Source organism: Pseudorca crassidens, chromosome 1 (genome assembly GCF_039906515.1).
Source record: "Pseudorca crassidens isolate mPseCra1 chromosome 1, mPseCra1.hap1, whole genome shotgun sequence".
Taxonomy (NCBI): domain Eukaryota; kingdom Metazoa; phylum Chordata; class Mammalia; order Artiodactyla; family Delphinidae; genus Pseudorca; species Pseudorca crassidens.
Genome location: NC_090296.1, coordinates 196,657,349 through 196,799,938, shown reverse-complemented (window position 1 = coordinate 196,799,938; position 142,590 = coordinate 196,657,349). Strand labels below are relative to the sequence as shown.

The 142,590-nt window shown below is 48.3% G+C and overlaps 1 protein-coding gene and 3 long non-coding RNA genes across 17 annotated transcripts; 2 read left to right on the top strand and 2 right to left on the bottom strand.

Moving 5' to 3' along the window:
- Positions 1-8,584: 8,584 nt before the first annotated feature.
- On the bottom strand, positions 8,585-13,047 carry LOC137206642 (uncharacterized). The gene is made up of 3 exons (XR_010934765.1): positions 10,671-13,047; positions 9,013-9,149; positions 8,585-8,864 (listed from the first exon to the last, which is right to left on the bottom strand). It is a non-coding gene; the product is annotated as an uncharacterized lncRNA (long non-coding RNA).
- Positions 13,048-15,274: 2,227 nt separating this feature from the next.
- Positions 15,275-34,817, top strand: LOC137206635 (uncharacterized). 6 transcript variants are annotated; one of them, XR_010934764.1, is made up of 6 exons: positions 15,275-17,151; positions 21,033-21,198; positions 25,511-25,628; positions 30,982-31,110; positions 32,989-33,823; positions 33,914-34,817. It is a non-coding gene; the product is annotated as an uncharacterized lncRNA (long non-coding RNA). The 6 variants fall into 6 exon arrangements; XR_010934763.1 differs by lacking the exons at positions 32,989-33,823; positions 33,914-34,817 and adding an exon at positions 21,367-21,402 and having other exon boundaries at positions 16,348-17,151; positions 30,982-31,554; XR_010934762.1 differs by lacking the exon at positions 33,914-34,817 and having other exon boundaries at positions 16,360-17,151; positions 32,989-33,907.
- A 32,728-nt stretch (positions 34,818-67,545) lies between these two features.
- On the top strand, positions 67,546-142,364 carry JCAD (junctional cadherin 5 associated). Of its 6 annotated transcripts, none has more exons than XM_067705410.1 (5): positions 102,224-102,304; positions 111,822-111,925; positions 116,189-116,530; positions 129,522-133,039; positions 137,666-142,364. In XM_067705410.1, exons 3-5 carry the CDS (start codon positions 116,247-116,249, stop codon positions 137,698-137,700), a joined length of 3,837 nt encoding a protein of 1,278 aa, XP_067561511.1. In that variant the 5' UTR covers positions 102,224-102,304; positions 111,822-111,925; positions 116,189-116,246; the 3' UTR covers positions 137,701-142,364. The 6 variants fall into 6 exon arrangements, with proteins under 6 accessions (XP_067561537.1, XP_067561504.1, XP_067561511.1 ...); XM_067705420.1 differs by lacking the exon at positions 102,224-102,304 and adding an exon at positions 102,950-103,386; XM_067705436.1 differs by lacking the exons at positions 102,224-102,304; positions 111,822-111,925 and adding an exon at positions 67,546-67,660.
- LOC137206625 (uncharacterized) lies at positions 93,342-102,087 on the bottom strand. Of its 4 annotated transcripts, XR_010934758.1 has the most exons (4): positions 99,907-100,167; positions 97,920-98,240; positions 95,382-95,493; positions 93,342-94,189 (listed from the first exon to the last, which is right to left on the bottom strand). It is a non-coding gene; the product is annotated as an uncharacterized lncRNA (long non-coding RNA). The 4 variants fall into 4 exon arrangements; XR_010934754.1 differs by having other exon boundaries at positions 93,342-95,493; XR_010934755.1 differs by lacking the exons at positions 93,342-94,189; positions 95,382-95,493 and adding an exon at positions 101,995-102,087 and having other exon boundaries at positions 96,851-98,240; positions 99,907-100,015.
- Positions 142,365-142,590: the final 226 nt, after the last annotated feature.

Here is a 142,590-nt window from a genome sequence, read left to right as displayed (position 1 = left end):
CCTCCTGTGGTTTCTGCACCTGAGTGCTGTCCTGGTTTTCATTTCTTTTCTTTCTTTTTTTTTTTTGGAGGGGGGGTCCAATTATTCCCCTCTTGTTAAGATGACATAAATGGAAATGACATTTTTCAAGATTCTCTTTTTGATCTTTTTCTCTTGTTACACTCATTTGTCCCTTGGCGATGTCATCCTCTTTCATGACTTCAAATCTGGGACAAATCAGCTAAGAGTGGTCATCTAGGTCCCTGGTACCCACTGCCCACTTCGATGTTGTGTTTGTTTTTTATCCTTCTTTCCATGAATGTGGTGCATCACATTGACTGATTTTTCATATGTCAAAACATACTTGAATCTCAGGACAAATCTCACTTGATCATGGTGTATGATCCTTTTAATATGTTGTTGAATTTTGTTTGCGGTATTTTGCTGAGGATTTTTGCATCTATGCTCATTAGGGATACTGATATGTAATTTTCTTGTCTTCAGTGTCCATGTCTGGCTTTGGTATCAGGGTAACAGTGGCCTCATAAGATGAGTTAGGAAGTGTTCCTTCTTCTTCAGTTTTTTGAAAGAGTTTGAGAAGAATTGGTATTAAGTTTTATTTAAATGTTCGGTAAAATTCACTGGTGAAACCATCTGGTCCAAGACTTTTCTTTGTTGGGAGGTTTTTGATGACTCATTCAGTCTCCTTACTCATTATTGTTCTGGTTATATTTTCTATTCCTTCATGATTCATTCTTGTTAAGTTGTATGTTTCTATGATTTTACCAATTTCTTCTAGGTTATCCAATTTGTTGGCTTAGAACTGTTCATAGTAGTCTCTTGTGATTCTTTGTATGTTTGTGGTATCAGTTGTATTTATTACTTACTTCTATTCCCGTTTCCAAGTTCTACTGTGTTGGAGTCAACTTTGGCTGCATAACAAACAACCATAAAACCTCAGTGTCCTTAAACAACAAGTATTTGTTTCTCACTCATGTGTATGTTGGTGGACCTGGGCAGAGATCTTTCAGGCTGAGGTTCAACGATGTTTCATTCTTTTGGAGAGGCTGTAAGCAGCCTGGAGCATGTTATTCTCATGGCGAAGGTCAGAAACTCCCAGAGGAGTAAGTGGAAGTGTGATGTGTCTTAAGGTCTAAGTTCAGAACTAGTTCTTCTGCTCTGATTCCATTGACCAAAGAAAGTCACGCGGTCAAGCCCAACATTAGTGGATGAAGGTTTTGAGAAGGAGAAATATAGTCTATTTCCCCTACACCCTTCAAGGTTGTACAAAGAACCCTGCTTTCTGATTTACTTTTTAGGAGTTTATATTGGGATTATAGTATAGGTCATTTACTTTCTATGGTCTATTGAGAGTTAACGTTGTACCAATTCACATAAAATGTAAGAACTTTGCAAGTGTGAAGCCCACTTTCCAGCCCCATCTGTTATGCTACAGTTGTTATATGTAATATGTCTGTATATTTTATGCACTGCAAAATACATTTTTCTTTTAGCTTTGAACAATCATATGCATTTTTATGAAATTAAGAGGGAAAACTAGCCATATTTACCATTTCCAGTCTTCTCCACTGTAGATGCAAATTTCCATTTGTTGTCATTTCCTTTCATCCTAAAGAACTTACTTTAGCATTTACTGTCCTCCAGGTCTGCTGACAAAAAAATTCTCTCTCACTCTCCTTTTCTTTTTTTTTTTTTTTTTTTTTTTTTGCGGTACGCGGGCCTCTCACTGCTGTGGCCCCTCCCGTTGCGGAGCACAGGCTCCGGACGCGCAGGCTCAGCGGCCATGGCTCACGGGCCCAGCCGCTCCACGGCATGTGGGATCCTCCCGGACCGGGGCACGAACCCGCGTCCCCTGCATCGGCAGGCGGGCCCTCAACCACTGCGCCACCAGGGGAGCCCTCCTTTTCTTTTTTTTAATCTGAAGTGTCTTTATTTTGCCTTCACTCTGGAAGGATACTTGAGTTTGATAAAGAATTCAATGTTGACATCTTTTTCCCTTCCAGTTTTTAAAGATGTCATTCCACCTCTCCTGGCCTCCTTGTTTTCTAACTGGTTCCTATTAGCCTTCACTCTATGACCGTATTGTCCATGCTGGAAACTTCCTTCTTTTCCAAGAAAGATGCTTACTCTGTTTACAGATTCATTCTTGAGTTTTATCTCAGGAGAAATTGCCCTAGTCACTTGTGATTGGGAATATACTGGAAGGGGGAGGGGCACGGCTGACACCGTGGTTGTGTAGGCAAAAGAAACAACTGTACTTTTATTTCAGATGATACGTCTGTAGATCCAGAAAATTAAAGAAGTCTTAATATTAGAATTAATAAAAGAATTTTATTATATAACCAGATACAGTATAAGTTTACAAAATCAAAACCGTTTCTTTATGATAACAATAAAAAGTTGGAAGTTATATTTTTTTATAAGTACCATCCATATATAGAAAAAACTATAACATATTTAGAAATAAATTTTTAAAAGGCTCAGCATGCTTATGAATATAACTGTTAGATATTATTGAAGAACATGAAACAAAGCCTGAATAAACAGAGAGGCAGTTCATATTCTTAGATGGGAAGATATAATTACAAAAATATGATCTGTCATTCCAAGTTATTTTAATGTAATTTCAACGGATTCTCCATTTTTTGGAAATAAATAAAATTATTACATAGTTCATATATAAGAATACATGTCTAAAAACAGTGGAAGAAAATAGAGTTTGATATTGGATTCATGAATATATGGAAACAATATACACAAAGGTGGGATTCCAAGCCATATTAGAAAGTAAGCCATATTCTTAGTAAGACAGTAAATACTGAAGCAATGAATGAAAGCAAAAATATATAACATGATAGAAAATACCTCTAATTATATAATTATACATACATGAATGTAAATACATATATACTTGAGTACAAACAATTTTTTGAGATGTATCTTTTTATTTATTTTAAAGTTTTATTGGATTATAGTTGATTTACAATGTTGTGTTAGTTTCTGCTGGACAGCAAAGTGAATCACTCATACATATACATATATCCACTCTTTTTTAGATTCTATTCCCATGTAGGTCATTGCAGAGTATTGAATAGAGTTCCCTGTATATACAGTAGGTTCTTATTAATTATCTGTTTTATAGACGGTAGTGTGTATATGTCAATCCCAATCTTCCAATTTATCCCTCCCCCTTCCCCCTTGATAACCATAATTTTGTTTTCTACATCTATCACTCTATTTCTGATTTGTAAATAGGTTCATTTGTACCATTTTTTTAGATTCCACATATAAGTGATATTATATGATATTTGTCTTTCTGTGTCTGACTTACTTCACTCAGTATGACAATCTTTAGGTCCATCCACGTTGCTGCAAATGGCATTATTTCCTTCTTTTTTATGGCTGAGTAATATTCCATTGTATATATGTACCACATCTTCTTTATCTATTCCTCTGATGATGGACACTTAGGTTGCTTCCATGTTCTGGCTATTGTAAATAGTGCTACAGTGAACTTTGGGGTGCATGTATCTTTTTTTTTTTTTTTTTTTTTGTGGTACGTGGGCCTCTCACTGTTGTGGCCTCTCCCGTTGCGGAGCACAGGTTCTGGACGTGCAGGATCAGCAGCCATGGCTCATGGGCCCAGCCGCTCCGCAGCATGTGAGATCTTCCCAGACCGGGGCACAAACCCGTGTCCCCTGCATCAGCAAGCAGACTCTCAACCACTGCGCCACCAAGGAAGCCTGCATGTATCTTTTTGAATTATGGTTTTCTCCAGATATATGCCCAGGAGTGGGATTGCTGGACCATATTATAGCTCTATTTTTAGTTTTTTTAAGGAACCTCCATACTGTTCTCCATAGTGGCTGTACCAATTTACATTCTCAGCAACAGTGCAAGAGGGTTCCCTTTTCTCCACACCCTCTCCAACATTTATTGTTTGTAGGCTTTTTGATGATGGCCATTCTGACCAGTGTGAGGTGACACCTCATTGTAGTTTTGCTTTGCATTTCTCTTACGATTAGTGATGTTGAGCATCTTTTCATGTGTTAGTTGGCAATCTGTGTATCTTCTTTGAAGAAATTTCTGTTTAGGTCTTCTGCCCATTTTTGGATTGGGTTGTTTGTTTTTTTGATATTGAGCTGCATGAGCTGTTTGTTTATTTTTAAAAATAATTATAAAGCAAAATACACACTAAATAGTTTCCAAAGACACACTGAATAGAATCCAAAGACAATTACTAATGTACCAGGGAAAATATAATATACACATATGGTGATCCTGTGCAATATATAAACATATATACGGTAATCCCTTCTATATAGAGAAATCATACAAATAAAAGACAAACAACCCAACAGAGATGGCCACATATTCTCAGGTCACAGTTTAGAGTTGTTTCTGGAAAGCAGCTGTCCAATCAGGAACCAGATTTCCTAGCCCCTCCCCACTTGCATCTAATGACATCATGTGACTAGTTGTCACTGATGAAAGTGATTGTGTCATTGCTAGGGTCAAGGAAGTGAAGGAAAGGCGTCAGTTTTCCATCTTCTCTTCCTACAGCTCTAAGGAATGTGGCGCCAGAAGATGGAAGAAGTCCACGTCCCTGAATCATCTGGAAGGCTGCCTTCCAAACTCACTGGACAGTTACATGAACGAGAAATAAGTGTATTATCTTATGCTTCTGAAACTCTGAGGTTTCTTTTTTATTAAGGCTAGCATTACCCTAACAAATACAGGATATGAACGTAAAATTCACAGGAGGGAATGGCGCAATACCCACTGAACATATGACTAAAATTTTAACCTCCCTAGCAGTCAAGAAAATGCAAATTAAACCACAGATATACCATTTTAAAACTCCATCAGATTTGCGAACATTAAAAAAGCAATAATATTTAGAGCAGCTAAAATGCAAGGGCAGCCACTGCTGGTGGAAGTGTGCAGGTGCCACAAGCTCTGGGGGATGCAATCTGACAAAATTTATTAAAGTTAAAATATATATTTGTTATACAACATCACATGTGACATACATTTGTTCTTGTTTTTCTTGCCAGAATGTGTAACCTGAATCTAGCCAAGCCTCTAGACCTAACTTCCAGTTTCAGAAATACCAGAAATAGAGGAAAAGTTAAATAATACCATAGAGGGAAATAGTCAGAAATCCAGGATGTGGGACACTCTACAAGATAACTTAGCCAGACACCTTAAACACCAATGTCTCAAGGAAAAAGTGACAAACTCTTCTTCACTAAAAGAGACCAAAGAGGTACAAAAACTAAGTGCAGTACGTTAGCTCAGATTGACTTCTGGCTAAGAAAGAAGGTATGAAAGACATTCTCAGGACAGCTGGGGGGATATTTGAATGTGGACTGAATATTAGCTGACATGATGAAATTATTCCTAATTATCCGAGGTAGGACAGTGGTTTTGTAGCTATCTAGAAGATGCTCTCTACTCCTAGAGAGGCATGCTAAAATATTTAGGGGTGAATGGTCATGATATTCAGGGGGGAATTGTCAAGTAGTAGAGCAAACACGGAAATTATACTTATAAATAGAGATAAGGCGTATGCATACATTTTCGCCTAGCAAGTTCATCCTATAAATAGAGATAAGGCGTATGCATACATTTTCGCCTAGCAAGTTCATCTGTGCAAACTTATACTACACAATAAATATATTAACACATAAGAATGAAAGGATAAGGCTGTTTGTTGTTTCATTGTTTATTGTGACAAAAAATTGGAAACACCAGCAAGAGAATATGATGAAGAAATTATGGCATATCCATGCCACGGACTACCGCACAGCAACTGCAGAGAATGAGTTAGATCTCTCTGCATTGAATCGAAGGGATATGCATGGTATATTGTTAAGTAAGAAAACAGTTGTAGAATAAAAGTATAGTATAAATTCACCTTGTATAAGACAATATTGTATCAAAACAAAACATACCCTCTCTTATCTAAATACCTATCATCTATCTATCTATCTATCCTCTATCTATCTATCCTCTATCATCTATCTACATACGTACGTGTGTATGTGTATATATGGAAAAGAGAGTTAGAGCGGGAAAGGTACACATCAGGTTGTAAACGTTGGTTGTCTTAGAGAGGGAGGTGGGAGATTAACTTTTTTCTTTAAATATCTGTGTATCATTTCACTTATTATAATTAGTGTGAATTACAATGGAATTTTATTTTTAAAAAACCTTATGATAAACTCTGGTCTGCCTATGACATCCCTTCTTGTTTCCCAACATTGTAATGGGTTTATTCTTCTTTAAAAGTGTCATTTCTTATCATTTCAATGGGATTTTGGGAAGAGACAGCAAGTTAATTCACACTCGGTCTATGATCTTAAACTTGAAGTTCCCTCCACCATTCTTTCCAACTTCTCTGCCTGCACTCATGCAGTTTTCTTCTACCTGGAACACTCTCATCTGAGCTTAGGGTTTCTAACTAAAAATAATGGATGTTAGTTTTGGTTAGGAAAAGACGTGACCTGTGACCAGTGCCTGTCTTAAAAATTCCTCCATTCTCTTAAAGAGATAATGTGGTAGAACTAAATTTCCAGCTGGCCTGATAATGTACACGCTGCCTCTAGGGGATCTGGAAGAGATCTTTACTCTCTGTCAGTGGCACAGACTAGGAGCCATCTGAAGCCATGAGCCTATTTTTCAGTTGTTATCTGCTGCCGTGGTGTAAGTTATAAGGACAGCTTTATAGCAAGCAGTTTGGTAGAAGGGCTAAGCCAACCCAAATCACCAGTCCAATCACCAGTCCAATTCATATTAGCTGTGGTGCTTGCAGCAAAGTGGCCACTGAAGAAACCAGATGGCCACATCTACCTACACAAGAGAACTTACAGAGGGAAAATGACAGGCTCAGACCTTTAGACTTTGAGCTCTATTGCCTGGTAGAAGCACACACAGTGTGTAGGGCACAAATTGTCTGCAGAAGCTACTCCTACCTTTAGGAGGTGAAAATGCAGCAACTTGCCTTTCACTTTGCTCTTGAGCGCTGAACACCCTAGAAACTAGAGAAGAGGAATAGGGTGACATCCTAGAATGGTGCCAAGTGCGAGGATACTTCTGTCCTATATGAGTTCGCACAGAGGGGTATTTGCAAGAGGCTCGCACTAATCTGATGAATCCCATGACCCTCTGCGGTGTCGGCCAGCTTTCCCCACAACTATCAATACACTGGTGCTCCGTCAGTGGGTCCACGTACGATGCGGCCGTAGTGGCAGCGATGGAAGCCCTGCATCTCCTCCACGTGGCGACACGGACTTCTCCTCCCTGCGGGTGACCTGGGGCGAGTGCCTGACCTGCCAACAGCAGAAACATGTGGAGCCCTGGACGTGACATCACTCCTGAAGGCCACCTGCAGGTAGAGTGATCCCACTGGGTCCCTTCTATTCTATTAAGGAGGGAGAAGCAATTTATACTATGGGAATAAGCCCTTATTCTAGATGGGGGCTTTCCTTTCACCTGAAATACTTCTGCACCATCACCATCCATGGGCATAGAGACTACGTTATTTACTGTCATGGGGTCCCTCACAACCTCACTTCTGGCCAAAGAACTCATTTCATAGCCAAAGAAATGCAGCCGTGGGCTTAGGCTGGTGGACTGCTTCGTCTTGCCATGTGTCCCATCACCCAGAAGCATGTGGCTTCAGAGAACCGAAGAGTGGCCCTCAGAGGAAGTAGTTATACTGCAAGGTGAGGGACAACACCTGAGATGCTGGACGCCGCTCTGCAGTGTGTGGTAATGGAAACGTGGTGCGGTTGCCCCCATAACCAGAGCTGAAGGGTCTAGAAATCAAGGGGTGAAGATGAACTTGGCTCCTATCACTAGTAAATCCCCTGGAGAAACTGCCTTCCCGTCTCAGCAACTTTGGGTTTAGAGCTCTTAGTGACAACAGATGCTTCCAGCAGGGCACACAATGCTTCCATCAAATTGAAAGCTGGGACTTCTACCTGGACATTTGGGCTTTCACGCCACCGAACCAATAGGCAAAGAAGCGTTTGCCCTCTGGCTGGGATGATTGATCCTGATTACGTAGCAGAAGATGAGGCTGCCGCTACACAAAAGGGGCTGGGAGGACTGTGTCTGGAGGTTGGGGGATCCTCTGGGGGCAGCTCTTGGTCCCATGAAGTTCTGTAACAAACGTTGACGGAAAACTCTAGTAACCTAAGAACAGTAGGACTGTAGAAGATTCAGTCCCTTAGGAATGAAAGTAGGAGAAGCAAAGTAGAGAACTCGGACTGACCTAGTGGCTGTCTGTCTGTGAGGAAGGGGAAGAAGGAAGTTACAGAAATCAGCAATGACCTGTGTCTTGTATAGAAATGGAGACTGTAGCAGCGATGCTTTGTCCTCTTTGCTTGTCATCACATCACTTCACATCAGCCTTGCTGTTGATGGATAGCTTTTTCATTTCATCTCCAGGTTACAGAAGTTCAAGTGGGATTGTGACTGAGCTAGAAGAGGAGTTCATGAAAATCTGAGCTAGGGAGAGGACAGGTAAGACCCAACTTTTTTTTTTTTAATAGATAAATTTATTTATTTATGGCTGTGTTGGGTCTTCGCTGCTGCACGTGGGCTTTCTCTAGTTGCTGCGAGCGGGAGCCACTCTTCATTGCAGTGCGGGGGCTTCTCCTTGCGGTGGCTTCCCTTGTTGCAGAGCACGGGCTCTAGGCACGCGGGCTTCAGTAGTTGTGGTGCACAGGCTTAGTTGCTCCATGACATGTGGTATCTTCCTGAACCAGGGCTCGAACCCGTGTCCCCCACATTGGCAGGCGGATTCTTAACCACTGCGCCACCAGGGAAGTCCCTAGGACCCGATGTTTCACCTTCTGGGGGAGAAGGGGAGAAGGTCATCATTTGTAAGACAGATTGATGCATCTGATAGGACAGAGGCAAGTCGTCATCGTTGCAGGAAATCTCCAGTAAGGTAGAGGGCTGTGTATGGTAGTTGCTGGCCAAACAGGTATTGATTTTTACCTATTGTCCATTAGCTCTGCGACCATGCTTCTCTGTGCTGCTCTGGGATTCGGGGGCTGAGACTGTGCCAGCCACATTTCCCAGGCTCCCTCGCCAGCTTCCTACCAGGTGTGTTAGTCGTCAGCACTAGAGGGGATCTGGAAGGTGGAAGAGGGGGCAGAAGAGACTTGTGGTAGCTGCCTGTCTCCACGTGTCTGGACATCAGTGGGATAACACTTTGCTCTGGAGGCCAACAGCTCCGTGAGGCCCCTCATCCCAGCTCACAGCTGGTGACACCACCTCTTCCATGTTACTTCCCAGGACAGCTTCTGTAGTTCTTAGTCTCTGGGCTCCTCTAACATCTCATGTTGCAGTTTCAGCTTCCTATCACCTGTGTCACCAATTCCCTGTGTTGTTAAAACATCTCTGGAATATCTGGTGTGATTTCTGTTTTCCTAACTAAACTCACTATCATAAGTCTCTACCTTACTGTAACAGTCATGCCTGCTCTACTATCTATCCGCCTATCTATGTATCATCTATCTATCTGCCCATCTATTTATCTATTATTTATCTATCTGCCTATCTATCTACCATCTATCTATCTGCCTATCTACCTACCTATCTATCATCTATCTGCCCATATATCTATCATTTATCTATGTATCTATGTATCTATCTACCATCTATCTGCTTATCTATCTATCATCTATCTATCTCTCTTCAACCTACTTACCTACATACCTAAACACATGCACAGACTTTAAATGCCTGTACTTTTGACTTCCTGTAATTAAGGGGTGTGGTTTTTACCTTTTCTAAAAAAAAAGCAACAAATATCGTATATTAACGCATATATGTGGAATCTAGAAAAACGGTACAGATGAACTGGTTTGCAGGGCAGAAATAGAGACACAGATTGTAGAGAACAAACGTATATGGTCACCAAGCGAGGAAGTGGGGCTGGTGGTGGGATGAACTGGGAGATTGGGATTGACACGTATACACGAATAGGTATAAAATAGATAACTAATAAGAACCTGCTGTATAAGAATAAATAAATTTAATTTAACTTAAAAAAAAAAAGAAAGGAGACACATCAAACAAACAAAACTTCCACGATGTGCATTTTCATCAGAGTGTCCCAGTCCTGGGAGGATTAGAAACAGGGGCCCTGACCAGAGCCAGCTTGGCTGGCACTCCCCTCACCTCCGCGCGGCCGCCGGGTGGCCCTGGGCCAAGTTTGCTCACCTCTCTCTCCTGGGGCCAGCGTGCCCTGGGCGGGAGACAGGAGAGGGGAGGCGAGAGCATCACTGAGATCCCCTGTGTGGGTCCCCCTCCCTCCCCCCCCCGGGCCTCGCCCACCTCGCTGACACTGCCTCTGTGGACACTGGCCAACGTGAGCTGCCTGGTCCCATGTGGTTTTGTTTAACTCTGTAGAACTTTGAACCAACCCCAAGCTGCGCCAGTGGGGAGAACAAAGTCCATAAAATGTATGTATTTTATAAACGGTGAACTTCTGCAAAGAAACCAAACTCATTTAAGCCAAAGCCAAGGGGAGTGTGATGCTCTGACTGATGCATGAAAGACAGAAAGAAGGTTGCTTCCCCTGTGTGTTATTTGGGGTTTTTTTTTTTGTTTTTTTTTTTTTAAAAATGACTGTTTATTAAGGGCCTTACTTTAAAATAAACACAGAGAACTCTTGTGTTCTTTTTGTAATCACGTCGGAGTCCTTTGAAGCCAAGGATCCTGAGTGTGGCCGCGGACAGCTGTTGACCCTCTCCTGGGCTCCGTGTTTAGTTAGCTGGCTCTAGAAAACTCTGAACCTCTTTCACCCTTGAGAGAGGCTTTCGGAGTTGACGCTTAGAGCAGGGGGAGGGGAGGACGACCTCGGGACTTAGCATCTATATCCAAGCTTCTCTGCAGACAAGGCCCTCTCCCCGGGGACCACACAGCCTGCGCCCAGGGCCCTTCTTTCCCTGCGTGACACCCGCTGGGTCCCTTCCTGGCTCCCGCGGCAGGGGCGCGCTTTCCGTGGCGAGCTGCCCCCGTCCCGCGCGGCCCCTGAGCTGGAGAGACCCCAGCATCACAGCCTTCTCCTCTGCGCTCCCCCGTGGACCTTCTCTTCCTGGGCCTAGGAGTCGGCAGACAGCTTCATTTCAGTAAATGCCTCCGCAGGGCAGTTCCCCCGCCCCGGGAAATTTCCTGCTCTTCTTTGAACCTCCCTCTCTTGTGCTGCAGAGATCCCGGCTTCCACCTCCCCCACCCTACCAGCACGCAGCCATCGCCCGGCTATTCTGGTCATGGTCACTTCCTCCGGACAGTTCCTTGAATTGTTTCGATGCCATTGTATGAGTCACCGAGGCCAGCTTCCTTTCCCCTCTTAGGCAGCTGGGAAAATCCGGCTCCCTTCGTATTTTCCTTTGTTAACTGCTGTATCCTGAAGTCATTCGGGCCCGGCCAGGCAGGGGCGATGTGAGCCACGGGCCCGGCGGCCAGCTCTCCTGGACATCCCAGCTGTCCCTCGACGGGTGGAAGGCCATCCTGGGGGGAGGGGGAGGTGTCTGGAGGAGGAGCTTTTCCCACCTGGGGCTCAAGGTCTCAGTGGGTGAGTGTGGGACCCACGTCCTATCATTCAACTGGCGGTACGACATCTATGGAAGAGGACGACTGCTTTGTCCCCACATATGAAGACAGATTTTGACCTCGTGGTTTAGAAGATGGAAGCTTAAGCAGTGCTTTGCAAAAAGGCTGGAGACGCAATGGCTGATGCGTGTAGCTAATGGGGTGTTCACAGCCGGGGAGGCTGTTAAGACTGAGATGCGGCCAGAAGGGCCGGGATGGAAACAACCGTGGACCAGCAGGCTTTGCCTCGTGGAGCGTGGTGCTCCCGGGGCCTTGAAAGCATGCCAGGATCGAGCAGAGAAAGTGCCAGAAGGACTCTTCTGAGAAAATGGCTTAAAACCAGAGGTGGCTTAGCTTTGCTGACCATGTGGGTCACCGCCTTACCCCCAGCCTGGCCCTTCCTCTGCCTTCCACCCCACCACCCTTAGGTCCCGGTAAATGCCCAGGGTTCTGAGGGGCAGGGGAAGGGGGAGATCCTTTGGAAGGGCAGATACCCACTTAGTCAGAAGTTAGGGGAGAAAATGGAGCCCCGATCGATCAGCGCTGAGAGGGACCACTGAACGCATATCAATGACGTGGCCCCTGCGCAAACCCTGTTCGTACCCACTCACCTGGGGAGGTGCGTGTTTTATCATGATCCTTATTTTACAGCGTGGAGACGGAGGCTTAGAGGCCAAGGTCACAGCTGAGCAGAGGTCTGAGCCCAGGGGTCACTGACTCCAAAGCCTTGCCCCTGCCCACTCTCCCGTCTTGCTTCTCTGGATCCAGCGTGGTGGGCATGGGGTGAGCAGGGACTCCTGGCCTTGTCCTTCCAGAACTTACCAGTAACTGGACAGTATCCCAGCTTCAGTACCGAGCGGGTCGAGCCAGGGAGGGCAGGAGGCCCAGAACCTTCCCCCACCCCCTCCCGGGAGCCACCGCGGCCTGCACTTGCCAGTGTGAAGCAGCTGGGAGCGTGCGGTCAGCCCTGGGCTTGGTCCCGTATCTGTCCCCACCTCTCCCGAGTTCCGCCTCCACGCTGGGCCCGTGCTCTGCACCTCGCTGACTCACACCTGCATCTCTCCAATCCGTCTAATCCTTCGGACACATGACCAAGCTGGACGGTCTCCTGGCTTTTCGTGTCGCTTTGGCCCCGGCCTCTGAACCTGGGCCCTGCACCCCAGTTTCATGCCCTGCAGCCCACAGGCAAGGCCGACTCTGCTTCTCCACCTGGCTCGCCAGGGCCCCTGCTGGGAGGAGCGGTCTGGAGCAGAGACCTGGACCCCAGCTCCGCCTACATCGGCCTGGTGCCTGAGTTCCTCCCCGCCCTGGCTGGAGCGTGAGTTCTCCCAATCATGGTGGCAGCACAAATCCAGCCAGGGCGGGTCCACGGCATTAGCTGTCCAGGGTTCATGAGTGATCCTGGTTGGCAATTCCCCGTGTAGGAGGTGAGCCGGGGACCTGGTGTGTACGTGGCCCAGTTCACCGTTGGTGACTTTGGGAAAGTCACCTCCCCGCGCTTCCATTTCCTCATCCGCGTGCTGGGGACAGTAATAGAGCTGACGTCAGGAAGCTGATCTGAGGACTGAGTGAGTGAACACTCGCGAGGCGCTCGGAACAGTGTCCGGCTCAGGGCAGGCCCTGTCTGTGTGTTATCTGTTCGGACTGTGGTACGGAGGTTACCTCACTTCCTCAGAACTCCTGGCTTGTGGTCATTAAGCAGAGGACGGTCAGAGCCTCAGACCGAAGTACAGGCGTCCCTTGTGTTGTCGCATTTCGTTCTATGGCGTTTCGCAGATACCGTGCTTTTAACAAATTGAAGGTTTGTGACAACCCCGCGTCAAGCAAGTCTGTCGGTGCTGTTGTCCCAGCGTTTTGTTACCTTTTGGTAATTCTCACAGTATTTCACACTTTTCCTTATTATCATGTTTGTTACGGTGATCTGTGACCAGTAAGCTTTGACTACTGATTGCAGCTGCTATTGTAGCTGTTCCGAGGTGCTGCCACCTGCGCCCATAGAACACGGCAAACATAAATGCTGTGTGTGTTCCGACTGCCACCCCCCAGTCTCGTCCTCTCCTCGGGCCTCCCTCTTCCCTGAGACACAAAAATATTGAAATGAGGCCCGTTAATCAGCCTACAGTGGCCTCTAAGTGCTCAGTGACACGAAGGGTCAATGGGTGCGGACACTTCACCGCTGTCTTATTTTAAGGAATTGTCACCCCACCCAGCCTTCAGTGACTGTCCCCCCGGCCAGTCAGCAGCCGTCAACAGCAAGACAAGACCCCCCGACCCGCAAAAAGGTCATGACTCGCTGAAGCCCCAGATGATGGTTACAGCATTTTTCAGCAGTAAAGGATTTTTAATTAAGGCACGTACATCGTTTTTTTTAGACACAGTGCTATTACACACTTAGTGCAAACATAACTTTTATATGCACTGGGAGACCAAACCATTTGTGTGACTTGCTCTACTGAGACATTCGCTATATTGTGGTGGTCTGGAACTGAACCCACAGCATCTCCAGGTTCTGCCTGTAAACTAACTCTGCCCTACTAGTTCCAGCCATGCTAACGACCCATCAGATTCACACCATGTGATGCAATTAGCTCCAGATGATTGGTTGGCCCCTTCATTCCAGTTGACCCAGAGTTACTAGACCATGTCCGGGGGTTGGACTAGTTAAATGTACCTCCAGAGGTGGGAAGGAATTTTGAGTATAGAGGTAGCTCTGGCCTTTAAAATTCCTAAAATTCCCCATGTAGCTTTGGACACATCACACAATCCTTTCACCCACCCAGATCCTCATATCCAGATGGCTTCAATGAGTGGCCAGCACTTTCAACGCATGTGAATGTCTATTAAAAATGAGAAAGAATAATCCCTGCTTGAAACCTTCTGGTGTGTAGACCACAAAATAACAGAAAACTCCAAAGCGAGCAGTCAGTAGTGTAGACTGAAGGATGACCGACGTGTGATGAGTAACTACGTCATTAACTTTGTATGACAGACGAGGTGGACCTTTGATGCCCGGTTGCCACCGGTTGGAGCCCATCCTTCAGTTTGGAGCACCTCTTGTCTTTGTTGGGTTGGGTCTGCGTGTGGCAACAGGGGGTCCTGGAACCCTGGCCCTCCTGCCGTGGGATCTACATAGTGGCTCTGAGCTCAGGAAAGACCTGGTGTGATGGGTCCAGCCCATGCCACCACCCTGCTCTGGTTTGCTTAAGCCCACACTGGGATGCCATCCATAAGCTGCCAGAGAGCTGAGTTAATAAACAGCCTGCCCACCAGGACGACGAGAAGCCCCTGTCCCTCTGCAGTGCTGGGGGGAGAAGGGGAGTGGCACCCCTTCTCAGCCTCAGTGCCTTCTCTCAGCTGGAAAAATTAAGGAGAGCGGTACTGTAACGTAACTGCTAAGCTAACGTGTACACGCACACCAAGACACTGCCCGCCGCAAGCCAACCTTGAACCTTCTGAGGTTACTGTCTGTCCTGTAAGCCAGCGGTCCCCAACCTTTTGGGCACCAGGGACTGGTTTCGTGGAAGACAATTTTTCCACGGACGGGGAGAGAGCAGATCGCTTAGGTGGTCACGCGAGCCCTGGGGAGCCATGGGGAGTGGCAGATGAAGGTTCGTTCATCCTCCCACCACTCACCTCCTGCTGTGCGGCCCGGTCCCTAACAGGCCACGGACCGGTACTGGTCCTCGGCCTGGGGGTTGGGGACCCCTGCTGTAAGCCTCGGTCTCGTAGACAATAGTCACTGTTGCTCCAGGGCTCTATCTGGGTACTCATTCCCAGGAAGCTGCACTCTGGGGTTTGTTTATTTTAATTTTTTTTAATTGAAGTATAGTTGATTTACAATGTAGTGTCAGTTTCAGGTGTACAGCAGGGTGATTCAGTTATACATATATATATATACACTCTTTTTCAGGTTCTTTTCCATATAGGTTATTACAGAATATTGAGTAGAGTTCCCCATGCTATACAGTAGGCCCTTGTTTGTTATCTATTTTGTATATAGTAGTGTGTAGATATTACTCCCAAATTCCCAATTTATCCCTCTCTCCTCCCCTTTCCCCTTTGGTAACCATAAGTTTGTTTTCTATGTTTGTGAGTCTGTTTCTGTTTTGTAAATAGGTTCATTTGTATTATATTTTTTAATTCCACATATAAGTGATATCATATGGTATTTGTCTTTCTCTGTCTGACTTACTTCGCTTAGTATGATCATCTCTAGGTCCATCCATGTGGCTTCAAATGGCGTTATTTCGTTCTTTTTTACCGCCGAGTAGCATTCCATTGTATTGTATGTACCGCATCTTCTTTATCCATTCCTCTGCTGGTGGACACTTAGGTGGCTTCCATGTCTTGGCTGTTGTGAATAGCTCATGCTGGGTTTTGAGACGTGGTGGCAGCCAGGTGTGTGTGCACGTGAGCACGTGTGTCAGCCGTGCACCCATCAGCGATGCTCAGGAAACCGAGGCCAGGGCTGGGCTTTGAGGGACCACGTTCTCAGACTGACAGCTGCGCCCCACTTGCTTCCTTTTACCAACCAGTGAAACTCACGGTGGAGATGTGGACAGATGAGAAGTACGATATCCCGAAGAGCGGGTCCCCTCGGTCGGCGATCGGCCCCTCTCAGCAGAGACTCTTCCCTGAGGAGTGCTGCGTGGACGCTGGTCCCTGGGCGTGTCTCTCCCCGAGGGCGGGCAGGTCAGACCTACGCACTCCGCACTCCGCACTCCGCGCCCAGCCCAGCCCAGCCCTCCTCAGCCGGGACCCCTGGGACCATCTAGCTCTGTGTGCTCTGCCCCCGCATCGGTACTTAGCACTCATTTTCTTCCCTTTTCCCTCCATTAAGACTTTCCCTTGAGGAGAGTCTGATGAACTAATTTCCCCTAAGATGCAAATTACTGATAAAGCTCGAAGTGTTATTCTCTCTGAGATAATGGTATCTTAGGACGGAAGAAGGAAAGAGGTCTGTAAGCCTGGAATTTCAGGCATCCCTGAGTGGAGGGATGGCGGGGTTCTGAAACACACACGAACACACGCACACAGGATCTCACGCAGGACGTAAATCTGTGCCACTCTCTGGCAGGGGCCGTGCTGGCTCTCCTCATGTCAGAGAAAAGACAGAGGACATTGTCCAGCCCCATCTGTCGTGACTGCATTCCTTCCAGATGCTTCCCGAGTGCCTGGCACACACAGGCACTGTCCTCACGTGCTCAGCTGGAGACTTGCTGAGGTTGATGCCTGACACACAGCAGTCCCTCAGCACGTGGGCTGAGGGGAGGAGGGTGACTTCCTCCTGGAAGGGCAGCCGGGCCGCTGTCCCGTGCACGGGGCCCTAGGGCAGATGGCATTTGCTCTCTGCTAGAGCTGGCCCTCGATGGGGTGCGAGTGTTCCTCTCACCACTCAGCCGGCCGCGGCGGCCCTGCCAGCCCACATTCCTGAGTCACAGAGGAACCGGGCGGCCGGGCCGGTGTCGGATTGCGCAGCCGTGGCTGCAGGACCGCTCTGTTTGCCGGGCTAAGGCGCTCTCCCCCGACTGCTGGGTGAGTGAGAACATTCCACGTCTCCCTCTCCCGTCTGTGTAGCCCCGCCAGAATCCCTGTCTGAATTCCTCTTCGTTCACAGTGATGTGCTCTCCACCCGGAAGTTGCTAAGAGCTCCTTTCGGTGGATAATGATGGTTTTTGCAGGAGGGACCTCGATGGTTTTTCCGTTTCTGTTTCCATAATACGTACCAAAACCCACACTTCATTGAAAGCAGATGGCGACCGCGCCTCGCGACGGGCAAGGGGAGACGCCGGGCCGGGACGCCTCTGATGTGTCTGCCCGCTGGGCAGCCCTGGCACGGACGGGATGGATGGGGTGAGGGCCTGGAAGCCGGAGCCGCGGAGACAGAGTGGGAAGCGGGGCAGCGACGGGGCGAGTCTCCACGGCTGGAAGGCAGGAAGACAGAATCAGGGACGTAGGGGCCTCGAGGGAGGGTGGAGATGGAGAGAGAAGGAAAGAAACAAGCCAGTGAGATAAACTCTGGCCTCCCCTGGCCTCTCATTCCCATGCCCTGAGTCTTACAGTGTCAGATTCTCGGGAAAGTGCGTGAGTCAGGCAGCTGACCCGCGGGAGGAAATTGGTGCTCAAGCCGCAGCCGCCAGGACCCGGGCCTGACCCTCCTCACGTGTCTCCGTGCAGTGTAATGAGAAGCATATTCTCCGCTGCATCTTTCCCCAAAGCAGAAACCCCATTTCCCTGTCTCCACAAAAGGCACAGGGAGGGCCTGCTGCGGCCCAACAGAAACTGTCACCAGTGGGGCCCTGCGCAGAGCCCCGGCCCTCGGGACAGCGTTGCGTTGTTCAAAGGCCCCTGCGGTGGCCCAGCCCGTGGGGTCCAGAGCTCACTTCTCACCTCTGCTCCCACGGGGGGCCCTGCGGTGACCTGACCATCAGAAACCACAATGGCTGCAGACGCGCTGGGCGCTCGGGACAGAGGTGCCAACGCCTGGCCCGTCCGGCGGCGGGGGCACACGCACGACCTTAGTCCTGACTCCAAACAGCGACACAGCTGTCTACAGTGAGAGAGCCCTGGTCCCCCGACCCGGGCTGGGGTCGTGCACGTCTGCGGGCGCCCGGCTTGAGCTAACGTGTGCGGGGTTTAGACCGTCCAGGGATGAGCAGGTAAGGCAGGTCTTCCCCAGACTTATTTTTTAGTGAGCGGTCAAGGCACTTCCCAGGAGGAGACATCCTGAGGACCAAGGGAGCCTCACGTGAGAACAGGGGGTTGGCAACAAAGGCGAGGGGAAGGTGGGCACGTGAGCGGGGAGGGTGTGAGTTCAGCTTGCTGTCTGCAGCCGGGTTTCCTGAGTCCAGCTCCCTGTGGGCTCACGGCCGAGTCTCCCGGGGGCAGGGGCTGTGGGTACATGGACCACGGTCTGGGCCTTGGAGAGCTGCGGGGGGTGGACCACGGAGGTCTGGGCCTTGGAGAGCTGCGGGGCGGTGGACCACGGAGGTCTGGGCCTTGGAGAGCTGCGGGGCGGTGGACCACGGAGGTCTGGGCCTTGGAGGGCTGCGGGGCGGTGGACAACGGCGGTCTGGGCCTTGGAGAGCTGCGGGGCGGTGGACCACGGAGGTCTGGGCCTTGGAGAGCTGCGGGGCGGTGGACAACGGAGGTCTGGGAGGGTGGTGTGCCCTGGGACGGCGCGGAGCCCGTCCTCTGCGTCTCCTCCATCTGGCCCGTCCTCCTTACACCCTTCTATAATCAAGTGGAGATCTAGTCAACACGCTGCTTCTCTGAGCTCTGTACCCAAGGAGGCCGGTCCTGGGAGCCTCCCGTTTACCGCCATTCGTCAGAAGCCCAGGGCACAGTCTGCACCTGTGCCTGGCGTCTGAGGTTGGGGGGCGGTCTTTGGGGCCGAGCCCCTGCGCTGAGGGACCCGACCCTGCCTCCAGGTGGACAGCCTGAGAACCGAGTTGAAGTGTAGGACACCCAGCGGGCGTCACGGATCTGCCTGGTGGTGTGAGGACCCCTAACACACACACACCGGAACTGGACGCAGAGCCCTTGACCACCCGTGTTCTCAAAGGCTGGGACCTCTCTCCCTCCCTCTGGAGGCTTTGCTGATCCTTTCCTCTTCTGAAGTCCTCTGTCACTTGTCATTCAGACGTGCTTCTTTATACAGCCAGTGACGTGGCTACACAGCCCAGCAAGGAGAGGTGTGGCCTCACTGGCTGGTCTGAGCATCGTCTGAGAGCCGTTGACCCGCCCATGAGGTCCCCAGACGTTCAAGGGGATGTGTCTGTGGTTAAAGGACAACTGTCTTATTTTCTTGCCATCACCCTCCTCCCTGGGGTGTCCGTGGAGGCGCTCCGAGGGGATGGGAGAACACACGTCCAGGTCCACGTGCATTGCTTCGGCAAGTTGGGAAAGACTAGTTCACCTTAAACTTCAAACATGAGACAGATGGACTAGGTCCAGGGCAGTTTTGTGGGGTTTTTTTCTCTTCTCTGAACCAAAGTAGCCTTGTTTTCAGGCCCTGAAAACTTGTGACTTCTCCTAAAAGGATGATACTAATGGTACCAACCACCGCGCACTTACTATATATTAGATGTCACACACACGCACGGGCACACACGCACACAGTCCACCGTCTATAACTCTGTAACACGTGTACAAGGGGCAGGCTAGCAGGCGAGTCACCCAGTCCACCTCCTGGGAAGGTTGCTGCACTCACATCTGACTCACGCACTGGGCTGTTTGCTTTGCTCCCTCTAGGAAATCCCGTTCTCAGGATTTGCCGGGCAGAGGCTCACTGGTGTGGTACCCAAGCGACAGCCTGGCCAATGTTTGGGTCCAGGAACTACACGCCTTCTTGGGAAATCACTGCTCTTTCCCTGATAAGAATGCGGCGTCCAGGACAAAGCCCCGGGCCAGGGGCCAGGAGACGGGGACCTGGACGAGGTCCCATCATGGACTTTCTCTGTCTCATGCCCGTGGGCAGGTCACTTCCCTTTCTGGGCCCCAGTTTCTTCTATAAAAATGAGGGGCTTGGACTATGCAATGGGTAAAATTCCTCACAGCTCCAAATATCTGATGATTTCATAGCAAAACTCCAGGACCTTTTTATTCCTACCTTTTTTTTTCTGTTCAAATGAATCTGGCTGGACGCAACATGGTGAAAGTACCCCTGCAGGGTCAGACTTGTTGGAATTGATCTTTTCTGTTCATCTTGTGTTATTATAATCTAATGTACGCTGAGTGAGGTATTTTGTTGACTTAAATGAAGTATAACATAGAATCGAGAAGTTAGAACAGGTAATACAATAAAGGGCGTGCGCCCACCCACAGCTTCAGGAAGAAGGCACGACCCAGCCAGGTGAAGCCTCTCTATACCTTTCCCTTAGTTTATTTCCCATCTTTTCCTGGAGGTAATATCTATCCGGAAATTCACCTGGGTCCTCCTCATGCACTTTACGTATAAATACATAGAATCTTTTTTTTTTTTTTTTTTTTGCGGTACGCGGGCCTCTCACCGTTGTGGCCTCTCCCGTTGCGGAGCACAGACTCCGGATGCGCAGGCTCAGCGGCCATGGCTCACGGGCCCAGCCGCTCCGCGGCATGTGGGATCTTCCCAGACCGGGGCACGAACCCGTGTCCCCTGCATCGGCAGGCGGACTCTCAACCACTGCGCCACCAGGGGAGCCCTAGAATTTTTTCATGTGTGTGAACACCACCACATAAGCAGTATCACAGAACGTGTATCATCTTCACACTTGCTTCCTTTCCACGTTTAATTGGGGGTTTTGATCCTCGTGGATTCATTTCTGCTCTGGGATGATGGTCTGTTGTACGGATCAGTGGGAATTTCTTTAAATGCATTTTCCTCTTGGGGGAGATTTTAGGTTGCCACCCTTCTTTCTATCTTTCTTCCCTTTTAGCTCACTGTACACAAGGCTGCTCTGAACGTTCCTGTGTATGTTCCTGAACACACGCGAGGGAGGTTTTTCTGGAAGCACCGGCGCTGGCCCCAGCTCTCTGAGGTATTTCCAGATTGCTTTCCAAGGAGGTTTCCCGATGGGCCCACCGCATCTTCAATAACGTTTGGTACTGTCAGACTTCTTTTTATAAACAAAGTTTTTTGAATAAGCAAAACCTTCAAACACCTCAAAATTCAAAACTATGAAGGGGCAGGATGTGAGGATAATTGCGATTTTGGTCCCCCGGCGTCCGGTGTTCACTTCAGTGTTAACTGTCCCGAATGTGTCCTTACAGGGACATTTTGATGGATACGCAGGCAGGGGTGGACAGGTAGGTGTCTCATTTTCTTACTTCTCTACTCAGTGACTGCCTCCTAAGCGGGCTGTTCTGCCCCTGTTCCGTTCACCTGACGCTATACCTTAGCGATCCTCCTGCGTCAGTACAGAGCACCTGCAGTCTTATTTTTGTTGCTTAAGCCATTCACTGCTACCTGACTCTTTTAAATAAAAAAAATAAATTTTTTGGTGAAATGTATCGTACATCATAGAATATAAAACATTTATGGGCCATCAGAAGAAGAGGAATGAAATGAACCCTGCCTACTCCTGTCTCAGGCTCTGAAGGAGAATCACGACAACATTTCCAAAACCCTCCCTGCTCCTTGTTTTCATGGCAGCCCCTTCCCTTGACGCCCAGCTAGTCCCTCTCCAAACTTTGGTGTCCATGATTCCTCTTCTTTTTAAAATTGATTTCCAGCCCATGTGTATATCCCCAAAGGATCCATTGTTCAGTTTTGATTGGGTAGCAAATGCAAAATTAACTGGAATAAAAAAGTTAAATAGATTTTAAAAAGCTGCCCCTAGGTTCCCAGGAGAAGGTAACTTCAACGGAATTTCTGGGTCGAGATTCCCTGAATGCAAAGAAAGAGGCCCTTCTGGAAATGTTGGGACGCAAGTCCGTGGGGAGCCCCGGGCTCACACCATTGAGGTACCTGGCTGTGGAACAGGTTCTGGGCCCAGGGGCGATGTGATCTGGTCAGCTGCTCAGAACTTCTGGGTCTAAAGTCACCAGAGCCTCCCAGGAGTTGCCAGAGAAGGACATTTCTGGGGGGTGAAATGGGGGGTCTCAGCTGATCAGGAGCTGTAGGTCGTAGAGGAGAAGAAGGGGCTTTATCAGTACATGGACGGGAGAAGCCGGATGAGCTCGACGGGGTGGGTGCTCAGCTGGGCGCCTGGTTTCAGGAGACAGCAGGGGGTGTTCTGATGACCCATGGCGTCACTGGGCTCCCATCCGGATGGGGTTGCCTCTGTCGGGTCATCTTGGGGCCTCCCTTCTCATCCTCGGGATGCCCTTTGTTTCTCTCTGGGGGGGTGGGGGCGGTTCCTGCACACCCCACACCTCTTCTTTCTTGCCATGCTCTCTCATTTTGGTGGAGTACTTCTAGTAGCTTCCTGCAAAATTATAAGTGTGTACGAGATACATTTTGGAGGCTTTGCATGTCTTAGAATGTCTTTATTTTACTCTCACACTCAAGCTCAAGTTTTGCCAGATAGAGAGGAATAGTTCAGATAATATTTTTCTTTAGAATATCTTCTTGCTTCTAGTATATATATATATATATTTTTTTTTTTTTTTGGCTGCGTTGGGTCTTCATGGCTGCACGCGGACTTTCTCTAGCTGTGGTGAGCAGGGGCTCTTCATTGCTGTGCGCAGGCTCCTCAACGCGGTGGCTTCTCTTGTTGCGGAGCACGGGCTCGAGGCACGTGAGCTCAGTAGTTGTGGCTCGCGGGCTCTAGAGCGCAGGCTCAGTAGTTGTGGCGCACGGGCTTAGTTGCTCCACGGCATGTGGGATCTTCCCGGACCAGGGCTCGAACTCGTGTCCCCTGCATTGGCAGGCAGATTCTTAACCACTGCGCCACCAGAGAAGTCCCTAGTACCTTTCCTAAGAAATCTAAAGCCATGAATACTGACCCTTTGTGTGATCTGTGTTTCCTCTCTAGAAACTTGTAGGATCTCCTGACGGTTCCTGGAAGTGGACGTTTCACATGTCGAGCTTTGATATGAATCTCAATGACTCTCACACTTTGGTCACTCATGTCCTTCAGTTCTGAGAATATTCTTAAACCATTGAATTGATGATTTCATATCTCTTTTTTCCTAGTATATTTCTGGAACGCCTATTAAATATTAGTGTTGGACCACCTGGTCCTCTAATTTTACTATTTTCACTGTATTTTTCATCTTTTTGTGTTTTTGACTACTCTCTGGGAGATTTCGTCGTTTCTGCAATCGATTTGAATTTCCAAGAGCTCTTTTTTGAACTTTGAATGTCTGAATGATCCCTTTTCAAAAAACTTCATTCTTGTGTCATGGATGATAAATCTTCTCTTATGTCTCTGAATATATTAACTCTGTGTGTGTGTGTGTGTGTGTGTGTGTGTGTGTGTGTGTGTGTGTGTGTGTGTGTGTGTGTGTGTGTGTGTCAGTCCTGGCTGCAGAGTTTAAGATCTGAGAAATAAAAGGCTGATTAGAAGCTCTGAGTTCCTGACTGGGACTTGTTGATTTTCACACTATATTGTGACCATCTGTTGGGGGACCCTAATGTCAATATCTTAGAATGTTTCCTGTCGGGCTGGTGAGATTCTCCATCGGGAGTCTTTTCATCTCCTGGCTGGAGAGGAAGGGTATGGCCACCAGTGATCTGGGAGTTGAATGGGAGAAAAAGGCTGGAATATCTCTGCAGCAAACGTTCAATAGACGTACTTTACCTGTACCCACCACTATGATTGCCATGTCCCAGTCCCCTGACCTGCAGTTCTACCCTCTCCAGGGAGGCAAGGAAGAAGTGGCCCAGGACAAGGGAGGGACAAGGAGACTTAGAGACCCATTACTTCTGAGACAGCTTTCACCCACTTTCCCTTATCCCATCTTTACTCCCCACCCCCCTGTTCTGACTCTCTTAACTTTGGGATATCGGGATTTCCCGTATTTCCCTTTCAGTTCTCCTTTCAAACTGGAAATCTTTTTGGAGCTTATCTCTTTCTTGTAGTTCCTTGTCAAATGCAGGCAATAAAAGCAAACTCATGGTACCCATGTTTTGTTTTCCCCACTTCTTAACTAAAGCCACAAGCTCATTTGCTCCGTTTTTCTTATTGCAGGCAACATGCTATATATGTCAGGGTCTTTGCTAGATCAGCACTACGGTTCTGGTCCTGATATCTATATCCATCAGGCTGAGCTATGTTATGTTGCAATAATAAATGGCTTCCAAAACCCTAGTGCCTTACAACATCGGATATTTATTTCTTGCTCGTGTACGTGTTGGCGGTACATCAACTTTCACCCTGCATTCTTCTGCAATACAGGCTAGGAGGGGCCCCTATCTTAGTCTTGTGGCAGAGGGAACAAAACAATGGCAGAAGCATGCCAGGGCTCTTAAAACATCTGTTCAGACAATTGTATAAATTCCACTTGACAAAGAAAGTCACACAGTGAACCTCAGTGGGCAGCATGTCTGTTCTCTCTCCAGGCAGGAGCCTCTAGGGGTGTGCCTAGTAGCAAGGAAAAGCAAATATTTGGAATAAATAGTACAATAATACCATCTGGCACAGTCTTTTTTTAAAATCTTCTTTAAACCGACTCATCCAAAACAGGGATTTGTCTTTTTCATGCTCTCCTGTTCTAATGAAGTAAGAGGTTGTCACGTGACATCTCTTTCCTTACCATCCCTGTCTCTTCAGTGAGTGCGTGGCCTGGATCCCCAAAAGGCAACTGAACTTCGATGAGCTCCTTTACCACTGCATTCTGTCCCAGATTATGAAGCAGATTCACCGCTACCCGTCCCAGCAAGGCACCAGCACTAACGCTCAGGTCCCCCCTTTCCCCCTTGTACGTGGAACCCCACCCACTTCTGCTGCTGGGCGAGATTCTCAGGATGCTTTGGGTGTCGTTTCATGTCCATCAAAGTCTGGTGTCCACTGGTTTCTAGGCTGAGTTTCCCATGAGAAGCCCGTTTCTATTACAACTCATATATGTTTTCAAAAGAAGCCCCCGTTACTGGAGATTGTATCCTAGCAGGCAGAAAACTCAGACACAGCTCTTGTCTCCAAATAGTCTCTATTTGAACACGAGGCAGGTACTGGGTTCTTCCTCTTCTCTAGCTGCTGACTGAGCATAAATTAATTTTGTTTACATTTTTAGGAGCAGTCATTAGCTCATGATTCGTGCTGAAGAAAAGCTTCCTATCTCCTCTGCTCTGTAAAAGTGTTTATTTTGGTTTCCTCATGGTTTATGTTGAAAGTTCCAAGACCCATGGGCTTCACTAAATCTGCAAGAAATCCACCATCTAAACAAACAGCACCTTTCTCTGGGTCTGTAGGGGACAGACTATTTATTTTTATCTAAGAGTAACCAGCATTCATTTATGCATTGGTTCCAGATGTCGCACCCAGAAAAGCTAACCTAGCCAGGGGGTAACCGTGCCCTCTTGGCTCCTGAAGTGTGAAGGATACAGTCTCTTCGTCCTGGAAGACAGTGGAAGCCGTGGCGCTTTGTGGGTGAGTAGGTGATGCTCTCTGAGGCACCTGTCCTGTACAGATTCTCAAACTGGCCACACAAACCAATCAGCTGGGTCTAGTCGTGTGTCTGCTTTGCACTACTTTGCTTTTGACTGGGTTAGGGAAAGTCCTAGAAATGGGGTTAATAGAAAACTCATTCACCTTGACTTGAGCTAGGTGGTCTAATGACCCTCCTGGGCTGTTCACACGTGGTCCCTTCCCCTGCCGGGCACACCTGGAGTTGCACTGCCCACCACCCTGAGCTCAGGTGGGCTGTAGGTGGAGCTTTAGCCCATGAAATGTGAACGAAAGCCTGCCAGTGCTGATGTGCAGTTCGCTACAGCTCCTCTGACACAGCGGTAGTGGACGCGTCTGGAGCTTGGGTCCCTGAGTGAAAGTAGGCTGAGCTGGTCTGCCCTGGATGGATGGACGGTGTGAGCAAGAAATTAGCTTTGTGATGTTCAACCGTTGAGATTCTGTGGTTATTTCGAACCGTAGTTACACCCAGGCCATCTTGGGCCGCGAAACAACACGGTGACTCAAAATCCAAGCTCTTTTTTAACTCTGGCCCAAAACCCAGGGGCCATAAAAGAGAAAATTTACAGATGACAACATTTTTAAAAGTCAGAATTTCCTAAATGGTGAGAGTCGCCGTACAAAAAGCAAAAGGGAAAAACTACACTGAAGGGGAAATATTTGCAACTCCTGGACTAAAGTCTTGTTTCTCTAGTGTACGTGGAGCCACTGTACTTGCTGTTCCTCTACTTAAAACGCTGTTCCCACAGAGAGGCGCCTGACTAAGGCTCTCATCTGCTTTCAGAGTTGGCTCAAATGCCGTCGTCTCGGATGGTTGAGACTTGAAGTTCTCATCACGCAGTTGCTGTCCTTTCCCGGCTTTATTCTCCTGATAATACGTGTTCAATGTTGTGCCCATTTCTTTCTTTCTTTATTTAGGTGTGCCCGTCTCCATCCCCTGGGATGTTTGCTTTGCCTGTTTGCTTTACATACTGTTCTGTCTGCAGCACCCAGAAAAGCTTTAGGTGCTCAACAAGGATTTGTCAAATGGATTAGCCAGGTCTGTTAAGTGAAAAAAGTACAAAACAGTATGAATTTTATGCTACCATTTGTGTAAAAGGGATTTTTCCCCCTTACATAATCTAGACTGTTAGAAATCCTACAGAACAAACAAACAATTTTGTCAACAAATAAACTGCAAGGAGAGTAAAAGAATAAAAGTAGAGGGAGAATCTATAGATTAAAAGAGACTTAAGGGGAAAGGTGAGGGGAGAGGGATAAATTGGGAGATGGGATTGGCATATACAGACTACTATATATAAAAAATAGATAACCAGCAAGGACCTACTGAATAGCACAGGGAACTCTACTCAGTATTCTGTAACAACCCAAATGGGAAAAGAATTTTAAAAAGAATAGACACGTGTATGTATAACTGAATCACTTTGCTGTACACCTGAAACTAACACAACATTGTAAATCAACTATACTCCAATATAAAATGAAAATTAAAACATAAAAGGTAAAAAATATATATATAAAAGAGACTTAAAAGATGTATCAGCGACTGATAAAAAAGGCTGACATTTGTGAAGCCATTAGAAATTTGAATACTGCCTAGATTTTTTAGGTTATTAAGGAATTATTGTTAATTTTTAGGTTGTGATTATTGTATTTTGATTATGTTTAAAAAGTCTTCATCCTTTAGATAGACACCCAGAAATATTTACAGATGAAATGCTGTGATGTCTGGGAGGGGGCAGGTCGGGTGTGGTTGAAACAGGATTGTTCTTGAGGCGATAGTACTTGAAGCAGGTTGATGGGAACATGGGTTTCCATTATAGGGTTTTGTCTGGTTTTGTATATGTTCATGGTTTTCCACAGCAAAAAGTTACAAAAGAATGTCCGTGTGTGTGTGTGTGTGCGCACACGCGCGCACACACACACACACACACACACACACACACACACACACCCCCTATTGACTTGTATATGCATAATGTATCTCTAGAAAGAGCCTATGATGGTTGTGTCTGTGGGTGGCGCGAGACACTGGGTAGTTATGAGTAGGAGGGTGGGGTTTTTTTTTAGTAAATTTATACGTATTTTTCAAATTTTGGACACTATGAATGTATTCTCTATTCAAAAAATTATTTAATTTTTTTGAGCTGTGCTCAAGCTCCCATATTCTTAGCTGTGTGACCTCAGGCAAATGTCTAACATCTTAAGCCTAAATTCTTCTCCTATGAATTGGGGATAATGGTGTCTCCTCCGGGAGATGAGGAATATAAAACACTTAGTGTCATGCCCAGGATATGGTGAAATCTTCCTAAGCTGTAGCTCTTTTCATTTTTACTAACCTTGAGTGAGGGACGTGGGAGCCAGGAGAGGGAACGGGAACGAGAGATCGCGAGCTTGGGCTAAAAGCTCGGAGACAGAGACACATGTTTGGTTTTGGTGTCCGATGGCCTCGCCTTGATTAATATCAGCTGCGTGAGAGCAGACAGACCGTTATTTATCTTAGAGAAGATGCCTTGGGTTGGTTCTCGGTCTGATTTTCATGTGCCTTTATTTTCAAATTGTGGTTTGAGGGCTGCCTCAGGAATTGGAAACAGCTGGGGCCTCTGAACCTCAGAGTGGTCCCGCCAGGGCAATTCTTACGTTTTTAGGTCACAGCACTGTCTTCATCTGTAAATGAGTGAGTGAGGTCAGAGGACCATCCAGGACCTCCGATTCTAACTCCTTGTTACTTCCCAGAAATATTCAGAAGTCTGTTTCCAATTGTCTCTGGAGGAGACTTTAAATTCATTCATTCATTCATTCATTCAACCGTTTATTCCACAAATGTGTGGCGGGGCACTATTCCAGACACTGGAAACAACAGCGAACAAAACATGTAAGTGGTCTGCGCTCATGGGGCTTAAATTCTAGCAGTGGAAGATAAACAACACACAAGTGAACCAACCACCAGTCCACAAATATCTAAATAATTTCTGAGGATCACCAATATTACCAGGAAAATAAAATACGCAAGTGGCATAAGGAACAGCAGGGTGGCTGGGAAAGTGCTCATTCTAGTGGGGAATAGCTGAGCTGTGGCCTTAAAGATAAGACATGAATCACGCAAAGACCTGGGAGAAATGGTCTACAAAAAATGCAATTTAAGTGCAAAAGACTTGACGGTTCTGCTGTACTTGCCTGGTGTATCCACATTTAAGGGAACTCGCTGTACAGGCTCCCATTCACTCCCACAGCCTATGCAGTGGCTGCGTTAGAGGCTGTTTGGTACTTTAAAAAACAGCTCCTCTAAGGTTCCTCTGTGAAGTTCTCTAGCGATTTGAGTTACAAAAGTGTAAACACTATATTTTGACGATAGATCAATTTGGCAAAGAAATGCCTTACTTCATTCTGAAAACCGTCCTAAGAACAAATCCTAAAAATTGTGAACGACTTGAGGGACAGTATCTAATGCTCAAGACGAAAAGGAGAGTCTTTGGAATTTGCTTTTCCTTTTATCTTATCTTCTTTCTTTTTTTCTGTTTTTTAATGCCTATGCCCTCAGAATCTTTACCCAGAAAAGAATGACAACCTCTCCTCCTGACGCCTTACCTTTTCCAGGTCACTTTCCTCCACTCTGGGTGGGTCCACAGGACAGAAACGAGCTCTCGGTGGAGCAGGACGAAACTCATCTTTCTGAGTAAACTCAGTCCCTCTCTGTCACACGAGTGCTGCTTTTGTCAACTTTACAGTACAGATATGCACGTATTTTCTGCTGATTTTTAAGAATAGACTTAGTGAATGTAGAACAATTGAATTCAACCACTGGCGCTTGGCAATACAAACTCACACCCGGATCGCATATGGCGTTAACTCCGCACCCCAGGTTGGGGTCAGGACCCGGGGACCACGTGGTGACGTACGTGAACTGCACCAACCAATGGACAAAAGGGTATCGTGAGGGCCAACGTACCCAGTGGGGACGGTGTCCAGGGCCCATAGTACTTTTGTGTGCCCAGAACCCACAAAAATGTCCTAATTTCATTTAAAACCAGAAGAAAAAAATACACAATTTTAGGCCAAATGAAAAGTTAATAGATATTATCAATATATTCATCTTTATACCCAAACAGTTATAAAATATAATCTTTTTATTGAAGGAAGGTCCTTTGAAGGCCAAAGAGCCCCGGGCCGTCGGTATTGTTCAGGGTTAGTGATGAACAAAGCACTAATAAAGTTGCATATTTATTATCTCTGATCAGGAGAAGATTTGCCAGAGGCAGAACATTTTGATAACGTTATTTAAAAAAAGTCACTTGGGGGCTTCCCTGGTGGCGCAGTGGTTGGGAGTCCGCCTGCCGATGCAGGGGACGCGGGTTCCTGCCCCGGTCCGGGAAGATCCCACATGCCGCGGAGCGGCTGGGCCCGTGAGCCATGGCCGCTGAGCCTGCGCGTCCGGAGCCTGTGCTCCGCAACGGGAGAGGCCACAGCGGTGAGAGGCCCGCGTACCGCAAAAAAAAAAAAAAAAAAAAGTCACTTGGAGAGAGACGATTGGCCACCTGGGGAGAGGCTTGTTGCGGATTCTTCACTGAAAGGAGAAGTTCTTTCCCGATTCCCTCCATCAGCGTTCCCTCTGCCCATTTCTGGCATCACTGATGGGTCTCCTGCCTCTCCGTGTCTCTCTCCTTCTCTCTCCCCTTCCTTCCTCCTGTCCTTTCACTCTATTCTCTCCCTCCCTCCTGGTTTCCCTCCTTCCCTACTACTGTGGCATGCTTTTCCCTGTGCCTGAGGTGACACCGAAAGGGAAAACGCAGGCCCAGGAATCAGAATACACACACAGAAGGACGTCCTTGTGATGTAGCTGAGGTCCCGAAGAATGCATCTCGTATCCTTTCTATGTGCAAGGCAGCGTGTGTGCGCGCGTCTCCGCGTGTGTGTGCGCGCGTCTCTGTGTGTGTGTGCGTGTGTCTGTGCGTTTGTTTCTCTGCGTGTGTGTCTCTGCGCGCGTCTCTGCGTGTGTGTGCGCGCGTGCCTCTGCGTGTGTCTCTGCGTGTGTGTGCGCGCGCGTCTCTGCGTGTGTGTGCGTGTGTCTGTGCGTGTGTGTGCGCGTGTCTCTGCGTGTGTGCGCACGCGTGCCTCTGCGTGTGTCTCTGCGTGTGTGTGCGCGCGCGTCTCTGCGTGTGTGTGCGTTTGTTTCTCTGCGTGTGTGCGCGCATGTGTGTACTTAGCAGAATCCACCTGCTTCAGTCTCTCAGGAAGCCTTGCTATAAATTTTGTCTGAGAAGTCCTCACACTGCTTCCCTTCGAAATATCCTAAAAATATACTTCTGTGGTTTGACAGCAAGCTGAGAAACATGACAGGCGAGGACACGGAATTAATGGAAGTCATAAAGTTTTACCTCCACGACATGTGCTCTTGAGATCATGAAGCTGTAGTCAACGACAAGCAGCGACTGACTGCAAGCATGGGGTGAGGAAATCCGTCTCTGCATTTTGCTCTAATCTTGGCTGCAAAGTGGGCATAGGAAAGCCTTTGTGGCAAAACTTGGAGTCTGTAAATAGACATGATTTAGACGTTAAGAAAATGGGGTCGGGCAAGGGCTGGGTGCTGGGCGAAAAGAAGGTCCTCGCTAAGTTTTGAAGCCCCCGGATTTATGAAAATTCTGAAAGGTGACGACGTGGTCAGGTGGGAGGTTGAATTCATGTATCAACACTGGCTCTGCACTTGCTACAGTATCGATGGCTTCCTGGGCATGGCCAGACCCTGACCTTTTGAGGGGTAGTGAAATTTCTGGAATTCAGCTTTCTCAACTCTGAAAGTACACAGTGACCTAAAAGAAAAAGTTTGCACCTCTAAATTCTTGTGACTAATAAGTTACACGGGTCTAATACAAAACAAACATATTTGATAATAGTGTGATTCTAAAACAACCTTTTGTTTCTTGTAACTACTTGATGTCAAGCAATTAAAAATTACATGACATGTAACATTATTTGGTATCTAAAATATCTGCTTACTTGCAAATGGGAGGGAAAAACAAAAATACAGGAGGAGAATGGAAGAGGTGAAACACAGGCATCTTTCAGGACAGTGAAACTATTCTTTAATGGCGGATACATCACGCTATGCATTTGTCGAAACTGTCCTGTTCATGGCACAGCGTTAACCTTAGTATATGCAAATTTAAAAGATCATTTAATAAGCAACAAGTTCCCACTGTGTAGCACAGGGAACTATATTCAATATCCTGTGATAAACCCTCATGGAAAAGGATATGAAAAGCAATATGTATATGTATAATTGAATCACATTGCTGTAAGCAGAAATTAACACAACATTGTAAATCAACTATACTTCAATAAAATAAATTTTAAAAAATCATTTAGGAGGTCAGAGGATCCCAGGATGGAAGGCAGGCTGTGACAAAAGAATCTAACTGTGCTACGAATGTATGACACACCTTCCCTGGAGGGGGTTGGAGGAACGGTGATCAAGTAACTTTGGGAATGAGTGGAGACTCTAAGACCAAAGGCAAAAGGAGCTGCTCACAAGCACAGGACTCTAGGTGGAAAGTTGTCTCCCATGAGGATGTGGGTTAAGAATTCTGAAGCCACAAGATGTGTAAACGGGAATTGAATCATGAGGTGAATGTCCAGGAGGTGGCGGGAGCCAGGTTTCACACGGTTGGGTTGTACGGTTACGGCCCAGCAAGAAGCAGAGGCGAGAATAGTCCATGTGTTGCTGGATCAGAGGTGGAGACGTGGGGTAGCTTAATGTAGATACAGATGGCCACATGGTCAGGTGAGTACACACACATAGGTTCTTTGGCTCTGTTTGCTGGGAGGTCCTAGAAGAAATGACTCCCCAGGAATAACAAGCCCCCCACCAAGACCTAGTCTTGGTTTCTAATACCATTCTCTGATAGAAGGGAGCAGGGCTTCTTGGAGAAACGGCTCTTTCCAGAAAGAGCCGGGGCAGGAGATATACAAGATGAGCTTAGAGCGTTTTGGAGTGCTAACAAGCAAGGATGGGCTAAAGAAACAAACCCCCAAATAAGCCCCCACACACACCAATGGGGGCTCATCCAAGGGGCCCAGGGACTGCTGAAAGAGTTCCCAGTGACCAAGGTTGAGTAATTTTAGCAATAAAATAAATAACGTAATATTGTATACACATATTTGTACAGAGTAGAGTGTAAATATTCATGAGTCCATCATGATATAAATTAATAATTGAATGCATTTTTAAATTGAAGTATAGTTGATTTATAATGTCATGTTAGTTTCAAGTGTACAGCACAGTGATTCAGTTATATATATATATATATATATATATATATTTTTTCAGATTCTTTTCCCTTATAGGTAATTACAAAATTTGGAGTAGAGTTCCCTGTGCTACACAGGAAGGCCTTGTTGGTTATCTATTTTATATACAGTCGTGCGTGTATGTTAATCCCAAACCCCTAATTTACCCCCTCCCCCAAAACTTTTTCTTTGGTCACTATTTTCTTTTTTTTTTTAATTGGGTGTAGTTGCTTTCCAATGTTGTGTTAGTTTCTACTGTACAGCAAAGTGAAGTAGAGTTCCCTGTGCTCTGCAGCAGGTTCTCATTAGTTATCTCTTCTTTACATATTAGTGTATATAAGTCAATCCCAATCTCCCAGTTTATATCTCACCCCTCCTTCCCCTCTTGGTGTCCATACATTCGTTCTCTACATCCGTGTCTCTATTTCTGCCCTGCAAACCGGTTCATCTGTAGTATTTTTCTAGATTCCACATATATGCATTAACATACGATATGTTTCTCTCTTTCTGACTTACTTCACTCTGTATGACAGTCTCTAGGTCCATCCACGTCTCTACAAATGACCCAATTTTGTTCCTTTTTATGGCTAATATTCCATTGTATATATGTGCCACATCTTCTTTATCCATTCATCTGTTGATCCCAATACACTGTTTTAAATGGAGGAGAATAGACATGGTTCCCAGGCAGAAGAATTCCAAATGACTCCTGTAGATACTGCCTTGTCAAGGAGATACATCACTCCCACCCCTCAAGTGTGGGCTGTGACTTCATAGTGACTTCCCTCCAAGAGGACAGCATGGAAAGGGGAGCCTGCAAGAGCGACTTCGCAACGGAGAAATCTGATAGCCACTACCTCAGCCAGGCGCTCAAGGTCAACGGCAACATAAATCACATTGATAGTACTGGCCCTCAATGTGATGTGATGAGAAGGGCACCTGACTTCTGTGGTTTTCCTCCCCAGATGCAGAACCCCTGTCTAACCACAAGAAGAACATCCAACAAACCCAACTAGAAGAACATTCCTTAGAACACTGGACCTGTGCTCCTCAAAACTGCCAAGATCATCAAAAACAAGGAGAGTCTGATGAGTCAAGAGGAATCTAAGGAGACAGGATTAAGTGTGATGCGGCGTCCTGGATGAGATCCTGGAGCAGAAGGAGAGTGGGCGTTAGGTAAAAACTGAAGACATCTGAATAAAATCCGGACTTCAGTTAGTGATGTAACGATACTGGTTCATTCACTGTGACAAATGTTAATAATTCTGTAAACCGGCTATGGGCACGTGGGGCTGTGGACTATCTTTGCACCTTTTCTGGAAATTCAAAATTGTTCTAAAATGAAAAGCTTATTTAAAAACTAAAAAGCAAGAATACTGCTTATCAGTTCTCTTTCCCAAACCTGGAAATTCATTTGCGTCCTCCTTTCCTTGGTTCCCAGGCCTCTGAGAGCTCTGGCTGGCTCTGGACACTCCTTTCCTTCCAGAATTTCCCCTGCAGCCTTGGACTCCGCAGTAGCTCCTGTTTGACTGTAAATGACCTTTGTTGGGTGAATTGCTGAGGTTTTCACAGCACGAAGTGTCTTCTGACTATTTGTGATCGTCCATGGGCATCCCCACCCCCATCCTGTCCGTATCCCACGGCCAAGGCCGCCATGACCTCACTGACTAGGCGTTCAGGCCCAGCAGGCAGAGCACACCACTGCCACGTACCATGCACCACGGCATACGGCTCCTTGCTCAGCACAATGGCCTGATTTTGTAAATGCATGACCATAAAGCTATCCTTCAGGGGAAGTTTTTTTGTTTTTTTTTGCGGTACGCGGGCCTCTCACTGTTGTGGCCTCTCCTGCCGTGGAGCACAGGTTCCGGACGCGCAGGCTCAGTGGCCATGGCTCACGGGCCCAGCCTCTCCACGGCATGTGGGATCTTCCTGGACTGGGGCACAAACCCGTGTCCCCTGCATCGGCAGGCAGACTCTCAACCACCGCTTCACCAGGGAAGCCCAGGGGAAGTTTTATTGTTCGGATGCTTCTAGTGTTGGGGCCTTACTGTGGCTGCACACGGCGTCATCTCAGATCTAGGGAGCGGAGTTGACCGTGCCCGCCTCGCTGGGTCGTTGAGAGACTACAGATGCCGAGGCAACGCCTGCCCAAAGTACCGCGGCTCTTGGCACGTACAGACTCACAGTAGATACTCTGCCCTCTCTTCCCATCCTCCTGAGCACAGAGGCCGATGTGGCCCAGGACGGGTTTCCCCAAATTGTGTTCTGCCCATGACTTTTAGGACCCAAGATAATGTGTGTAAACACACGTGTTTGGGAAATTCCTGCACCATACCCTTCTCTTGGAGTTTGCAGTGAACATTTTAGCCTGTTAGAGGCTCGGAGAAGCCCTGTAGTACAGACAGGCTTAATTTTCTTTAACTAAAATCCCCCAGACCCACTGAACTCTTACTGTGTGTGGTGTATCCATCCCTGAACCAGTAGAAATCCTTGATCTAGTCAAGCACAGGAGGCAGGCAGAAGGTCGGAGGAAATAGAAGTTTGAAGACTAAATATCTACTGAGCAGATGCAGACGTTGGCCACTAGCTGCTCGTAAAGCAATCGTAAGGGTGGCGTGGGACAGCATCTGTGCGAGGCGGCCAGCCGCTGCTGGTTGAGGCACTTTTGCCCTGGAAGGGCAAGGGCTGGGGATGGGTGAGGGCTCTGGGAAACCATGAAATCCTGTTCTGCAGCTTCACACCGTGAGCTAAGTGCTGGCCCCGGGGCAGCAGAAACAGCTCCAGAAGAGCCTTCCCTGCCCAAGGCCACGCCCACACCATGGCGTCGGGTGACGGGTGACGCAGGCAACCCCAAACCTCTGTGGGAGGCTCAGGCACTGTGCTGTCGACCTGCTGGAGAGGCCTGGGATGGCTTCTCTCTCTCCCTTGAGGTTTTCTGATTCCCCTGGGAAGTGATTGGCTGTCTCTCTGGGAGCCCTGTGTTTACTGAGATAAATTAATCTTGCATGATCTGCTTAAGAGGAGGGAACTCCAGAGTGTGTGTCTGCCCAGATCCCAAGCCCCTGAGAAGAAAAGCAGAGCGTTTCAAAGCAGCCGCAGGGAGACTGAAGTGTAAATGTGGTGGCCCTTCGCCTGCTGCAAGGTTAAGCCCCGTGGTGTTTTATAGGCAGAGTCAGAAATAGTCATAATCCCTCTCTGGGGTCGACTTTAAAGCCTCAGGGACAGACAAAACTCAGAAGGAAACACAGAAGTGGAGGTTCAAACGTGTCTAGGGAAATCCTCCTCGTGTGACACAATACCTACGGATCACCCTACATTCTCGATCTCAAATTCTCCTTTTCTGTGATGTAAGTGCAACAAATCCAGACGCTGCATCTCAGTTATTCCCACGACCTGATCCGCCGTCACAGAGATCTTCTGACCTGCGTCTAGTCTAGCTGCTTCACTGAATGACTCTAGATGACAAATATGTTCTCTGGCCTTTGCCCTTGTAAAGGGATTTGTTGTTATAAAAGGTATCTTACGTGGATCCTTAGTTTTGAGGGCAGGAACTAGGGCACATCCTTGAAGCTGTGGGCCCTGCTCTAAACGCCAGTTTCTCATCTGTGAAATACTTGATTTTGGATTTCTGGCCCCCGGGAACTGTGAGAGAATATTTTCTTTTGTTTTAAACCACCAAGTTGGCGGGAATTTGTCTCAGCAGCCCCAGGATACGAATCCAGCCCTGACGTGGGGGAGATGTGCGTTTGCTCAAAGAACCGAGGGAGGACCTGGGAGCAAGGTAGCCTAAGATGTGTATGGGAGTCGGGGTCCAGGCCCCAGGAGGTCTCAGAGACCCTAGGGGGAAGTTTGGGTTGTTTAAGTACAATGAGAAGCCACGGAAACATTGGAAGCAGGAATGATAATGACGTACGTTTTAAAAAGAGACCATTCCAGGGAGGAGAGGGAAGAGACGAAGGGAAGCTGATGCCAAAACAGGAGTGAGAGAGATATTAGCAGCCTGGACGAGGCTAGTGGAGGAGATGAGGGGAAGCCCATTAGGTCAAGATGTATGGGGGAGGGAAAGTTGACAGGACTTGCTGACGGATTGGATACAGTGGTAGAAAAAAAGGAAGAAACCAAGGGTGATTCCTGGGTGTCTGGTTCAAGTTGAAGGAGTGAACTGTGATGAAGCCTAGAGGGAAAACAGGTCTGGAGCAGGGGATGGGATCAAGAGTTCTTGACATACATACACTATTGATACTATGTATGGAATGGATAACTAATGAGAACCGACCGTGTAGCTCAGGGAACTCTACTCAGTGCCCTGTGGTGACCTAAATGGGAAGGAAATCCAAAAAGGAGGGGGTACGTGTATACGTATGGCCGACTCACTTTGTTGTACCGTAGAAACTCATACAATATTGTAAAGCAATTATACTCCAATATAAATTTAAAAAAATCTCAGCTTGGAACATACGAAGCCTGAGATGGTTGTGGACTGTCCAGAGAGACACGTCAGACAAGTATCCGAATACACAAGGCCGCAGCTCAGGGAAGACAAAGGCTAGAGACATCGTAATTAAGGACTCACTCTAGAGTATATAAAGCTTGGGTCCCCAAGGGGGACACAGAGAAGACAGCTCAGAACTGAACCTTGAGAAATACCAAGAATTAGAGATTGGGAAGAAGATGATCCAATAAAGGAGACAGAGGAAGGCCAGTGAGGTGGAGGGAAAGCTCGGAAAGGATGCTGTCCCAGAGCCCAAGAGAGGGACGTGTTCACAGTAGGAGGTATGCTCAACTTCCACACATGCTGCTGAGAAGTTACATAACACGGGGCCACAGAACTGTCCTTTTGGTTCAGCACAGAGATCCCTAGAGACTTTGCCCAAAGCAATATCAGGTGAGTGGTGAGGGCGGACACCAGATTGGGGGGTGGAAGGATGTATGACTCACAATAAATTCCAGATGGGATGGAAGGGAAAACGTAATAACAAAACTATGAAAATATTGTAAGCAAATATAGAGAATATTTTCTATAATCTTGGGGTAGGAAGGCTTTGAAAGAAACAAAATCAAAACACATAAAAATGAATAAATAAAAATGAATTGACTACACCATCAATAATTAAAAACTTCTATATGATAAAAAAAGCATACACAAATTTTAGGGGAAAATGAGCTATGGATTTTGATATGCAAATATTGTATATTTACAACATATAACTGAAATGGGATTTGTATTCAGAATTAATAAAGAATTTCTATGAGTCTATAAAAAAGGATAAATAATCCAATAGCAAAATTGGCAAAAGAAACAAAAAGGCGTTTCACAGAAGAGGAAAACCAAGTGAGCAATAAGTATATGAAAAGATGTTCCACTTTGTTAGTGATCAACCAATAAAGTGATCGCAGCTCACTTTATTAGTCCCCATATTCACATTGTACTGGGGACTGGACATTCTCAAACATGGTTGGTCATGGTGGGAGTGTAAATTGGTACAGCCATGGAGGGCGATTTGGCAACATCCACTTACAAAATCCACTTTGTATAATATGCCCTCAGAAACACTTACACGTGTTTAGAAGGTGGTTTACTTCTGCACTTGTAACAGACAGATGCAGCCAGGGAGTCAGCTTTCCGTTCTGGAGCTCTGCGCCCTCTTGCAAACTCACGCAGAATTCGATTCCTTGAGGTTGTAGGACTGAGGTCCCTGTTTTTTGCTGGCTGTCAGCTGGGGGCTGCTGGCAGTCCTGGAAGCTGCCCTCAGTCCCTGGCCACATGGCTCCCTGTCAACATGGCAGCTCACCTCTTCAAGGCCAGCAGGAGACCCCCCGCTCTTCAGGAGCCCTTGGAGTCTTAAATTACATGGTGTATTCAACGGAGTGACCCTCCCATCAGGCAAGAGTGGACCCCTTCAAGGAAGTTATTAATAAAATCATGGAACTTATTCTGGTCTGGTGTGAAGTAAAGAAGCACCTTTGATGATTTTGGTTGTTCATTTTATTTCGTAAGAGATCAGAAGATACTCAGTTGTGCGGTATCAGTACTCGGTGTCTTTCATCTTCAACTTCTAAAAAAGATCAACTTATAGATCCCAACGCTTTACCTTTTGATCAGACCAAGGCGTAATCAAAATGAACTGAGCTACGAGAAAACACAATCCCTGAAACACTAAGCTTTCTGCTAGCTCGCTGCCCTGCGGCCGCTTGTACAAACATTTCCGAAGCTTCCTATCTCCCGCAGAGCCCAGGGAAATGCTGTCAAAAGCCAGTTGTGCGGGGGTTTGCAACCGGGGTTTTGTTTTTCTTCTTTTCCGATGTGGATAAGCTCATGGATGATGTAGGCCTTGATTAGGACTGAATAGGACCAGCAGTAGAAATGTGTATATATAGGCCCGGGACTTCCTGCAGAGTTTGTCCTCTTTGGAACTTTCACAGTGGAAAATAAAGGTATCCCTCTTCCCGCTGTTCCCTGTGGTTACAATAACACAAAGCTGTGTTCTTTGGACACTTTTTGCTTCCCCGGCAGTCCATAAGAGATTTCCGCTTTGTCATTAAGCCACCATCACCAGCACATTGTTATGTCAGTTGGCCAGAACCTCTAGATATGCCAGCATCACGTTAGCAGGAAGCTCCAGCTGTGCGTGTGGAGGTGGGGTGGCCGTGCCTTAAGGAAAGTTTCATTTTTGTTTCAAGTTCTCGTCATCTTTTATTGTGTCCAACAACATCAGATGAAAACATATCCAAGGGTGTTTCTACATCTGGAACTGAGTCATCCTGCGGAGGGTAGTCAAGGTGACTCCAGGGAATAACCATGGAAAAGGATCAGGAAATCTTTCTGAGAGCCAGAGAAGGAGCTCTTCATTGGACCAAGATGCTCAAAGGATCCTGTGTCAACCCCACACATGCCCTGGGAATAATCAGACTCCATGGTGGGCCCCGTGCTCTTCACCTTTCCCAGCTGTAGTTCATGCACTGTTCATTTCTGTAGACCTGGGCCCTGCCCGGCATCTGCTCTGGCAGGAAGTGTATATGGAGTCTAACCAAGACCTGCTGATCTGCTGTACTCAGATCATTGGTGCCTGCCTGTGGCTTGATTTACTTAACTCTCTGGACTCCCCTGTGTTCTTGGCCAATGCTCTCCTCCTAGTCTTTGATTTTGCTTCAACTGTCAAAACTCTGGCTCAACTACACTCAAGATGAGCTATGCTCTGACACTCTGGATCTTGGTTCAATCACCTCTACTCTAGCTTGGTTTTTTGTTTTTGTTTTTTTTTTTTTGTGGTACGCGGGCCTCTCACTATTGTGGCCTCTCCCGTTGTGGAGCACAGGCTCCGGACGCGCAGGCTCAGCGGCCATGGCTCACGGGCCCAGCCGCTCCATGGCATGTGGGATCTTCTCGGACCGGGGCACGAACCCGTGTCCCCTGCATCGGCAGGCGGACTCTCAACCACTGCGCCACCAGGGAAGCCCTCTAGCTTGTTTTTTTTTTTTTTTTTTAATTTAAGCTTAGGGTCTGAGTTGTGCACTACTTATGATTGTCTATGGTACTGAGATTGTGATTTCTTTTTTTAAATTTTTATTTATTTTATTTTTAAAAATTTTTTTATACAGCAGGTTCTTATTAGTCATCAGTTTTACACACATCAGTGTATACATGTCAATCCCAATCGCCCAATTCATCCCACCACCCCACCACCCCTACTTTCCCCCCTTGGTGTCCATGCATTTGCTCTCTACATCTGTGTCTCAATTTCTGCCTTGCAAACCTGTTCATCTGTACCATTTTTCTAGGTTCCACATATATGCATTAATATACAATATTTGTTTTTCTATTTCTGACTTACTTCACTCTGTATGACAGTCTCTAGATCCAGCTATGTCTCAACAAATGACCCATATTCGTTCCTTTTTATGGCTGAGTAATATTCCATTGTATATATGTACCACATCTTCTTTATCCATTTGTCTGTCGATGGGCATTTAGGTTGCTTCCATGACCTGTCTATTGTAAACAGTGCTGCAATGAACATTAAGGTGCATGTGTCTTTTTGAATTATGGTTTTCTCTGGGTATATGCCCAGTAGTGGGATTGCTGGATCATATGGTAATTCTATTTTTAGTGTTTTAAGGAACCTCCATACTGTTCTCCACAGTGGCTGTATCAATTTACATTCCAACCAACAGTGCAATAGGGTTCCCTTTTCTCCACACCCTCTCCAGCATTTGTTGTTTGTAGGTTTTCTGATGATGCCCATTCTAACTGGTGTGAGGTGATACCTCATTGTGGTTTTGATTTGCATTTCTCTAATAATTAGTGATGTTGAGCAGCTTTTCATGTGCTTCTTGGCCATCTGTATATCTTCTTTGGAGAAATGTCTATTTAGGTCTTCTGCCCATTTTTGGATTGGGTTGTTTGTTTTTTTAATATTGAGCTGCATGAGCTATTTATATGTTTTGGAGATTAATCCTTTGTCCACTGATTCATTTGCAAATATTTTCTCCCATTCTGAGGGCTGTCTTTTCATCTTGTTTATAGTTTCCTTTGCTGTGCAAAAGCTTTGAAGTTTCATTAGGTCCCATCTGTTTATTTTTGTTTTTATTTCCATTACTCTAGGAGGTGAATCAGAAAAGATCTTGCTGTGATTTACGTCAAAGAGTGTTCTTCCTATGTTTTCCTCCAAGAGTTTTATAGTGTCCGGTCTTACATTTAGGTCTCGAATCCATTTTGAGTTTATTTTTGTGTATGGTGTTAGGGAGTGTTCTAATTTCATTCTTTTACATGTAGCTGTCCAGTTTTCCCAGCACCACTTATTGAAGAGACTGTCTTTTCTCCATTGTATATCCTTGCCTCCTTTGTCATAGATTAGTTGACCATAGGTGTGTGGGTTTATCACTGGGCTTTCTATCTTGTTCCATTGATCTATATTTCTGTTTTTGTGCCAGTACCATATTGTCTTGATTACTGTAGCTTTGTAGTATAGTCTGAAGTCAGGGAATCTGATTCCTCCAGCTCCGCTTTTTTCCCTCAAGACTACTTTGGCTATTCGGTGTCTTTTGTGTCTCCATACAAATTTTAAGATTTTTTGTACTAGTTCTGTAAAAAATGCCACTGGTAATTTGATAGGGATTGCATTGAATCTGTAGATTGCTTTGGGTAGTAGAGTCATTTTCACAATATTGATTCTTCCAATCCAAGAACATGGTATATCTCTCCATCTGTTGGTATCATCTTTAATTTCTTTCGTCAGTGTCTTATAGCTTTCTGCATACAGGTCTTTTGTCTCCCTAGGTCGGTTTATTCCTAGATATTTTATTCTTTTTGTTGCAATGGTAAATGGGAGTGTTTCCTTAATTTCTCTTTCAGATTTTTCATCATTAGTATATAGGAATGCAAGAGATTCTGTGTGTTAATTTTGTATCCTGCAACTTTACCAAATTTATTGATTAGCTCTAGTAGTTTTCTGGTGGCATCTTTAGGATTCTCTATGTATAGTATCATGTCATCTGCAAACAGTGACAGTTTTACTTCTTCTCTTCCAATTTGTATTCCTTTTATTTCTTTTTCTTCTCTGATTGCCGTGGCTAGGACTTCCAAAACTATGTTGAATAATAGTGGTGAGAGTGGACATCCTTGTCTTGTTCCTGATCTTAGAGGAAATGGTTTCAGTTTTTCACCATTGAGAATGATGTTTGCTGTGGGTTTGTCATATATGGCCTTTATTATGTTGAGGTAGGTTCCTTCTATGCCCACTTTCTGGAGAGTTTTTATCATAAATCGGTGTTGAATTTTGTCAAAAGCTTTTTCTGCATCTATGGAGATGATCATTTGATTTTTATTCTTCAGTTTGTTAATATGGGGTATCACATTGATTGATTGCATATATTGAAAAATCCTTGCATCCCTGGGATAAATCCCACTTGATCATGGTGTATGATCCTTTTAATGTGTTGTTGGATTCTGTTTGCTAGTATTTTGTTGAGGATTTTTGCATCTATATTCCAGTGATATTGGTCTGTAATTTTCTTTTTTTGTAGTATCTTTGTCTGGTTTTGGTATCAGGGTGATGGTGGCCTCATAGAATGAGTTTGGGAGTATTCCTTCCTCCACAATTTTTTGGAAGAGTTTGAAGATAGGTGTTAGATCTTCTCAAAATGTTTGATAGAATTCACCTGTGAAGCCATCTGGTCCTGGACTTTTGTTTGTTGGAAGATTTTTAATCACGGTTTCAATTTCATTACTTGTAATTGCTCTGTTCATATTTTCTATTTCTTCCTGGTTCAGTCTTGGAAGGTTATACCTTTCTAAGAATTTGTCCATTTCTTCCAGGTTGTCCACTTTATTGGCATAGAGTTGCTTGTAGTAGTCTCTTGGGATGCTTTGTATTTCTGCGGTGTCTGTTGTAACTTCTCCTTTTTCATTTCTAATTTTATTGATTTGAGTCCTCTCCCTCTTTTTCTTGATGAGTCTGGTTAATGGTTTATCAATTTTTTTTATCTTCTCAGAGAACCAGCTTTTAGTTTTATTGATCTTTGCTATTGTTTTCTTTGTTTCTATTTCATTTATTTGTGCTCTGATCTTTACGATTTCTTTCTTTCTGCTAACTTTGGACTTTGTTTGTTCTTCTTTCTCTAGTTCCTTTAGGTGTAAGGTTAGATTGTTTATCTGAGATTTTTATTGTTTCTTGAGGTGGGCTTGTATAGCTATAAACTTCCCTCTTAGAACTGCTTTTGCTGCATCCCATAGGTTTTGGATCATCGTGTTTTCATTGTCACTTGTCTCTAGGTATTTTTTGATTTCCTCTTGATTTCTTCAGTGATCTCTTGGTTATTTAGTAATGTATGGTTTAGCCTCCATGTGTTTGTGTTTTTTACATTTTTTTCCCTGTAATTGATTTCTAATCTCATAGCATTGTGGTCAGAAAAGATGCTTGAATCACTTTCAGTTTTCTTAAAGTTACTGAGGCTTGATTTGTGACCCAAGATGTGATCTATCCTGGAGAATATTCTGTGCACACTTGAGAAGAAAGTGTAATCTGCTGTTTTTGGATGGAATGTCCTATAACTATCAATTAAATCTGTCTGGTCTATTGTGTCATTTAAAGCTTCTGTTTCCTTATTGATTTTCACTTTGGATGATCTGTCCATTGGTGTAAGTGAGGTGTTAAAGTCCCCCACTATTACTGTGTTACTGTCGATTTCCTCTTTTAGAGCTGTTAGCAGTTGCCTCATGTGTTGAGGTGCTCCTATGTTGGGAGCATATATATTTATAATTGTTGTATCTTGCATTGATCCCTTGATCATTATGTAGTGTCCTTTTTTGTCTCTTGTAACATTCTTTATTTTAAAGTCTATTTTGTCTGATATGAGAATTGCTACTCCAGCTTTCTTTTGATTTCCATTTGCATGGAATATCTTTTTCCATCCCCTCACTTTCAGTCTGTATGTGTCCCTAGGTCTGAAGTGGATCTCTCGTAGAAAGAATATATATGGGTCTTGTTTTTGTATCCATTCAGCAAGACTGTGTCTTGGTTGGAGCATTTAATCTATTCACGTTTTGTCTTGTTTTGTTTTGTTTTGTTTTTTGGGGGGGATATGCGGGCCTCTCATTGTTGTGACCTCTCCCGTTGCGGAGCACAGGCTCTGGACGCACAGGCTCAACGGCCATGGCTCACAGGCCCAGCTGCTCCGCGGCATGTGGGATCTTCCTGGACCAAGGCACGAACCCGTGTCCCTGCATCGGCAGGCGGACTCTCAACCACTGCACCACCAGGGAAGCCCTCCATTCACGTTTAAGGTAATTATCGATATGTATGTTCCTATGACAATTTTCTTAATTGTTTTGGGTTTGTTTTTGTAGGTCCTTTTCTTCTCTTGTGTTTCCCACTTAGAGAAGTTCCTTTAGCATTTGTTGTAGAGCTGGTTTGGTGGCACTGAATTCTCTTAGCTTTTGTTTGTCTGTAAAGCTTTTGATTTCTCCATTGAATCTGAATGAGATCCTTGCCAGGTAGAGTAATCTTGGTTGTACGTTCTTCCCTTTCATCACTTTAAGTATATCATGCCACTCCCTTCTGGCTTGTAGAGTTTCTGCTGAGAAATCAGCTGTTAACCTTATGGGAGATCCCTTGTATGTTATTTGTTGTTTTTCCCTTGCTGCTTTCAATAATTTTTCTTTGTCTTTAATTTTTGCCAATTTGATTACTATGTGTCTCGGCATGTTTCTCCTTGGGTTTATCCTGTATGGGACTCTCTGTGCTTCCTGGACTTGGGTGGCTATTTCCTTTCCCATGTTAGGGAAGTTTTTGACTATAAACTCTTCAAATATTTTCTCGGGTCCTTTCTCTCTCTCTTCTGATTCACTTTGCTGTACACCTGAAACTAACACAACATTTTAAATCAACTATACTGCAATATAAAATAAAAATTAAACTAAATTTTAAAAAAGCCAGAGTCAAGATAGCACCATAAAAACATGTAGTCCTGCTGGCCACATCTTGTGTGACAACAACTGTTACAATAACTGTTATTTTGCAGCATTTCTGAGTTTAAAGAGCACCTTCAAAAAAAATTTTTTTAAACAGTAATCAGAATTAATTAATTTTTAAATTTATTTTTTGGCTGCACGGCTTGTGGGATCTTAGTTCCCCAACCAGGGATCGAACCTGTGCCCCTGCAGTAGAAGTGGGAGTCCTAACCACTGGACCACCAGGGAATTCCCCTAGAGAGCATCTTCACATCTCCTATTTAATTAATTCCAAAATGGTAAGGTATATTTTTAACATATATTGCAACACTTCTGAAACCTCTGTGCATCTTGCAGTCAGTATTTTGCAATCACTATGGGCCAGGTGTCAGGTGTTACCTGTTGTCATTGCTTCAGCTTTGAAAATGCCACATCAAAGTCGACAGCATGGGTGGCAGCAGCCTGGAACAGTCCCAGGGATAGTTCTCTCGTAGTCCCTGGGGGTCACATTCCTTGGTAAGGGTGGAAGGGAGGGAAAGATGGTGCATCAGATGGGTTTGCCAATTCTTAAAGGAGAATTCAGAAGAAGGCAAACTCTAAATAATTGTGGAGCCACCTTAGGGAGTCAGTACCACTGGCTTTCAGGTCTTTGATGGATTCTTTTAAGCCGCACTGTAGCATTAAACTATTCATGGCACAGAGGAGAGTTTATGTAGTGAAACACAGCTTTCAGCGACTCTGAGTTAAAAAGCCATTTGAAAGAGTATGAATGTAAGATGTTTCTAATTTATTTCTCTTGGGTTTTCCTTTTTATTGTTGCATGTATATTATAAAACCGGTTATCTAAATAAGACTAAAACAGCTCCTTTAAGACATATAAAATAAAAATTCTACATGAAGGGCTTCCCTGGTTGCACAGTGGTTAAGAACCCACTTGCCAATGCAGGGGACAGAGGTTCAATCCCTAGTCCGGGAAGATTCCACGTGCCACGGAGCAACTAAGCCCATGCACTGAAACTGCTGAGCCTGCGCTCTGGAGCCCACAAGCCACAACTACTGAGCCCACATGCCACAACTACTGAGCCCACGTGCCACAACGACTGAAGCCCACATGCCTAGAGTCGGTGCTCCACAACAGGAGAGGCCACTGCAATGAGAAGCCTGCGCACTGCAACGAAAAGTGGCCCCCACTCGCCACAACTAGAGAAAGCCCGCGCGCAGCAATGAAGACCCAACGCAGCCAAAAAAATAAATAAATAAAATAAATAAATGTATTAAAAAAAAATTCTCCATGACAAGGAAACATTGTCTCATTGTTTGGCAGTGTTTTTTCTTTCTTAGAAAAGGTGTACTTTACAGACAGTGGCTTTCAGAGCATGTAATATGTGTTCCATTTGGTCCCTGAGAAGAAGAAGACGCTGTCCTCAAGTATGGCCCACTGGTCCTCCTTTGGGTGTGACGTGGATTCTTAGTTGGTAGGATTTCACGGTGATGTGTCAGTTTCCTTCTGCCCTGGTGGCTTGATTCAGCTGTAGCCCCAGAACATCCTTTATTTTTCCATTTCAAGACACTCACAAGAGCCACCTACATCAAGATCTATGTTTATAAATGCTTTTCAAATCACTGCACCTTGTAAGAAGCAAAGCTCAGAGAAGGAATAGTGAAAAATATGTCAAAGTACAAAACATAGGCCAATGTTCGCAAGGCAGCCTGGGTGATGCCATGGAGGACCATCTAATTGCTCGGCCAGCAGCCTCAAGAAATGTGGGGAAAGTATGTGATGAGGAAGTACTGCAACGAAAGTTCGTGGAATCAAACTTGGTGGGACCACGAATACCTTCCGTGAGTTCACAGCGCTCATGCCAGGATTTATTGAAACCGCAACATTCAATACCTACATCCCTCTGGGGGAAGGACTGGTATATTACTGTTATTGGCTACAATATATCCATTTTCCTTCCCAACAGCCACTCAAATTGTCTTATTGGGAATTACATCTTCTTGTTGAGCTTTTTCTTGGTTCCTGGTTCCTGCCTCTCTCCACCTCTCCTCACCATGGATACCAAGGGGGCCAAATACTTCCTCCATCTTCCTCTTGCTATGGTCAGGTTGGGCCAGTGACCTAAGCTTGGATAATCAGATGCTTTCTCTTGAAGACTTTGGGTTCTGTGCATGTGATATAGGGAAAGAGAGGGGTTTCAGAGGTTGGACGCATCACGGTGGTGCCTGTCACTGTCACAGTGATATCTTGATCATGCTATGTTGCAACAAGACTGTTGCCTTGTTTTATGCATTATGACCCTTCTCTCCAGGTCTTTCGTGGTTCTTGCCACCCCAAAACTATTCTTCCAACTTCACACCAATTCTGAGAGCCTCACATAATTTCCTTTTAATCCCTTAGTGCTTCAAAGACCCAGAACCAGTTTCTATTACTTGTTACCAGGAACGCTGACTGATCCAATAGCATCTCGTATGGGATAAGTGGTACCACAATGGAGAGAAACACGTGCAGAATATTTCCCAGAGCATCCTCTTTTGTGTCATTAGAAGGAGGAGATGAAGGCATGGACTCTTTCTCTGGAGCTCTTGAAGAACGTGAGGATGATGCATCTGACATATGGTGGTCCTGCTGAAAGGATAATAGATGTGGCCTTTTATGCTTTCCTCCCCCCGAGATTAGGCACCTGGGGTGTGCTCCAGCAGCTCAGTAGGAGAGCGTAGGCTAGGAACACTGAGGTCCCTGTGCCCAGCAGCCTCCATCCTATCTTTTCCTCCCCGAGGTGCTGACGTAGCCTCAGGAGAACAGCAGGTGATGATGATGTGGTCCCGGCCAAGAGTCAACAAGGACCTACCGTATAGCATGGAGAACTCTACTCAGTACTCTGTAGTAACCTATATGGGAAAAGAATTTGAAAACGGATAGATACTTGTATATGCATAACTGAATTATTTTGCTGTACGCCTGAAACTAACACAACATTCTAAATCAACTAGACTCTAATATAAAATAAAAATTAAATTTAAAATAAGTAGACTTTCTTTCAAGGTTCTGCACATATGTTAGCCTTGCCAGGCCAAGACCCACCCCCCCCAACAAACTCATACAAGTCTGTAAACATTTTGGGGGGGCAGCAATTTTGGTGACAGGCAGACATGCATCCTGGAAGAAGATGGTAGGGTGTGCCTAAGCACTTATTTGGCATTCAAAAATGGATCCTTTGGGCTTCCCTGGTGGTGCAGTGGTTAAGAATCCACCTGCCAGTGCAGGGGACACGGTTTCGAGCCCTGGTCCAGGAAGATCCCACATGCCGCGGAGCAGCTAAGCCCGTGCGCCACAACTACTGAGCCTGTGCTCTGGAGCCCGCGATCCACAACTACTGAGCCCATGCGCCGCATCTACTGAAGCCCATGCACTCTAGAGCCCACGCACAGCAAAGAGTAGCCCCCGCTTGCTGTAACTAGAGAAAGCCCACTCGCAGCAACGAAGACCCAACACAGCCAAAAAAATCATAAAACAAAAATTAAAGAAATAATAAATTTATTTAAAAAACTGGATCCTTTGTTGACAAAATCATACTGGACGTTTCATGACCTATTTAATGGAAGCAGACAAAATAGAACTGGCAATCAGTGGCACATCTTAGAAGGAAGATTAGTAGATGCCAGTCTCCAAAGTTGAATCTTGCTTGGGGAAATAGACTGACAACAACCATCAATGCAGGAAGATTCAGAATTTCCCACATCTGAAGGTGGTCTGGAGGCTCTGGGCACTTCTTCTCTTGCTCTTCTCCATGGAGCTGTGGGCTGGGATGGTGGACATTGTCATGGTTTCTTGTGTCCCAATCCATTCGGATCTTTAGGTCAGTGTTGCACTTCCCATGGGAATTAGACTTTCGACTCCCCAACAGGAGACTCCGAAATGTGCATTATTCTTCCAGTGGAGGTAATACATTTGACTGGCTGGACGGATTTTCTGTAGCTGGCCAGTCTTGGCAGTTCTAGTTGGGATACTGAACTAGCCTCGAACACACTCAGCAGGTGATGATGATGTGGTCCCGGCCAAGAGTATCCGACATGTTGGTCATTCAGCAACTCCTCCTTTTCCTCCATGTTTACAAGAAATGAGTGTAAAGAAATCTTTAACTCTGGGACTTCCCTGGTGGAGCAGTGATTAAGAATCCACCTGCCAATGCAGGGGACATGGGTTCGAGCCCTGGTCTGGGAAGATCCCACATGCCCAGGAGTAACTGAGCCCGTGCGCCACAGCTGCTGAGCCTGTGCTCTAGAGCCCTCGAGCCACAACTACTGAGCCTGCGTGCCACAGTTACTGAAGTCCACGCTCCACAACAAGAGAAGCCACCGCAATGAGAAGCCCACACACCGCAACGAAGAGTAGCCCCCGCTCGCCGCAACTAGAGAAAGCCCGCATACAGCAAAGAAGACCTAACACAGCCAAAAATAAATAAATTAAACAAATTTTAAAATTTTTTTAAAAAATCTTTAACTCCTGCTCTAAAACTGGCAGGAGAAATTAGGGCAAAGTGCAAGGTTCACTTGCCCAGTTATGAATATTTCTATTAGTTATATATAAGCTAAAGAGAGGTTAAAGATGAATACTTCCAAAAAGAGGGAAAAAAAGCATGGAAGAAGTGGGACTTCATGGAAAGCATCATAGGTAAAGAGCAAGGCTAAGGTAGTCAGTCTCCAGGCAGCACTTGGAAGTTTCACATCAAGGGATTTCTTTTGAAATCCCACCTGCTGAACTGGGTTCGACCACTCCCAACTCAGAAAGGGATCAAAGGGCAGCAGAGTCCAGCTTCTGAGTCCCACTCTTGCGACTCCAAGGTGGCAGCCACTTCAGCACCACATCCTACATCATCCTATAGCCTTGTCTTCCCCTGACGTGGAGGCTTGGACCCCTCAACTTGACTCCTTGCGCTGCGGACCTCTGACTTGCCCTGGAGTAGAAGTTTTTCCGTGAAGCATCCCCAGGTCTGACTCGGCTTTCCTGGCTTCCAGGCTCTCTTCTCACCCCTCTCCCCACGTAGGCCTAGTCCCTGCTCTCAGACTTGAATTGAGACACAGTGCTCCCTTGGTTTTGGCTTGACCAGACTTGTTTTGGTACAGGGTAGAATACATCCAACGACAAGTCTCCAGGGTCAAAGGGATTCCTCTGGAGCCTCAAGATAGCCGGAGAGCAAGTTTGTGGTGCAGGTGTGGCCCTGACGCTTAATGCATTGCAATGAGGGATCACAAGAGATGCTTTTAAAAAAATCTCTTCTCCGAGCGTGTCTCGGCACTGTTGATACGTAGAAAAAAAGGAAAGTTGGGACATCCAGGGGCCCATCAGCTCCACCCCAATCCAACCAGAAATGGCCGTGGGCATTCTTTCTGAGGATTAAATTCAGAGTTTGATCCTTTGGGCAGGGACTGAAGTGAGCGGAAGTCAATGGCCAAGGGAAGCTTTTGTAGAAACATCAGAATTATTCATGCCAGAAGCACGGACGCCCCTGTGACTTGTGAAGGAACCCCGGGGATCCCTGAATGCAGCTCCATGGTGGAGGAGACATTGTTTGTCTGCCCCTCCGTCCTTGGAGCCCATCCAAATGTCTAGCATGTAGTAAGTTCTCCGTAAAGATCTGATGATTGAAAGAATGTATTCATGGATCACCTGGACGAGAGAAAGGGGACCTTGGACAGGAGGGAGAGGGAACTTCTGTCTTTCCAGATCTTTCTCCCATGAGTTTGGATTTTGAGGTCCCTAAACACCATCCGTGATGTTTCCAGGCAATGAAGATGGCCCTTTGGGGACGGGTGGGGAGCAGCTCAAAGGAGCAGGCATCCTGGGGAGGAGATGATGGTGTTTTGATGCCAGATGGTCTGGTTGTATGTTAGTTTCTTTGTTTATTTCTCTTTTCTTGTCCATAAACCTCTAGTTTAACATTCCAGCACTGTCAGCCGTGTTGTACGGAGTAAATGGAGAGAGTTTATGTCCACGTTCGGGTCAGAGCTTTAAAGAACAGCAGGTCCTTGTGTGCTGGCCTAAAACAGCCCTACAAGGAAGTTGATTTCCAGGGAAAGAAGCGTCAGGATTACAGGGGCCCAGCTGTGCTTCCTTGGAGATTCTTACTTCATTGATTTAATTTTTAAGGAAATCAGAGTCTGGCCTCGCCATGATGTCTGTGACCCACGCTGCCCTGTTACTTTCTGCAGCTGAACATGAACTGAGGGCCTGTGTGAAGCAGGGTCTAGAAAACACGCACATGGCATTCACCTGAGACTACCTCTGGCATCTGATTGTCAGAGTTGTCCCCAGCAGGTCACCAGCCTCCGGATGGGGATGGAGGAGACGGAGCCGCGAGGTGACAGAGCAGATGTGACCACGGCCGCCTTGGAAGCGCGTCACAGGAGTGTGTCCGGTGGGCGTCAGATTGTGGGGTGACCACAGCCCAGCACAGAGAATCTATTAAGGGCAAGATATTTTCGTGGGCAGCTTTCTGATACCCATGGGTTTAAGTTGTTAAGACTTAAGGGCCTTCCCTAATGGTCCAGTGGTGGAAACTCTGTGCTTCCACTGCTGGGGGCACGGTTTCGATCCCTGGTTGGGGAACAAAGATCCCACATGCCGTGCGGTGTGGCCAAAATTTAAAATAAAAAAAAGAAAGAAAGACTTAAAAACCATGCAGTTGATCTTCCAACAAAAGGCTAGTTTTTAAACATGTGACCTCCAACAGGAGGAGGGGAGCCCTCCCTGCTTCCCGAGTGAAGGAGCGGTGAGGACCTCAGGGTGGCTCAGTCCTGCACTTGGGCTTTTACGTTTATATACAAAGGCAGCTTGCTGCTCGGAAGCTCTGAGAAATCGGTGACTGTGCCTGGCATCTGGAAACGGCTTTTGTTTTGCAACTCATTATACGGATTACCTATTTTAAAATTTTGTATCAGATTGAATTGGAAACAAATTTTATACCACGGGCATCGCTCAGACCTCACCCCTTAGACCCCACTGGTCCACACTGTCCGGGATCTTTTTCTCAAGGGCAATTACATCTCCCAACACATTAGCAGTGTGGTTCAGGGGTGGAGAGCTTGGGCTCTGGAGTCAGACACACCTGTTCGAGCCCTGCTTTTGCCGTCTGTGGACCTCTGAGGCACCCTTCGCCTCCTTCCTCTGTCACCAAGGTGACGATGGTGGAGCCCACTCACCAAGGGGTCACAGGATGAGGGGTTTCTCTGCACCGCACCTGCCAAGGGCCTGGCCCGTATCGGGGTCCACAAGTAACAAAGATGACTTTTGAAATAAGTATTCGCCATATGTGTCCTCCGTCTCCTAGGGTCCTTCCACTTCACGGTGCTCTGTTCCCTTACTAGCCCAGGTGACAGACGTGTGCGCAGGGCGCCTGGTCACTGCCCGCTGTCCCCGCCCGCCCCCTGTCCCTTCACACGACTCCTGGCGGACCTCCTGTGAAATTGCACCCTCTGCAGGGCCCGTGTGATTGGTCCCCGGGGCAGGCCCTGCAGGGAGCCAGCCAGGACCGGGATCTGGCTGTGTGTGTGTCCATGTGTAGTGTGTGTGTGTCTGTGCACGTTGTGTGTGTGTGATATATGTGTACCTGTGGTAGAGTGTGTGTGCAGTGCGTGTGCACGTGTGTGTGCGCTGTGTTCTCGCCTTTGCCGAGCAGGGGCACTCCCTCAGTCCCTCAGCTCCCCCGGCCCGTCGGCGTCCAGCCGGCCTTGCTGGGGGGCTCTAGCCCCGGCACCTGTGCCGCCCGGGTCTCAGACCCGCGTCTTGGACAGAAGTCAGCCTCTGCCCCGAGAAGGGAAGGCGCCGGCTGCTTTCCTGGCTTCAAAGAGGAGCGGCCTTTCCTGAGCTCCACAAGGAGGCCCCCCTTTTCCTGGCCCGAGGGCGTCCAGGGGCCTCGGCGGAGCCTCTGCAGCAGCCTGGTGCGGCGTGGCATTCAGTTCCATGGCCCCCGGACGATGGGAGGGTCCGCTGGCCGCTGAGGCAGGGCCTGAGAATGAGCTCGGCCCTGTTCCTCTTGTCCCCAGATTCAGCCCCCCAGGTCTGCTTAGGATCAGCTGAGCCTTTGGTAAATGGTTTACGCACAGAGTGGCATTCGCACACCGACCGCTGGACCAGTCAGTCACCTTTCCTCTAGTTCCCTCTTGGGACCCGCTGTGACAATACTGCAGAGTGACTTCGTCAGCATGGGGACAGGGGTCTGTGGTTAGACCCGGGCAGCACTGAGCGGCCTCTTTTCTCCCTCCCTGGCTGGCTTTGTCCCACGGTTATTCTCAAGGCCAGACAACAGATCGCACAGAGCAGCTTTAGAACCAAGGCTCCAGAGCGAAATGTGTGTTTCTGCTGAATGACGGCCCCTCCTCCACGACGTGCAAGCCGTCTGCCACCTGCCTCTCCTTCCGAGGGACCTGCGTGTGCCGCCGGCTGGAAGCACCTGCCCGAGCCCCGATGCTGGCACCAGCCGGGGCTCGGCCTCATCCCACTGCCGCGGGCAGCACGGAGGAACGATTTTGCTCCCTAGAAGACCGATGAGTTTGGTCCAACCTGGAACGGTCTCATAGGGATGGACAGTCCAAGGGCGTCACTGCCGAATGCATACCTAGAAAACAAGAAACACGAAGCCACAACTACCCCTACGCTTAGGACGTGAACAGTCTCTACCCAAAGCTCCAGGGGGGAAGGATGCTCTGTCTTCTTTCCTTCTTGGTCCCTCCACACCCCAACCTACACCTGTCTCCTCCATCTTCTTCCCCCCTCGCCGCCCTGAACACCCTGACATGCGACTGTCTGACAAACAGAGAGAGGATGGGAGACACGTGGCTGTTGTTTTTTTTAATTTATTTATTTTATTTAATTTATTTTTGGCTGCGTTGGGTCTTCGTTGCTGCGCATGGGCTTTCTCTAGTTGCGGCGAGCGGGGGCTACTTTTCGTTGCGGTGCACGGGCTTCTCATTGTGGTGGCTTCTCTTGTTGCGGAGCACGGGCTCTAGGCGCATGGTCTTCAGCAGTTGTGGCTCACGGGCTCAGTAGTTGTGGCTCGTGGGCTCTAGAGCGCAGGCTCAGTAGTTGTGGAGCACGGGCTTAGTTGCTCCGCGGCATGTGGGATCTTCCCGGACCAGGGCTCGAACCCGTGTGCCCTGCATTGGCAGGCGGATTCTTAACCACTGTGCCGCCAGGGAAGTCCCACGTGGCTGGTTTTGACGGATGCTGTCAAGGACATATTTTTTAATGGAATGCAATGGGCTATGCCTGAGGAAAAGGCCTTCGTGGCTTAATCTGGAAGCTCCTGGGTGACTGAGGTTCATGATGGTCCCTCTGGAGCTGCAGCAGTGCATCGTGGGACTCGGGACGCAGCCACCAAGTACTGGGAGGAACCTCTCTTTCTCATCTGCTCGCCGGCAAACTGCAGCAAGGTTCTCGGGTATTTCTACCGTGTTGGTGTATATTATTGGTCTGACAGCTGAGTTTCGTGTTGTTTGCATACCTTTCACTTCCCTAAAGCTGCCCCAGGGTTTGAGGTTCCCTCACACACCCCGTCTCAGGCTCACCTTCTCTGCCACTTCACAGGACAGCAGCGCCGGGAGCCTGGGATGGATGGATGGACGGACGCCTGCCCCAGAGTCAGCTCCGTGGCTCCTGTCACCTCTGGGGGCCGCCATGGACAGTGTCTCTTCCTCCCAAGCCCTGACCATGTGTGGATGGCATGACTTTTGACAGGGACTGCACCTGGCTAATATACTCTGGGCACTTAGTGTGCTAAGCACTGTACCAAGCGGGTGTGTGTGTGTGTGTGTGTGTGTGTGTGTGTGTGCACGTGCGCTTTCTTGTTTAAACTTCAGATGATCCCGCATGGGAGACGCTGCTGTAATCCCCATTTTTCAGATGAGGGGACTGAGGCTCAGAGCGGTTAAGTCCCTTGGGTAAAGTCACACAGCTAATTCACTGTGAGCTGGAACCCAAGGTAGGTCTGCTCACCAGAACCAGAGTCTTCTATTCCCCCCCAGGACGGCAAGACTTAAAAGCAACGAGCGTCTGGGGAAGGAGGCCGACGGGGCAGCCCCAGCCCTTTGCCTGCCTTCATTGGAGCAGTGTGTCTGCCCATACAGGGTGGGGGCAGGGATTCTTCATGGGGCTTTTGTCCACGTCCAAAGCTGGGCTTCAGGGCACCCGTGAAAACCCCTTGAAACTGTATGCAAGGTGTTGTGGGTATGCGTGGTGTGGTGTTTTTTTTGTTTTTTTTTTTTTTGAAGAAAGGATACAAAATTTCACTGATTCTCGAAACGCTGGTGTCCCCCAAACTAAGAGCACTGTGACAGAGGGTCACATCAAGTTACCACACCGTGTGCCCCGCTTCTCGGCTTTCTCTTGCCTCCCACTATTTCCGTGGTCCACCCCCTTTTGTTCAATTATTAGCAGTCGATCCCGGGGCTTATGTGATGGTGACACGAGGTGAAAGGCAGTGACGGTCACCGTCCCCGCAGACCTGCCCAGCTGCCACCTTCCTCTGATGTGCCGCCCAGAGTCAGTGGCTTCTGGACCGTGTCTCCGAGCGGGGAGCTGGGGAGGGCGCTTGCTGGCCCGCTGTGAGGTGATTTACAAGAGGATGTGAGGGGCTGGATTAACCGGTGTGAAGGGTAGGTGGGCCACGTGTCAGCTGAGCCAAGGGGCTCTGGTGCCGGGGCCGGAGGCTTCGTTTGGAATCACAGCTGCTCTTCCTCACCTTTTAGCCACAGGGTCTTGAACTTGAGGGGCCTCCAGTGACAAGACTAATACTTCCCTGCTGACAGAGATGGGGGAGCTGGGCCCTGGTCTCTCTTACTCATTTTGCTGAAGTAAGAGCTGAACGTTGAATCCCACAAGAACCAAAGCTAATCAGGGTGAAGGTAGAGAGATAAAAACCCCGAACACCACGTTTCCAAGTGGCTAACAATTTTCCTCAGAATAGAGGTTGCGTCAGAAATAAAACCCTCTGAACTGTGGACAGTCCAGCACACTGGACCCAGATTATTGTGGCCCAAGGTAAGAGGAAGCTTGACTAAAATCTGGACGTTCTCGTCTCAAGATCTCTCTTTCCAGAACTCTCCAGAAAGCCATGGAACCTACCGTCAAGTTTCCATTTATCTTTGGTTGAAGAAAACTGGCCTTGATAGTTGGGGGACAAAGTTCTTTTTCATCATTTCTTCCTTCTTTCCCATCCTGTCTCCAACCTGAAAATAGCCTCCCTTTGGTGGGTTAAGGGCCAACCCTCACACCTCTGAAATAACACCAAAACGAAGGCATCTTGTTCTTTTGCTTAACTTGTCTGGTTACACCTGAGACTGGATGAGGGCTGGGTTCTCCGCAGCATCTGGCTCACAATGGGTGAATATACTCAGGAATCCTTTGGTGACCTGGGGCGGCAGGGGTACTGGTTTGCTTGAGTCTAGAACTGATTTTAACCTTGAGCTTCCATAAATAATTTTTGGGATGAGGCACGTGGAGGTAAATTAATAAAGGATTTGGACCCTGGTTCATAACCGGAAGTGGATTCTGCGTTGAGCCAGGAGGTGACCCAGCCAAGAGTCCTGGGGCTGCCTGTTTACTACGTGCAGAGAAGAGGGAGGTCCTGGGAGGAGCCAGGTCTTAGAAGAATTCCTTCCCTCAACCACAAGCTTTAAACTTTACAAAGGCTAGACTGTAGTTCAAATAGAGCTCTTCTTCTTCTTGCCTTCTAGGAGGACAGTGAGTCAGGGATGGGAAAGGGATTGATCAGAGCCACAAGGGAGATGCAGGTCCTCAGGGTAGAGAGGAGTGGGACATTCAGAACCCAGGTCCTTACCAGTGTGTCACCTTGAACCAGGAACCGAACCTGTGTCTGCCTCGCTTTCCTTACCTGTAATATGCAGATACAGACGGTCCCCGGCTTACGAGAGACAGCAGTTTTTTGACTTTACAATGGTGTGAAAGTGATAGGCAGGCGGTGGGAACCATACTTGTAATTTTGAATTCTGCTCTTCTCCCAGGCGAGCGATATGCGGTAGGATACGCCCTCAGGATCGGAGCTCCCAGTCAACCACGTGACCAGAAGGCGAACCACCCCTACACTTACAGCCCTTCTGCTTTTCACCCTCAGTACAGCAGTCAGTAAGTTACACGCGACGTTCAACACTTTACTGTAAAGCAGGCTTTGTGTTAGACGATTTTTCCCAACTTGGCAGGCTCGTGTAAGGGCTCTGAGCACATTTAAGGTAGGTTAGGTGTATTAAAGGCATGATCAACTTACAATGTCTTCAACTTAAGATGGGTTTATTCGGATGTAAGCTCTCTTAAGTTGAGGAAGATCTGTAGTCACTTGCCCCGCTTGTTGTGAGGATTAGAGTTAATATATATCATGGCTAGGGTCGAAATTGGCTCATGGCAAGGACTAGGTAGATGAAGGCTATAGCTATGATTACTGCTGCTGTTGTCATAAAAGCCACCTTCTTTGTTCTATAGGATGCCGGAGCCCGAATTGCTGGAAATTTACGAGTGCCATCACCCACCGCTTCTTCCCCTTGCCAGAACCCTGTATTCCAGACACAAGTCTGTTTTTCCTCATCTTAAAGAAAGGAGAGCCCACCAATTCTTCCGTTATCTGATCTGTAACAGTCCTTCACGCCAGAAATTTTCCTTGTAAGTTCATTAACCTCTCTTCTTGAAATTAAAGCCATTTCCTCTCACTGAAGCCACTTTAAGATAGAGAAGTGCTTTTCTCCTTAAAATAACTCTCTAGTGTTTAAATGCTCTATTAAATCCCTTTTCTGGCTTTGCTTTTCTTGAAGAGAATGAGAATCATTTAACTTTTCTCTAGGCCTCCTTTCAATGACTTACTGGAACAGTTTTTGCTCTTGCCTTCTTGTTTTCTGCACATCACTCTTAGAAACCAAAGCCACCATGAAGTGAGCAAGTGACGACAATTCTTGCTGATGCCGCAGGTGAGGGAGACGTTACTTCCTAGCTCCTGCCCATTCTCTGCCTATTCCGTCTTGGTACCATACTCATCCTCATGGCCACAGTCAAAGATACTCATGAATGACCCCTACCTGTCAATGGAGGGGACCCTTCTGAACTTCTTCAGTGTCTCATCCTTTTCTTCTATCTGTCAATCACCCTTCTGGGCTCTTATGGTCTTTTTGAGTCTGTCCAAGGTGCTATACTCACATGCAAATTTGGACTCCTCCTTCAATCTAATGGGCAAGGTGAGCTCCTTGAGGTAAGACGTTGAACTCTACCTCCTGCTGCTCAGCGTGATGCCTGGTTCACAGGAGATCTTCTGTGATACACTGGTAGATACATTTCCTGGCAACATGGGGTGTTAGGTCCTGTTAGGACCAAGGTAGGCCCTGAGGTGACATTTCCTGAAAGGTTTCCTCTCTCATGTTCCCACCCGGACATGGCTGTGAAGTGTGTAGAGAGACGTGACTTCTCTCAGGCACTGCATGCCCAAGTGGAAATGTGCTTCTTAGATTTTGTTTAGCCAAGTGTTATTTTATCTTCGAGTCGGAAATTCTCAAGAATCATTTGCAAAACCTCCCAAAGGGAAAACTTGATGTGCTTAGGGCCCGGATGCCATTCTGATGAACTCTTTGGAGAGATAGGGAGGGGAAAGTGGGACTTTGTGAAATCAGGCAGACAATTACAATGTCCTCTGACTGTGTCGGGAATTATTGGTTCAAGTCACGGTTTCCACTGGGTCACTGTTTCTGAGTGCTGTTCTACAGAGAGAGTTGCATAACCCCTTGTTAAACATCCATACGTCAGATTTATTTCCATCACCTCCAGTGTGTGTCTCGTCCACCGCAGGCAGCTGGTCCCATCCCCTGCCCCCAGTGAATCTGATTTCTGTGGCTTTGCTAACACTGTTTTCTTGCCAGGGATGCCCTGCCTCCTGCAGCCTCGGGCCGTCTTACACAGCGCTTACGTGGGCCCCGAGCCTTCCTTCCTCACTGTCATTATCCTCTGCTTGTTCATATCTGCAAGTGTTGTCTTCCCAATAACTCATCACTGAGCAGGACCCAGGCGCAACCAGGAGCTACACGTCTTTTCCAGCCCTCGTTCCCAGCCAGCAGAGCACAGTGCAGAAGAAAGAGATCTAGACCAGTGGACCTAAACGTGGCCAGTTTCCAGAATTACCTGGAAAGTTTTGCTAAAGACCTCCTGAATCAAAATCTATGGAGATGAGGCCCAAGAATCTGCTTTAAAAAAAAAAAAAAGGCTCAGGACGTGAATCTGATGACCGATCAAGTCTGAGAACTGCCAAGATATGAGAGGAAGTTATATCACGTTCTTGGTGTTTAGAGGGTAGAGCTGCTGAGACTTGGGGTCGGTCCCACGGAACCGAAACAGCCTCCTAGGAGGTGGTCTGTGCGTTTTGCGTTGGGGTCCAGGGAGCAATGGGCCGCTGAGACACTACACACATTGACCTACTGGCTTTCCATTCCCTGGAGAGATTTATGAAATTAATTATTTTTATATCCTGCATCACATTCACCTTCAAACTAAATAGCGTGGCTCTTACAAGTGACCCGATTCTGCACTGAGATAAACAAGGCTTGGCTGGGTAACTGTCATTTTCCATCCACTCTGCTTTGCAAGATGGCTCTTTTTGGCCAACATAGAGGATCGATTCTACTCAGCCTAGGGCCTAGTAAGGATTTTGTTCATGACGTGCTTGTCCATTCTCAGGAGGGACACCCCCAGCCACTCCCATTGCCACGTTCATCATACGTTTTGAGGCCCGGCCTGTTTAACGGTGGTGTCGGGCTGGTGACCGTTCGCCCATCGGGCAGAGCTGAGGTTGCAGGCGCTAACCTTTAGGCTCACACAGCCAGCTTGGCTCAAACGTTTGCCTGCATCCTCGCTAGTCTGTGGCTTGGACTGTCCCATAAGCCTCTAGCCTTGAGCCTTGGATGTGCTTTAATATGTTCACATGAGAAATTGTTCTGAGCTTGGAGGCATTCAATTTCACTTTCCATGTAATATCCACTTATTTTATGTTGAATTACCAGGATGACATACTATCAATATTAATAAAACCATTTATTGAGAACCTAATACATGTAGGGCAATGTACGGGGTAGATACTGAGGCTTCAAAGATTAATAGCATAAGGTCCTTGCTCTAGAGAGGACCGTGCTCTGATGGGACATACAGAATGCCAGTCGTAAGAAAGCAATTTACAAGGCCAGACGGCAGATGCCAAATACCAAATGAACGGCTCAGGCACTAATCACCCTCAGGCTTTGGAGGAAGCCTTGACCATGAAAAAATGGAGGATTGGAGAGCTTAATCTAACACAGGGCCTGACATGTAACAAGTGCTCAGTAAAACCTGTCAAATGGATAAATGAATAACTGGGTGATGGTAAGGTTTGAGCTATGCCTTGGCACGTAGGTACAGCATGCTCGAGAGAGAAAACACAGACACACAGACACACACACACACACACACACACACACACAAGGCTTTTCATCAATGAAATTGTGAACCTATCTTATCAGGAAGTTACATGAATGAGAAATTTAGGAGAGCACGCCTTCTTGCTAAGGTTAATCTGCGTATTATTTGGGGCCATCATTTATTAAGCAGTAACTGAATGGCACTTACTAAAGATCATTTATTTGCAGTAAATAGATGAAACATTTGCTGTGTAAATTCATTGATTCACAACGTAACAAGGAAACGAGAGATGCCTACTCAATCAGCTAAGCTACGTACAGTAAACACCTGGTTTCTTTTGTAATCAACTAATTTATATCCAGCACAGATTTGATACCAAACAATGTATAAGACCCAAGATAGGAACAAGATATAAAGAGGGTGAGGAATGGGGCAGAAAAAAGCGAAAAGAAGTGAGATTTCTTGCAGTTTGGGCTAAAAAAAAAGCACATGAGCTCCCTAGAACTAGGAATTAAGTAAGTTTGCGGGAGAAGAAAGAAGAAACCTTTCCTCTTGCTCCTAATTCCTGAAGGGAGTGTTTTCATGGGGCTATTTCTAACCCCAAGTTAATTGCTGCTACTCCGAGTTTTACTACTAGGGCGACCATGGCCACCAGCTAGCCAGCTTCTTACGTGTCTGGCACTGCACTAAATCCCATACACACGTTAAAAAAAATTAATCCTCCAACTGCCCTGTGAGTAGGTCCTATAATTCGCCCCTTCCTGCAGGCTGCCCTTCCTGAAAGCAGCGGGTCTTCTCCAGCCCGGGAATCGACGCACAGAGCGTTAGATGCAGTCAACGGGAAGCCTGCACAAGGGGAGATAAGAAGACCCCACTTCAGAGACAGCTTTGATCTAGAGGGAGGGGCAGGCACACGGGGCTGTGAGCGGCCAGAGCAGCCCCAGGGGACTCAGGACCAGGTCTCAGGAATGAACAAGGAAGAACCATCTGTGGTCACTGGGGACCCTGGTTTATTTGTTTGCTTGTTTTTATAACACATCAACTTCATTTCGGATGAACAGATTAGGTCATATGATAATTGGTATTAACTTCAAAGTCATCAGGTAGAAGACAAGGTGAGTATATAGATGAAATAAAATTGAATCTGAGTTAAACGTTGTTGAAAGGACCCTGGTTTTGATCAGCCACATGTTAATTGTTTGGAAGCAACCATGGGGCAGAGATCAACGTGCCGGACTCGGAATCAAAGAAGACGTCTCCAGCTGTGTGAATCTCAGCAAGTCCCTTCTCACCTCTCCGCTCCATCTTCCGCATCTTTTAATAGTGGCAGGAAGGGAGCTTCCCCAGCCCCTTTGCCGATGCCATGGGAATGAGGGTGAAAATTCAAGCCCAGTTAAATCCTGTGTGTGCCTGTTTCTACATAGGTCCTAAAGAGCACTAAAATTCAATACTGCTGGTTCCTCAGTATAGAGTATTTTATTCTTTTTAATATTCTTCACGACTTCTATGCCCCTTCAATGTGTCCCAAGTCCTGCCAGTGGCTGCCTCTCAGCCCTGCCTGTCCTCTTCCTGTTGTCACGATAGGAAGGGGAAGAATATTCATTGTTGTACAAACATCCTATTTTTGTTTATTTTTTATTTTATTTATTTATTGGCTGAAATTTTTAAAAATTTATTTATGATTTAATTTATTTGTTTATTGAATTTTTAAATCGAAGTACAGTTGATTTACAATGATTCAGGTGTACAACAAAGTGATTCAGTTATACACACACACACACACACACGTGCACATATATATCTATTCTTTTTCAGATTCTTTTCCATTATAGGTTAACACAAGATATTGAATATAGTTCCCTGTGCTCTACAGTAGGACCTTGTTGTCCAACATCCTTATTTTTTAAGAACGGCAATTTTATAAAGAATAATCCACCTATCATGGTATCATCTTAGCACGTTGACTCCCACACTTCTAGTTTGTCTCTATGCGTTTTTGATTTTCACATGGCTGTGATCACAGAGTAGCTACATTATCTGCTTCTGTTAATTCTACTTGTTTAACAGCACTCTAAACACTTCCCGAGTTGCTACATCACCTTCATAATTGTTTTGGCTACTGGTTGAAAACTATTCCATGGGGTAAAATGTCTCATGATGAAACATAATTTTATTACTGTTGGACACTTAGATTGATTTTAATAAATAATGCCAGAATGAATACCTTGGGTTTATAGCCATTTTCCCCCTTATGAACTAGAAGCAAAAGTCTTTATACTTTTTTTTTCTCAAAGCCAGGCACAATTTTCTAAATCCCCTATGTGTTTATCAGCCTTCGCTGACCCATCTCTGCTTCATCTTGTTTTATCCTCCTGGGATGTTCTGGTCTGTGAGGCAAGGATTTAGCTGCTGTTTCTGATCATGGTTTTTTCCATCAACAAGTCTCTCCGAAGGCTGTTTCTTATTCTCTGAAAGGCCAGAAGAGTTAGGTATGTGACCTGACAACACTTGTCTCATGGTCATCCACTTTGGAGAAGTGACTTTTTCCAACGCAAGATGAAAAGTTCTACCCAACAGGGCGAAGGTGCCTCCCGGAGAGTTCCACTCCAGCCCACGGGGCTGGTGGCTCTTTGACCAGAAGTGGAAGTGGCGTGGGTAGCTGTATCAATCAGGGTCTGACCAGGAACATGAGATCCACTCTCAGCATTAAAACGGAGGACATGTAAATGCAGTGAGGTGGTGACACGGCTGATGGAAAAATCGAGAAGCCCAACAGGGATGTGAGGCGATCAGAGGTAGCAGGAGGTCCCAGCTTCCCGGGGCTAAAACCCAGAACCAGAGTCACCTGATGGGAGATGGACCTGGGGGCCGGTCCCCGCAGAGCTGAAGTCCGAGGGAGAGATGCAGCCCTGCTGGAGAGGATACCCAAGGCAGAGAGATGGGGAGAAACACCCCTCTCTCCTGCCACCCAGTCCCCCGCCGGTACCTCTCCTGGGTTGAACCCAGGTGTCACAAGAGCCTGCAACACACAACTTGCAGGGCTGAACCCGCCCCCACCACACACCGTCTATGGTACAAAGTGAACTGGGAAAAGGATGAGGAATGAGCCCAAAGCAAACAAGACAAGCATCGGTACAGAGTCACATTCCAGAGACTCACTCCAAAGAGCGCTGGGGCGGGAGAGAAACCCTCTGGAGAAGCCAGCCAAGAGAGGAGGCAAAAGGAACTAAGCGGTTTAAAAAGTTAAGCACCCGCATCCGTCACACACAGCTGTGTTCTTTGTTGCAACTCGTACCTCTAGCCAGTTTGAGCCAAAAGATGGTTTACTGAAAATTATCAGTAGGTCACAGCACCTACAGGAGACCTGGGTCAGGCATAGAAGCTGCACCGCCGGGAGCACAAGTTATGCAGGTGGGGAGCTGGCTGTCCCTGCAGGGACGGGGCTGGGACCCTGGACTCACCCAGCAGAAAATCGGTACCAGACACGTGACCAGCCCTCCCCAGGGCTGCCTCTTAGAGCTGATGTCTCCCTGCCAAGAGGCACTGACCTCCTGTAAAGTGGGTTCAACCCCTTTCCTGGTTTTTACTGAGTTGAAGGCATCTAACTGCCCAGCCTGTGATATATGCCTGCACCCCAGCTGCAGAGAAGGCTGGAGGAGAGAGTTAGGCTTCCACTTTGGAGAAGAGCAACTGCTACAAACTGAGTTGTGTTCCCCCCACTAAATTCATATGTTGAAGCCCTAAGGCCCGATATGACTGTATTTGAACAAGGGCGTTTAGGGGGTAATTACGGTTGAGTGAGGTCATAAGGGTGGGATCTGAATCTGATAGGATCGGTGCCCTTGTAGGGGAGGAAGAGAGAGAGCGATCTGTCCTCACACAAGCAGCAAGGAAAGGGCAGGCGAGGACAAAGCAAGAGGTGACCGGGCAGCCTACAAGCCAGGAAGAGCCCTCTCACCAGCGCCTGGCCACACTGGCACCCTGGTCTCAGACTTGTGGCCTCCAGAACCGTGAGAAAATACACTTCTGTTGCTTGAGCCCCCCAGTCTGTGGTGTTCTGTCGCGCAGCCCGAGCGCTGAGAAAAGAGCTCAACGTGGAGTCCATGCTGATCACGGGAGTTCTGTTCACAAGACGTGGGGTGGCCATGCATTTAATAAACGTCCTGTACACCCAGGTTACCACCTTTTGTTCACCACAAAACGTTACCAGGTCTTGCCACACTTGTGACCATTAAAACGGATACACATGAGGACAGTGGTGACCCTGCTTGCACCACTGGTACAGCGCCAGTGCCGCTTGTCACGTGAGAGGGCTGGTTTCCATGAGCTCCAGACCTGACGGGGCATGTCTGCATCCCTTGGTCACGTGACAGATGAGGCCACTCCACAGAAGGTGAGCTATCACCTTAGCGTGAAGAGGGACACTTCCCACCCTGTGCTGGACCCTACCAATCCTTCTGACAGCCCTAGCTGTCACAAAGGCCGTCTTTTTCTAGCTGCTGTTGGTATCTATTCCTGCAATGCAGATCTTCCCGCACAGATTCAAAATGAGATGGTCTACTAACAAAGAATGTGTGAAAGTCAGCCCCACGGAGGCGCCAGGGTTAGAAGGGTGAGGCCAAGGTCATCCCCGAGGAAGACTATGTTAAGAAAGCCTAGTCCTCGGAGAGTATCAGACACCCTTTAAGGTTCTGCTCCGGAGTGGTAAGACAGATTGAGCCCTTTCTGTAATAAGAACCCCTATGACTAGGGTGTTCCCTTGTGTGTTTCTTATTGTGTTGGATTCTGGGGATAAAACGCTGAATAAGATATTTCTCTTGCTCTCGGGAAACCCGTAGTCCGGAGATCATTAAATATACATGTATATATAATGCCGTATGAAGAGTATTAGTCTTTATTCTGTAGGTCATCCAGAGCCATTGAGTACGAATGAGCATGTGACAGTCATTTATAGTTTTTATTGAGTTCAGAAAGGGATCATTGGGATATAATGACAAGAACTACCAGAGAGAAGAATGAACAAACTATGATGAGAGCCTGGAGGAGGGAGCCACCAGAAAGGGTCGCAAAGACAAGGACGTGAGGGCCCCTGAGGACCTGCCCAGAGCTTCTATTTGAGACAGTGACGGGATGCAGCCACCGTCATTTCTTGGGGATGAAGCTGGTGAGCTGGGGCGTGGGGCTGAGCAGGCTGGGAGGGGACACGGGTGAAGAGTTTCTCTGATGAAGGGTTACTAAGACTGGAGGCTCAGGACCCTAATATAGGGTGAGGGATATGAGTCAGTGTTTCTTCTGCTGGAGAGCCTGAGAGATAACTGCGAGAGCCTTCTTGTTCCTTTCTTCTACTTTCAAAAAATTAAACAATGCAAAACGAAACAATAGTCGACATACAGTCTCTGCCACCTTCATGCCACCCCTCCTTCGCGGAACAAAAGGCAGCCCCTGCATGCACGAGCGTAGCTATGACCAATACAACTTAATTAAAGACAACAGGCAGCGGCCTGGGTTTGCCAACCCCTGGTCTACAAGATCCAGTTGGAAGACGCAGTCACTGTTTTCCTCCTAGTTTATGATTTCGAGGTCCCTTAGGAGGTTGTGTGTGTAGAGGTAGGAAGGGAAGAGACACAGGGGGAGTCAAGAAGGAACGTGCACATGGGAGGGGCTCCTTCTAGCTCCAGGGAGGAAAGGGCAACATTAGCATCACAGGTCCCTCTTGTTCTTTCTTACAGGCCCTCCTGGCCCCATCCTGCTGTCCACCTGCGGCTCCAAACTGACTGGCCATGTCCTGGCCCGCGGCTTCTGGGCCATTTTTTTTGTCCCCGAGATGACTGTGCACAGGATAATTTATATTTTGGTGTAAACGCACCTCAAGCTCCTTTGAGATGAAAGACTCTATATAAAAGTGAGTTACGACCCTGCTGAAGGGAAGCACTGCTGAGTTTCTCCAAAAGCGGAGTTAACCCCCTCTGGCCTCTGCGAAGGGCTGGCAGTAAAGGACCGTTGGCCATTTCAGGGGCCCTGGTTTTAGCTGTTGATTCTGTGATGCGATAAATCCTCCTCCAAGTGCGAAGGTGGCGTTTGCCTTTTGCCAAAATGCTGAGGACGAGGGGGGTCTCTAACCGAGGCCCAAGCTGAGGTGGGATCTTTGCTTTCTAAGTTGTTTGGGAAGTGAGGGACACACACACACACTCACACATCCATCTTCCCTAATAACATAATCCACAAGCGCTCCTCCCTTACGCTATAATCTCCTACGGGTTCTCAGGATGCTTCTACACGGAAGGTCGCACTTGGTCCCGCTCCCCGGTCCCTCTGTCCTTTAGCCCCCAGGAGGCTCCCTGCTGCGTAGAGCGCGGCTGTCTGCAGGTGTGACTTTGCTCCTGTGCGGGCCCAGGGCTCCCCGAGCCAGCTCTGAGCGGGGCTTCCCTGCACACGGTATCAGACAGGGCGGACCAATGTGTCTGTTTTTAGAAAAGACCGTAAGTGTCTTATCTTACTCCTCTGGAATGTTCCACAGTTACTTCACCTCTCGTTTAGGAAACATTGGTTTGAGGGTTCTTCGACCGTCCCCGAGCTCTTCCATCAGCTCTGCGAGCTCGTTTCATTTGAGGTGGCCGTGCCTCTGCTTTTGCCAAGCTCATTTCCATCTCTCCTCCTCCCAACTAGAAACCTTGTGGTTAAAATAACACACAGCCTCTATTCAGAGCTCAAACTCAGAGCTGCTCTCAGAGGCAGATTTGGGATTTAAACCACTCTGGGAAGAGGCATCAGGCTGCTTTGTAATTATTCCATTTTAGACTTTCACGAGGAAAGCGGGAACCTCAGGTAAATATTTTCTTTCCTTTGTCATTGATTTACTGAAAAGATGATTGGGAAAACTGTGCCAGTGGGCGCTGGGAGAAGCCAGCTGCTTCCTAGCTTTTGACTGTTGCACAGGGCTTGTGTCTTTCTCTCAAAGAGGATAAGGTGGGGAAACAAGGATCTTACGGAGAGAAAATTGCAGGGGCGATTCTCTCTGTGCAGAAGGGCTGGAGGTTTGAGGAATACTTGTGCCTCAGTGCAGCCACCCAGTGCCTTTGGGTGCGTGCGGGTCAGAAAGGTGGGAAACAAGGGTCCGTTGGTCTTATTCGTCCTCTGGTGCAGCTGCTTGGTCATGTGACCAGCTCACACAGGCACGGGGGCAAGCCCTCTCTTGACATCTTCTCTTCTTATCAAATGAAACTGAACCGGTTCTCTTTCCCTAACTGCTTCCTCCTCAAGCAGGTGGGTACAATTACATCCATCGACCTACTGAATATCTATCTATGTGTCTATCTATGATCTATCTATCTATCTATGATCTATCTATCTTTCTATCTATTTATCTATCTCTCCATCCATCTATATCCTATTTCTAAATTGTTGTGAAATGTTAACCTACTATCTCATGTTTTCATATTTTCTAATTTATACCTTTCTCTGGTGATAGGACATTAAAGATTTGCCTTCCATCTCTTTGTAAAACACGTTAACAATTTATTTGAACACCGATAACTACAGTGTCTGGAGACAAGATGAATTTATGTGCAGAAGCCAGTTTTGGGCAAAACTTACCACCACCCTTCCAGATCTTTCTTTGCACAACTTGTTTTATTTTTGCAAACATTCGTGCCTATGAAGTCTTTCAATATAGCTCCCCTTGGCAGGACCAGGTGTTTATCTGCCAATTCTCCATCTCTCTCTCTCTTTCTCTCTACCCTCCCTCCCTCCACCTCTCTCTGTTTCTCTCTTTCTCTCTCTCTCTCTGTTGCCCCTCCTCCCAGAGGTCATTGTTTCCTTTAAGGTTTTAGTTTGAAGAAAATTCCACTCCTATTTGATGATAGAGCCAAAACAATCAATCAATAGTCAATCAATCATTGGTCAGTCGAACACAAATAGACAAATGGCACACGAAGTTCCTTCCAACTCTAATCCCGTCAATCTGAGTTATTGGCTTTGCTATCCTTATAAAGCACCTTTAAACACTATAGCAAAAGAACAGCCAGGGCTCTGCCACCTCGAGCCATGGGAAGTGGGCTGGGTGGGAGGTGAGTCTCCCAGAGCAGTCTGAGGGTAACGCGTCAGCTCACCCTCTGCCCCCAGTGGCCTTCCTCGGGCAAAGGCCACCGTGAGTCTGCTTGTTATTTCAGTGCTGCTTTCAAAGGCAGAATGTCGCAGATTTTCTCTTCTTCGTGGCAACACTTGGCATGTACGTTAGTACCTCAGCCACAGAAGACACCCCGTAAAAGCCTCTTGAGCGAATAGGTGAATAATCTTCCCTTTCATTAAAAAAAGTAATAATGACAAGATTTTTAATACATTTATGGCAGGACTCTGTGCTTAAAAAACAGTCACGACTTCCATCAAGAATAATGAAGCCACTCCTTACTTGCTGCACGTGACAAATCCTTTCTTCTTTGAAAAAAAAAAAGACTAATGAACCTTCCTCTATACATCATGTATACATTAGCTCACATGTGATTAGCTCACGACAGTCTTGTAGGCTAGGGGTTATAAATTCAGATCCTTTTGTTATAGATAGCATTTATTGTATAGCATTATTTGTAGAGTTCACCACTACCTAAGATTACATATGTCATTATGCTTATTACATCTCTCCCCATAAAATGTAACCTCCACAAGGATGAGGATTCTTCTTTCATCATATATTCATTACTGTTTCCTTAGTACAGTGCCTGGTACATAATAGTGGATCAAAATACTTGCTAAAGAGAATTGAAATTTATATCAAGAAATTGATATAAATTGAATTGAATTGATATAAATTGAATTGAAATTTATATCGAATTTATATCAAGTATTTATAGCACTAAATATGGTCTACTAGAAAGGGAAAATCATTTAAACAAAGAAGAGCGTATTCTACAAAAGAGAATGAGGCCTGAGGCATGACTGAGGTTTAGGGAGGGGGGCATAGGGTTAATGGGAGTTTTTTACTCCGGATTTGTTTAGAAAAAAATGGAATCAGACAGAAAATGAGAAGGTGGGAACCTCTAAAGAGTTTAGAAACTTCGTAATGTTTTCTGTTTCAGAGGTAAGAAGAGTTGGGAATTAGTGTAGGTTTCATTTCCCCCACTTTTGAATATTTTCTTCAAAAGGGAAAGCATAAGGAATAGAAAGATTGCAAATTTAGAGGAAGTCCATGGAAGAGATGATAGAAAAAGATTTCATGGAACATAAATTAAAAATCTCAAAGGACAATGCAGCTATCCTGCCGGAGAGAAGGTAAGCTAGGAGTTCAAAGGCCATCAGGGAAATCAAGTGAAAGAAACAGTGGGGAAAAAAAGATCAAGAAAATTGCATTGCTGAGGAAAGAGCCACAGATGGCAAGAACCGTCCAGCTTGCCAAAGGAGGATGAATGGTTTAAAGGAAACAGGAAGTTTGGGGGTGACTGTAGTCAGTGGAGCAAATAAGGGTGAAGTGGGTGGAATTTTAAGGCTGAGGATTTCATGACAAAAAGTTATGGGATGGTAAGAACTTAGAAATGGCTCTTACAGAGGAGATGAGTCATCCCAGAGACTAAGAGACTTTATAAAAAGATGTGAACGTGTTAGGAATTGGAGGACACTTGGCGTCCTGAAAATTGTCTTAGAAACACACCAGAACTCATTCATTCTCTCACTTAGCATTTCTCGAATATGAAGCAGACACTGAAGACACAAAGGCGAAAGAATCAGGCCAGACACAAGCCCTGCTTTCTTGGAGTTTACAAATGAATAAAGCAGGTAACCTCACTGAGGAATATATATATGTGTGTGTATTCAAGCAGGTGTGGGCCCAAGGAGTTCATGTGGAAGAGTGAATAACAAAGGAACCAGGTCCAGATGGGGTGGGAAGGAGTGGCCGTGTAAGCAGGCTTTCCACGCAGGGGCATTTGAACTGGGATCCGAAGCGGGAGAGGGGTGAGGCTGGGTGGAAGGATCCTTCTAAAGAGAGGGGACAGAGCACACAAAGTCCTCTGGAGGAAGGATCATGGCACCTTCTAGAAACAGAAGGAAGATCAGCATCGCTGGAGAGCAGAGAGTCAGGAGAAATGGGGTCAACTGAGGCAGGGGTGGGGGACAAATTCTCCATCAGGCAGGCCAGAGGGTCATGGTAGTTACTTGGTTTCAGCCCAAGAGCAGTAGGACATCACAGGACATCTCTTGCTTGTAGGAGGGACGGGATGTGAACAAGAGCTGGGCTCTCCAGATACCCAGTACTGTGCTCACCAACTCATGTGCCCAAACCGTCTATATGTTCACCACCTTCGAGGGACAAAGGTCTGGATGAGGGTTGCTCTTACTCTCTCTTGTCCTTTCTTAAGTTCCTGAACTCTTAACATTTCCTCGACGGTCCAAGGCACCAAATACCACCCTCTTGAGGTATAAAGCCTGCTTGTCCTATGTTCAGTCATCTTAGACTATTTTCTCTTTTCTCTTTTGAAAAGGATTTCAACTTTTCCTTTCCATCACGTCTGCCTCTCTCTCTCATTGGATGCTTCCAATCTGTTGCAGGGTAAGAAACCAGAGAAGCCAATCGAGAGGCTTCAGCTGAGCTGAAGTTCATGGGCTTTGTGGCTCCGCGGGTGCCCTCTGGGTTTCCTCCTCTGCCCCAGTGGTGCTCCAAATGGCAGGGCGGCTACCGGGAGCTCCACCTGGTGCCTTTGAGCTGCACTGTCCAATATGGTGGCCACTGGTCACGAGTGCTGTTTAAATCTCAATTCGTTTACATGAAATAAAGTTAAAAAATCAGGCCTTAGTCACACTGGCCCCATTTCAAGGGCCTGATGGCCGCGTGTGCCCAGTGGCCACTATATGAGGCAGCACAGATCTGAACGCTGGTATTATCCCAGGAAGTTCAATTGCGCAGCACCGTCCCAGATGCTGGTGGAGACCACGAGCCAGATGGTGTACACTATTGTCATTCATATTTTTTAAACGTCTCTCTGACAGTAACTCCAGGCATGTAGCAGCCTTTCTCGTTCCTCTAAGCGTACAAAAATACGTTGTGTAAATTATTCCTTTCGGAGTTGTTATAATTACCGGAAGGCTATTGAAAAAGTACTCAGGGATCTGCTATTTCCGGCAGAGAAATGGACTCAAAGCTAATTAAAATTCGACAGTTGCTTCCTGGAAAATCTGAGCTTGGTTCACCTTCCCACGGTGACTCCAAATAGATACCTGTCGCATACGTGTCCTGCAGCCTTAATGATCTAGTTGAGAAATTCCGCGACACCACCTGAGCCTTCCTCAGTCCGTACCTCAACCTCAGAAAACCAGATATTTCAGGAACCTGAGACCTTGGCACAAACAGATGTTCATTTTCTGAGGAAAATAAATCAGCTTATTGGACTGGTGAGCTAGTTATCCTGTGTTCTGGGCTCAGAACCACAAATGAAACAAGAAACAGATCGAAGCTATTCCGGCTGAACGTTATATGAAAATCATGTCAAGGTGTGATGAATGATGCATGAGCGGTTCCCTGATTTCCATGATGCGCCCGCTTGAGAACGTCGTCTGAGCCTAGAGGTTTCCATAATCGTCACAATAATAATAGCACTTAGACATCACTCATCCTTGTAACGACTCTGTAAGGTGGGTGGCATCTCCCACATCTTACAGATGAAGAAACTGAGGCTCAGGTGGGGGGGCGCAGCAGGACTACAGCTCTATGTCCTGTGACGTGGCATCCCCCTGGGCCGGCCCCAGCCCTCTGCTCTCAGATGCACAGACCTCTGTCTCCTGGCACTTCTGGAGGTGAGGAATCCTGGGGAGATGGGTCAGGAAGACAGCAAAGCAGAGTGATGGGGAGAGGAGGCTCTAACGGTCCAAGCTGATTGCGTCTTTCTGGAAGCTTCTGTGCCCTCTCATTCTTCTGGTGATGGTATGATTTGTGTGCTTTGAACCTTGGCTTTTACTGACAATGAAAAAAAAAGTGGAACGCAGCAAATTTTCTTCTGACTGTTGTGGTCAGCTGACTCAACATGACCTGAGTTTCAGAGAGAATCCACTCTGTTTAAAAAGGAACAAATAAGCAAATAGAAACAGACAAACGGAACTGCAGAAAGTCTCTGGGGTGAATGGGAACAGCCTGTCTCTTGCTAATTCAGTCATTTGTTCTTTTTAAAAATTCTTTTCCATTATGGTTTATCATAGGATATTGAATAGAGTTCCCTGTGCTACACAGTAGGACTTTGTTGTTTATCCATCCTATATATAATACTTTGCATCTGCTAATCCCAAACTCCAATCCATCCCTGCACCAACCCTCCTCTCCCTTGGCCACCACAAGTCTGTTCTCTATGTCTGTAACTCTGTTTTTGTTTCATAGATACATTCATCTGTGTATATTAGATTCCACGTATAAGTGATATTATATGGTATTTGTCTTTCTCTTTCTGACTTATTTCACTTAGTATGATAATCTCTAGGTCCATCCATATTGCAGCAAATGGCATTATTTCCTTCTTTTTATGGCTGAGTAATATTCCATTGTATATATACATGACATCTTCTTTATCAGTCAATGGACATTTAGGTTGTTTCCATGTCTTGGCTCTTGTGAATAGTGCTGCTGTGAATATAGGGGTCACGTGTATCTTTTTGAATTAGATTTCTGTCCAGATACATGCCCAGGTGTGGGATTGCTGAATCATAAGGCAACTCTACTTTTAGTTTTTGAGGAACCTCCATACTGTTCTCCATAGTGGCTGCACCAATTTACATTCCCACCCACAGTGTAGGAGGGTCCCCTTTTCTCCACACCCTCTCCAGCATTTGTTATCGGTCATTTTTTCTTACCACTGCTTCCAGGATAAAGCGCTGTCTGTAGCAAGGCTGAGGTTGGAGGATTCTGTAAGATCTCTCCCCTTAAGAACCTCAGCTGCTAACCCCAACGGTTTGTAAGTATTTTCTGAGCACCTGTCTTGTCATCCGAAGATGAGTGAGATGAAGTTCTTGCCCAAGAGGAGCTTGTAGTCTGGCCTAGGAGACCGACGGGTAAGCAAATACAGGCACACTTTGTTGTGTTGTGCTTCACAGATATTGCATGTTTTACAAATGGAAGGTTTGTGGCAACCCTGCGTTGAGCAAGTCTGTCGGCGCCATTTTTCTAACAGCATTTGCTGACTTCGTGTCTCTGTGTCACATTTTGATAATCGTCACGGTATTTCAAACCCTCCACCAACAAAAAGATGCCAAGTCGCTGAAGGCTCAGAGGATGGTTAGCATTTTTTAGCAATATTTTTAAATTAAGTAGGTACGTTGCTTTTTTAAAGACATAATGCTATTGCACACTTAATAGACTGCAGTGTAGTGTAAACATAACTTTTATATGCACTGGGAAACCAAAATTTTCATGTGACTTGCTTTAGTATGATATTCACTTTATTGTGGTGGTCTGGAACCGAACCCACAATATCTCTGAGGTCTGCCTGTACTTAAAACACAGCAGGATAAATGCTATGAAACCAGGACAGGTGACGTGTAAATGGGTGGAGAACTAAATGCACACTTCCCAGCAAAGATTCTAAGTTATGGTGGGTGAGACGAGGACGTAAGCTCAGAAACGGGGTAGAATGGCGGGGGCAGGCTCTCGGCTCTGCTTAGAGGTGAGGCAAGGCAGACGAGGCACCCCAGACACTGGCATCCATTACTGAGGGCACGGGGCCACTGGTAAGGCTGGCCCAGGACTTGATTTGGAGCAGTAGTCATGATTCACCCAGGAATAGGATCAGGTTTAATCATTGACTAGTAAGTATCTATCAGCAATACTAGAAGTAGAGAAATTAGTCAGGCATCAGAAACTAACTTCAAGAGATGAGAGCCAGGGACTATCCCTCAGGGGCAAAATTGGGAACTGCAAGTTCAAGGCAGGAGAGAAAAAACGGGAGTGTGTACCACGGCAAGAGCCAGAGTTCCAGGGCACGGAGGATGGACATAAAGTTTGGCTCTGGGCCACAGGCCATACTAGGGAAAAGGATACAGGGATGAAAAGGACTCAGCCAGACCAGCCTGAACCCAACCCAGACTGAGATCTGCAACCCTGGGTCAAACATCCTACTCAGACCATTTGAATGTAACTAATTTCTGGTGAGAACAGGATGTTCTTTTTTGCTCTCCGGAACGAAGGTACTCAGTATGCTTGTTGCAGAGAGAGTGTGGGAGGAGGAAAAGATGGGAAATCAGGCCACACCTCAGGGAGATGGGGGGGGAGAGAAAGCCAGGCGGGAGGCGGGGTGATCAGGATGATGGAGAACCGGCGGGCTGAGTCTGTGAGGCGCGTGGGCAAGAAGAAAACCGGTGGGAGCGGGCGGTCGCCCTTTACAAAGGCAGGTACGGTGCTTGTTAATTCTGAGTGGTAGGAGAAGAGATTTCTTTCCATTAGAACACCATCCACCTCCCCGAGGGCTACACAGGGGAGCGCAGGCAGTGGTAAAGGTCCTCTGCCTTCGATGCGAAGCTGACCCTTCTACATGGCCCCTCACACAGTGACAGTGACCCCACGGCCGTATTTCTCAGTAGTCCCCAGGACACAGTTCCTGAAACTTCATCTTGACTTCAGGACAAGAAATGACAAAGCAGGGAGGCGAGTTCCCTATGACTTCCTAGAGCATTCCCGAAAGAAATATCACACACTCAGCAAGTCCTCAGGGGCCTAGCAAAGTGCTGGGCAAGAGAGACAGAACCCAACGGAGTTCCCAGCTCTTTCTAACAAGATGCCCAAGCTCTCAGGTGAGGGCTTCATTACTGCAAGCGATATCAAATAAACCAATATCCTACAAAACCAAAGAGTTTAGAGTTTAGTTTGGGGATGCCTGCTAATGAATCTTGACCTCCAGAAACCTGCTGAATCTCTAAGCCTCACTCTGTCCCTGGGCTTCCCTCGACTTGGGTGCTGCCAACTAGAGTTAGGGCGCTGTCCTGATAATACAAGGGTCTGGAGTTCAGGACACATTTGCAGCGGCTCAGGGACACAAGCACCAAGCCGTCCTATAAGCAGGTGCTCATGGTTGGCTCAGAAGACCCTCAGTCTCTCTCTGTTTGTTCCGCTGTCCTCACGGGGGCCAGCTTGGGGCCTCTGCCTCGCCCACCCCTCCAAGGCAGCTTGAATACACCACCGATTGCACGGACATGCCAGTCCCAAATCGTCCAAACCGACGTGCATGCCCAGACGTGGGAAACGATGAGCTTGTAAACGACTCTTAGTACGTGGACACCAGGAACGCGTCACAGAAAGAGCACGCCATCGGGATCCACGTGGGAGAACTAGAGGACAGGGTTTCATCAACATGTAAACCGCGCCCAGCTTGAGTGATACTTAGTTTTGGCTGAAGGTAGATTCCTTTCATTGCTTGGTCTCAGGATCTACACGGAGAGCACAGCTCCTTCACATCTCGATATCGGAAATGACAGTGGACTGAACATCCGTGACCCTGGCCCGTCTGTGGATTTTGAATTCCATCTATAGTGTAGCCTTTCCTCTATTTTCTAATTTGTCCAAAATTTCTATTTTCTGGCTAAAACCCGTGGCTTATTTGGAGCATTTCGCATCCTTTTCTCTTTCAAAATCCACATATGTAGTTCTCTCTCTTTATGAACACTTTCCCACAACAGAACATTTTCTGTTTCTAGCAACTCACAGAGGTGCTGAGCAGAGAAACGGCAAACCCCGCACTGAGATGCAGACGCTAAGCCGTAAGCTGAGCGCATTGCACCAGCCACGTGGCTCACCCTCGCCCCAAACCCGGCTCTCAGGCTAATTCCACTCTGCGCCTTAGCGGGAGAACGAGTGACCACGTGTCTCAGGCTTTGGGGGTTGTTCACAAGTAGTCAAACCAGGAAGGTTCAAGAAGCGAATGCCTGGCAGCCAACATCCTGGCTCAGGTGCTGCTATTAATGCTGCCCAAGGAAGGGAAATTCTTCTTTCTCGAAGCTTCTAAGCCGCTTCGGGGACCGCGTGGCATACAGCGCTGAGCCACGTGCTCGAGGGGCGGCTTCTGCCTGGGATGTTGTCCATGAGCGCAGTCAACCCTGTGAGCTCTCGGGGGCTTCTTGCCCCAGGCGTGGTAAGCTGGGACCTTTCGGCCTGCCGCCTCTTGTTTGGATGGATGGGGGAGGGTCCGGCGGCTGCGATGCCTTTGACAGCTATGGAAGGCCCCAGCGCCCTGCTTGGCCTGCCGCTGTGTGCTAGGAGCTGCAGCTGGGCCCTGCCACGTAAATGCTCGCCCCCCCCACTGCCCCGGGCCTACTTGGATCCCCACAGACAGCAACCCAGGGCACACCTCTTCCCCTCACCACCCCCCATTCCCATGCTCCACTCTCTTTTTCTAGGCCATCCCTATGTGTCGGAGAAAACAGGGTTTAGCCCTCAAGTAGACCGACCTTAAAGAACTTGAAGAGAGTTTAAAATATAGTAACGGCCACCCCGAGGAAATCCAATAGCTGCTGAAGTCGTCTTTTCGCGTCTTTCCCCTCCCTAAATCCTACGCCCCTCCCAGAAGTTCTGACGTCAGTCACCACGTGTGCCTGCTGCCAGCTTTAACCATCCTCGAAGCCCTGCTCTGACAGGAGCTCCCTTTAAAGGTAAACTTAAACGGAAAGCCCATTATGCCATTAGAATCTCATCCAGAATCACACCTATTTTTGAGACTTTTTTCTTAGCTTTGTTTAGTGATCCTTTAATTATGCCAAACAACTGTCGGAAATCACATTGCAGACAGAGCTTCTCACAAATGGACCAGTCAGTTGCCTTTAAGTCACCCTACTGTTCATCCTCCAGGGCTTTAAGGGGTTTGTTTAGCCGTGAGGATGGAGAGATGCCTCTGCCCCTGTGGTCCAGGGAAGTCAGACCCGGAAGGGGATTAGTGAGCGGGGCCCCGGCCTGGCTGTGAGGCCAGTGCTCAGCTTTTCGGAGGCTGGGTCTGCATCAGGCCGTCTCTAATCTTGCCGTGAGCTTGTCTCCCGTTCCCTCCCTCGACCTCGATAAACCAATAGCATGAGAATTAGAGCAGACCATCCTCCGCCCTGGGAGGACCGCCCTGCCTGGAGGCCCGGATGCAACACCTTCCCTGCAACGCCTCGACCTTGACTTTCAGTTTCTGGCTTCCTGCTGCTCGTGGTTTGATGGGACCTTTGGCTGAGTATGGAAAGGGGTTTAGGAGTGGGTAAGGGAAAAATCTAGATGGTTCACATCTTTCTTCTCTTAACCACCTCTTTTATCCACGCCCCACCCCCCACCTCCCGTGGCTGCCTGTCACCTGGGCAAATATTTGTCCTAAAAGTGACTCAAGCAATCAGCAAGGAAGTAGGTGGGGTCCACGATGAGCTTGGGGCCTTGAAGTACTCAGAGTATTTTTAGTTAAATTATTGGCACACAAAGGGACATACAGAACACCTTTATCCCGTGGCTGGGCTCTCCAGCTGTTTGGGTGATACCCCCTCAACGAAGGATGATAAACACTTAGTTAGGTAAGCACCCGTTAGGTTGAGAAGGTTATAGAGCATTGATGTTCGCTAGTGGGACACAGACATTCTTTGGACCATTTTCATAAACATAATTGGGAACAAAACGCATTCTGAATTTATTCTGACACAATCACATTTTTATGAATCGCGAGTAGCTTTTACACAGCAGAGTTGATGAGATGTGTGTGAGTGTGTGTGTACTTTAACCTCAAAATACAGAAGAGCCTTGTTGTTCGCTAGACAGCTGCCACCTGCTGTTCTCTTCCGAGTGATGAACTCACCTACGGAGGCTCTTCACCCCCTTGGATAAACCAAACGGCATCACTGGCTACAAAAATGGCGGTGGCCATTCCGTATCCTAGGACACAACCGTCCAGTGAACACTGGATAGTTTTATGTATTTCTGAAGGGATCGCCAAAAAGATGCCCCAACATTTCTGTCCCTGGACAGCGACTAGCAGCAACTAAACTAATATGGAAGGAGCATCCTCATTTCACAGCCCTCATCCCTGATGTTCCACAAAGGTTCCCCAGCCAGATGAGGCGGGAGCAGAGAGGTGCCTACCATTCAAGGTTCTAGGAGACAGATGCTCGTCGTCTCTGAGCCCCTCTCTCTCTCAGGTAGCCATGCTCTGACCAACACCTCCGCAGTTTGGTTCCACGGCCAGGTAGAGGTCCACTCTTACCATCAACGGCTTCTCAAAATTTTCCCCAAAGAGCAAAAATGAAAGTCTCCATTTTGGTTAATGAGCCGTATTTTTTGTACATCGCCTTCCTTCTCGAGATAGAGATTAATGGTCTGTACCGTGTCTTTTCTTCCCACATGAAGGCCTGGAAACCAGATGGACTTCATCCAGCCCCTGCTTTGGGGTCACTGTGTTTCTGAACCTTATTATTTTTAAAAGAGAAAGAAACTGAAATGGAATCAGGCCCTTTATCTTGCTATCTCCCAAACTCTTTGATTTAAAACCTGAACACTGAGCTGGCAGACCCCTCCTTTTGTTCTAAGTCAACAAATGCACCGGGGATGGGGGTAGGGGCGGAGGCTGCTTTGAGGATTCCTCCAGCATTGGCTGAGACCCACAGACTCAGGCCAGTGGTGTGTTCTGGAACTCCTAAGGATGAACCTTCTCTCCTGAACTTCCCACAGGGAGAGAGACTGCTGTTTTCTATCCGAATGTTAATGATCGATCTTGGGGAGTTGGAAGCCACTGGAAGCCACGTCATCTGCCTCCAGCACCTATTTATAATCTTCACACTCAACCTACTTGGCTTTTCTCTACTAGAGCCACTCTCTCTACTTTCATTACTTTTAAGCAAAAATTGACTAAAGTCCAGTGAGGTTCCAGGGACCATGCTAGGTCTTTTTGAATAAGGATAGAGAAATAACCTCCTCCCCTTTTTCCCATCCCACACTGGGAACCAGTTAAGTCCGGCAGTTGTATTACTGATAAAATGATGTTGGAGAATGCTCCTCCCTAACTTGACAATCGGATACTACTTGGCCTCCCACCTGGGGTAGAGAGTATGCAGGAGTGGAGAGGCAGGTTGTGGCTACATCACCGGTGGGTAACAGCACCGTCTCCATCATGCAGGTGCCCCTAACTCAGAAGAGCCAGGATTCCCACCCAAGGCTCCAGCCCCCAAGTCTGGAGTTCATCCCCCCATACCTATCCTGCTGATCTGACAGGTAACAGCAGGAGTTCTTTAGCAAGAAATAAAAATCTACCAAAACTAAGAAATGTATTCCATACTTTAAAACAGAGAGAAATCTATCAGTATGCCTTTTAGAAAACTATTTCTGACTATCAGGAAGATCTAGCTTCTTTGTTTATAAGAAGTAGGTGAACATTTTCAAATCATATGCCTCAGGTTGCAAAGAGTTCAGATCTACTGGTTGGAAAAAGCTAGGTGGACATCTCCCCATCTCTTGATCTGTGGGAAAGACCAGGGTGACAAAAGTGAGGATGCCTTGTGTCAGTTGGAACAAAGCACTGAATGACTTTTGTTTTTCTAATAGTGGGATCGCATTTCCACCCAACCTAGGTAGTAATGAATGATCTGGATTTGTGACATGGCCCTCAGCACGCAGAATTCACTGTTGAAAGTCCAAAGCTAAGGCAACTGCTGAGGTCCAAACACAGACAGAACGTCCTACCTTAGGCCCCCTGACACCATCTGCAGGCAAACAAAAAGAAGTGAGCTCTCCATTGGGTTGTAGAATGCGGCTCATTTCAAATTCGGTGGTAGACTCTATTTTCTGTCCTGTCAGTAAAACGCACAACTGACTTGTCTGCCAAAGGGACAAACCAGTTCTTTGTGGAGAGAATTTCAATATCCAAGAAGAGGCAGACAATAAGTAATCTTTGCTTCGAATTGTTTTTCTGGGCAGTTCATCTTTAGTGCGCTTTGTACCTGTTCATTTTTCCTTGAGAAAAATCCCTTTTTATAAAATTCAATGTACAGTTTTAATTTTGGTGACAGTTTAATGCTTAAAAAATTCTAAATTGCCCACTTTCAGAAGAGTTAGTAGAGATACAGAGTTTTGCAAATTTTGTTTATAAAATCCCATCCGATTTGTCACGGAATTTCAATTTTGAACGTTTTAAATGAGTTCATTTAAATGACTAGACTTTCCAGAGGGAGCACTGGATTGGTGTTAGAATTTGACTAAACAAAATTCTATTTGATGCCATAGATTCTCGCTGTGCCCATGAGAAGTTAGAATCTCATAGACTGGATATCACCTTAAGTCCATGGGCGCTCTTAGATAGAACAGGTAAACCGAGTCACAGGTGACGCTGAAGATTAAGGCTCTTGGCCTAGCTGCAAAGTGACCGAAGAGCATCTTCAGGGTCAGCGCATCGTTCCTCACTCACACACACGCTTTCCAACACACATCTTTAGTTCTTGAAACTAGTTCTCACAACTTTGGCTTGTAACTCGTATTGTCCATTACTTGGAAGCCCTTCCTTCTTCCCATCCTGTAAGGGCATCTCATCCCCTTCAAGTATCCTTTTGCGATTGCACATCTCTGACTGGCCTCTGTTTTCTCAGATTTTTGCAAAACCTGTGTCCTATATTGCAGTCCAGCACATCTTTGCTCTAACTTGACAGTAAATTTATTGAAAGCAAGAACTATGACTGTGATTTATTAAAGAAATCTTGAGCTGGAGGGAATCTTACGGTAAAGACTAAAGGACAAATGTTGAGATACTATTGAAATGTAAAGACCAATACGAGGTCGCATAAAAAGAATGGCAAACAAGCACTATTTACAATAGCCAAGACATAGAAACAACCTAAATGTCCATCAACAGAGGAATGGATAATGAAGATGTGGTACATATATACAATGGAATATTCCTCAGCCATAAAAAAAGAACAAAATAATGCCATTTGCAGCAACATGGATGGACCTACAGATTGTCATACTGAGTGAAGTAAGTCAGACACAGAAAGACAAATATATGTGGAATCTAAAAAAAAATAGGGTACAAATGAACTTATTTACGAAACAGAAGTAGAGTTGCAAATGAGAAAACAAACTGATGGTTACCCGGGGATAAGGGGGGAGGGACAAATTGGGAGATTGGGATTGCCATGTGCACACTACTATATATAAAATAGATAACTCATAAAAATCTACTGTATAGCACAGGGAACTCTACTCAATACTCTGTAATGGCCTGAATGGGAAGAGAATCTTAAAAAAAAGAGTGGATACATGTATAACTGATTCACTTTGCTGTACACCTGAAACTAACACAACATTGTAAATCAACTATACTCCAATAAAAATTTAAATAAAAAAGACCAATACAAGGTCACATAAAAAGAGTGGCAAATAAGCACAATTTACAATAGCCAAGATGTGGAAACAACCTAAATGTCCATCAACAGATGAATGGATAAAGAAGATGTGGTATCTATGTACAATGGACTATTACTCAGCCATTTAAAAGAAAGAAATAATGCCATTTGCAGCAAGATGGATGGACCCAGAGATTATCATACTAAGCAAAGTTAAGTCAGAAAGAGAAAGACAAATACCATATGGTATCACTTATATGTGGAATCTAATATACACAGATGAATGTATCTATGAAACAAAATTAGACTTACAGACATAGAGAACAGACTTGTGGTTGCCAAGCATAGGGGGTGGGGTAGGGATGGACTGGGAGTTTGGGATTAGCAGATGCAAACTATCATATATAGGATGGATAAACAATAAGGTCCTACTGTATAGCACAGGGAACTATATTCAATATCCTGTGATAAACCATAATGGAAAGGAATATGAAAAAGAATATAACTTTGCTGTTCAGCAGAAATTAAACACAATATTATAAATTTTCTTTAAAATGAGTTGCAAATAAAGCAGATGGTTCGCACAGAACAGGGCCTCAAAATGTGCTCATGGTGGATCATTTCAGTTCAGCCTCGCTTTTCTCCTCAATTTTACAATGTGAGGGACTCCCTCTTTAACACCAAGTATGTAAGCCATACCAGAAAGACATTACTCCTCTGAAAGAGTAAACACGTAAAAACTGAACTTGAGTTCATAAAGAAACCAGAAGATTAAAAAGAAAAAATTATGTAACGGAAGAAAAGACACCAGTGATGGCAGAATACCCACCAGTATTTTAGAATCAGGATTCTAGTATTCCGCTAGGTCTAACATCAGGATTGTTACTTTATTTTGTGGGAAGGATATGAGGACAAACTAATCTGAAAACTGTATAAAAGTAGAGAACAGAACAAACATGGATTGGGTAACTGTGATGATTTCCAGGGTGCAAATAATTGCTTTAAATTATTATTTATTTATAAATTTATAAATTATTATTAAATTATTAATAATTAAATATTATTAAAATATTTATAAAATTATATTTATATATATTTATATATAAATATATATATTTATAATTATAAAAATAATTAAATTAAATTACTATTATTAAATTATTAAATTAATTTAACTTACTCTCCCACCTCATGAATAATAGACGTTTTCAGATTCTTTAAATCTGCTTTGCTCGTTCACATGTTTTCTTTTTCTTATGATTTCGATGCCTGTATTTCTGTTCTGATTCTTGACTGACCTGTATTAGGGCTAATAGACAGACAGTTCAATTCATCCTCATGTAAAATCATGGATTCGGTTATTTAAACACAGATTTGATGGCTTAGTAAATAGGCATTTAAGCTTTAGCTATTAAATTAAACTTCTTCCAGTTATCTGTAGACCCCATATTCTGGGCTGTACAAAGAACCCTGCTATATCTATCGAGTACAGCAGGACACCCATAAATATATTTATCTTGAAAACTGTTTGTGGTCATGTAAAATGTTCTCTAAAAATCTTTTATTGAAGCATTTAGTAGATCCACATGAATATACATATAAGAAAATCTGATATGAGTGACTATTTATAGAAACAGTCCTTTAGGAAGTAACTTCTTAGCAGTGAAGGGAGGTAGTGGAAAGATGCTGGAGAGGGAGCTTGTTTTCTGGTGCCTGCTCTGACTCTGAACTGCTGTCTGACCTCAGACAAGTCATTTTCTTCATCTGTAATGACTTCTAAGGTTTTTCAGTTCTAGAAAACTCTGCTATTTTTTACTGGTATTTTTCTTTTCTTTTTTTAATTGAAGTATAGTTGATGCACAATATTATATAAGTTACAAGTGTACAATACAGTGATTTGCAATTTTTAAAGATTATACTCCATTTATAGTTATTGTAAAAATATTGGCTATATTCGTGTGTTGTACAATATATCCTTGTAGCTTATTTTATACCTAATAGTTTGTACCTCTTAATCCCCTTCCCTGTCTCCACTGGTAACCACTAGTTTGTTCTCTGTATCTGTGAAGAAAACTCTACTTTTGTAAAATAGGAGATTAGCTCTTCCTCCTTCTTATGGTTAACAAGAAGATAAAGAGATTAAACGTTTCTGCAAATGGGGACAGGAAAATAAGGCATATTTGGAAAACCTTAGAAATTTGCACCATTTGGTCTGGAATCAGTGACATCAGTTTGAATTAGGTTTTATATCATTTGATAAGGGAAGTCTTTTTTTTTTTCTTCCAGTTTGTGACCTTCAATAACAGTGAGCTGTCATAGTTCTTCCCATGGCAAAATTTTTACAAAAGAATTCATATCTTAAGGTATTAGAATAAGTGGGAGTTTTTCTTAGCACTACCTGAGAACTGACTCTGTTTTTCATCCTACGGGTAACTGGATTTGACAGCTAATTGGTCTGTTTTGTTCTAAAACTACCATCTGTTCCAAGGCACTTTTAAAGGTTTTCATCATCACCATTATGTGTGAGATGTAAAATATATATTCATAATTATTCATTTCTAAGAAAAAGGTAAAAAACAATTACACTTAGGCTTCAAAGATATAACATTTATACAAATGCAGCTGTTTAAATTGCAGCAAATAAAGAAATTTGATATACCCGTAGACCTTCTAGTTATGTACACATTTGATTGATATCACTAAAAACTAAAGGAACATCTTTTTGCACCAGAATTGCAGTCAGTGCTGGAGGTAATAGTACTACATGCAAATTCTAAATGGGTGTCTCCTAATTCCAGGAGCTGCTCTGCAGCAGCTGTGTGCTGTCCTCATGGGTGTGTCTCAGTGACACTGATTTCTCTTCCCGTCAGAGCCCTGCTAGGACCATGGTTCTACCTACTGCCATTTGAATTCCAGGTTCTGATTCAACTCACGCCTTTACTTACCCAATTTGTTTGTTCAACCCTTTCTTCAATTCCGTGATCCAATTAAAACTCCCTGTGTGACCAAGCTAGTTCTAACTGGGTTTTTGTCATTTTACACCACCCCCGACTAAAAAAAACACCAAGAAAAAAAGAAAATCCTGACTGATATATCAAATATCAAACTCTAGTGGCCCTTTGTTCTAGTCTTTTATTCCTTATTCTCTAGCTAATCTGGTTAACTAGTCCGTGGTATGAGTTCACTACGTGCCAATAATATCTTATCCCTCCCAGGTAACATAGATGCCTCTTAAACTTGACCTCTGGGGGAATTTGCCTTCATCTGGGACGTGACAGATGGTCAGCAGTAAGGAGATTTGGGCCAGAGTAAGGACGTGTCCCGTTCTTCAGTGAGTTTAGAATACAAACATCACCTGGTATAACTCTACAATAGAGCTGCCCTGGTGAAAAGAGAATCGGCCTTCCTCTTTCTGGAGGCCAAGAGCAAGTCCTGGTAGACTCCCACGTGGGAGAGGAGCTTAACGGAACCAACAGGACAGCAGGCATCATGGACAAGAAGACGCAGATTGAGCTGTAAGGAGGACAGTTAAATGAAGGCATGGTGTATCGGGTCTGTGGTACAAGCTGGGGGCTTGCTGTTGGACTTGGGATTGCACGGGGCCCTGGGGGTGATGACGCGGGGGAGCGTTCCAGAGAGGCGATGGCCTGTAGAAAGGATGAGAAGGGGAGGGGTCAGAGGTGGGGCCCTCCTACAGAATGGGGGTGGAGTTGAGATAGTCTGGGACCTGGGACCCTTTGCTGTAAAGCTGGCATCTGGACAAACATCTCCTTGAGCAACAAATACAAAGGAACTATAAGGGACTAAAAATAAGTGCATGCATGCACAGTTGGGGCAAATTATGGACAAGAAGACACAAAAAGACCAAAAAGACCAACTGCCATTTCTGAAGAGCCGGGAGCAGAAGCAGGGTGTCAGAAGCAAAAGCAGGGTACTGTGCACGCCCCCTGCACACAACACCACCAAAGGGGTGGGCAAACCACCTACGTCACCCCTTCGGCCCGACCCCTGGACCCACCCCTACCCTTACCCCATATAAGGAAGCAGCTTGCCCCACCCGGGGAGTGAGCGAGCAAGGGAACCTCTTACTTGATCTTGCACCCCTCAGCTGCAGCAGGGGCCCCAAAAAAGCCTTGCCTGAATTTCTTGTCTGGCCTCTGATCCATTTCTGTTGATTAAGGAGGCCAAGAACTCTGGTCGGTAACAGGTTGACAGTCCATGAAGCCCGTGATTAGGAACTTTAATGTAGAAAGTGTGCAAAGTAGCTTTTGAATTTGACAGAGGCTGTACCATAGGTTTGCAAAGAGGGGAGCGGGCTGATTCAAGTGAGATTTAAGCTTTGTGTAGGAAGGCTGAGGGAGTAGAGGAAGGCCAAAGGCAGAGCCCCAGATGGGACACGTGCCAAATTTGCAGGAATATATTGGGAGGGATAGGTTGAAGGATATGAAGACAGGACTCACCGATGACTTCTGTTGGGGAAAGAGAGGAGAGAAGGGAAGGGCTAAGCTGACTCAAAGCTGTGAGTCCCGGGGACCAAGGGGAAGGTGCTATTAATGTAGCTATTTGAAGGTGGGGAGGAGAGAAGAGGGGCAAAGGAGGAACAACTGAATCCTGAAGAAGGAAGATGCAAGTGAGACTTCAAAACCTGGTGGTTCTTCTAAGATGAGACTCCCAAAAGGAGAGGAGAACTGTTTCTTTCACTCAATCACTGTCAAATCAAACTACTGGACAGTAGGAGAATTAATTCCATCTGGATTTACTCTGGGAAACATCTAAACTACTCAACTCAGACAACTCATTAAGGAAACCCTCTTACAGATTTGTTTTTCTGCCAAGAGGTTTATATGAATATTCATTTTTATTCCTGTTCTCTCTTTGGGAGGGAGGGGTTGTTTGGAAAACTAAATAAGTGATGAATAATGATAAGAATAATTGTGTAAGTAAGACTTGAGCTATATATTTTTTATAATTTATTCTCATAATCTGCAGAAACTGTTCTAAGCAGGGGAGAGAACTGTGAAAACCTAGTGTCTGGTTTCTGTAAGTGCAGACTTAGGTGTGAATGTGTTAGACCCACCAACCATGGATGCAATTCAAGGTCCCCAACTCCTGAAACCCTCTTGCCCACTGCCCTTCAGTATCTGCATGGGAGCAGCCATGTGGTGTGTCAGGTGATCCAGGCCCCCAGACACAGCTGACTGGAGCCTGGTCAAGAAACTGACACAAGGTCAGCCAATCCATGGCCAGAAATCCCAGCAGAGGTTTTGTGGGGAAAAAAAAAAAAAAAAAAAAAGCTTTGCTTAGAGATAATGGTGATTAAACACACTAATCAATTTCTGCCTCTTGGAAATTTTGCTCCTTAGAAACTCAAAAAGCCCATCTAGAGTAGTAATATCTCCATCACTGAGAAGTTCAATTGCACCTTTCTGCACTCTGCCGCCACAGGCCAGAAGCTCCTATAATCACTACTCTCCTTGGCCTACAAACAAACACAGTCACATCCCTGGAACAGCAACAGTAGTGGAGGTGAGTTTCATTGGCGTTGACTGGAATAGCCTCACCAGTGTCTGACAACTGGAGCCCAGAACCAGATTTGTAGAGCCCTTCCTGCCATCCCCACAGCATCAGATAAACTTTCCTGCTTCTAGTGCACACAGAAGAGGATGACTATGACCTCTGACCATCCATTACCAAGGGTTGTTTAAGAATACTGTCTGCACCCCTTCCCTCCTGAATGCTGCCAACATCCCTACTCCAGCGGCACCATCCTCCTAAGTGTCATCAAGGAGAAGTGCCTGGGGCAGCTCCGATACCTCTAATTCTGAAGAGCAATGCATTATTGTCCTGTGGACTTTCCAAGTAGTATAAAAGGGCCTGCTGCCATCAGCCGATCACTAGAGAAGAGATTTCTCTGATTGATTCTTCCAGATCCAGCTCTTTCCGATCACCACAGGATAATTTATGGATCTTGCTGTTGCTTTAGAGTAATCGGCTCTTCCCTCCAAAAGAGCAAGCCTTGCACCGCTCACCATTGTCTAGCCTGTCAGGCATTAGAGCAGCTGTTTCAACCATCTTCACAGGCGTGATGGGTGAAGTGTCTGGTTTGCACTGAATGGCAGATCTCTGACGCTGCTGCATTAAAGGGAAAAGGGAGGGAGGAAGGGAGGGAGGGAGGGAGGAAGGAAGGAAGGGAGGGAGGGAGGGAGGGAGGGAGGGGAAGGAAGGAAGGAAGGAAGGAAGGGAGGGAGGGAGGGAGGGAGGGAGGAAGGAAGGAAGGGAGGGAGGGAGGGAAGGAGGGGGGGGAAGGAAGGAAGGAAGGAAGGAAGGGAGGGAGGGAGGGAGGGAGGGAGGGCGGAAGGAAGGAAGAAAGAGGGAGAGAGAAAGAAGAAAGCAAGAAAGTAAGAAAGAAAAAAAAGAAAGAAAGAAAGAAAGGAAAAGAAAGAAAGAGAAAGAAAGAAAGAAAAAAAAGAAAGAAAGAAGGAAAAGAAAGAAAGAAAGAAAAAGAAAGAAAGAAAGAAAGAAAGAAAGAAAGAAAGAAAGAAAGAAAGAAAGAAAGAAAGAAAGAAAGAAAGGAAAAGAAAGAAAGAAAAGAAGGAAGGAAGAAAGAAAAAGGAAGAAAGAAAAAGAAAGAAAGAGAAAGCCCGCCATCTGGCCCAGGAGCACAGAGTGCCTTTCCTGATCCAGTCTGCCTTCCTACAATTGCCATCAGTCTCAGTGTGCTCTGCGGTTGTGAGGGTTACAAGGTGAAACCCCTCCAGGGCAGCTCTGAGACTTGTCAGGAAATAGGCTTCATACACACCCTGTTTGGCTGACCAGGGTGAGCTGCTAGAATTTCAAAGGATAAGCCATACCTGTCCTTAGTGACTAAATTATTAAGAACATGGAATGCAAATCAAAACTACAATGAGATACCACATCACACCCCCATTAGGATGGTTATTTTTAAAAAAGAAAATAGAAAATTACATGGGCTTCCCTGGTGGCACAGCGGTCAAGAATCCGCCTGCCAATGCAGGGGACACGGGTTCGAGCCCTGGTCCGGGAAAAACCCACATGCCGCAGAGCAACTAAGCCTGTGCACCACAGCCACTGAGCTTGCACTCTAGAGCCCACGAGCCACAACTACTGAGGCTGTGTGCCACAACTACTGAAGCCTGCACACCTAGAGCCCGTGCTCTGCAACAAGAGAGGCCGTGGCAATGAGAAGCCCGCGCACCACAACCATGAGCAGTCCCCGCTTGCCTCAACTAAAGAAAGCCCGCGCGCAGCAACGAAGACCCAACACAGCCGAAAATAAATAAATAAAATTTAGTTAAGAAAAAGACCAATCATAAAAAAAAATAACAAGTGTTTGCAAGGACGTGTAGAAGTTGGAACCCTCATCTATTGCTGCTGGGATGTACAATGGCGCAGCTAGCGTAAAAATAGTTTGGCAGCTCCTCGAAAAGTTAAACATAGAGCTACTGCATGATCTTTAACTCCACTGCTAGGTACATACTCAAAAGAATTGAAAGCAGGGTCTCAAACAGATATTCCTTCACCAATGTTCACAGCAGCATTATTCACGATTGCCCAAAGGGGGAAACAACACGACCATCCATGGAACAACAGACAAATGGAGAAACAAGATGTGATATATACATACAATGGAATATTATCCAGCCACAGAAAGGAAGGACATTCTGACTCATGCCGCAACGTGGATGAACCTTGAGGACGTCACGCTAAGTGAAATAAGTCAGACACAAAATGAGAAATAGTATATGATTCCACTTCTGTGAGGTACGTAGAATAGGGAAATTTATAGACAGAAAATAGAAGAGAGGTTACCAGGGGCTGAAGGGAGGAGGAACGGGGACTTACTGTTTAACAGGTAGAATTTCTATTAGCCTTGATGAAAAAGTTCTGGAAATGGATAGTGGTGGTTGTACAAGATGGTGAATGTATTGATACTTAGTGTCACTGAATTGTATACTTAAAAATGGTAAAAAAAAAAAAAAAAAAAAGTATGGAAAAGTACATTTCTTTGTTCAATTCCTTGCCAAGGGTGTAGACACCTCAGTTCCAGGTACCGCCTTCTGCCCACACCTGTGTGTCACCTCGCCGCAGAGAACCACCGGGAGCTCTCTGAAGGCAGGTGGCACCGGACCAGTCCAGGTGCCTTGCAGCCGCGTGGTTAATATTCTGCAATTCCAAATGTCTTCCTCCATTTTCCCCAATTCAATCACATACATGTCCATTTTTCTGCCTGCCATTCTGGGCAAGTGAATTCTGCTGGGGAATGTCCCTTCTTCTCTCCCCGAGAAACCCTTCTCAAATGAATAAAACATGGGCCCGAGCAATTCAGCCTTCGCAGCTGGTCTCGCCAGCTTATAGTGCATCTTTTGTTTCCTTCCATCCTCGACAAGCATGATGGCTTTGCTCTCAGGCTAACTTTGATTCCTGGGAAGTTGAGGCTGGAAGGCGCCTGTCGGTCCCATCACACCCGAGTTCAATTTAGACTAATGATTAGCAAGGCCACGCTCCCCAGGGTTACACGTGTGTCTTCTGTTGTCTTAACCCCCCAGACATGGCCCTTCACAGTCCCACTGCATAATTAGAGAAGGGATGACCGGGCAGTGCTGGGATGCTGTCCCTTGCCGAAACAGGCAGCCCTGCTTCTCTGTCTGGCAGAGTGAGCTCCCCAGTCTTGGAGGACCTGACTTTGAAACTCAGCCCCAGCTGTGGTTTCTGCCATCAAGGACCGCCTGGGCAGTGTAGCTATTCTGATAAAATGCAAACACAGGCGTGCGAACTCTAGAAAGAAATCACTCTGTCAGATTTCTGGGTGGCTACCAAATGCTCCAAAAGTGCCTGCGTGAACCATATTGCTAAATTCGAAGTGAAAACACATTTGCCCCAGGAAGCATCAGGCTAACTCCAATTGTCATCTCAGTGGAGAAGATTCAGAACAAATGACAGCTCTGGGAAGTGCGTGTTCACATGAAATGAGGATGCAGGAGTGGCAGGCTAGGCAAACGGAGGCGTGACAGCTCTTTGCTTTTTCCTCTAATTCTTCCAAGGGATGTCTTCCCCCTTTAGCAGATACTAGAGAAACAAAGACACGCCGCCCTAATTTCGAGCGCACTTTTCCCTTCCCACTCGCTCTGGCTTTTTCCACTGAGCTGCTCCATAATCTGATGGCATGGTTCTGGCAGGTTGGCTTCTGCCAGGGTTTTTGGCGTTTCTGATGTGACATTGGCTTCATTGGATGCAAGAATTCTTCTCTGGAATAAATGTAAGTTTCTAGAGTGGGTTAAGGGGACAGCTTTGCTTCGAAACCCACCAAAGTCAGAGCAAACCTTGGGCACCTTCTCTCCTTAGTCACTTATTATATAACAATTGCCCAGTGTCACTGCTGCTGACAGGGAGATTAGATCAATGAGGCCATTCCCTGGAGCTGGGATAAAACTGTGTGAAATGTCACCAGGCTAATGGGTTTAATGAGGAGAGGACATTATTCCTGAGGAAGGCTGCTGAAAGCAGATTGAAGGCAGCATGTGACAGTCCGTTTTGTGGGCTTTTTCTTGGTATTGGCGGGGACTCTGTTTGCACTGGCTCCTGCATCCCCAAAGCCCATTTATTTCCTTCAGAGAGGAGGGCCACGCCGACCCAGTCCACTCTGGACTCCAGGGCCTTTTGCCTCAAGGAAGAAGATGGCTCCTAGAAGTCTATAGAGATTTCCTGCTTGTGAAATCCAGATTTAAATAAAATAAGTAAAGCCTTTAAAAGTTAGTTGGATGTGGGAAATGGCAAAAAGGGAGTCAGCCTCCTATGACAGCAGGTATTGAAAGCATGGTGTGTCGGGATGGGATGGATACAGGACAGGGACCGGGGGCTGACAGAGCCACCAGCTGCCCTGTCACCTTCCACCACAACCTTGTTCCGAGGATTGCAAGGACTCTCATGACTTCTGCCCTTTCTGGATTCCTGTCCCCTGTGGGGATCACGGCAGCTGCAGGTCTCCGGAAATCGCTTCCGTTGTGTGTCCGAGTGGACACGGAGCTGTGCCCATCAGCTCTACCCCTGCTATGATGCACTCACAGATGAGGTGAGATGCGATCCACCTGGGAACGTTTAAAAGCCAGGCCACAGAGCCAGGCTGGCTCTTCGGAATGTCCAGGCCAGAGAATCTGGCTCAAGACACACATAGAGGACTTGAACTTGAAATTGCCGAAACTTTCAGTGAGTTTTTTCTTTTCCTTGTTTTTGGCCGCGCTGAGTGGCTTCTGGGACCTTAGTTCCCCGACCACGGATTGAACCCGGGCCCTTGGCAGTGACCGAGTGGAGTCCTAACCACTGGACAACCAGGGAATTCCCTCAGTGAGTTTATAATATGGTCACATTACGTTCATCTTGGCCAGTGGCCTGCTTGGTGCCCTCCCACTGAATTTGGAAGAAAAGGGTGAAAGGTCAGTGCAGTAATGTCCTAGCCACAGGTCCACTATGGGGTAATATCCAAAAGAAGAGTCATGCAAACTGACCCCCATCAGGGATGCTTCAGAGTACACTTGAGTTAGACTCAGATAGCTATTTTGTCCACAGTATTTTTGTCAAGATTTCTAACACGTTTCTCCATTCTGTCGTCATTGGGTTAAAACTACTTTTCTAAATCCTGAAAGCTGGTTCTTTTACTGGCCTCTTCTCTCTCTCTCTCTCTCTCTCTCTCTCTCACACACACACACACACACACACACACACACACACACACGGAGCCAGACGCTCAGATTAAGCTCTGAGCCTTCCTTTACATTTTACAGTAGGTAACAGTCCTCTCACTAAAGTGTTCTCTTGGGATCTTGTGGTATCTGGGATCCCTGGCAGAATCAAGGTAGCTCTAAGTATCCTGCCTTGCACAGTCTTTTAACTAAATTCATTATGATATTTCAGTAGCTTTAGTTAAAACCTTTGTTTTAACTTAAAAATGCAATGCTCTTTGAGATACCATTCTCTTGTCTGCAGAGCAGGAAGGAAGGAAGGAAATCACAGTCTTGCCTTTCAATTAAGAGGCTAAGTGGAACAGTCCCTACAATCTGTTAATCACCTAATATCTCTGTAACGTTTTTCCTACCACAAGCAAATGAATACCGGCAAGCCTCAGAGATCTTGTGGGTTCAGTTCCAGACCACCTCAGTAAACTGGAGATAGAAACAAAGCAAGTCACACAAAGTGTTTTGTTTCTTAACGCATATATAAGTCATGTTTACACGTCTCTTAAGAGTGCAATAGCATTATGTCTAAAAAAAGTACATACATTAATTAAACGTTTTATTATTGAAAATACTAACCATCATCTGAGCCTCCAGTGAGCTGTAATAACAAAGATCACTGAGCACAGATCGCCATAACAAATATAATAATGAAAAATTTAGAAATATTGTGACGATTATCAAAATGTGACACAGAGACACGAAGTCAGCAAATGCTGTTGGGAAAATGGCGCCGACAGACTTGCTCAGTGCAGGGTTGCCACAAACCTTCCATTTGTGAAAAACACAATGTTTAGGAAGCACATTAAAGCAAAATGCACTAAAATGACGTCTTCCTGAAGAGAGAGAAGTTTCTCCCTTGGTTCTCAACAAATGAGGGGCTGCGCTCAGCAGTTACATTTAGTCCCCAGCACGTGAAGACACTGGGAGCTCTTGTTGAGAGTGTGTGATGGCCAGGAGTTTCCACCTCTCTCGTTCATTCTCACGTGAGCCCCAGGAAAGCGCAGCCTTCAACATTTATGACAGCTAACATTTATGGAATGCTGACTCCGTTCTGAATGGTTTCATAAAAGATCTCATTTGATCCTTGTAACCACAATGTGGTTTGTTATCCTGTAGGGAGACTGAGGCTCAGAGAACAAAGTGATTTCCCCAAAGACACACAATCAATACATGGCAGCCTGAAGACCCAACCCAAACCCTCAGTTACGTCACCGCCTGACAAGCAGGGGAACCGGGACGCGTGTCACTGTGAATGCATTCGCTCCTCACACTGGGCAGCCGGTGGCTTTGTAGGTAACGAGATCTACAGGGCAAGTGAAGAAGCATTACTAAGAGGACCTGTCAGTAGCAAGTTAATTCCAGGATATGTTGCAAACCGTGGCTCCTAAACTTTGCTGCTCATTTGAACCAAGGAACTTAGGTAAAATGCAGTTTTCTGAGCCCCAGCTCTGGATTCCTAGCCAAGGACAGCTACCCACTTCTTTTTTTCCAAACGGCCCGTTACTTTAATAAAATCAGATGGTGACATTTTCAGCCTTAATGGTTTCCGTTGTGAATGGTAGTTGTCATCGGGTATCTTGTCATTTAGAAGCTTACAGTCTGGTGTGATGAAGGAGGCCTTTGTGTGTGTAGGTTCTGCAGGAAGCATGTGCTTATTCTGAGATATTAGTAAACATAGTGTCTCTGCTATAGCGTGGAATACAAAGGGTAGCACACAACCTAGAAAGTGGGAATGCTCAATAAATGTACTCTGCTAAGTAGCAGTGGGAGTTAACTGTGCGCTAAAGATGTTTCATGGCCTTTAATTTAAATGTCACGTAAGTTTTTATGATGCTAACCTCTGGTCGGCCAACTTTACTAGAAAGAAGAGAGCATTTTGTTTTCCCAAAGCAATGGTGCACTGGCATCTGGGGGGCTTCTTCTCATTTTCTTTATATTAAACTTTCAAGCCTACACCTAAGAAAACCTATCTGTCTTTTAACTTTTAAATATATTCCCTTAAACATAGGTATTAAGACCTTAAAATCTAGAGATTATCATACTAAGTGAAGTTAGCCAGACAAAGATCATGTGATAACGCCTATATGTGGACGCTTACAGAAAACAAAAGCAATACAAGTGAACTTAGTTACAAAACAGAAATAGACCCACGGACAGAGAAAACAAGCTTACAGTTATCAAAGGGTAAAGCGGGGGGTAAATTAAGAGTTTAGGATTAACATATACACACTACTATATATAAAATAGATAAACAACAAGGACCTAGTATATAGCACAGGGAACTATATTCAATATCTTATAATAACCTATAATGGAAAAGAATCTGAAAAAGAATATATATATATATTACACACACACACATATATATCTATGTATTACATAACTGAATCACTGTGCTGTATACCTGAAACTAACACAACACTGTAAATCAACTATATTTCAATTTAAAAAAAGACCTTAACATTTTACATCAAATGGCTGAAAGTCAGATTTACCCTCCAGCAATTGCTTCAACATTAGAATATTTAGTCCTTATATTCCTCATTCTGTCACCATCTCTGTTTCCATGTGCTGGTGCCCTGTTCATACTACAGTTCATTAGGAAAGCTGCGGAAATAAATAAAAATAAATTAATAATTATAATGGAACAATTTATTGTGAGTTAGCAGCAGAGAATTAGTAACTAGGAAATGTTCTACATTTTAAATTAACCTGTCCACGTGTAAAATCCATCATAACCTCATGTGCAGATTTGCCCACTGATAAGCAGGTGGGCCCTGACCACAAATCAGGCAGTGTTCTCTGGGAAAGATATTAGTTTTGCTTATGAATAGCATCTGTTCCAAGAATGTATAACATTATGGCTCCAGCGTGTGCTGTGTAGAGAGGAAAAAATAGGGGTGGATTTAACACTACATCTGTGACTAGTTAGTTATGGTAACCTTCAGGTATTTGGTGGTTTCAGCAAAAGTTCTAATACACATTCCAGGCATCAAGAACTATAGCGAAGACTGTAAAAATATTGAGACAAAGAATTAATGCATTCGCTAGTTTGAGAAAACTAGAAAGTACGTACGGCTCCCTGCTGACTTGAAAACTGCGCTCAATTCATCCTCTCCAAGGGAGGTTTGCTGTGGGTTCCCACGCGGGGACAGAGGCTCTGGCCCAGGCAGATGCTGAGATGGGGGCGACTTATCAGTGGGGACCCCGAACGATGGACTGAGTTTCCACTTATCCAGGGGACAGTGGGTGACAAAAGGAACACTGCAGGAGTTAAGGTGTTACCCAGGAGCTCACTAACAATCGTCCCAGCCAAATGAGACACTGGGTTTGGACTTTTATTGTTATTTTTTAACCACTGCCGATGAAAAGCTGACTTTCACTAATGATTTATTTTCTTTGCTCAGACTTACGCTTCGTGTCTATTAGATGCTTTCCTACAAACCACTAATTATTCTCCTTGACTCTCTTATTTGCATGTTTTACATTATCTGCTTCTAGAAAATTTAATTTTTGTGGGATTACACCAAATAGCATGCAATGTGATCTATCTATATCTATATCTAGTGATATAGTGGATCAATCAATCACCTGGGTACTTAAGCGACTAATAAACAAAGGAAGAGTAGGCTGGGTTTAAGACGGAACACGGAAATAGCTGAAATAAAACTCAAAACAAACTGAAAACCAATAGACCAAAACCTTGAGAAACCCTAGGCACTTTCTGAAAGTGTTGGTCATTTTTCCTTCAGTGGCACTCAGCCCTCTGCTCACTGATTCCGCCCTGTTCATATGGTGAGGAATTATAACTCAGGATTTGCACAATGTGAGTTCACGTGGCCATTTTCCACTCAGAGATACTCAACAATTCAGTTCAACCCTATGGTGCTGGGTGTGGTAAACAGAGGGATTGATCTGGGTCTTAATTTATAAAGGTGAGTGAGTGACAACTCAGAGAGGTCAATGCCTTTGACAGAAAAGTTTAATGTCCCTCACAGATCCCCTAGAAAGGAGAGGCATGCCACGGCACGCAGGGCCACGGGGGCCCAGAAAGGAGTGATGGGAAAGCAGAGGTCACAGCTTTTACTGGGGTCTCCGTGGGTAAGGCAAGACAGGGCTGGGAAACAGCTTGGGATTGGCTGGTTTGAATGACTCTGGTGGGCTCTGGGACATCAGGGCTGTCCCTTGTTGTCTGGGTTGATTTAGGGCATGGAAAACATCGGCTTGGTGTGCGAGGGTTAGATAAGGAGGCTGTTTACAGCATGGACTCCAGATCACAGAAGAGTTATAAACAACGGAGGCCACTGCTTTGGCCCTGTGATTAATGGTTGACAGACAGATAAATATGGGACCTAAGAAAACACAGTTAGGACAGGGTGGAGCCAATCCCTTCCATCAGGAACTCAGAATCCAGTAGCTGAACTAGATATGTAGGCTGACACAGCCAATCCAGGTGTATCGTGATAAACGCTATCCTAGCAGCTTAGGCCAAATGCTGTGGGAGTTTTATGAAGGCCAACAAGCAGAGATGTGGAAAGCTTTCTTATATGGGGGATTTATAGTCTCTTCAGCATTCGACTTGAATCACTCCTTCAGAATCATCCAACCCTGGTAACAAATCCATGGAAGAGCTTAAGTCGAGGCCTAGCCAAGTGCCTGGCACACAACGAACACGAAACGAAAGCAAGGCCTTGCCTCTCCCCACCCTGGTGTCCTTTTTGTATGCTAGCCATCACCTACTCAATGAAAGCCTGATATCTTATTCTCTCCCCTGATGGAAGCTTTTTTTTTTTTTGCAACTAATGTTGATAACCAACTTGTTTCACAGTTGTTCACGTATCTCCTTTTTTTTTTTTTTTTTTACTTTATTTTATTATTTTGGCTGTGCCACTCAGCTTACGGGATCTTAGTTCCCTGACCAGGGATCAAACCCGTGCCCCCTGCAGCGGAAGCAGAGAGTCTTAACCACTGGACCGCCGGGGAAGTCCCTCCCATTTTTTAAATTAAAAGTCACACAGGGTTAAAGAAAATACTCAGTTTTGGTTGCCTCTCGATCAGCTGGTGTGAGATGTCAGGAGAGGAGGCCAGAGTGCCTGTGCCTGTGTCTGGACACTGCGGTGCTGGCCTATGTCACTGTCCTCCTACAGCCACATCTGTCTCTCCTGTGTCCCAGGTGCTCCCAGCCAGCCACTGTCATTCCCCGGAGGACAGGAAAATTGCGTTTTCCTTATGAATCTGACAAAGACTTGTAGACCGCAGGCAGGGGGATGCTTAGAACGAACTGCACCTCTGCTCCGGGGGCAGGTGGCAGGGCTCGGGAGGGAGGCCGAGAGGCTTTCCCGCAAGTGCGTGGCCTGATGGAGGAGAAAGTGGACAAAGAGAAAACAATGAAAAATCATTTTTCTCATGCAATAACCATGCAGATTCAATCTCCTTAGAGTGAAGGTATAGGACTGAAATACATTTGTCATCCTTTTTCTTAATCCCCAGGGTTGTAAAATTTCTGTTGGGGGTGGTGCCCAGTCTTCTAAGCCTGCAGTTAACAGACACCTAATGCACTTTATTCCCCCAGGGCCTCCGCCAGCATCATGTAATGATGACGACGGCTGCTGTTCTGTGAATGTTTATTACGTGCCAATCATTCCGTTAGGCCCTCGACACACTAGCTCTGTTTCTTGTGCTCTCTCCCTGCTTCTCAAACTTTGCAGTGTATGCGAATTATCTGGGCATTCACTGAAAGTACAGGTTCCAGGCTTTCAACTGTAGCAACTGGAAATTCTGATTGTGTCCAATGAGGCCCAGGAATCTGGCTTTCTGGCAAACCCCCTGGTTGATCTGGAAGTAAGTGGTCCAGGGAGTACATTTGGGAAAACAGATTTCTAGTTCTTAGTTAAAACTAATAATGCAGTTCTTGGTTAAAACTAATAATGCAGCATAGCATTATGAATTAATAGAAAGTATGTCGAGGTCTAAAAACAAGTTTTCTTAGCACCTGTTGCTATAAAACCCTTTCTAGTTTTTGTATAACTATTATTGTCTGACTTTCTAGAACAAGCCAACAAGAGGGACTTCAAGATCTTATCGAGAACATTAATCTTTTTAGAAAACAAGAACTGGTAGTGTTTTTACAGACTGAGAAAAACATCAAACAATAGTAAGTTAAAAGAAACCTTGTGGTAGGGTCATCACCGAGGCCCTAAAGCAAGGACGGCGGTGGGGCGGGGGGCAGGTTTCTAGGTCCTTATAAAAGCAGCAAGTCAAAGGAACAAGGGCTTTGTCCTTTTTATTATTTTTTTCCTTAAGAAGGCCGTTAAGCATTCTCTCTCTGGTCATCGCACATCTGCCCTGATGACTCAATAATCCAGTTCCTTCCTGAGCCTGTGAAATGCCTTCTCCAGGACTCGGAGAGAGGCGGAGACGTGCGGCCATCCGGGGCTGGATCCTGGCACCGGGTCCCGCTCAGGGTTGCTTTAAACCACATTTTTTGTTTTCTCACAATTGCATAAGCAGTAGATAGATTTTTTTTTTCCTGTGTTTAAATCTCCCAAAATCAAGTAGGTGAGAGAGAGGGGGTGAGGTTACACCAAACTGAGAGTGGGAGGTGATGGGGGGAAGGAAAGGGGTTCTCTTTGCAGTCAAAATAAAACCTATGCAGGTGCTTTCTGAGTTACAGAGACCTGCCTTTTTTTTCTAAAAACAATAACAAACATACGTATACACGTATATGTGCGTGTATATATAAAAGGCAGAAGACCACATATACGCATATGGATACACAGCTGGTTCGCACATCTGTCCACCACCCCTGGTCTATGTACTGGTGACCAGTGTGGGAAATGGGCACAATGGATTTCCCTCCCCAGCTTTTACCTTCATCTGGGGAAACACCATGCTCCCGTTCACCTCTGTTTTCTTCTGTTTATAATTCAGACACCCACCCCTCATACTCATGTACCTTTTCTATCTTGCCCTCTCCCCGCTTCACAGCGGTATCCCCAAATCTGCAGAAAAGTCTCCCACCTTCTTCCTTGCTTCCCACTGCCCCATCCTCATTTTTTCATTCTGCTTGTTCTTCTGAAACGGCCTTAGTCATGGCCGTGATTAGAGCAGGGCCAGTGATGTGTCTGTGCTGAAGAAAGAGGGAAGGCAAACACTCTGAACGAGGTTGTCATGATAAAGAGGCAGTGTCAGGAAACCACAGGAATCTTGGAAATCATGAAGTCATCTTCTCCAGCATCTCCAATATCGCAGTCTCGGTACCTCCCTCTAATGAAAGCTGCCTTTGCCCTACCTTTCTGCTCCCACCGTTTCTTTCTGAAGAAGCTTTATGTGGGTTAGTTGAGTTTGTTTCTCCCACTGCTTCAGTGTTGTCTTCTGCTGCAACGACACAGCATTTCAGCTACATTAGGAAGTTTCCGTGGGGCTGACCCAGAAACCCGACAATATAACGTTGTTCTATGGGGAACCGTGTCCTGATCTCAATGCGCTGGTTGAGAAATGATCCTGCGGGAACATTTGGCTTCGTGTGTGCGCATATGTGTACTGCTGGGCACATGTAGATGTTCCACACCCCAAAAAAGTTATTTCATTGTGTTGACAAATTGAGGACAAACGGGAGTGGTGTGTCATTGAAGCCGTCTATCCCTGAGAGATGCTTTTATGACAAGAAGTAATGTCACCGCTGTATATAACTGCAATTTCCCAGAAAAGCCTCTGCATTTTATTTTCTTTGTTTTTTTCTCATCTTATTTTCCCAGCCCGGAGATGATCGCCTTCCTCTTTGCCTAAGTGCAACCTACCAGGCCTTCAGGGCGCTCCCCACAAAGCCTTCCCACAGACCACTATCAGGACAGGTGTTGGCGGTAGGAGCTAACATTTCTGCGTTCTTACCATGTGCCAGCAGTATGCTGAGTGCTAAATAGGCATTATCTCACTTAACTCTCATGGCTTCCCTATGAGGTGAGCACTGTCGTCATCCCCATCTCAACAGACAAGAAATTGAGGCTCACGGAAGTGAAGTGACACATCTGGAAAGTGGCAGAGCGCCCAGGATCAGGACCCAAGCCGTCTGCCCCTTGAGCTCCTGCTCATGCAGTCTGCTCCCATCTCCCGGTCCTGGTTTCCTCGGATGCACTACAGATAAGGAACGACACGGCCCTTGATCATATTCTCTTTCTTTCCCAGCACTGGCGTGTTTGGCTTTTTTTTTTTTTTTCTCTCTCGTAGACTGCACACTCCTTGCGATGAGGGTTCAGAATGAGAGTCTTGGGCCAGATTCTGAGATTTGCTAACTGTGGCACCTCCCCGAGACCCACCATCTCAAAGGACGGTGGTGAGGATTAAAAGAAAATAATGCATTTGAAGGGCTCAGCCTGGGGCTGCCCGCGGTGAGAGTACAAACGACTTTAGATATTATTGGTACGATGGCAACGAGCACAGCCCGAAATCCATAGTGGGGCTGAACGTTTTTCTACCAATTCGTTCTGCAGGGGTCCCAGGCTGCTCCGCCCACCCATCCTTGCCTCAGTGAAACTGACTTAGCCAATACCCTCTCCCTCTCTGTGACTCATCAGCAAAGTTGAACGCTTTGTCTTTTCTCTGCCCTCCGAAGTACAAGGACTTTTGCCACCACAGAACTGGCAGCAGCCTGATCACTGTTTCGAGAGAGGTGGAGGGGGCTGGAAGCAGGTAAATGCTCATCCCGCTGAGCTCCACCTCCTCCTGGCTTCAGTTTCCTCATCTGTCAGAGACGGGAGACAGGACGGAGCCGCTGACCTGCCAGGGCCCTGGCAGCCTCCAGCGAAGGCTCCCAGGGCTCTGCTTTTAAAGAAGGCGATCCCAGGCACTAAACTGTTGTCAACTGTCTTCCGCTCTTCACGCCTTTCCCGCGTGCCTGTTTTTGTGAAAGTGTGTGTGCATGAGTGTGTTTGTGTGAATCTGTGTGTGGCTGTATGTGTGTGTGTGCATCTGTGTGTGTGTGAATATGTGTGTGTGCTTCTCTGTGAGTGGATACGTATTTGTGTGTGTGTGTGTGTGTGTACATTCGCACAGGGTTGAAGCAGCCCAAACCAAAGGGACAGGAAAGAGAGGGAAGGGTGGCCCGCTCACCTGTGCCTTCGGCGGGGTGGGAGGGGGCCTGAGCCCTCGGCTCTACGTCCGCCGCTCGGGTGCCGCCCTCCGGCCGGAGACCAGAGCCCGTAGGCCGCCTGGCGGGCGGGGAGGGGCTGGGGGCGGAGCGAGGGGGTGGGCGGGGTCGATGGGCGGGGCGGCCTGGGTGGGCGGGGCGGCCGGCGGCTCCGGGCATGCTCGGCCGCGGCGGCAGCGAGCGGGGCGGGTCGCACTGGTCCCCGGCGGGCCGGAGCGGCGGCGGCGGCGGCGGCGGCGGCGGCGGCGCGGGGCAGCATGAGGGAGCCGCTCGGTAAGTCCCGGCATCCCTCGCCCCTCCTGACTCCCACCGCCCATCCGGTCTGCTCCCACGGCGCCTCGCCCCCAGCTTCCCGCGCTCGCCCCCCAACTTCTCCAGCCCGGACGCGGCTCGGGTCGGCGCCCTCCCCAGCCCGCCGCGCGGCCTCGGGCGGGGGGCGCCGCTCTGCTGGGAGCGCGAGTCCCCGCCCTCAGGTGCCCAGCCCCGGGCACGCGCTGCCCGGCCGGCGCCGAGGGCCGCGGCTGGCGTCGGCGCGCGTGTCGCCCCTCGGCGCGGGGGGGCCCGGAGGGCGGGGGTCGCTGCCGGGTCCGGCGCCTTCGCGGGCGTGTCCACCCTTTGAGCTGACAGCCGCTGCGCGGGGTCCCTGAGGTCCCGGTTCCCACGGCCCCCCCGCGCCGCGCCATCTCCGCCCGGCCGCGCGCACCCGCCGCCGGGGGGTCAGGGCCGCCGGTGTTAGGGCGCAGATCGCCGCCAGTGCCCGCGGCGGCTCGGCCCCCGGCTGCCGGCGGTGAAGCGGAGGAGGGAAAGGGAAACCGGGGGGGAGAAGGGCAGGGCCCCGCCCGAGAGCGCCGTGCGTCTGGCTGACCAGCTCCCTGTGCGGTCTGCAGCGCGCCCGCCCGCCGGGCCCGGGTCTCCGCGCGCACCCTCCGCGCCCCGCACCCGCGGTCGCCAGCGGCTCGCCCCCGAGGGCCAGGGGTTTCCTGCACGCCCGATCTACGGCTCAGGGCGCCGCTCTCGCCCCCGAAACGGGCCAGAGCAGCCGAGCGCCTGGGATTCTCCTAGGGGTTTGGAAAAGCAGCTGTGATTTCACTACCGAAGGAAAAAATGGAAACGGGAACTTGACGCCCGCGCAACCTGGCCGCGCCCCAGCCCTCGCTCGTACGCGCTCTCCGGGGGCAGAAGGCTTCGGGGAGCTAGCTTAGGCGGGTTCCTACCCCCGCCCGTCCCCTGCCGCCCTGGCCACCCCGTGCTGCGTCTCCCGCCCCGGCTCTAGACGCCTGGCCTGCTGGGGAGAGAGCGGAGCCGTGCGGACCACACAACTCGGAGGTCTTCCTTTCGTCTTTTCAGTTTCGCAAGTGTGTATCCCGGGGATCTGAGATGCGGGTTGGACGATGGGAGGGGATTCTTGGGAGGGGGAGTGGGCCAGGGATTCAGGCGGCCAGAAACGCTTGGGTGAAAATCGCAGACGCAGTCGTCTGAGTGGGGAAAACTAAAGGGAAGCGTTGCCGTCTGTCAGGTAGTTTTAGAATTTAAGATGAATGGATTAAGACCGTCCAGCAGGGCAGGCGAGTGTAAGTTTGTTTGGAAGTTCCACGCAGATTCTATTTCGAGGAACTCGTGTTGGTTTTCGTGTAAAGTGGGGAGTTTGGTGAATTCGTTCGGTTTTCCGTAATGCTCTGTGGGCTTGGACTTTATATTTACCTTGATAGTAGGTGTCTAATTCTTGGCCACCAGCTGAACAAGCTTCCTGAAGGGCTCCAAGCGTTACTCAGGGCAGGCGGCGTGCAGCAAACGGTTTCCCTCCCGCTAGAGGGGTGAGCAAATATTTGTTGAACAGAGGCCTTCATCTGCTGGGCCTTCCTCCAGACTTCACCCGCTGTTGCAGAGATGGGAAGGTCAGGCCTTTGGCAGGCCCAAGAGATTTAGGGGGATTGGGTGGGTGGAGGAATCCCGTGCCAGAAAGGAAAAAAAAAAAAAAGAATTTTTGTCTTTCCACCTCCTTGGAACATAACTTAAAATGCCGAGTGTCCACATGCTCTGGAGGGTTTGACAGGCTAATCAGAGTTATCCAGTAACGCATCTGAGTAAGTCACAGATTCCAGAGACATTGGGCCGTAAAATTTTAGCTATAAAAGGTAACTGACGACTGGAGGTACACAAGGAGAATAAATAAGGACCAATTTTTCAGTTAAAAAAAAACAAAAAAACCTTTGAAAAGATCCTTGGAGTCTAATCTTTAAAATGCAGTTTAAAACTAAATCTTATGAGTAAAGAAAGCCCGGCGGTCTGCAGCCCCAGCAGGTTCTCGAGTTTGGGAGGACCGCAAACACGGGCCGGGCTGTTCAGAGTCCAGCGTTTCTCTGTTAAAGAGCTTGGCGGGTCTTCTCGCTAATTAATCTAAAGAGAGTTTAGAATGCAGAGCGTTGGAGTGAAACAATTGTTCTGTTGTGGTTTTTATTTTGAGAAGCAAGGACTACGTCTCTGACGTCCTCTAGGCCGGTGGCTGAACCCATTACTGCAGTTTATTTGGCTTTTCAGCAGATGTTGTTGTTCACCTTTTGCATGGGAAGTGTTATCTCAGTTGTTGAAACCTTGCTATTGTGCTTTGTCTCGAGGGCGGGCTGACTTAGGGAATGCAGCACGCGCTAAAGGGGCGCTCACTTGCTAAAGCCAGCAGCCCAGAGGGGCTAGAACAGTCTCCAGTACTTTGATATAGTCTTTAAATGTTACATGTTATTGAAACATACAGGAACCGTCCGGGTGCTAAAACCTCAATTATCTTGTTCTGAATTTGTGATGTTTTGTTTAGTTTGGCTTATTACCTTAACTTTCTTTAACTAAATATATTTTCCAGAAACTTTCTAAAGGTAATATATTGACAGTTGGGGACCGCCTGGCCCAACTGACAGAGCCTTTTATTATCAGACCACTAAATATCTTTGTAGTTTGCTGCTTTTTGGTTCTCTCTCTAGAGCTTTCTCATTCAGCTTGTTTCTTCTGTGTGTAAGTCTAAGAATTTAGATACTATTATAAAGACACACCAAGATACATATTTCAAGGAGGGAAAGAAAAGGGAGAGAGAGAAAGCAACTGTGTATAGGAAGACTAATTGGAGAAACAGAAACCAGATGGTTTTATCTCTTGACACAGTGGGGCTTGGGGGACTTTAACTTTTTACTTAAACGCTGAGTTTTTCAGTGTTTATTTCTAGAATAACATTATATGACTTTCCCAATTAGAAAATAAATAATGTAAGAATTATATGAAATAATTTAAACTTTAACATTTTTAAATGTTACATGTTGGCTCTTTTATTCGAAACAAAACGAGTGTGTTATACGTTTAATAGACGACTTCAGGAATCTTCGTATGTGGAGTTTGATGTCTCTGGTGATAGTGGAATTTAATTCTAACCTATTATAAGTTTTACAGTTGTTTTTGCAAATAGCCAACAATTCCAGAAGATTTAAAAAATCGTATCCAATTTCAGTCCTTTTCTTAATGACTGCTAATCTTTTGGAAATGTTAATGAGGTACTTAGGGTCTCTTACAAATGGGTGAGGTCTCCAAAGCAATAATTGTGTGACAGGATTTAGAGGTGAAAGAGAAGATCTGTGTGTGTGTGTGTGTGTGTGTGTGTGTATGTGAGAATGTGTTTGTATGTGTGTTCATACAAGTTGTGGTGAAGAGACAAAGAAGTTAGAAGAGATAATATTTATGAAAAAAATAAAGTCTGTAATATTTGGTACTTTATTTTCTTCTCTTTTTGAATCAATGCCTTAATACCAACCCAACCCAGCAAGATTAGTGTTCCAGGAACCTTTTGATCTCAGACCCAAGTTTTCCATCTCGTTTTTTTTTTTTGTCATCTTAAAGAAACTTAACTCCATGACAGTTGCCCTACTAAAAACTATTACTTCCCAGGTTCGATATGCTTTTTATGTCTAAAGGGGTTTTCACCACTTGAGGGCCCTGGCAGAGCTGGTCATCCCTCTGTGGTGTGGTGACGACAGTGTGTGAGAACTTACTGTCCCAGGACTTAAACTGTTGAGCTCTTTATTTAATTATTAAGACTGGAAAGGGAAATGGCAATCCTCTTGCTCATAATAAAATACATGGCTCTACCATCGAAAAAAACACCAAAAAAAAAAGCTGTAGAAAGCAATAAAAATCCATGCCTCAGTTAGCAACATGCCTCAGTCTGGTTTGTTTTGTGTCTTGGCTATTCACCTCTTGTTTAAAGAAAGTACTTTGTTATATATTAATCATAACATTTGACCAAAAAATTGTCAGTTGAAGAAATATTTACAGTCAACTGCCAACAATTTGAGGGACTAATTGCATCTTAAGGATGGAATGTCAGCAAATGCAACTGAGAACGTTTTCTAGAAGAGTAACAATGTCTCATCGAGACCTTTAGAATGCTGCTTGTAATCTTACATACAATTCTATCAGCAGAACGTGATTTTGAGCCTACTATAATCAGGTTAAGTATATCTGTAGCAGATAAGACGCAAATACCATATACTAGACCCTTTGAGCCTTACGTAATTTACTATTCATTTATTCTTTTCTTCTGTGTCACTTCTATGCTCGTTGAGTCTTCCAAATATGCCGTACGTTTTCAGTGGTACATTTTCCTATTCCTACCTATGTAGCTTCTTGTTTTTACGGGTTTTTTTCCCTGATGATGAAATAATAATAAAGTGTGAGAAAGTGCCAATATTTGACCATTTTTTACCCGTAAAACGTCATACGGTTCGACCTACTCCATTTCATGACAGAACATCATAAAATACAGTAAAGTATAAATAAGGACATTGTTTTAAAAACTCAGAATCCAATAGCACTGTTGCTATTTTAGTATGTTTCCTCTTCCCCACACTGTGTGTGTGTGTGTGTGTGTACGTATATAAATGAAATTGTATTATATGCACTGAATCTAGGCTTTTGTAAACTGTCTGTTTAACACGGGACCAGGAGCATTTTCTCCTGTGCCGTTATATATCTGAAAACATCATTTTATACACCTGCGTGCATATTGTAGTCTACCACGTGGACGCACCAGAATTTTAACCATCCCTTAAATGAACATTTAGTTTAGCTTTTTTTATTGTCATAATTAGAACTTGGATAAGTATCCTTATATAAAACTTTGTGTGTATCTTGGATGATTTCATTAGGGTGGATCCCAAGAAGTGAGATTATTAGTCTATAGGGTTTCAGATTTTTAAAGATTTTATAACATTAATCACTTTTAAGAAAGGAAATAGCATTTACCTACAGATCCCTGCACACAGTCATACACAAATAGGAGAACCCTTAAAGCTCACTCACCGTGTCCTCACCAACAACAGCTATTGCTTTCTAGAAGCTTCAATAATTTGAGAAGTGAATAGTGGCATTTGGGTTTAATTTGCATATCCTTGATCACAGGTGAGGGTGAACATTTGGTTCATATTTTTAATTGGGTATTTGTCTCTTAGTTTTCAGTGCTAGGCAGTTGTTAAAAAGGCAGAAAAGTGCTGGTTGATTTCATGAGTTTATTAATATTTTGTTTCATTTCACTGTCTAGCGGAGCCTGCTGACCGTCAATACGAAAAGATGGAACATTTTTATAAATGCGAAGGGAAGAGGCAGTGGAGCCTGTTTAGGTACCATTCGTTCGCAAGGCTCCGCCTCTAGTGATGAGAATGCCTGAGTCACGCCTCCCAGCCTAGGAGGTCCACAGGTGGGGGTGTGGGCGGGGCTTGTGTGTCTTTGTGTTCTCCGAGCGCAGGGCCTACACACCCAGGGCAAAGCAGGTTGCAATCAGTGGGCATCACTGCGCTCGGGGTCTTCTGGGAGCGAGGGTGCTGGGTGGTAGACTCCCTGGCCTTACCTGCGCCCTCCTCTCAGCGTGTGGCCGCTTAGCTCTGCTCTCTGGGCTGGCCTCTGTATGGGTGCTACGTACGAGGCCAAGGTCAGAGGGTCTCTCTTCCTGTGACCCAGTTAGCTTTGTTCTGTGTCAGAGCCACAAGCTGTATTCTCTTCACCGGGGCGGGCTGACTTAGAAATGCACGCTGCTCATCACAGGGGAGAAGAGGCTAGAGAGAGGGGCGATTTCTAGAGCTAGAAGGACCCCGAAGAACCTCTAGTTCAGTCTTCTTAATTTACTTTTTAGGGAGAAGACTGAAACCCATGGGTTCTCTCCTTTTCTCCTATGCATCGTCTCAGGCCCCGTTCCACACAGCAGATGTGTACTGAGCAACGTGCAGGAATGGAAATTAGTCCCTACAGCGAGGGGGTGGACGGCTCAAGTTCATGCTCCAATGCTGATGGGTTGTTAGCGGTGCTTTCCTAACCTCACCGTGCCTTCAGCCTGGATATAAAGGATACAGCTGCTACTTACAGAACTTAGAAGCCCACCGCGGAGTAAGACGGCTTTAAGTGGTCTCGTTCGGGTTCTTTGGAAAGGACAAAAACTCTGATGAAAAGCCATTCGAGAATGATTTGGGCACAAAGAAATTTTGCAGGAATAAGTTGGTTAAATTAAAATCGAATGACCTGTCATCTTCTCCAACCGGGAGTTACTTCCGACTTCTGTGTTTCTCCTAATGAAAGGACCATTACCTTAGTCACCAAGACCAAAATCCATTGTACTTCTTCCCTTGAAAGTTACTCTCAATAATTTCCTTCATCCCTTATCCTCTCTGCTACCACCCCTGCACATTACAAAAGAGGGGACTTGTGACTACTTGTCCACACGTCTGTCCTTGTTCTGACCGTGTTAGTCCTTCACTTTCCTGCCAGAGTCAGTGTAAAGCACCTTTCCTTTATCTGCCCAAACCCTTCTGTGGTTTCACACTGTGTGCTCATTTAAGTCCAGATCCTGTTATCGTTGCAGATAAGGGTGGCTGTTTCTTTTTTACTTTTTTTATAAATTTATTTATTTGTTTATATTTGGCTGTGTTGGCTGCACTGGGATGCGCGCGGGCTTTCTGTTGTTGCGGTGAGGGGGGGCTACTCCTCGTTGCAGTGTGCGGGCTTCTCACTGCGGTGGCTTCTCCTGTTGCAGAGCACGGGCTCTAGGCACGCAGGCTTCAGCAGTTGTGGCACGAGGCCTCAGTGGTTGTGGTTCACAGGCTCTAGAGCTCAGGCCCAGTAGTTGTGGCATGCGGGCTCAGTAGTTGTGGCTCGTGGGCTCTAGAGCGCAGGCTCAGCAGTTGTGGCACATGGGCTTCGTTGCTCCGCGGCATGTGGGATCTTCCCGGAACAGGGCTCGAACATGTGTCCCCTGCACTGGCAGGTGGATTCTTCACCTCTGCGCCACCAGGGAACTCCCAAGGGTGTCTGTTTCTATGCAGATAATTTTTTTTCTCTTAGAATTTAGTTTTTTTCTGAAAGTTACAAGCTCCCCTCCCATCTCTCATACGTGCAGTTTGTCCGTTTTTCAGCTTCACACGGCAGCTTTTATGAGAACCCCAGGTCCCCAACCAAGAGCCTGGAACCCAGAATAATTGAAGAGGTCTGCTGAAGGTCGGAGAGCATCGTGTGGTGTATTTGTGAATGAATCGTGTTACTGAGTATTTGAGTGTTTAGAAGTCAGTGCTAGTACGGCCATCAAGACGTTGCCATCAGCGAGGCATGAGCCCTCGTGTGTGTGCATGTACGTGCGTGTGTGTGTGGTGTGTGTGCTCAGTGTACAAGGGAAGCATCGCCTCGAAGAGCCGTCTCAGTCCAAGAGAATAAAGAATTTTTTCCTTTTAAATATAGTTTTCATCTTCATGCCACCATGCCTTCTCTCCTTTCTTGTTTATATTTATGCATTATTTGGTAAATTGGGAAACTTCTGTTGCTTATTAAGGAAGGAAATTTAGAGCCTACAATAGTGCACGGGCTGTGAAGCTGGACAGACCTTGGTCTGACCCTTGGATCTGTGCTTGCAGGCTGTGTCACCTTGGACTCTCAGCCTTGGTTTTCTCGTCTATAAAATGGAGACGTTCATATCCACAGCAGGACATTTACTGGGAGTAGAAAACAAAGTGCGCCAGGCAGCTAGCAGAGTAGCTGGCAGACTGCAGATGCTCGGGGACGGATGATGTTATTATCTTTCATGCGCTGCTATTCTGAGCTTATGGAACAGGCTCTTCCTTCTGCTTTGTACAGAGAGAGTTAATTGCAGCGGTGGCAGGGGGATAAATTAACCACAGATTGGAAGATGTTCTTGGTGAATTCGTCATGCATCTCCTGGAGGGTATTTGAGCATCTTACCACCTAGCCCAAGCATCCTCAAGGGGAAGAAAAGTAATAGAATATAAACCTAGTGATGTCATGACTCAATCATAAAACCCAACCCGGGAAACTGAGCTGTTCAGCATTGTTATTCCTCTCCCTCCCCCCCACCCCTCTAAACCACCTAGATCACAGCCTGTGTGCCGTAAGCATTTCTCTTTGGGCCTCATCTCATGAATTTCGTCTAATCTAAACCAGTCCTGTCGAGGTGAACAAGAGAACTGTGGACTGAACCCAGTCTTCTCACCCAGCTCACTGTTCCTTGTTTTTTATTTCCTTCACTGTTTCTTCGATTATTTTTGGAGTCTTGATGCTTATAATTATGCATTTTAATAACAGAACAGAGGGGGAAAAAGCAATAGTTTGCATTTAGTGTAACTATTTTTTGGTGTGTTGTCACACACTCAGCACAAAAGTTTTCCTCTGTAAAAAGAGACTTGTTATGAATCCAGTTTTCCTTCTTTGTATATACTGTCCTACACAATTTGCTTTAATCCAATGGCTTCTGTCGCTCAACTCAAGTTGTATAAACGGGTGAGAGGTTCTCTGAGCCGGGTGGCCAGGTTGGGCCCTGATTTCTCTTTGGTAACATTGAGCAACGCCACAAAGTCCAGTAGAAATTGCTCTCCTGACATCCTAGTAGCTACTAGAAGCCACACGCTTTTCTTTGGAATAAGCGGCTTGGAAGTTGAGTCACTTGGTAAAGGCCATCCGCCAAGCAGAAGCCAGGATGGAAAGCGAGGCCCTTCTGCCGAGAAAGCTCTCTGAGCTGCTCCGTTTTCGCTCTGATCGGGTGGAAGTCTGCAGACAGCTTCCACCTGAGATGAGAAGAAACAGCCGAACGTACGCCCCCCAGAGAAGGAGACCCACCAGGACACGTGGCCCTTTTGCCAGGCCATCAGGTTTTTATTGGGGTGGCAGAGTTTTTCAACCGGTTTCTCAATTTTGTCTTTGAAATGATGGACTTAACTCTAGCAATTTGTGGGGCAGAGAATAGTAGGAAAAGATGAAAAGAGCCATAGTGAACTCAAAAGAGACAAAATGCTGCTTCCTGGCTCTCTCCAACCAAAAAGAATAAAAGCGGCAGCACTGCAGGTCCAGTTCATGCTGAGGGCTCCTTGGTGGCCCTCTTGGCTCCTGCTACACCGGGTTTTATCTGTCAACCAGTGATGCTGTGTTCCAAGGCCTCAGGTCTCGAGCCCCAGGTAGATCACAGGCAGAGGAAGGAAGCAGCAGACTGTCCTTTCCCTTAAGGAGGTTTATTTCTTTTCGTCTTTTGCTCTTAAGAATAGGAAAGTAGCTTCACTTAGTTGCTGTGACTTTTCTTGAAAGGAAATTGTTGATAGGACAGAAGAGGTGTATTTGCTGTTGAGAACAGAGCAAGGAACTTGTTAGACTAAGGAATTTCTCGTAGCTTGATGGGGTCATTGAACTTGACAGAATTTCAGGGGCCGCCTAGTCCAGCCTCCTGACCAGCGCAGGACTGATTTCTGCATCAGTGCTTTCCAAACTGTAGGTTGTGACCGATTCGTGTGGCACTGAATTTCCTGGGTAGTGGCCAGCATGTTTCAGAAGTGAAAATGGAAGAGAAAATATGAGAGCACCCGTCAGGATGTGAGGGTAAGTACTTTCCCTTTCAAGTTTTGACTAAGGTGTGTACACACACCTTCAGTGGATTTGCTGTAAAAACAACAGAGTTGACAAATCCTTGACCGCCACGGAAGACTCTCCCAGCCACGAACTCCCCGCTTTCAGAGGCAGCCGGGCCCTGATGGACTGTCCTGTTAACACATGTGTCCTTATCTTAAATGTCTTCTCTGCATTAATGGTATTCAGATAGTCATAGAATGAAAAAGATACTGAAAGTGGGCTCCTTCGTCTCTGTCCTTGTGTCCCGGGATTCCTCCCCTGAGAGTGTATCTACGTACCTGCGCTGACTGGACTGCTCTTTATTAGATGTTCCACTATGAGTATTTGACACAAGGTGACAAAGTAGCAAAGAAAAAAATTTCTTACATGGACTGGCTGGAAAATCATACTCACAGGGTGATCTCACAGTGCAGCTCTACCTTGAGGGATTTGTTTGGCTTAGAAGCGATCTTCCAGAGGCCTTCCTGACCCCTTGAGAGCCTGGGTGAGGGTCCCGTCTCTCCTCCTGTCCTTGTCTCCGCCGCAGCGCTGTGACACTGTGGGGAGGGGCAAGCTCCCGTCGGTGTGCATGCGTGTGCCATGCTTCAACGACCTGTTTTCCTGCTGTCGCCACAGCGAGCCAGTGAGCTGCTTCTCGAGAGCAAAGAACGTGTCTCGTTCATTGTTATAGTTTCAGTGTCCAGTGCATCCTAGGCCCTCAGGAATTGTGTTTCCACGTTTGGGACTCTGTAAAATAACATTTGCTGTTGTCAGTGACTCGGAGGGCGATGGAAGTGTCCCTTCCTGGAAGACAGCTGTCTGGGTGTTGGAAAGCGGGAGTGACTTTCGAAATCAAGAGTCACATCCCAAGTGACACGAAGGGAATCAGGAAGGGTCTAGTGGTCACAATGAATAACGAAGGTGAAAGCTTTTCATCGGGCAGGTAACCCTTCAGAGACAAAGGAGACATCGCTGCATGATGAACGCACTCTCACATTTGTGCACGAGTTACACTTTTCCCTGTACTTATGTGGCCCTCAGAACGGTCTGGTGAGCCAAGAAGAGAGTGGCCATTTTGCAGGTCAGAAAACTGAGGTTTGGTGTGGTTCATGACTTGCCCCCGGGATCATGGCTGGGGCTGGGTGTCAGCACCACCATGGGGATGAAAAGTCTCCTGCCCGGGCCCTAGAACAACGCAGGTTTGACCTTCGCGGGGCCGCAGATACACAGATTCTTTTCAGTAAGCGCCTCCTTACAGGGTGTGAGCCTGCACGCCCAGGCTCGGTTGAATCCGCGGATGGGGAACCGAGGATACAGAGGGACCCTGTGTACAGAGGCCTGACTGTAAAGTCACCCCCAGATTTCTGATGACCCGGGCGTCAGCGACCCAAGGGTCCACTGTACACACACATCTCTCCAAGTTGTAAACCCTCATGTTATAATAGCTTGCGTTTATGTCCAGCTTTGCTGTGTGCTTGTCTGAATAGCAGCCCTTTGGGCTGGTGGGCAAGGGTGGCCTCGGGTGCCATCCGTTCAGAAGGCCGCTGTCTCAGGGCTGGGCAGAAAGTTTGAAAGGGCGCATCTCCTCCTCAGCACCTTGGCGTCCCCTCCTGGTGGCCAGGGGGATTGCTGCGTTAGGGACAGGCCAGCCCTTCTGCAGTAGGTAAGGATGCTACGGGAAGGACACTGAATCCAAGAGGGGTTGGGACCACCGCGTGGCTATTGAAACTCTGTCTGAGGGGAGGGGTGATGTTTGGCCTGGGGTGGAAAGGAGGGAGAAGACCAGGCTCTGAGTTGGGGTCGAGAAGTGGTGAGTGCCAGCCAGAGGGAGAGGGGTCCTCTGGGGATTGGGTGGGCACTGGGCATCCCACCCGGGCGGCAGGGCCTGTGGGTCACTCCCTCCCATGGGGCCCCACGGCCTGCGTGCCGAAGCTGCTGTGTTTCATTCTCCTGCTCCCCCAGGCTGCTGGCCTCTGAGGCCGAGCAGGTTACGAGTCCCCCCAGATCAATACACTTTTGACCTCAAACCTCTAAGGTCAAGTACGGCTTGTTTGCGTTTGGGTCTTTTTTGAAAGGTATTCACGGCCTGGCCTGAGCTGGCGTGCCACTTAAGGGTTTGCTAACTATACTTACACACAGACAGAGCCAGGATGGAGCGGTTCACCTAATCCCGGAAGGACAGTGACCCACGGACCTTCTCCTTGAGGGTCATTGCTTCTTACCGCTCTCACAGTGGATTCTGTGGTGGACGCCGGCCTGCTCCTCTGCGTACTGGGTGGCCAGTTGGGGTGCAGCGCACTTGGCTTTGCTTTTCAAGAGCCTGACGTAGTAACGGAGAGAGAAACTGAGTGTCCTCGGACCTAAACTCTAACTTTAGCCGTGGTGCCAACTGGCTGTGTGACCTTGAGCCAGTGAGTCTGGGGACCCTAGTCTAGGCTACCAGGATTCTGTTGCCGTGTCATTTCTTTACTCCTGGTATGACGGTACCCCAAGTCTATTTTAAATGCCAGTTCCCCATCTCATACACATGCATGTGCAGTTTATGGAGTGAACTCCTAATCATTCTTCAAAACCTAGCTCAAATGTCCCTTCCTCCCACTGTGCATTCATTCAACAGTGATTTATTGAGAGCATACTCTGTGCCAGATGCCAGGGGCCTAGCACTGAACAAGACAGACCTTGCCTCCACGTCCCCACGGCCCTGGGTTTGTGATGGAATCCCTTTCCTCTGCAGTCCCAGCCCAGGGCCCGGCTTAGTGGAATCGGAAGGAACGCTCGCCTCTCTGGTCCTTCCATCTCTCTGGCCATGTTGTACAAGCGCCCTAGAAGACGCACAGCAGCAGGGTCAGGAGTGGCAGAGTTGCTGTGGAGACGGTTCCACTAGTAGTACAGCCACGGCAGGAGCTTGTGGCTGTTCCGTGACGTGTAGGTACCTGACGGAGAACCACAGACTTCCACAGTCTGGTCCCCTCACCCTCTCCGTGCTGACAGTGGAGACTTTGCTGCTGCCGGGCCGAGAGTGTGATGAGCCGAGGACGGGCACAGTCAGCGGGATCCTGTGATGGGCCCCCGTGAGAGGTCCCGTCAGCAGGAAGCACGTGCGCCCCCTGCACCCCCCTGCGCCCCCCTTTCACCTGCAGGCGGGCGGCAGGCATTTCCTGGCCATTGTCTGCAGGGGCTGCCACGGTGCTCGAGCTATTTCCGTCCACCAGCCAAGCGGGGCTGGAGCTGGCCGGGCTCTTCCAGGCCCGCTGCTGTGTGCTGCTCTCCCAGGCCAGCATCACAGCCCAAGGAGAGGCAGCGGCAGGTCTCACCAAACCGCCTTCCACCCTATTAGCGATGGGAAGACGCAGGAAAGAAGATTCTCTGGTGTCAAAGTAAACATGGCAGTGCCACACCTGTGCACGCGTGTGCCTTCTCGTAGGGCTCTGTCCATTTCCATTCTACTTGGCCGGTACCGTTGTCTTAGGACAGTGTGTTTGGGGAAGTTGCCACTGTTAAACTAAGGTGCCCTGGCAGGATTCGGACGTGGGCGCCCTGGGCTCAGAGGTGCAAACCATCTCCCCAAGATAACGTTGCGGAGGGATTTGATGCTTACAGGATTCGTGTGGGAAGCAACTTGGGATCGTGTAGCGCTGGGTGTGTAGGCTTGGTCAGCGTTCCTCATTAAGGGCTGAAGATCTGTTTTCAGCGGCTAGTTACCCACTCAGATTGCGTCTGCCAGTGTATCCTGGCCCCGGGTTGATTAAAGATCTCGCTCTGCCCTCTTGGAGCAAAAGGTGTGTCTCCAAGATGAAAGCAGGGAAGTACAGTAAGATTAAGCTGGGAATGGCTCTTTTTAGCAGCACGGAGTAGTAATTGCAGCTTCCGAGTCTCTCTCTTTGTTTTGTCTTCTCTCCGGTGTGTGTTGTCCTCCGATGTCTGGGCTGTGGGCGCTGGGACACTGTCAATCATTTCATGGCTTAAATCGCTAGTCCGACTCTCCTGCCAGGAGCGGCCATCCGAGGGCGCGGTCCCCAGCGTCGGCGCCCCGCCCTGGCTCAGCGGAATCAAAGAACAGACGCCACCTCTCTGGTCCACGAGGGGCCAACTCACCCAAGCCCGGGCGTAAACGAACTGCAGGAGCCCCCCTTCCCTTCCTCTGCTGGCACCGCGCCCAGGGTCCGGACTGGTCGGGGTCGAGGGCGGGCGAGGTGCGGGGCCCCAGCGGGAGTCGGTGATGGCTCACAGATACTCTCCTTCCTTGTCCCGCAGTGTGGGTCCTGCCACCACGACGGCCCCGGCGGCGGGGCTTGGACGCGGCCCGAGCGCTATGTACAGCGTAGAAGACCTCCTGATCTCCCACGGCTACAAGCTGTCCAGAGACCTGCCGGCGCCGCGCAAGGATGATGGCGAGGGGCGCCAGCCCGTGAAGTCCCGGGCGCCGGCGGGCCCCGGCCTGCTGAACGGGTGTGACGATGGCCCTGCCGCCTCCCCACGCGGCCAGGCCTCGCTGGGGACCGGCCGCCTGAGCGAGCCCGACAGCCGCGGCCGCGGGCCTCGGGGCCTCGGGGAGCCCCCGAGCGCTGCTGCCGCTGCGCGGATTTCCGAGGCTGGGTAAGCTCCAGCTGAAGCCACCGTTCCCCGTGCCCCGGGGGTCTGGCAGTGGGTGTGTGAGTCCGTCCCTGGCCACCTCTGGTGGGGCTGGGGGGCCTGGGAGGGGGGGAGCAGAGCGGCACAAGGCGGCGTGCGCGGGGACGCAGGGCTGGTGCAGCGGGCGTTTAGCGCAGAGTGGCCGGTAACCGAGTTGCGCCGGCTGGCGCGGCGTCTTAATCCTCAGACGCCTCTTTGTTCCCGTGTAAGCTCTTCGTATCTCCTCAGCCAGGAATCACTTAAAAACACTGGAGAAGCCGGTGTATGTCAGGCACACATTCCCAGCACGTTCTGCTTTCTCATCAACATGTTTCACCACCTTGTACCTCAGAGTTGGGAGACGGATACGCCTCCTCCACCCGTGCCGAAGCAAGCCTTTCTTCTCGCGTATCCGTGTAATTCCACTGGCCTCCACCCATCTTTTCACAAACACACACACACACGTGCACAAGCACACGCGCACACACGGGCCCTAGTGCGGAGATCGCGTCTGAATACAGCTGCGTCTGTGGGTGTTTTCTTAATAACCAAAAAGAGGGTGGACCGGGGAGGCTTGGTGGAGGAGGGGGGAGGTAAATTAGAGGGAATTTCGGCGGCTTTGCCCCAGAGCCTGCGCGGGAGAGGACTCCGCAGCCCTCACCCGGCAGTTTCAACCTAGGGGAACCCTTTGCCATCACTTCCTAAAGCTGTGTTTGCCTTTAATGCTGCCCGGGGACCAGGCTCAGACCGGGGGAGGGGCCGTGCCTACGAAGAGCATGAGGCTGGGTACAGCCGGGCAAAATGGGCCACCCAAACAGGTGGGAGCAGAGGCCTCTGTTTAAGGGAAGCAAACAGACATGCAAACGAAAAGGGCAGTGCGTCTCGTCCGAAGGGAATGAACTAGCTTCCACGGTTACAGGTCGCCTCTCACAGGGAGGGTCTTCCTTGTTGGTCGACAGCCTTCAGGGGAGGGATTTTGCTCTCACAGGTCGGAGCGTTCAACACCTTGGTCACTGAGTACAAGCAAGGGGGCGGGCCCCTCCTCACGCCCAGTGGAGTAGGAGCAGGTTTGTGTTGCCAAGTCAGAGCTGCCTCTCTGTGGAGGGCGAGGTTGTCACTGATGGGGCGGGTTCAGGAGGGCGCCCAGGATGGAGAAGGGCTTGAAGCTGCTTTTTTTTAACCTTGCCCTTCAAAACCTGCCCTTACGTCCACTACTGCCTTTGCAGCCCTGTTCCCTGCAAAGCATGCCCACCGTGGGTTTTGGAGGAGGGTGATTGTGGGTATGTTGTCCGAGAGCCAGGACAGCCTTTGCTGCTGCTGCACAAACGCGTTCTGGGTCTCACCCCGCCTCCTGTGCTTCTGGTTCTGTGCCGAGTACACCTGCACCTTCCGCCCTGGATTTCAGGGCACCGAGGCTGTGCCCTGCTCCCCCTTCTGCATTTCCTGCAGAGCTTGCTACATGCTGGGCACACAGTGTGTCCAGTATAAGCCCAGGGATTCAGTTCATCCACCCAGCCTCGTAACAGTTGTTGAGAAGCAGAAGGTTTAGTTTCTAACGAGGTGAAGACGATGGCCTTGGAATCCCTGCACACGTGCCACGAGTGGGGTCCATCCCAGTCCAAAGGGCTGAATCAGAGATCAGAGTTGGGTCCCGCTCGGGAAGCAGCAGAATCCCCTGGAGGATTCCGCGTGGGCAGTGAGGCTCCCAGCCCCGTTCACAGCTTGCTCAGGATTCCCTAGCCCTGTGTGATCACGGGGGCCTGGGAACCTCAAGGCCCTCCATCCCAGCCTCCCTCAGACCTGTAGGCACCTTTCTTTCTGTCACAAGTGAAGGGCTCAGCTGGGTTGAGAGCAGCGCTGGGACGTCTTTGCCTGTCGACAGAGTTCTGAGCGATCTGGCCGTTCCCCCCCGGTTCTGAGGCTGCCCGGTTAACTTGGGAGGTGTCGAGGTGCTTTTGGATTGAAGGTTGCCTTGTAGGGTAGAAAGAGAAAACGCATTCATGTTTGCAGAGATCCATGCCAGCGCCCCGTGCCTCAGAGACCCGCTGCCCAGCTTCCTGGCTTGAAGTGAAAAGACGTTTTCTTTCTTTAGTGGCCAGTAGAGAACTGGAAAGAGGAGGCAGACGGAAAGGTAGGCTGGAGCGGATTACGTTTCCCTTTCGGGAGAAGCGTGCCTTGAGAGGAAATAAATAGATGCTAACAGTTAAAGCTTAATTCTGAGTCGGGGCGCATCAGTGGCGCGCAGCTAGATCCCAGCCTTTAGTCACGGGGCGAGGCAGCCATGCTCCTGCACCTGGCCTGGTCCCCACTGTGACCCTGCCGGGCTGGCCTCCGGGTCTGGGGGGCCGCTGGGGCCCAGGATGCGCTGTCCAACTCCAAGCCATCAGGGTGACTGGGGAGCAGCACAGGGGCCCCTCATCCTACAGTTCCTCGGTGGGGTGAGATCTGCCCTAGAGAGTGCCCTCACCACAGGCAGGTCCGCAGCACCCCTGGACCTCCTGGGGACGGGGGGCTCAGAGCAGTTTGGAAGAGGCCACAGGGGCCGAAAGGAGACTGCTTTGTTTTATTCTGGTGGAATGGTGGAGAGGTAGGCATGTTAGCAATGTCGTTATTTTATAGCCAAGAGCTTGAAGCTCAGAGAACGTCAGTGACTCTGCAATGGCCACGCACTCAGTGCTGGCGTGGAGGGAAGCCCGGCTCGCGCCACAGCAGCACCGGGCCTGGCCACACTGTGCCTGGCGGGGCCCGTCGTCTGTGCTGGGCCATCCTCACGTCCTCCCCTGCACTCCCTGCCCGTGGGCGGGGGTAGCAACTCCCACGCGCCGCCGAGCCCCTTCCTGTCTGGGGAGCTGTGTAGGGATGGCATCTGTGCTCCCTGGTCAGAGCCGGGTAATGACGCCGCCCTGCGCACACAGGCCGGGGCCACGTAGGTGGGGAGCAGTGTCGCCCGTCATCTGGGCGTGGCTGGAACATCAGGGTTCCCGGGTGAGAATGAAGAACGATAGGATTGATAACTCACATCACCTTAGAGTTTCTCGTGTATGAGCTGGTTATATGCAGCAAAATGTTAAAAAAAAAAAAAGGCGGGGAGGAACACAGGACAGATTTGGAGCCTTGACTAGGTTCCCAAATGCAGGAGCCACGCTTCCTAAGTGGGCGGAGAGGCTGTGCTCTGAGCTGTCGCTGTTGTTGGATCGAGCGATACTGAGCTCCTGGGGAGGCAGGAGGGGTGCAGGACCGGCTGAACCTGCTGAGAAGCCCTTCGGCTCAAGTGGGGAGACCGTTTATCCAGCGCGATAATTAGAGTCACTGCTGTCCAAAGCTGCGTCCCGCGTGTTGCCGGGACTGACCTTCTCAGGGCTGGAGACTGGACGAGCGTGTAAAGCACAGACCCTGGCTGTGCGGCCCCGTCACCTGCACTGTCGACCCCAGCTCTGAGGTCGCGGCCTTGGTGGCTTCGTTTATGCCAACCTTGGGGGACGGGTGGGGAGGGGACAGTCACAGGCTCAGCAGAACTCCCGGGGGCCGCCTGGTCCCTGGCGGGAAAGCTTCCGTCCTTGTGGCTTCTCCGGGTGCAGGGAACCAGAGGCACCTGCGTGAAGGGGGAGGTGTGAGGATACCACGGGGGCTTGGCCCGCAGGACACGAAGACTGGCGGCCTCACCCGATGAGGGACGAGCAAGCTGGGCCCAAGATGGGCCATTAGCCCGGGTCTCTCCAGGCTGTGGCTCGTCCCTGCGGGACCCTCTCCGCCCGAGGTGTCGCCTGTCACTGCGTCTCCCTGCACTGCAGCTCCTCCACTGACGTCACCAGCAGTTCCCACTTCCCGCTAACCTGGGCTCCCCGGGACTTGAGTCCCACGTGGAGGCAGAGGTTTGCCTCCAGAGCCCCCGCCGACTTCCGCCCTTGGGTCTCAGTTTAAATTTCCGAGAGAAGGTACGTGTAGTTTGGGGCAGCCAGAGATGCCTTGGGCATGGTGAGCCTGCGGCCCTGTTCTGGTCGGCGGTCAGCACGCGAGGCTGGCCAGGGCAGGGCGGCTGGACGGTGGTGGGTGTCCGGGCCTCACCCGCTCTGGGCGGAAGGCTTCGGATGAGGCCGCTCTCCAGGCCAGGGTGGGCGCGGGGCTGACCGTGCACCCCACACATATTTTCTTTTCTCTTCCCAGACCGTTGGTTTAGGAACCCTAAAGCCCTGGCACGTCCCCCTTGAGTCATTCACTCCGCAGGGTGTTCACCTGGGTGCTAAACCACTCCTAGATGGTCTCAGGGACCGGACTGGGGTGATGAAACTGGCTGTGTGAGTCACCCACGTGGTACAGAAGAAAACTCACAGGTCACGTCAAATGTCACTACAGTATTCCCGTAGCAGGAAAACCGAGGATGTACATAGCAGGGAAACCCAGGATGTCTGTAAAACTGCAGACAGCGTTCTAGATGTCAGATGATTTAATGCTAGGCTTTTGTTGTGTCCTAATCTTGGCCGTATAACCAACAGCAGATACTAACTGTGTGCATCTTCTCTGTGGCCTCTCTGTCCTCCCCATGGCAACATGAAAAGGATGCTTCTGAAAGCTGGTATTTACATCTGTGCTCAAAGCTTATAACGAGTAGACTTCCAGTTCATCAGTTTGTACCAAGTTTAACTATTTCTGCACATACTGCCTTGTTGCAGGGTGTGCTTGCCAACACACACACACACACACACACACACAAAGATTGAGGGGAAACAGAGGAAACGCGCACAGGAGAAAAGCTAGCTGTTATCTATATGTGGAGGAAACTGCATGCTTAAATGCAAGTAGCCATCACTGAATAATACTCGGCTACCATTAAACTTGTGAAACACTGTTATCAGGCATTCCCTGTTTCCTTACTGTGTTTCCTTTGAAATGCTATAATCAGAGGAAGCTGTAAAGTAACGTAACATAGCAGAGGTCTGAACCTGAAAGTTGTACCACAATAAGCTCTTTTCTGCTCAGCCCCAGAAATCCTGAGAATAGCTTGTAATTATGTCCTGTCGTCAGCGCAGTCATAGCTAATTAGAGACTCAGCAGTCTGAGAGGGTCTCTGATGTGGGGTGTGGGGCCTCGTCTGGGGAGCCTTCCAGTGGTGGCTCAGTGGACGTCGTTCTAGGTGGTGCTACTGGGTATGGTAAACAGTTCCTTTGCAGAGGCTTTTTAAGCTTCTCTCCCATCATATCCTGCTTATAATGGTTCTCCAAAAAAGGAACGCCTCGAGTTTAACATCTGTTTCCATGTATCTCTTTCTCTGTACAGAATTACACTTCCACAAACATCATTTGTCTTGTAGCTGCTGCTTCGTCTCCTAAGTGTTAGGCCTTGTTGGTTTGACCACTTCACAGAGCAAAGTATGGGCTGTGTGAGCTGGAGCGCTCATCAGCGCACGTGAAGCTCCAGACCTCCGATTTCCCCGTTGTCTTGTTGTAAACCCTTCTTCCAAGGCACTTTGCTTTTGTTCATCAGCAGTGTCAGCTCCCAGAAGCCCGGACGCTGGTTCTCTCCCTGCACGCGCTCCCATGTTGCTCTCCCGTCACCATGTTTTCCCAAGAAGAATCAGGTTGGACCCTTTGAACATGAGACTTCAGGGAGAACAGTGGGGAGGAGGAGGAAGACATCAGCAGCACAGCCAAGAGCTCCATTTGTCTTGGCAGCAACGTTATCACCAAGAGGAGACTTGCTGGTGACGAGTTCCTTCTTTAGCCAGAGGACTGGGTTAGTTAGTAGGTGAGGAAACACCCATATATATCCATAAGGATACGTCCTTATTACGAGAACACGGGGAAAATTCTGGAATAATCTGCCTTACCTAGTGGATTCATGAGAGAGAAGATGGGCCCCAGCTTGCTCTTCCTGCTTTGTTTGAATAGACTAGATATTGGTTGGCTGGACATCGTTGTTACGGACCCTCCCTTAGAGCCTGGCCGGAGGGTCAGGGTCTTGTTATGTCAGTCAGTGCAGGCCCATTGATTACAGCTTAGGAGAGGACAGTACGGGTCTACAGTAACCCCACTCGAGGGCAGACACTCACTTGTCTCTTCCCTGCGTGCCCCTCACCCGCTCCGTGTACCATGTGAGGCGAAGACTTTCCAAATGGATCCCCCCTGCTGAGAATTGCTTTTAATGGGGGTCATGATGGTACTAGTAGCTAAAAACAGGGGGTTCGTATGTTAGACACTCTGCCAAACAGTTGAAATGTATTATCTCATTAATCCTCCCAACAAGCTTGAAAAGGAAGGCGTTCGGACCTCCCACTGGACAGGGGAGGAGTCAGGCCAGGGGAGGTGAGGCGTGTTGCCGAGGATGTGGCCACGAAGCCCTGCTGCAGGCGTCTGGACCCCCCGCCGTCCAGCGCCCCAGGAGACGCCCACACACTCGGGGCAGCGTCCCCACCCCGGCCCCTGGTGGCGCCACTGAGGGGCGCCTCGGCAGCTCCATCGCCGGGAGCCGCCCTCCTTGGGGGTCCGCCGCAGGCTCCCGGCAACCCGACCACAGGCCCTGTCTTCTCATCCCACTTCTCCCCACTTCAGCCCTTTCTTCCTGAAGCTGGGAAATCCGTCAGAAGGGGCCAGGTCACCCAGAGTAAGTGCAGGGCAGCTGCCCAGCCACTGGGGGGAGGGTCCCACATCTGGGAGGGAGGGGACCGCGTCTGCCCCACGTGTATCCCCGAGAACTGCAGCTCCAGGCGCTGGTTTGTAAAAAGCAAGCAACGACCCTAAACGCCCCTCCCCGCAGCAGGGCCTCTTGGGCGGGGCCTCTGACTTAGGTCACTTGGATAAAAGGTCTTCACCAGACCTCGCAGAATCAAAAATCTCTTGAAGTCCTCCCGAAGATGGTGCAGAAAACTGCCGGCCGCCACGGAGCAAGTTGCGTCCACTGCTGGCAACGCGGGCTGATAGCCAGCCCTGCCCAGGGACGCTGCCCATCCTGAGCTCATCTCTGTGGGCCCTGGACCCGGGCTCAGGCGTTCAAACCCCCGGGTGGAGGACCAGATTCAGAGGGCCTTCCATCCCCTGCGTCAGCAGACGTGTTTCCCGGGTGGGTCTGCTTAGTTACCTGTCCGTGTGGATACCTAGAGTGCTTTGGACTGTCCTCCTGCCCCGCCCCTCCCGCATACGCTAAAGTTAGCATCATTCATCAGTCCTGTCATTTATCATGCTTCCTCTTCCAGACCCATTGTTAAGTGTGTGTATTTAAAAAAAAAAAAACAAACAAACCAAATAGTAACCTCCTGAAATAGTCTCCCTGGTCCTTTATTTCAGCTGATTCTGTAGTGTTTATCATTTGCACTCACTCATCGCGACATTGTGGAAAGCAGGCGTAACAGTACATTCGCCGTCTGACCCGACAGTTGTGTGTCTCTTAGTTACCTCTGTGCCAGTGCAACTTGCAGTTCTTGTTCACCTTGAGCCGTTGGCTGAATAGTGATCTGTCCATTATGTTCCCAGAGCAGCTTTGTCTCTTCTGACTGATCTTAATTTGTGCTAACCTCTAAACCTTAGTCGTGATCTCTTCTTGACCTTAAAGCTCCCCTTTCCAAAATTAGCTTATCTGTTACCCTGAGTCAGAGGGTTAGTCACACAGTGTAGTATACTGAATATACCACGGCACGCTGGAGAGTGAAATTGCAGGCTTCCAGGCCCAGAGAGGACTGGGGAGGAAATTCTGTAGCACTAGATAGCTGACCGCGTCCCAGAAACATGCCAGACACCCAGCACTGGGCTGCTGGCGCTGAGTCCCTCTAAAGAGATGCCCCAGTGCCCCTGCCAACCTAGAAGGAAAGCACTGCTCCTTCACGGGGTGGGAGGTCCTTTAAGGGATGTGTACTACCCTTATGCTCAGACTGTGCTCCTGGGTAAGACTGACCCTCCCATCTGGAAGAGGGCGTGGCTTCTGAAGGAAGTGACACCAGGGTTTCAAGGTCATGGGGCGGCACCAGCATCTGCTAGGGTGGTGGCCCTGCCAACGGGAAGAAGTCACTGGACTGGGGACCACTTCGGTGGGGCCTCCCGACCTCCACAGAGAAGACGAGCCTTTGGGGGCTGCCCTTGGGGGACCAGATTTAGGATCTTGTGGGGAAGGGAGGAGGGCATCTCCCCCCGCCCGTGGGGTATCAGGCACAGAGCTAGGCTGCATTGAGCCCAGGCGATCACAGGTTGGTGCAGCTCTGAGGACCGTGGAGGGGATAATCCTGCAGTGGGTGCAACCATGGTTAAAAACCGTGGCCCCTGCTGCCCTTCTAAGTAGGCTTTCCTTTTAAAAAGGATGGTGGGATTTCCTGTTGCGGTTGAAAATGTCATGTGAACAGACAGAAAGTTCTCCTCACTTTTTTCATCATCAGCCTTTATACCTTCAGCAAACAGATCTGCCTCTTTTCCTATAGACATGTTGTTTTTCACATGTTTATGTTTCAAAGATTTTCCAAACACCCCGATCAGTGGTTCTGTCGTCATCGTGTCTCTTTTCTGATACTCAGGGAGCTGCTCGCAGGTGTGGCTTCTGTCTCCTCTCTGACCTGTTCTCCCAGGGGTTCTGTACAAAGACCCTGCTTGTCTCACTGACCTTGTCGACACCGTTTATTTGGGCTCTCACACGCCACTTGGCTTTCCTTATCTTTCTCCCACCCCGTATTAACGCGTTCAGCATGTTTTTTGTGAAACGTCCCATTGTTAACCTTTTGTAAAATATAAATTATTAGTCTCATTTTTTAAAAAGAAAAATTTGATCTCAGCTTATTTCCTCAAAGGTACCGGAAAACACATTCTTGGCTTTGAAGCCATGTGAAGTGGCATACATTTTAGCTGTTAATGGACGTCATACGCTGAAGCCAGTAGATATCCGACTTGATAACTTGTCTGAAGGAGAAATTCACCAGAACTGTCACCGCGTGGGCCACGTGTGCCTGTGAGAGCCAGGCTCAGACTAGGTACAAACTAGATGTTTGTGAAATAATTGCTTCATATAAAAGTTTTCTCTGTCATGTGTACTCTTTAAAATAGATTATTTAAAGTTCTCCGGGTGGATCTGTGTTTTCTTGAAACTGGGGTTTTGCTGTATTGTGCAAATAGAAGAAAGTTTTGCCTAGAATGCCCAGCCGTTTTGATCAGTTGCAAATGGCAGCTTTGACAAAGTTAAGGTGATAACGGAACATTTTTGGGCGGGGAAGAAAACTGGCCCCCTTCCTGGCGTAGGCAACTACAGCCTGTTTATATCCTTGTCCTGTTTGTGTCATTCTTGGTTTGTCTCTGATTATGCTCGTGGCCCGAACGTGGACAAATCGCGCCTCAGGATTTCAGTCCCTCCAGACGTTTGCCGATAAGCACATTAAAAAAAAAAAAAAAAATGAGAGATTACTTGCACTTGTCTAGTAAGGAAACACATCGGCTGTGATAGCCGGACACGGGAACAGTGCGGCAGGGCCAGCTCTGCTCCACGCTGCGGGTGGGACGAGCCTAAACGGGCCGGACCGATCTGAGGTCACATTGCACAACAGGGATAGCATGACCCCTGATCTGCCGCTTCCTTTTCTACAGATTGATTCTAAATAACCTGGGACCTGCTTAGTGTTGGTGAATAGAGTTTCTCAGAAGTGTTTCAGAACGTAAGCTACGTGGATGTCTGATAGCCGCATGATGGTTAAATAAAGCACGTACGCATGATAGACTGCTATTCTCCCATTGAAACTGTGCTCGTGAGGGATTTGTCATGACGCTGGAAGAAGTGAAACATGGTGGCTAACTGGGCTTTATGGCCACATTTGTTGGGTTTGAATTCTTTTCCCACCACTTGCAAGCTGTGTGACTTGGGAGAGTTGTTCAAACTCTCTGTGCCTCAGTTTCCTCCTCTGTAAAATGGGACTGACAGCAGTTCCTACCTCGGAGGGGTGCTGGTGAAGCTTCAATGAGTTAGGAAAGCACTCAGTAAGGACCTAGCACACTGTCACCACTATGTAAGTGTTGGCTGTCGTTTGCGCTGCAGATGTTGGGGAATGTTGACGTAAAACCAGAAGGCAGATCAACACTAAGGCTGTTTGAAAATCCACATCCTTACACACACACAGACCAGAAGATATACATCAAAATGACCGTCTCTGGGTATAAAGACTACGAGCGATTTTTGGGGTTTGTACTTTCCTATATTTTTCCACATTCTCAACAATGAGTGCGTATTACTTTTATAATTTAAAAAGCAATCAGGACTTGTAGAGTTGGAACCTTTCTTGCTTAGCCCGTGGTTAATCGAGGTAGGGGAACGCCCCAGGCTTCCTTCCGCCTCATGGGTTTTCTGTGTTACAGTCCTGGTCTCTGTGGGTTCGTGGGCAGTCGCTTAATATTTCTGCACAGTTCAGCAGTGTTCAGATCCTTCCTTCAGCTGCAGTAGAGCAGCTCTAAACTCGGGCTGCCAGAGTCATTTGAGGAGGTTTTGAAATATCTGGGCCCGGGCTCCTGGCGGCACTGATGAGATCCCCTGTCTGGGGGTGGGCCCTGGGCGGTGGTATGGTTTAAAGGGTCACAGGGAAACCCTGACGCCCAGCCGGGCGGTGGGCCACAGCCTGGAGCTGGCCGGCCGCAGGTGCCAGCATCTGTTACCTGGCAGAGGGCTCTTCTCCGGAGCAGAGCCCCTCAGTCTCAGAAGGTGGCCCGAGCATGTTTCCACGTCCCCTGAAGACAAGATGCCCAGAGAGCTTGGTAACAATAGACACCGGACCCTAACCCGGAGCTACTGAATCTGAACTTTCAGGGGCAGGGACATTGATAATGTGTATATTTAATGAGCCCAGTGGGTGGTTGTTACCTTCGGGGAGGTGTGGGAACTCTGCTGGAGCCTCCGTCTCATCCAGACGCTGGGAAGAGCTGGGGGCCGCGGAGAGACGCGGTGCCTGGCTGCCCGCCTGCCTCGGAGACTCTCACGGGCTGGAGCTGGGGTACTGCCTACGGGCGTGGGGAGGCGGGGTCCCCCGACTGCCGTGCGCTCATGGTTGACGCCCGCCCTCAGTGATGGTGCTGGGCGGGGGTGCTGGGACCCACAGCACAGGCAGCACCCAGGGACCTGGCAGGAGTGCCTTTTGATGGAGCCCCACCCAGGCCTGCTGAGTCAGCCTCTGGACTGGGACCCAGGGTCCTCACCTGAGCGGCCCCCTCGTGATTCCTGCCCACACTCGACGCGGGTTCCCAGACCCGCCCCCAGAGAGCAAGCAGCCGTCCCGCCTGAGCTGGGGATGGAATCCAGGGCCCAGGGCCACACTCCGGAAGCCCGGTCCCCTCGGGCATTTCAGAGCCCTGAGCTTGGCCTCGCTCACGTGCGTGCGAAGTCCTGAAGTTCTTGAGCGCAGCCTGTCGCTAGGCGCGCAATGGCAGAACAGCTGGCTGCCTTCCAGCCCTTATTCGTGGGCCGTGGCTTCTTCCAAGTCGACGAGTGCTGGGGTTGGGAGTGTGTTTTTGTTTTATAGTCCATTGCTTTTTTTTTTTTTTTAATTTTATTTATTTTTGGCTGCATTGGGCCTTCACTGCTGCATGCAGGCTTTCTCCAGTTGTGGTGAGCGGGGGCTACTCTTTGTTGCGGTGCATGTGCTTCTCACTGCGGTGGCTTCTCGTGTTGCAGAGCACGGGCTCTAGGCGCGTGGGCTTCAGTAGTTGTGGCACACGGGCTCAGTAGTTGCGGCTCGCAGGCTCTAGAGTGCAGGCTCAGTAGTTGTGGTGCACCGGCTCAGTAGTTGTAGCATGCAGGCTCAGTAGTTGTGGCATTTGGGCTGTAGGGCACAGGCTCAGTAGTTGTGGTGCACGGGCTCAGTAGTTATAGCACGCGGGCTCAGTAGTTGTGGTGCATGGGCTCTAGAGCCCAGGCTCAGTAGTTGTGGTGCACGGGCTCAGTAGTTGTAGCACGTGGGCTCAGTAGTTGTGGTGCATGGGCTCTAGAGCACAGGCTCAGTAGTTGTGGTGCACCGGCTCAGTAGTTTTAGTACACGGGCTCAGTAGTTGTGGCATGTGGGCTCTAGGGCACAGGCTCAGTAGTTGTGGGTGCGGGCTCTAGAGACCAGGCTCAGTAGTTGTGTTACATGGGCTCAGTAGTTGTGGCACGCGGGCTCAGTATTTGTGGCTCTTGGGCTCTAGAGCACAGACTCAGTAGTTGTGGCGCACGGGCTCAGTAGTTGTGGCTCACAGGCTCTAGAGCGCATGCTCAGTAGTTGTGGTGCACTGGCTCAGTTGTTGTAGCACACGGGCTCAGTAGTTGTGGCATGTGGGCTCTAGGGCACAGGCTCAGTAGTTGTGGTGCACGGGCTCAGTAGTTGTGGTGCATGGGCTCTAGAGTACAGGCTCAGTAGTTGTGGTGCACGGGCTCCGTAGTTGTAGCACGCACGCTCAGTAGTTGTGACGCATGAGCTCTAGAGCACAGGCTCAGTAGTTGTGGTGCACAGGCTCAGTAGTTGTAGAACGTGGGCTCAGTAGTTGTGGCGTGTGGGCTCTAGGGCACAGGCTCAGTAATTATGGTACATGGGCTCAGTAGTTGTGGCGTGTGGGCTCTAGGGCACAGGCTCAGTAGTTGTGGTGCACGGGCTCAGCAGTTGTAGAACATGGGCTCAGTAGTTGTGGCGTGTGGGCTCTAGGGCACAGGCTCAGTAATTATGGTACATGGGCTCAGTAGTTGTGGCATGTGGGCTCAGCAGTTGTGGCTCTTGGGCTCTAGAACACACGCTCAGTAGTTGTGGCACGGGCTCAGTAGTTGTGGCTCATGGGCTCTAGAGCACAGGCTCAGTAGTTGTGGCGCACAAGCTTAGTTGCTCCGCGGCATGTGGGATCTTCCCGGACCAGGACTCACACACGCATCCCCCGCACTGGCAGGCGGACTCCTCACCCCTGCGCCGCCAGGGAAGGCCCAGGGTGTGGTTTTCAGCAGTCACGGCCCAGGCAGGCTCCCCGTGCACGTCCTCCCTGGCGTAACCGCGTGCCTCTCTGTCTCGCAGGCTCCGCCAGCAGCCCCCGGCCAGCCGCAGCCATACCTACCGGAGGAGGGAGCAAGAAGCCCGCGAGGAGCCGGCCCGGGCCCCCAGCCCGCCCGCGCAAGCCACCCAGGGGCCCCGGGAGGCTGGCGGAAGGTGCGAGGACGTGATGAGGAAGGCACTTTGCGAGGAAGGGCTGGGATTGGCGGGTCCCGCCAGATGGCAGAGCGTCCGCGTCGGAGGCCAGGCCCAGCCACGGAACCCAGGGGGGCAGATGCCGGCTGGCGTCGGGGAGAAGCTGTTCCAAGACCTGTACCCGTGTGTGCTCGGAGGCCACGGCTTGACCTCCGAGAAATCCCATTCGCTGCCGAGGGTTCTTTCCCCCGAGAGCCTGAGCTGCGTGGAGATTCCCATCCCTCTGAGCGACGGGCACTTTCCAGGTGTCCCTCAAGTGGCATTTCAGCCTTCATTCGGTGCTCGCGATTCGGAAGCCACCAGGAACCCCGAGAAGGGCGGCTCCTCGGCCCCCTTACCGCGGCCTCGGTTTGGGAGACCCCTCAAGCCTCCATCTTACGGCTCCCGCCAACACTGCAGGGCCGGCGGGGAAAACGGCAGCTACGCGGACAGCCGGCAGCCGGACTCGGCTGCCGCCCCCTCGGCCAAGGCGAACGACGCCGCCAGGCAGGAGCCGTGCGCGCCTGACCCCGGCCTGGAGCCCCCGGTGTACGTGCCTCCGCCCTCCTACCGGTCGCCGCTGCAGGCCGCCGCACCCGCCTGCCCGGGGGAGGCGCGAGGGCGGAGGCCCGAGGGCGGAGGCCGCCACACGCAGCGGCAGCCGGTGGAGAAGGCTGCTGCCGGCGGCCAGCCCCCTTCGGGCCCCCGGGGAGCCGAGGAGGAGCTGGGGCCCAGCCCGTGCTCTCCTGTCGGGGTCCTCCCACAGCCCCGCCCCGCCACGGCTTGTGACGGCTCCGTCCTGTACATCCCCTTCGACGACCCACGGATACGACACATTAGACTCGCCCGACCCCACGGGTTCTGGGAAGACGTGAAGCTGGACGGCCTTGTCCCTGCCACGGAGCCGGCGCCTGGAAGCCTGCAGCGGGAGGCTGTCGTTCGGGGCCCCTCGGGGAGCGAGAGCTGGCTGTGGGACCGGCTCCCCGGGGGTGGAGAAGATGGTGGCTTTGCTGAGCACAGAGACGCCTGCGTCTTCACTCGGAGTCAGCGGCCGGACGTGCACGCAGAAAGCCTCGTCTCCTCCCCGAGCCCCCAGGGCGAGAGTACCTGTGAGATACAAACCCAGCTCAGAAAGTTCGAAGCTGGGCTGCAGACCAAGAAAAGTTCAAAGAAAAAAATGAGCGAGACGATATTTTGTTTGGTTTCCATCCCAGTTAAGACAGAATCACATCTGCCAGCTACAGATACGAACAACAATGACTTAAAACAGAACGTGGATGAAAGGCCTGGGCCCGAGAAGAGCGTGGCTCTGCGAGAGCAGAGTCTGCTGAGTTTGTCCTCCACCGACCTGGAGCTGCAGGCGCTCATGGGCGGCATGACCGGGAGGACGGAGCTCCAGAAATCAGACCCGGGGAGCCCCGGAGGAGACCAGCCAACAGACGACCCCAGGTTCCCACACCCTGTGAAACACCGAGCGCTCGCGTGTCCTGGCTCGTGGCCCGGGCAGCAGTACAGAGACCAGCAAACGCAGACCAGCTTCACCCAGGAATCCCAAAGCCCGCGGCCCCTCCCTGGGGAGATGTGGGGAGGGTCCCCCGACACCGCGCTGCCTCCAAGATGTTTGGACGCCTTCGAGGTTCAGATGCACGTGGCGTTGGCGTCCAGTGACCAGAACCAGAGGCCCGGGGCTCCTTCCCCGAAAGGCCAAGGGGGGCCCCTGAGCCCGTGCGGCGGCGGCACCATCTCAGGGTCTTCCTCGCCCAGGAGCCAGGCCCCCGCACCAAGGGCCGGCCCGGGTGAGCCACGCGTGGACGGCCGTGTCCGCGGAGGCAGCCCGGTGCCCAGGGCCGAGGTTGTCAAGGGGGCGACCACAGGCCCCTGCAACAGCAGACAGCCGTTTGGGCAGTTCCTCCTGAAGCCCGTCAGCCGCCGCCCCTGGGACCTGATCAGCCAGTTGGAAAGTTTCAACAAGGAGCTTCAGGAGGAGGAAGGGGGCCGGGACGGCGGCAGCGGCCGCGAGGACAGTGAGACAGAGCCGCCCTGGGGAGGCCGCAGCCAGCCTGTGTCCACGCGCCCAGGCCTCCTGGAGGGCCGGGCACCCGAGGACCCGGGGCCCAGGCCGGGGAGCGTCAAGGGCAAGCCCGAGAGCTGGGCCGAGGAGGCGAGGCCTTGGGCCCCCGGGCCCCGGCAGGCAGACGGCAGCGGGCGCGCCGCAGGGCCGTCGCCCCCCGGGAGCCGGATGGCGGAGGGGCGGGACCGGGAGGTCGAGGCCTGGGCGCCCGAGGCGGCCGTCAGCCCGAGGCCTGTGAGACGAGCCGCGTCTTCCGGGCCGAGCGATGCCGCAGCAGGGCCCCCGCCCGATGCAGCGGAACCGAGGGCGCCCCCGCCGAGTCGGGAGCTCAGTGCTGCGGAGCTGAGCGCAGCCAGCGCGCCCAAGGCGGGCGGTGGGGGGCGGGGGACCACGGGGGCCCCCCTGTCCGTGGCTGGCAAAGCCCGAGGCCTGTCGGCGCCAGACTTGAGGTCTGTGGGGCTAACGCCGGGGCAGGAGCAGAGCGCCGGCCAGTTAGCGGGGTCTCCGGGGGAAGTCAGTGCACTAGAAATCCCCCCAAACGAGTCCCTGCAAGCCAGGGCCGCCAGGATCCTGGGCATTGAGGTGGCCGTGGAGTCCCTGCTGCCAGGCGCCCGGAGGACGGGGCGGAGTCAAGACCCCGAGCCTGAGGGAGGCGCCCGCGGGCTTGAGGCCCGCAGGCGGGACGCAGCGGCCGGCCCAGCCCGGCGGTGTGACCCCGCCGCGTCCGCCGACGCCTTCTACAGCAGGAGGAGGTGTGGCTGGACCGAAAGCCCTCTGTTTGTGGGAGAAGTGGGCAGCGCCCGGCAGGCTCCCCAGGCCTCCGAGCCCGCCGGCGTGGACGGGGCTGTCCCCAGCAAGGCCCCCGAGCCTCCCCCCAGCCCCCAGGAGTGCCGGCCCTTCCATCCCAAGGACGTGGGGACAAAGCCACCCTTCAGGTCCACCTTGTTCCATTTTATAGAAAGGACCCCAAATTTGACAGCCTCCGAAAAGAGGCTCCGAAGCACGTCCAAAGTGATTGAAAGTTTACAGGAGAAACTGGCGTCCCCCCCGCGGAGGGCAGACCCCGACCGCCTGATGAGGATGAAGGAGGTGAGCTCTGTGTCTCGGTTGAGGCTCCTGACCTCGCGGGGCGCGGACTCTGCGGAGGAGGCCGAGGACCTGAAGGCCGAGAGGGGCCCCGGGGCTCTGAGCGCCAGGCACAAGCTCTCTGACCCCAAGGGTGCCCCCCCGCTGGAAGAAGACGGGCATCCGACAGCACAAAGGGAGGAGAACGGCGCTCAGGACTTCTGGTGCCCAGGTGAGGATCGGGGCAGGCGGGCGGGCGCGTTGTGTTCAGTCGACGTCCCGAGAGCATCGGAACACAAGGTTGGTGGATGCTGAAACCTGCAGGTGCAGAAAAGGTGCAACTGACCCTGTGAATTATGGGCCAAAAGAGTCTTCATTTTACCAAGAATCATCCAGAAGCTTTCCTTAAAAAGCAAGATCTTATAGTGTATTTTAAATGATCCAGTCTTGATAGAAATTATCTATGTAAGCAACTAGGTAGAATTCCAGACATAAACAACCTTGGGGTCCCCCAGCAGTGAAGGTACATCAGGAAAGTATTCCAGCTTTAGTGCGGGAACCTTGATCAGTCTCGTAGGAGACCGTGGACTCTGTATTCTCTTCCCAGATAATAGCCATTCACCCAGATAACCCTCGTTGCTCTATTAACCTAATGGGAAAAGACGTACCAGTCGATTCGATAAACTCCCTGCCCCGTGATTCTTGCAGAATCCTTTGTCCCCATTTTTATCTGTCTTCACCACCACACCATTCCTGAGACTTGAGAGGTCTAGACAGAATTAGCAGTTTGCTTTTCTCAGTACCCACCTACCCCTGGAAGTTCACCCGCCAGCCCTCTTTCTTCCAGCCCCTGCGCTCTGATGGCTAAGACCCAGGGGAGCTGGCTCTGGCCGCAGCATCCTGCAGCCCCATGAGCCCTGCATCCTCTCACCTTCACGTGTCTCCTGAGCCTTCTTCAGCATGTAGAACCACAAGGCAGGTCCCCATGACAGTGACAGCGGTGCCCCCAGACACCTGTTCCCTCTCGGCTCTGACAGGAACAGGCGACAGAGCCCTTGGCATCTGTTTCAGGCGCCGCGGATTATCAATCATATACCCTAGCCGTGATCAGAGGAAATTCAAAGTCCACATCATAAACTACCGACTAGAAGGGACCCTTCTGCTGGAAGGGTGAAGTGCGCCCCTTTCTCAGTGTTCCGGCGCTGTCCCCGGACCCCGACCCCAGCCCAGCCTCGTCAGCCAGGCCCTCCCATCTGACTAGCTGCGCCGACCTGGTGACCCCCAACCCTCGCTGCTCTGCTTCCTGTTTTGAAATCCAAGGGTTTAAAAGGAGACGGAGAAGATCACTGGTTTCAGCTGGAAGAGTCCCGAAATTTTGGTTAAACAAAAAAATCTCCTTGGCACTTTTTCGGTTTTCCCACAAATGCAGAGTGGTTCTTACGAGCCAACATTGCTCCCACCCTCACTCAGCATCCATGATCGAAAGAACTCGTTTGTCAGGGCCCTCTTGGGTCATCTGAGCTGACAAAGTTGGTCTTTGCTGCGGAAGAGAATACCTGGAATGCGGAGCCTTTGCCATCACGGTGGAAAGTACTCCGTGGCCCATTTTGTGAGCCATTGGGATTTGCCAGGCTGTGGCATGAGACCCTCCCCCCCACCAAAAACAGGCCCCTTGGCTTTTAAGTGCTGGTTACAAGGACATCATCACAGGCTTCTAAAGGGCGTTTCTTTATCTATCAAATCACGATGATTTTGTCAGTGCTCCTGAGAATTATAAGGATTTTGAAGTAAGACACATCCTGTTATAAGGAAAACACCCGTTTGTAGAGATCGCTATGCCTCTGTCCGTGGCCACGTATTTCGGGGAATATGTTGTAACAAAAAATTTCTAGTTCAATTCAGTACCCCCTCAGTTTGTAGCCTGACCTTTTGACACGTGAATGGGGCCAGATGGGTGTCTGAAATCACCTAGGTAATGTCGATTTTCATTTTAGCCAGCCATTCAAACTCCACCCCACCCCCATGACTTTATTATTATATTTTTTAACTATAGTTTCCGACAGTTCGAGATTTTGATTACTTTCTTGTCTCTCCATCTGGTGCATTTGTTATTGATACACAGTAAGATGACCAGAAATCGGAAGGCAGAGCGCTCCTCGTGGTCATAGCTACCTCGAGCTTCCTGAAGTGACCGCATAGCACGACCCACAGGCACGATTTCACACACGTGCAGTGGCTCAGGTGACCCCGTCAGCCTTCCAGGTGATGGTCACCTGGCCTCGGGATCCAAAGCCGGTCCTTCTGAGAGGTCTTTGATTGACATAGTAAAGCTTGTTGCTCACAAGCTTTTGGACTCTTTCCTTTTGATGAATTTTATCATTTTAGGCACGAGAGTCATCATCTCCATCCCCGCCCAACCCCTGCCTCTGTCACCCCAGCGTGCCGGACCCCCTTCACTGCCCCTGAACTCACAGGCCACTTAAGTTCAGATTTTGTTCTGGAATTTTCCAACAAGATTATACCGTGTACATCTGTAACCACACGCGCACACACACACACACACCCTTCTAGAACCTTATTATCTGTGTTGTGCACCCATTGTATCAAAGACTTGCCTTCAGCTTAAAGATGGTCATTTCAGTGAACGTTTTTTAGTGGTTTTTTGCGCTCTAGCTAAGAAGTCAGCAGCTCAAAACTAATTCAGGTCCTAGACTTCATCTCTGCCGAACGGATTCTGTTCCAGGTGAGACGTGTAATCCTGGCACATCAGTGTCCGAACCTGCTGGTCCCATCAGCCTCAGCTGGCTGCTCTCCTAATAGACGTTCAGGAGAAGAGTGGGGGGAGCCTGTCTGCCTGGGCCCGCGGTGGGGAACCTGGGGCAGTTTAATGATGCCAGATAATGCCGTTAGAAGGCTGGGCGTCAGCACGTCCTCAAGGGCAGTAGCTTTTGAGGGTGTTCATACTCGAAATACCCACGAGGGCGGGCCTTAGTGATTTGTCTTCACCTGAAATGGTGCCCATGGGAACCAGGATTCCAGATACCGAGGGTGATGACTTGTCTGTTCTCTGGACCTCTGCCAGCCGGTGTGGTAGCCCCTGGTCACACACGGCTCCTGGGCACTTGCAGTGTGGCCTGTCCACATTGAGGTGCGCTGCAAGTGGAAAACACACGCCAGAGTTCACAGACATTCACCCCCAAAATCTAGAACTTCTCAATAATTTAATCTTGATCACCTGTTGAAATGATAACCTTTTGGATTTATCTGGTGAAATAAAATACATCATTGCAATTAATTTCACCTATTTCCTTTTGTTTGCTTTAACACGGCTACTGGAAACTTTAAAATAACACGCTGTGGCTCACGTTATATTTTTACTGGACCTCGACCCCCCCATGATCTGAAGAGGGAGCCCCTTATTCTACAGAATTCTCTCCGTGGCCCCCTGTCTCCGGGCCCTCAGCTTCCGCAGTGGAGGTCAGAGAGCAGGCTCGTTCCGTGGAGGCATCTCCGTGCACCTGCCCTCGGGTGGGCTGCTCCGGGCCCGGGGTCTCTGTCACTGGAGGCTTAATAGACACACAGCCTCTCCAGGCCTCTCTGCTGTCGGCAGTGAGCCCGCCCGCCTCATCCTCAGTGGCGAAAAGGGCGTCTTTGCTCACGGGGCGTCCCTCCGGATCCACCTAAGATGAGGCCGATTGAGCACAGAGATGTAGGCTCAGCTGCTACCCATGCTGCCACGGTGGGTGTGAAGTGTGGACCCTCGGAAGGCGGCTGACTCGCGGGAACTCAGCTTCCAGCCAGAGGGGCACTCGGTGCGGCAGATGTTTACAGAGGAGCAGACTCCTTGCCACGAGAAGAGCCTGTCCCGTCTGGCTTGTGGCGTGCGGCTCGAGCGCGACAGACGCTGCCTTAGTCGTCGCGGTTGCGGGGTCTTGTCGTAAACACATCATGGGGCATCGAGAAGGTGTCCGGAGGAGGCGGGCCTCTGTGTGGCCTCCAGGATGCACGTGGTCCAGAGGCTTTGGGAAGAGATGGCTCTGCAACAGCTGTAGTAACTGCTGACTTGTACCCCCCGTCCAGGTTTCCTACGTGTTTTCTCTTGAGAACTTAAGAACCGTTTGAGCTGCCGTGGCAGGAAATTCCGACCGTGGGAGCCACACGCGTAAGCCTCAGGTTTGCCTGGGCCGCAGAGATCTGTGGCCCCCGAGGGCCTAGCCACAGCCCTAATGACGGTCTAGGACTGTTGTTCTCTCGTGTGGTGTCCCGTTTCGGAAACCCAGGCCACCTGGACCCAGTGTGTGTGCCTGTAGAACGGATCAGCGTGGCAGCCCAGACTCCCAGGGCCTGCTGCCGGCTGTCGGGTCAGGGACAGGAGCCCTGTCATTGCCAGCCCAGCTCTCAGGGTCTCGGGGTCCTCAGGCCCTTCTGGGACATCACTGATCTCAAGGACGCACGTTCTGCAGCAAGGTTCCCTTAGAGTTGTGATTTACGCGCACACAATATCCTCTTTACCGCCAGCTGAGAGCGCCACTGCTGCTTTACAAGAGTTGCATTTAAAGTTAATTATGTTCCACTGTGAACAACAGGAAGGGGCCATCAAAATGCTAAGCAACTCCCATTTTCCATCTGCGATTAGGCAGTGGTCATACACGTCCCTTTAAAACAGCCTTTAGACTGTTTAGATAGCTTTTCACTCCGTAGTAAAAAATACCAATAAGATGGGTGAGATGTCTGAAAATGAACGTTTCTACACGTGTGGACTTGGTTCCCTAAACATATTTATTTCTGGTCTGAGGCTTAAACAGACAACAGACCAGCTGAACATACCGCTACTTGTCTTTCGTTTTCTTTTTTGCAGATTCGTACGACCCTAGCAGGGTGGAGAGGGTGTGATGACGCGCCAGTGGAGTGCGGGGCTGTCCTCTGCTAACAGAGTGATCTCCGAGGTGGCCTCAGCCCCGCCGCCTGGGAGGAAGCTGGGACCCTCGCTGTGACATCCTGTCCCCACGGCCGCCAGGAAACTCATCAGCCGTAGAGAGTCACTCTGTGGAAGTAAAGCAGTAGTCGGTTGAAACCATCTGTTTTTATGGCACGAAGAGTTAATACCTGTATTTAGAAAAGAGTCACAAAGACCCTCCTTAATGATGGGTTTAGCCAAGCTGGTAAAGGATTTGGTGTTAATCTGGCTGTATGTGAAAACTCAAATGTGGATGATATAATGAATGATTTTTTAAAAGGACCGTGAATGTCGTAAAGCCCCCTTCGCTTCCCCGTGGCCTGCGGTCCCCGCTCGTGTCACAGAGTCTGGGATGCAGGCCACTGCTAGTGTGTCAGCACTTTGAGTTCTGGGGAAATGTGAACGCATATGTATGATCCATTTCTCATCAGTCTGGCCTTCTGCTGAAGTCACTTTACGTATACGTAACTTGCCATCAGAGAATAAAGCCGAGAGATTCAGACTTGTACCATGATGAACCAAGAGTGTTATTTATCTGGCAATGAGATGCTTTGATCGTTTGCAAACATGATGTTGTCTGCTTTGCACTCAGTATTATCTATTTTTATTTCCTGTATGGATGTTTAGAAATTCTTTATATGAAAAATAATTGCTGGTTTAAAATAGACCATTTTAACAAAGTAACTATATTTCTTTTTACAAAAACGCTATTTTTCTATGATGTAAACAATTGTTAGGTGGCAGATTTTTAAGGAAGTTTATTGTATTTAAGACTCTGTATCCCTTTGTGTGAGAGGAACCCAAAGAGGGTTCACATTTGCTTTAAAGCATATAGCCCTTACCCATTCACAACTCTGCTACTTTTAGTTTATCTTAGAAAGAGATGTCAATATAGGCATTTTTCAGGGTTAATAAAATTAACTTTTCACAAAGATTTTTTTACAAAGAGAGCTGTACGGTTATATTTGAAAATAACCCTCTTAAAACCAGCCAACATCCTTAAGACAAATTTTTGCTGCCACAGCCACTAGAATTACCAAAAAACATAGTTTCAGCTTTGTACGTCCGTGGGGATCCGCCCTGAGACCACCCCTCCCCTCCTCCCACCCCGTCCCTTTAAAGAAATATGTATTTTTACCGAGAATCATCCTTAATCAGTGTCTGCATAGTTTTCAAAAGTGCTAGAGACGTTGTATGTATGCCATTACAAAAGTATTACGAGGCCTATGTATTCTCCTGTTTACTATTGCATTAACCTGCGCAAAGTTTATGCATTTTTTATGCGTTTGTCCCTTCTTTCTAAGTCGGGCGTTCTTGGGAGCTAACATTTCCTGAATGGTTTCTTGTCTCCTCCCTCCCTCCTTTTCCTCTCCTTTTTTTTTTTCTTTTTCTTTCTTCTTTCCTTCTCTCTGTCTCTCTCTTTTTCAGAAACCACCTTATCTATTTTTAGGCATTTCAAATTCCTAAAATGTGAACTATTGGGTGGTCTGCAGTTTGGCCCTAAAACAACTCTGGGCTTTCATGGCCTGTTTTTATCTGTACCTTATGATTTTATTTCATCAGAACTTCATGTATTTGGATGGTAATAAACAACACAGAATCCAAGCAGTTCTGAAAAGTCTTTTCAAGCACATTTCCCCGCAGCCTTGGTTCTTACCTGTTACTCCTAGTTACTCCTTTCCAGATTTTGGTTCCTGTGAAATTAGAGGATTCTCTGCTTCTCACAACACACGGGGACGATGGGCCAGGCCTCTGCCAGGAATGGCTGGAACTGTTTTTCCCAGGAAAGATGTCGTGGGGAAGAGGCCGCTTTACTGTGCTGTAGTTGGTGAACCACGGGCGTCATCTGGTAGCACTCAGTGAGGGCGGCTCCTGGGGGCCCTCGTGGGTGTGCATTCCTGTTAAGTGCAGATGAAGGAGGGCATGTGTGTATATACGTATGCATATAGACACGTACGTGTATCATCCATGTACATACATCTTAACGGTTCCGACTTCCCCTTACATTTTATTGGTCCCATCTAACACTTCTTTTAACCCAAAGAATCCAATTACAGCTTATTCCTCGAGAGAAAGAGAAGGACCCTAAAGGGAAGAAATTACCGAACCTTATGTATATCACAAACCAACCAAACTGCGACCCTCTTCCTTTCTTCTAAATTGTTGTATCACAGCACTCTAAAAGCGTTCTGAAAATGTGGTGGAAATTATCAATATTTATACTTCTAACCTTAATTTCTGGATTCCAGCCTGTACATAAGTCTTCCGGGGATGGGGAGGTGTGGGGATGGTAACTTTGAAAATGTGGCTTTTAAACTTGCGTATTCTGAGGTAAATAATACAGTCTCTAATCAAAAAGAGCTTTTCCAGGGCTTTTGGAGTTCAGCTGATTATGCTTTTATTATTTCTGTTTCTTATACACACACAACCCTCCGTTATCATTTGTGGCTGGAAAAGAAGTTTTCATATTTTGTGTTTGTCATTCTTTTTCTCATTCAGATGACTTACTATTAGTGTTTAATAATTGGTGGCTTATAAAATTAAAAGTTCTCATTTTGGCTATTTGGACTAAAAGAATTATATGAGGAATCACATTTGAAATGTATCTGTATTTCTCGATTTGCAAAAGAAGGGGACTATGTTAATATAGCTGTAATTACCTTTCTTTGAAGAAAATTTCTGAATGATTGAAAACCAAATATCTTTAGTATTGTTTTGAACCTTCCGTTTCTGCAGACCACAGGAAACACCTAAGGATGCACAGCCCCTGATGGCATCTTCAGAATCCTTTTCCACGTTGTACGTGAACTCTTTGGGTTCCTTTTTTAAAACTCCCTTAAAAATGTATGTGCTCTCTGAGATCCTGGCTTCCTTCTGGGAGTTGTAGGTTGAGGTTTGATTCATGTGGAAATTCTCAGTAGATCTTCTTCTTCCACGTGACTGCTGGTGAAGGGCTGTCTGTCGTTAATGGAAGTCCGAGTGTTTGAACTCAAATGACTCTGAAACTAGACGCCGACCGCTTTTTCCAGCAGTGAAATGACCTGCTCTGATAGCACCTTGGTTTAGGCCTTCTGGGAAAAGTGATGAACCTGATCCTCTGTTGACACGACTCCTTCCCAGCTCTGAGCAGAAAGGGCTGATGGAAGATAAGATCAACCCACCATCTCATCCGTGACCCTCCAAGATCTTGTTTGTGTGGTTTGGCTCTTCTTTTGTTTAAAATGACTAAATTATACACAATTCAGTGTCAGGTCAGCATCTCCTAGTAACTGACCAGCACAGCAGAATCCCTCTCTGGAGATCTGGGCTTAGAGACTTGTACGCAGTTACTTTACTGCTGGGACTTTGTTCCCCCAGGTCCGTGTGCGCGCAGGAGACGGTGCCCCAGGGATGGAGTGAAGGGTGGGAGTGTGTTTCTTAAGCTGAAGCTATTGCAGGCCTGGGGGATTTTTGCATTTTCTTCTTATTTTGTTTTGAACTGCAGATTCTGTACATCTGTGTGTGGGAGGAGAGTTGCTTCTCAGGACAGGATTTAAGAGACAGATTCCAAGTGACCTTTAAGAGTCTGCCTGGTGGGAGGTCCTTTGCCAGGAACGTGGGTTGGTCCACTTGGGGACCCGCCAAGCCAAGACGGGGGAGATGATAAAATAACACGAAAGATAGAATGGTCCCCCAGCCTGCATGTTTTGTTTTAAAAAGAAAAAAAGGGTGTGGGGAGTGGTGAAGACTCTAATTCAGCCTCTGGAAAAGGTGGACGGGGCCCAGCTCACAGCTCCCCGGGAGAGCCTCGGGTCCGCGGGCGGCGAGGGAAGGGGCAGAGCGCCTGCAGAGCCCCGCCCGTGGCTGTTGAGGGCCCCATCACGGCGGTGTGCACTGCACAGGGCAGGGAGGTCCTTGTTCTGTGGCCTCTGCTCAGCGACTGGACTTGAACCTCCGGCAAGTCCAGGTCGTCGAGCGATTCGTCCCAGGGCCTTGACTGGGGGGTGAAGGGAGCCCTCCGCTCGAGATGAGCCCGCTCCAGGGGGCAGCCAGGCCGCTGGGCGGCCCACACCCCGTCTCCGGCCCCTCACCCCACGCACAGCAGGGCCAGTGTCGGGGGGACCGAGAGAGACAGAAGGCCAGTCCAAGTCCAGGTGCGTTCGGCAGGGAAGCCAGAGCAGCCCGGGGAGAAGCGTCGCCTGCGCGCGATGCAAGTCAGCCCGGCGCCCGGCCTGCGCGAAGCTACGCCGAAGCCCTCAAGTCACAAAGCGGGACAGACAAACGCAGGGGATTTGGTGAAGGCGGCGCCCCGTAATCCCATCATTTCTTTGGGCACCGGTATAACGTATTAACACAGTAAGGCGGGGAGAGAGGGTCCCAGGAAAAGACGCAGCAGGTCACGGCCGATTCCCAGCCGCGGTCGTGGCCCCCATCAGGCTGCCCCCGAGACCCTGACTGGGGAGAGGTGAAGCGGGGGAGACGAGTGGCCCCAGCAGAGCTCAGCTGACTGCCTTCAAGGGGCTCTTCTTGTGTTTCTCCGCACGATGTAAATACTGGCTATTTCGGGATGGTTGACCCGCTAGGTGACACGTATTCCAAATAAAGACTTCGCTTGAAAATACCTACGTCTGTTGTCTTTGGCCTTGTGGGTGAGAGCTGCCCCTTAAGCCTTAAAGGCTGGCCCCTGGAGGGTAGCAGGCTGCAGGGGGGGCAGCTCAGATGGGGCCGGAGATGCAGGAACATGGGGCCCAGGGAGTTGGGGCACCTCTGGTCCCCACCGAGCGCCTCCTGGGTGTTCCAGCGCCTCTGCATCTTCCGCAAGGTGGGGAGAGGCCTGGAGTCGACCT

Bases quoted from the DNA above. Each gene is read 5' to 3' on its own strand.
- JCAD (XM_067705403.1), top strand. From the start codon at position 102,189: ATGCTCGGCCGCGGCGGCAGCGAGCGGGGCGGGTCGCACTGGTCCCCG. The intron at 102,305-116,188 runs GTAAGTCCCGGC...CTTGTCCCGCAG, and splicing joins CAGCATGAGGGAGCCGCTCG to TGTGGGTCCTGCCACCACGA. The intron at 133,040-137,665 runs GTGAGGATCGGG...TCTTTTTTGCAG, and splicing joins TCAGGACTTCTGGTGCCCAG to ATTCGTACGACCCTAGCAGG.